The sequence below is a fragment of the Taudactylus pleione genome, unplaced genomic scaffold (assembly GCF_031769625.1).
Source record: "Taudactylus pleione unplaced genomic scaffold, aTauple2 ptg000136l, whole genome shotgun sequence".
Classification (NCBI taxonomy): Eukaryota; Metazoa; Chordata; class Amphibia; order Anura; family Myobatrachidae; genus Taudactylus; species Taudactylus pleione.
Genome location: NW_028284538.1, coordinates 4,407,409 through 4,525,417, shown reverse-complemented (window position 1 = coordinate 4,525,417; position 118,009 = coordinate 4,407,409). Strand labels below are relative to the sequence as shown.

General features: G+C 44.4%; 1 protein-coding gene across 1 annotated transcript; it reads right to left on the bottom strand.

Moving 5' to 3' along the window:
• Positions 1 to 8,946: 8,946 nt before the first annotated feature.
• Positions 8,947 to 116,793, bottom strand: LOC148522929 (uncharacterized). The gene is made up of 7 exons (XM_088473569.1): positions 116,746 to 116,793; positions 75,022 to 75,302; positions 55,006 to 55,116; positions 27,473 to 27,529; positions 17,213 to 17,365; positions 12,457 to 12,579; positions 8,947 to 10,312 (listed from the first exon to the last, which is right to left on the bottom strand). Exons 2-7 carry the CDS (start codon positions 75,292 to 75,294, stop codon positions 10,169 to 10,171), a joined length of 861 nt encoding a protein of 286 aa, XP_088329695.1. The 5' UTR covers positions 75,295 to 75,302; positions 116,746 to 116,793; the 3' UTR covers positions 8,947 to 10,168.
• Positions 116,794 to 118,009: the final 1,216 nt, after the last annotated feature.

Genomic DNA, 118,009 nt, shown 5'->3' with positions numbered 1-118,009 from the left:
CCCGGCTGATGAAAACAGGCGCTGGAATGCCACTACCGGGCCAGAAGTAGTGGAGATGCCGACACCAGAATCCTGACAGCCGTGATGCCAATCGTAAGTACAGCAGGGCTGGTTAGGTCTTAGCGGGGGGAGGGTTAGGTTTAGGCATCACTTTAGGGTTAGGCTAGGGGAGGGGGAGGTTAAGGTTAGGCACCTCCAGGGGTGGGTTACAGTTAGGCACCACTGGGAGGGCTTAGGCACTAAGGGGGGAGGGTTAGGTTTTGGCACCATGGGGGGAGGGTTAGGTTTAGGCACTAACGGGGAGGATTAGGATGCAGGAACAGAGGGTTAGGATTAGGGGGAGAAGGAGGGAGGATTACCATACTTACCAGACCCTTGTCGGAATCCTGAGCATCGGGATGCCGCTGTCGATATATATTCACAAAAGGCATCCCAACTGCCAGGACTTCATACCGATTCCATTTAAATTGTTAAAGCATTCTGTCCATTCTTGAGGCTAGAGATGTGCAGTATGGTTTTCATGAAATACGAACACCATGCCACACCTGGACTTATGCTAGGATGTCTTTACAACTAACTCTTGCCTCTTTAATTTTCCCCTTACTAGCGTGTTGGTCTCTCCCTAATATATATTTTTCCTATTCTGTGTATAAAGCATGTAGTAGATTATTTACCAACAACATGGTTGAATATATAAAAAGTTATAGGTATATACTGAATATTATTGCCGATATGTCATCCCCCTAAAAGAAACATCGATGTCTGAGCAGCCCCAAATAAGCTAATTATAAAACACACATAAAGTTATTATTGTGAATATTTATTGAACCAAGTGGATTCACTAACAAAAACTCTTATGCAAATATAATTTACAATACCATTATAACTGCATCTATGTGCCTTTAAATGTGAAAAAGTTTTTGTTGTTTTGTTTTATTGTGTGCAGACAGCCACCACTTAATGGATAAAAGATATTTTGTCTTTTATCACTATTATTACTATGATGAACCATGCTGTATTTTTATCTGTGATTGCTCATATGAGTAATATTTATATACAGTACTGTACCTTATATTAAACATATGTGAGGAATATATAGAGAGTTGATGAGTGATAATGTATGAACAGACTCTAATTGAGAACATATGGATTCCATTGATTACTTAATTACTATGGACAACCCCTATAAAATGCCACTGGGATCACAGGCAAGGCATTGAGCTTAAAAAAAGTTGAAAGTGTTGGACAAACCTAGTTGCTGCCTTGATTACCTTCACGTTGTTCAGACTGAGCTCAAGAGGCTTTCCTTCCCACCAAGCACCCTGCATTGAGGTTTTCGGCGTATCTGCTGATCCTGGCATGCCTTAGTGCTAACTACTACAGCACTTGGTCCTAATACTATAGCCGGTGGGTCCCAGTGGTGAGAGTGAGCCACAGGACATTTGAGGTCCAGGATGGATACAACATAGAGAGCTGCCGTAGAGCGCTACAACAACACAGGATCACTAACAAAGGCCCTCATTCAGAGCCGTACGCTCTGAGCAGAGCGCACGCTCTGAATGAGGGCCGCCCTCCATAAAAATGGAGCGTCCTCCTGGACGCTCGTATAGCTGTGGGTCACCACCCACAGCCTATACGAGCGTGCAGTTTGATGGCCACGATGGTCGTGACCATCGCGACCATCGAAACTGCGAGCCGGAGCCTGCGGTTGAGGTTTTCAACCGCAAGGCCCGGAGTGATGTCAGTGGGCCGGCTTCTGATGGTAGGCGTTCCCTTGGGAACGCCCCCGTCAGGGAGGCACGCCCCCGGCACGCCCACCAAAGGGGGCGTGCTGTCAATCAACATCGACAGCACGCCCCCTTTGATCAGACACAACGAGCGAAGGACTTTCCTTCGCTCGTCACGTCTGGCGCATGTGCACGACGGAGCTCCCTCCGTCGTGCGCATGCTCAGTGCAGACCATCGACCCACTTGCGAGCGGACAGCCGCTCGCGAGTGGGTCTGAATCAGGCCCAAAGTCTTTTGGTGTTGAAAGGAATTTATTAAGGCAGCTGGTGCTTGTGCTGTGAAACAAAAGGTGGCCATACATCAGCGACGGATCGTCGCGATGCAGGGATGTGATCGGAAATTTCCGATAGCCCATCGTAAACTTCCGATCGCCCACCATCGATGTTCAGAGATCCGTCGCTGGATCGCTGACATTTGACATGTTAAATATCAAAGAGTTCACGATCACGATAATTTTTTGATTGTGATCTTCAAATCGGCAAAATCCAATAGTTTTGATTACTGCAATCCTGCGATGCCGGGTTGCAGCGCCGAGGGATCGCGGCAATCCATCTCTGATGGATGGGGCCCATAAGAGGAAGGTAATGGGCCCCATCCATCAGCGACGGATTCACGCCATCCCACGATGCTGCAACCCGGCATCACAGGATCGCAGAAATCCAACCTGTTGGATTTTTCCGATTTGACGATCGCGATCAAAAAATGATCGCGATCGTCAAGTCTTTGACATTTAACATGTCAAATGTCAGCGATCAGGTGACGGATCGCTGAACATCTATGTTGGGCGATCGGAAGTTTCTGATTCCCTGCATCGCGACGATCCATCGCAAAAGTATGGGCACCTTATCTCTCATACTGTATGTTACACACAGACATTAAGCAGTCCATTGACATTTTACATGATCCTCCGTTTCTGTGTGTGTGTGTGTTTTGGAATCCTAAATGGAATCTGAACCAAAACACTTAGGGGGGGTTTGCCAAAAGCAAAACACGATGATGTATTAGAACCAAAACCGAGGAGTCCACACACATCTCCGCTTGAGCATTAGCACATGAAAGATAGCATCCATCATCTTTCTAACAGTACAGGAAGTATCTTCCTCAGGGCCATCACTAAGGGTGCATGATCAGTGCCGCCACCCAAGACACAAAGCTGACTGCGGCTCTCCGTGGTACCTGTATTTGGCATGCAGGGTGTCCGAAATGGCAGACCTAGCCAGGAGCTCAGCTTATGCCTAGTCCCAGCAGCAAACCACCTGGAGTAATTAAGGGCACACTCAGCTTCTGCCACTTGAAAATATAGGTCGTTTTGTTCCCCGTAATTTTTGGAACCAGGACTGGCTGACAAGTCCGGGGCTGGTTATGATTTTTTTTTGGGGGGGTGGAGCCAACGCCTTTTTTTTAATTTCACAATTTTTTTTCTATTTACAGTCAGAAACATACATGGATCACAGTGATCGTGTATGTTTCTGCCAAACTCGCAGATCACAGGCAGGTGAATTATTTAACGGATTTTTATGGGAGTGTTGTCCATTCTCATGAGAGTTTAGAAACTCTCTGCTTGGTAAATTTCCGAATCCTATCTTCACTAGTGAAAAGGTTTTCGAGTTTAGCCGATGGTGAATTGAATAGAGTTTGCTAACTCTCCAGTATTTTCCCGTAGTAAGGAGATCTCTCTCCCGAGTTTTACATTAGTAAATTTTAGAGTGGAAAAAGTGCCCAAACTCTCCAGAGATTGCTAACATGACCAGACTCAATTCTTATTAAATTTACCCCAAGTGTCTTTTCTTTATTTGAACATAAATGAACAGCCAGACTGGCCATCTGCCTGCTCTGGCAAGTGCCAGAAGGGCTAATGGTCCTGCTCAGCTGAACAGTTCTGCCTTCTGGCACGTTGTTTAGTAGGTGGCATTTCTGTAACACTCAGGTTACAGAAATGAGTACAGGATGTTTATATAGCCTTAAACATTGTGACTTTGTACAAATAGCTTTTACACCGTTTTGATAAATAACACTTTAAAATCAATGGTATGAGATCAGTTTGCTCAGCATTCTGATTATTTTTATTGTGATCTCTGTGAATGTATTCATCAGCTTTAAAACACTAGTATTTATAGTAATTTGTCATTACAATCATTTTCAGCAGAATCGGTGCAAAATAATAGTCTGATTTAGAGTTGGACATAAATCATGTTGTGTCAGATATATATATATATAATTATATATATATATATATATGTATATATACACAGTTTGTGTATATGTATGTATATATATATATATATATATTTATATATTGTGATAGAAGCACTGGTAAAGTGGTCAATAGCAGGTATATTTGTCCTAGGTTTCTGGCCTATGTGTTCTAAAAAATCCCAGGAGAAGTCTGTTTTGCAAGCAGACCAGAGTATCAGCTTTTGGAAAAAACAGTTTGGGTCCTGGGGGTGTGGATGTGAGGAGAGGGAGGGCTCCATCCACAGGCCACTCCAGGTTTTTTGGCCTTTCAGTCTGGTTACAGGTTCATTAGAGCTTGCAGCTGGAAATGGCTAATATAAGCAAGGTTTGTTTGTGGCTGAGTGTTTCTCACCTGGGAGAGTAGGCAGACTAGCCTGTTCAGAGACACTCAGGGATAATCCTTGTAAGTACTGTGCATGTGTTTTGTTGATGGTGAGGGCAATAGGCCCTACCATTATTATAGAGAGGGAATCTGCTGTGTAGCTATTACCCAGCCGGGCTAGGACTTATGTTTATGTTTTGTTTATGGTTATATTCATTGGCACAATAAAGCCTGGCGCCGACCAGTTTTGTACGAGACCCTCCGACTTGTATCCTGATTCTATGGCTGCTGTGTGTGTAAAGAGGGAGTCCATCTACCCCTGGAGAGGAACCCCTATCCCGACTGTGTCACTATATATATATATATATATATATATATAATAGTATGTGGATGGACACTCAAGGAAAACTAAGAAGCAAATGCCAGGGTGCCTTCCTAGATAATCATGTATACCTATCAATCCTCCATGTAAGAAGCAGGCGGCACTCCATCAGACTAGTGTGGCTCAAGTAAGCATAATTTGTTTCAGCCGACATTTCAAGGCCGCTACAGCCTTAGGTGTGAAGAAAATAAAAAGTGCAAGTGCTTACCTTATATACAATATACGTATCAGTGTGAGAGCAGCGTCCATTCTTCCTCCTCCGGGTGCCGGGTGTCGCGGTGGGTGACATCACAAGATAGCGTGATGCTTCCCAAGGCATTGTGGAGCAGTAACCAGGGACTCTGTCGGGTCCCATCTGCAGTGCAGTGTTGACCTAGCAACCGATCCCGATGCCCCGGCTAGGAGGGGAAGAATAGACACAGTGTTAAAGAATTAAAAGGATATATGCACATAAATACATATAATAATCTGCTACATACAATCATGGTGGAATCTACTGAGGCTGTTAATATACATCCTGCTCCAATAAGGATTCCCCATGGGTGCCTGCCACATAAAAAAGATTTGTATATAATCCCAATGACTATGCACTATGCAATACATAACAGAAGCCTACAATAATCATCATGTCTTGTGGACCATTAAAAGGGGACAGTGTCCATATACATCACCATATATGAGCTGGCACTTAATGATTAGGATCTATTGTCCTGTTACCAATCCAATCTGTAAAAGTATTCAAAGGTAATAAAGTGTCCGTTAATCAAATTCTGAATGGGTCAAATCCTGGTGTCTAGAGTTTTCAAAGACATAAGGTTGATCCAATTCACAGGCAGGGTGGTAGGTATTACAAGAATGCAGACCATATTATTTTCTCATTAAGACCTTTAGGATATATAGTATCCAGGTTGGCAATCCATTTGGATTCCAAACGTAGTAATCGATTAGCTCTGTCTCCTCCCTGTGTTAGAGGGGGTACGTGGTCTATAATCTTGTGCCGAAGACTGGGTAGTTGGTGATTAGCTGCTTTAAAATGTCTGGTGACCGGTTGATCTGAATCTCTCCCCTGAAGTGCCAACTTAATTGATGAACGGTGGATGGCCATCCGTTCTTTGAACATCCTTGTGATCTGCCCCACATAACTTAACCCACAAATACATGTTAGAAGGTACACCACGAACCGTGAAGTGCAGGACAACACATGATTAATATGGAATTTCTCTCCAGTATGTGGATGGCAAAATGTAGGACCTGGTTCCAAATAGCCACATGTGACACACGAGCTACAACTGTAGCAACCTGGTTTCTTATAATTGGTGCCAATCTGCTGTTGTAAAATTATGGAGTGATGTCTGTCTTCATAAAGATATTTTTTTAGATTCCTCCCTCTTTTAAAACTTAATAGGGGGGTTTTATCCTTTAATCCTGGAAGGTCTTTGTCCTTCCGAATAATCGGCCAAAGGGCTTTTGTTGCCTTAGCAACAACTGGACTGGCCAGTGTAAATTCTGTGACAAACGGAATTACAGAAACTGTGTTGTTCTTAGGCTTCGAAGTCAGAAGTTCATCCCTGGTCAATAGCAGCACCTCCTGTTTTTGTCTCAATAGCTCATGTTTCTTACTGTATACCCTCTTTGAAGGAATTTAGCAACAACTTGGTCAATTTGTTGTTCCACTTGATCCGGGACACTTGTAATGCGTGCTACTCTCATCATCTGAGATTTGGCTAGACTTTTTTTCAGTGCCGGAGGGTGAAAGCTGTTTGACACCAGGAGGGTGTTGCGATCTGTTTCCTTTGAAAAGACTGTCGTGGAGATATTGGCTCTATCTAGGGTCACACAGACATCTAAAAAGTGTATTTCAGCCGGACTAAATATACAAGTAAATTTTATGGATGACTCTGATTCATTGATGTTGTTAATGATAGATCTCAGTGATGATTCTTCTCCTGTCCATATTAGGAAGAGATCATCTATATACCGCGTGTACATTAAGATGTATTGCCTGATGTTGGGGTCTATGAAGAAAAGGATTTTTTCTTGTTTGAACATGTAAATATTCGCAAAGCTTGGAGCTACATTTGATCCCATGGCACAACCAGATCATTTTCTGTAAAAGCCACCATTATAATAAAAATAATTCCTGGTTAGAGTTAATTCAAGTAATCATATAAATAACTCCTTATTGCATTTGTCAAATGTATTACTGTTCAGAAAGCGCTCCACAGTCCTTAAGCCCTCTATTTGCGGTATTACAGTATAGAGGCTTTTGACATTTAGAGCGCAAAGCCATGCATCGTGCGGGATATTTGTCAAACCATTTAATTGAATTAGAAAATAGGTGGTATCCTTTAAATAAATTGGTTGTCTCATTACATCAGGTTGGATTAAAAAGTCCAAGAGCTGGGATACTGGCTGATACAAAGAGCCCCTAGCAGAAATAATCAGCCTCCCTGGTGGCCGCTGTTGATCCTTATGGACCTTAGGTACAGTGTATATGAGGGGGACTCTGGGATGTTCAGTAGTAAGAGCTCTGATTGTTTTAGGGTCCAGCTGTTCATTGTGTCCTGCCAGGGCCAGTAAGTCATCAAGTTCTTTTTTATAGACTTGACTGGGATCCCCCTGCAGTTTTTCATAAATGAGGGTATCTGCCAACTGGCGATCAAGTTCTGCTTTATAATCCATAGTGTCCTGCACCACAAACCCCCCCCCCACCACCTTTATCAGCGGGGTGGATTATTATGTCAGTGCATTTAGATAGACCTTTGAGGGCTGCTTGTTCTTTTGGTGAAAGATTATGATAAACCTTGGTCTGTGCCTGATTAAATTTCTGTACTGAGTCATCGATAAGACGGGAAAAAGTTTTCATAGAAGGGTTGGATGACGGCGGGTCAAATGTTGATTGATGCCCAATTTTTGGAGGCAGGGCAGAATGTTCCAGGACTTCAGCCACACTCGTATTTTTATGTTGGAAGAATTCTTTAAATCTTAATGATCGAGCAAATCTAAAATTCAAATTCAAGGTCAACACTGCACTGCAGATGGGACTCGACATAGTCCCTGGTTACTGCCCCACTGCATCACGCTATCTTGTGGCATCACCCACCTGTGACACCTAGCACCCGCGGAGGAAGAATGGACGCTGCTCTCACACTGATACGTATATTGTATATAAGGTAAGCGCTTGCACTTTTTCTTTTGTTCACACCTTGATGACAAGGCTGTAGAAGCCTTGAAACGTTGGCTGAAATAAATTATGCTTATTTGATCTATACTAGTCCAATGGAGTGCCGCCTGCTTCTTACATGGAGGATTGATATGTGTGTATGTATGTATGTATATATATAATATATATATATATATATATAATATTATTGCAACTGCCATAAAAATGTATAGCACTGCCCATGTGCCCCCCTTGGGCCAGTATTTTGTGTTAAACTTTATACTTGTGTCTTCTCTTCTTTCCCTTGCAGAGTTGTTACAGAAGCTTCCTCATGTACAAAGTGTTTAATAGGTGGGAGGAGACTCAAGTCAACAATACAAGAATCATTACAATTATCAATCACCAGATTGGAGATGTACAGTATCTTTGCTTAGTGTATAGTCCTGTGGCAAGTTCATGAAATGATAAGGATGACACATGTGTATATCTTAAGTGATATACAACTTAAAATATAGCTACAGAAATGTAAGTGTTTGGCTGCATTTGTGCCAGTGTTCAAAGTTGCAGTTTAATGTGTAAATCTAAATCGGGCTATAAATTAGTAATTTTTGTAAAGATATTTTGTACAATTATAATATATCTTTACAAAGTCACTGGGTATACAGGTTTAACTTAAAAAAAAATGTATTACTGCATCTACACACAGTGGTAGCAGACATTTTGTGGAATGAACCATAATGAGAATACCTCCTGCAAGAGTCCAGCGACATCACTCAGGCCCTTCATGACCAATATACATGAGATGCTGGTAACTAGTGTAACAGGTATCCTCTTTCCTTTACTTGCTACAATAGACCTCTCTATATTTCTTTCCCTTTAACCCTGGACTTGGGAACACCCCTGAATGGTTAGTATTGGTTTTGTGTCATGTTATACCTTAATTTCAGACTGGTAACTTACCAATGACAATTATAAATATGCAGCAGCAATTATTCACTTCACTATGACATCTATGTTTTTACACACAAATTAGTTACATAGTTTATTTTACTGCCACTCTCTGTTCTGCTGAATATGAATTTGGTTAATGAACAATGCAGTAATCATAACATTTTTAGAAAAACATTTACACATTTATCAATTAAGCTCAGCATCAGATCATAATATCTCTCTATACAAATGACATACTAATAATAACCCATTTTTTTTAAAGCTTTAAAGAGATTAGCCCTATCATATTCTGTTCTTAAACTCCCCTTATTAGTCAATGTGAATGGCCATGCTGGTTGGTGCACATGTTAGTAGATTAATATGCATTTAAGTTATGAAATCCAGGTTTATAGGGAATTCCTAAATTAGTCGCTTCTCATCCAATAGGCTTTAGTAGTGATATCTAACAGTCTGTAGAGTTAGTCCTTATAATCTTCGGTGCATTGATAGCAATTGTGTATGAATATAAATACAATAGGCAGGAGTCTATGGTGTCTGAGGGCCAGACTTATAATGCTGAGCTGGAGCTGGATGTTAGTATAACTAATTTCTCTATATATACGTATCTGTGGTGTTATCCAATAGCTCTTACTATAATCTTCTGAGGTATTGGTGGCCTGAAATAATGTAGTAGAACTTTACTTTGCATGTAGTCTTTAAGCTAAGGCACTATTGGACTGATTTTAGACTTATCTCTGTCTACTTCTTTCTCTTCCACAGACACAGTAGTGCTGACTAGACTCCTCCTAGGGGCTGGGCCTCAGACCCTCTGGTTGTCTGACTCTCATGTTTCGCCTTCCCAAATCTCAGTTATAGGCAGCACTCACTCTCTTGATCCTCCCCCTAATATCTAACTGCGATCACCTCAGCGTTCCTCCTTCAATTAATTCCTGGTTTCCAGCTCTTCAACTCCAGGCACAGCCTCCTCTGCTCAGGTAAGCAACCGTCACCAACTCTGGGAGAACTGCTCAACCGCCAGCTCCAACTGTCCCTCTACAAACTATCAACGGCACCCCTTCAGTGCCGGGGATACTGCAATAGTCCACAGTCCTCTGAGTAAATGATCCCACTGTTAAACACCTGCATATACATTACATTACAGTAGCACACTAAACATATTTATAAATTATACACAACTATAAATATACTATTTGCATGCTTATAGGTGCCTATTTTAATATTGCAAAGTGTTACATTAGCGAGTTAATAGGCTGTCTGTGTAATAATATTGTCTCAAGTCACAGAATCCATCTCCTCTGTGTGCAGTTGGTAAGCTCACTTAATACAGTTATGTTGTTGGTCCAGCTGTGACCCATGGGGACCTTGGGGCTGTATACCCCGGTGGTGGTGGTGGTTGTGCAGGTGCTGGTAATACTGAAATTGTTGTAGAAGGGTTCATGGAAACAAAACCATCATTCTGTATCAGAAAGACCTGCGAGCAGAGATAACAAATGACATTAAACCATACATTAACATTCCCATAGTAACCAAGGGGTGCTTACTGTGTAAGTGCAACCTCTGACCCAATTTGCCTGCTTGCATGCACAGCTTAGCACACGTTCTTACTTATTTGTTACTGTTAAGCTGCTATAGCAATTTCTGCTATCAAGTACTGTTTTCATCTACCACCACATTTCCACCATGCCTATGGATCGTGCTTGCACCTGGATCCCCAATGCTGCCTGCAGCCCTCCTGATCCTCTCTTGGTTATTCTTCCCGTACAACAACTGTGCCATACCGAATGCGCAGCAAGGTAACCCCTCAAATGGACCTTGAGTTGTGGTCACCAAAACATGACACTTGGTGCAATTTTGCTCTGTTCATTGTCTTTCCCTCTTAAGGTTTAGATTAACCTTTCCATAGATATTATATTACTGTCTCCCTTGTATTAATACTGCCAATGTTGCCTCTGTATTCATTTTTTTTTTCTGTATGTTATATTTCTACGGGTTGCACATTCTGCCAGATGCAACCTATGCAGTGCGCCCAAGATGGCTGCCTCAAATGGTGCTGACATTGGTGGGATGAGCAATTTGTGGATCTATTCATGCAGAACATATCATACCACACATGTTTCAGTGACCTGTATTTGTTGCTTGTATGATATCTCACACACTGTAACCTTAGTAGTGTGCCTAAGGCTGCCTCACCTGGTACACCCATGCATTGGATGAAAAAATACTTGGATCTCTTGGCTATGTAAGGTCTCTGCTCTTAGATTTAATATGCTGCAACTTTGTGTTATCTTTCCTAAGTGTTACTTATTCCACCCAGGGTAACCTATGTAGCGCACCTAAAATGGCTGCCTCGCCTGGTACCCTTCATGAGTGGGATATATATAACCCATGGAAGCTATTACTCAAAATGGCTCCACCAACCCTGTATTATGTCCTTCATACAAATTATGTTGACTGTTTTCGGTTTGTTTTCTCCTTTCTGTAATACTAAACCCCTGAAATTGTTTTTGATGTTGTAAAGCGACTTTGAGTCCTGATGGAGAAAATACGCTATATTATTATTATTATTATTATTATTATTATTATTATTATTATGTTCTTCTACCTCCAGTCTTCTTAGGAGTAGGACGTGTCAAGAAGTGTCCTGTCTATCACTGAGCTTTACAGACGTGACGTTGCCACCACTTACCTTTGTGTCACTATTGCTCTCCACCGATTGTGGACTTACACATATCAATCTGCTCCTGCAGCTCAGTCAGAAAGATGCCAGTCTGACGTGCACAGCACCTGCAGGCACATCTGCTGATTGGCCAGACCCCAGGGCTGGGCACACGCTGACTGGTCTATCCTTTTTCCTGTATCTTCAAAATATTTCCACTGTATGTTAACTTGTCCTATAGGAATGGGCAGAACGATTCACTGTAGTGAATTGAGCCACATTTCGAGACAGTGTCTCGGGACACAGCTCTTTAGAGCTGTAGGAAGCAGAGGTGTTTGCGACTGAGTGAGTCGCTGACAACTCTGCCCCTCGCAGCCCAGCACTACAGCTCAAGGTTCTGCACTGACTCTCCCCCGAACCCTGGCAGTAGCAGCGCGACCTAGTGAGTCACTGACAGCTCCGCCCCCTACACTGCTGATCTGACTCAGTGCAGAAGTATTATCAGGTCAGATCAGCAGTGTAGGGGGCGGACCTGCTACTCACTCTGGCTCCCACTGAGGGAGAGGCTAGAGAGGTGGGTGTCTCGACACACCAAAAGCTGAGTGACTCAAATCATTAGAACATCTGAATGATTCGAGCCAATGTGTTGAGACACTCACTCACTAGCCATCTCTACTGTCCTATCCTTACACATTCCACTCAAGATGGAATACAGTATTTTATAATGGAAATAAATTGTAGTTATGGCTTACCTTTGCTTGGTATGCCAGGCTCCCGGTGTAGGTCTAATGACAAGTGTTGGGATTTCGACGCCTGTCATTAGTACCTTGCTGGGATTAGACAGTCGGGAAGTCGGTGGTCGGCATTTCGACCTTCGGCTTCCTGACTGCATCCCATCTCTAGGCACATGCTCCACTGACTATACAAAGTGTTACATTTGCAATCATATCCCTTCTTACCTGGGGAATATTTTGTGGTACATCTGGTAGAGAATGACATTCACAAATGAAGATCGAAAAAGACACAAAGAACAGCAGCAGATTTAACACAAGGAGAAGCGATTCAACAACATATCCACCGACCTGTGAAAACAAAGTCAATACAAATAATATTTAAATATAAATATATATAACAGTGCTGCTTATTGGTAAAGTTGTAATTCATGTGAAAATTCTAATTTAGAGTTCCACATATGTAATACCTGTGGTGTCCGGGGCCATCACAGACAGTATAAGTTATTTAATTCTCATCCTCTCCTAGAGTAATTACCAATGAATCCTGGTGTAAGTTGCCAACACAACACAGTGATCGCTCGCCAACACAAAGTGGGAGTGCTTATGCCTTTCCGAGCAAGCGCCTGCCATGCCGTCACTTAGCCAAATATGCATATGCTGGGTGCGAGCGATCAGATCTAGCGAGCAGCTTTGAATGAGCTCCTCTGTGTGCGCAGAAGGCACACGCTCAAAATCGGGCATAATCTCAAGCCTGCCAGGTCAGGTCATCTGTTTATTGAAGTTTTGGGGTGTGACCGGAAGCTTTCCATCACAATGGGAGCGATCCCAGCACTTGGCAGCTGTTGGGCTGCCCTCAGTCTCTTCTGGCACTGACTGGATGCCATGCATACTGTATGTGTTCGGCATCCATTCACCATTGCTTTGCTATGCAGAGTAACAGAGCAAAAGTATCCTCAAACTCCTGCCTGAAGAACTGTCTCGCTGAACGGTTGGGATGTATTTAACACTTTTTTATTTTGGACACATCCTACCCTGAGTAAGAATGTGAGGGAAATGTCTGGGCTCATGCTGTGGCTCTTGCAGTAAGTGTATGTAATAAAGAAATAAATGTGATTAAAAATACAAAGGACTGCTGTTCCAATAAGTTGCGTCCTTTTCGTTGTGAGGACCTTCAGATATATAAATCTGGAGTCTTACTGCACATGTGCATCCATCAGCCGGAGCAAGTGCAAGCCATGGAGGGGATAGAGAGGGATTTTTCAGATCCCTCTCAGTGAATTCTGCATTTAGAAGCCTATGGGCTTCTATAGGCAATGCCATCTATAGATGGCGCTGCCTATAGAGAACAAGCTTTCCAGAGCTGGCTGCATATCGGCTCATTACAGCCCCTTTGCGTTCCATGGAGACCCTAGTGCAGGAACTTCAGAAGGCCACATTCAATATCTCCGATATCCACTGTGGACCACTTTTATACATATGGGGCTTGCGACAAACTTCCAAAATCAGAATTTTTAGTATTGATACATCTGTCCTGAGTCTGAGATGGATAAACTTGGGATTGGCTAGAAAAAGCTATATGTAATGTACTGATTCCCTGTATAATATTTTACAATGTTACAGTGTGATAAATAGCCATTCCTTTTGAAGTGCTATACTATAGTGGGTGAAGGTTTGTGCTAAATAAAGATCAAGCATTATTTATTCAGATATTTTCCTGGGTAAGAAAATACTCTCCCATGTCAATGGTACTGGGGGAGGGGGTGTAAGGCTGAAAAGTAGCCTGGTGATTGTTGAGTTGAAGACTGATACTGAGCTAGATACATCTGGGGCCACTATTCTGTAAGCCACAGAAGCCTACTTACTACCTTATGCTAAGCCAAGTATCAGCTCATCTATGTGAGTTTCTGTGCATCTGCTTACTGTTTTTATACCCGCAGTGGTATCAGCCATCGTTAGCATTGACACTGGCACCCACCCCATGCTGGGCGCAAAATATTCTGTCTGCAACAGGCATCCCATCTCCATGCAGACAAATCTACTCTGTGACCCGCATGGTTGCCAGCCAATTGCCACCCCAGAAACTCCCATTTTCCACTTGGCCCTGTGAGAGTGGGGTACAGTTCACCCAGAGCTACAGTACCTGCTAGTGCAGATGTATCATGGGACACATATGCAGACCTCATATTTGATGCATGTGCAGTCGGGGGAAAAAGGTAAAATACTTCTAATTTTGAGGGGATGTGATCAATATCCTGACCGCTGGGAGGTGTCCTAACCCTCCTGAGGGGGAGGGTTAGGACACCTACTGAACAGGTGTTGGTATTCTAACCCTGGCAGGTTCCTGGTGTCAGGATTCTGACTGCCAGGATCCCAAGCGCCGGCATCCCATACCCAACCCTTTTTGAGGATGGACTCAGTATCAGGCCCTTGGTATGGAAGTCACTGTTGGTTAATTCTGGTTACATACTGTACTTGGCACAAGCAATTAGTTTGTACATGTCCTAGTATCATGACACCAACTCCCTTCCTGTGAAGATCATGGGTATGTTGTGTGGCATACATCAGAAGAAAAGCATACTGAGAGCTAACAAGTCCTCCTTTGTTTTTGCTCTCATAACTATGTCAGACATTTCATAAAGCACTGTTATGTGGCATAACTTATACTCTGGGGGAGATGTAATACCTTGGAGAGAGAGAAAGTGAAAACAGATAAAGTACCAACCAATCAAAATCTGTCATTTTATAGGCTGTCCTAGAAAAAATACAGTTATTATTGTTATTCTATTATTATTATTGTTATTATCCTTATTTATATGGCACCACAAGGGGTCCACAGCGCCTTACAGAGTACATAAAAAGTAACAATATGAATAAAACAAACAAAGAGCCGCTGATGATTGGAACTCTCCACAGTGGGATCACGATATCAATCGGCTGATGGGTGACTATTGAGCATTTTTATCACCTTTAGGGGACATATGTCATATCATTAGCGGTATTGGATGGTAATTATATGTGCACTTGGACTCTAGTGACATATATCAGTGTGAACTTGTTGCTCTATTTTTTATTAGCACACTTCATACACCTGATGGAACCTGACTAGTTGTTATTGCTACAAGATATCTATTTAGCTACACTATATTCATTGTTGCAGGATCCTGATGATACAGGGGTCTATTTACTAAGCAGTGTTAGACGACAGAGTGAAAAGTGATAAGGTGCCAGCCAATCAGCTCCTGTCATCTCACAGGCTGTGTTTGAAAAATGACAGTTGGGAGCTGATTGGCTGGCATCTTATCACTTTTCACTCTGTCTCCTAACACTGCTTAGTAAATAGACCCCACAGTGTCCTAGCAGATTGATCTTTGTTGCACATTTTTCAAGGATCTAAGGCCCTGATTCAGAGCCGGACGCTCTGACCAGAGCGCTCGCTCTGAATCAGGGCCCACCTCCATTAATATGGAGCGTCCTCCTGGACGCTCGTATAGCTGTGGGTCACCACCCACAGCATATACGAGCGTGCAAAATGATGGTCGCGATGGTCTTGACCATCGCGACCATCGGAACTGCGAGTAAAAGCCTGCGGTTGAGTTTCTCAACCGCAAGGCCAGGAGTGATTTTGGCTCTATCAGAGCCAAAATCACTCCCACTGACATCACTAGTGATGTCAGTGGGGCCGGCTTCAGACGGTAGGCGTTCCCTTCGGAACGCCTCCGTCTGGCAGGCACGCCCACCAAAGGGGACGTGATGTCAGTCACCATTGACAGCACTCCCCCTTTGATGAGACACTTTCCTTCGCTCGTCGGGTCTCGCGCATGCGCAGTGGGGAACATCGACCCACTTGCGAGCGTACTGCCGCTCGCGAGTGGGTCTGAATGACCCCCTAAATCCATATCACTATCCATTTATTTGAGATCGTTGCTGCTTATGTGTATTGTGTGACATGTTTATTAGGTTGCAGGTCCATTGACCAGTTCTAGTCATTTTTGACATTGTTTTTATATATGTTTTTCTATAGGATTTCTATGTAATATTTTTTCTCTGTTTTAAAAGTGTTTATTTTTTATGTGTATGCAATAAACCTATATTGGGTATATTAAACAAGTCTCCTTGTCTATAATACTCTGCTCTGTATTATTGGTGGTGGATTTGTCTGGAACTAGCTGTGTGTTTGTCCACATGATTAAACAAATGGTATTACACTAGAGTATCTTTCAAATCATTTCTCTCCGTTGTATGTATTGCGTGATGAGAATATCAATTTGGAAATAAAAGAAAAGTGACAGTTACAGGCACAAGTTGAAGGAACTATCGTTTGGAATAAAATTAGATAAAGAGAAGTACCCTTATAATTCTTGTATTAAGACTTTGATATTTTAGTGTATGACTGTGCATAATTTTGGGATTGTATATTGGTCCTAGTTAGTAAGTTGCACCAATACCCAATTTTTGTTAATCTATGTCAATAATATAAAACTTGTCTGGTCACCAAGGAGCAAACACCCTCCAGATATTAAGGTGTTAGTTTAAACATATATATACATTCTAAACACTGTAATATAATCTATGATTAGCACTGTATGCAAGGATATTGTATGTAATCAGTGTCGGACTGGAGCATGAAGGGCCCACTGGGGGAATGCAGTGATAGGGGCCCATGCTTAAGGGGTGTGTCCAACCACCACAGACACTTGGCTAACCAATAGGCAAATCCTGGTGTAATTTTTATAGAAAGGAACCAAGCACCCATGTTGATAAGTGGTATTATGCCACAAGGTAACTGACAATCTAATAGAGTAACAATGTATCATTTTAGGTCTGGAACCTGACACCTAGATGAGGAGGGTTGGCCCTCAGGCAGTGGGGCCCACCGGGGATTTCCCCTGTACCCCTGTGGGCCAGTCCAACCCTGTATGTAATTAAATTGCACATTATTACTTCATTCCTTAGATTGTGGTGAACAAACATTTATACATACAAGTTTTTGCTGGCATCTTCTATAGTAGTTATAATAATAATTGTTGTTTCCATAATAATAACAGTAAAATGATGCTAGATCAATGCAATTTAGGATGAAGGCAACAAGGCTGAAAATTGTGCTAAAGATGTTCAATGAGAGGGATCCTTTAAGCTGTACAAAGAAAAAGGGAAAATCAATGTGTTACGTAAATATACATTACATTATTATTTGTCATAGCTTCAAGGGGCCTATTTATTATTAATTACATACATTTTGCCCCTATATTTTAGGGGTGAGCGGGTTCGGTTTTACTCGGATCTTTAAATGGCATTTTATTGGCTATCGCCTATCATGTGTTTTGGATAGCCAATATAATAAATCCGAATTTGCGGTAGAGTGGCGATAAGAACCGAGTAAATCCGAGTAAAACCGAGCCTGCACATCCCTACTATATTTATCATGTCTTTTTGAAACATATTACAGCAATAAGAAAATATATATATATATATATATATATATATATATATGTGTGTAAATAATAAAACTGATATATAGCGCATATTACCTTCCCTTGAAGAAGTCCAACAATTGGACGAAACGCGTTGGTGACTCCTGAATCCGCCTTCCATGAACTTACCTTTATTATCCAGATAAGCCATTCCCTATTTATTTCCTCTCTCCCCCGTTTTTATTCCTTTATGCTAACTGTTTTTTAACATCTGTCAGTGGCATTTTTTATTTCTATTGTATGTTGATGCCTTGTATATTCAGGGTTTTTTTTGTAATTAAATTTATATATATTTTTTAAGAATTGATTTTTACCATATTTATTACTATTGCACGTTATACACTTTACATTGCGATAATTGCACATTTTGTTTATATATTGATATTGTTTAGTATCATTTACACTTTGGTTGTGATTACTTAGCACAGTGCGCTATATATCAGTTTTATTATTTACACACTTTTTTCTTAACAAATCACCATTGTTAATATTTCTACTGATAAGCTGACACCCACACCTATGGGGAGTGCTTTGTTTTTTTCTTTTAAAAAAACTGATCATCTGAATGACGGGTTTTAACTCTAATTGAAGGAATCTCATTTCTCCTTGGCGCTATAATTTCTCATACATACATATATATATATATATATATATATATATATATTGTGATAGGATCACTGGTAAAGTGGTCTGTGGCAGGTACATTTGTCCCAGATTCCTGTCTTTTGTGTTTTAAACCCACAGGAGAAAGTCTGCAGTGAAGCAGGCTTTTTGAAAAGCTGGTTTGGGACCTGGGGGTTGTGGGTGAGAGGAGAGGGAGGGCTCCACCCACGGCCACTCCAGGTTTTGGTTCTCTTAGCCTGGTAACAGGCTTGATTGGGTTCCCACCTGAGAGTGGCCAATATAAGCCTAGTGTGTTGAGGGCTGATTGTCTCACCTGGGAGAGCAGACAGGGAGTTTGCTCAGAGACACTTGGAAAACCTATCTGTGAGTACTGTGCTGTGCTTTGTTGCTGGCGAGGGCATTAGGCCCTGCCAGGTTCTGGTAGTGAGGGAACTACCTGTGAAGTTAGTGCCCCGACAGGGCTAGGATTTTTGTTTATGTTTTCTTTATGTTTTCTGACATTGTACAATAAAGACTGGTGCCGACCAGCTTGTACTTGCATCCAGACTGGTGTGCTGCTTCCCTGCTGCTGTGTGTGTGTGTGTAAGGAAGGAGTCCTCTACCCAGGAGAGGGACCCCCTAACCTAACTGTGTCACAATATGGTGGAGAATGCGGGCACCCACACACACTGAAGTTGCAGCAAGAGGAAAACTTTCCGTTTAAAAATTAAAGGGACAGACACCCAATTTGTGAGTGTGGAAATAACGCTGTGTCCTTGGAGTCCCATAGAGGAGGCGTAAGCCCATGCTCAGAGAGGCAAGGTTCAGCTTCCAACCTACACCCCAGGACAAAATGGAGGACATTATTAAAGCCCTGCTCCAAGCTACAGCAGCTCAGCAGGAATCTACCAGAGCTCAGCAGGAATCTACCAGGGCTCAGCAGGAATCCACCAGGGTGCAACTGTTGGCCTTGGAGACAGCCCAGGGGCAACAACAGGTTGCCATCGAGGAAACCCGCCGGGCCTTAGCGGAAAACAGCCAGGCCATAAAAGAGGTGGTACAGCACCTGATCGCCCCGCCCAGAGATGTTGGTACTGGTCCTCCCACCACCACTCACTCCGTACGAGCCAGTCACTTCCTCCAGAAGATGACTTCGGGCGATGATGTGGAGGCCTATCTCACCGCGTTTGAAAGAACGGCCGAAAGGGAGAGTTGGCCCAAGGAGCAGTGGGCAAGTCTGGTGGCACCTTTTTTGTCTGGGGAGCCACAAAAGGCCTATTTTGACTTATGCCTGGCTAATGCCAAGGACTATAAAAAACTAAAACAGGAGATCCTAACTCGCTTGGGAGTCACCACCTTTGTTCATGCCCAACGGGTCCACCGCTGGGAGTTCCATATGGACAAGCCTCCACGTTCACAGATGCATGACCTCGTCCATCTGTCCTCAAAATGGCTACAGCCCGAGACGCTGACGGGACCACAGATCGTGGAAAGGGTCGTGATGGACCGGTACCTGCGATCATTACCGGCGACTCTGCGCAAGTGGGTGAGCCATGCAGACCCTAAGTCCGTGGACCAGTTGGTCGAGCTGGTGGAGAGGTATGTGGCGGCTGAGGAGCTGATGAGTATGGCCCACCGAGCCCCGATGGCGCACCGGCAAACTCCCACAGACACTGGTAAGACTGTTCCAGGGGAGAAGGGTGCTGGGCGGTGGAATGTACCTAAGACTGAGGGTGTAGAACCTGGAGACAGGCCTGCCAGGCCAGGAAGGTTCTTGCCCCGTAAACGACTAGACATTAATATGACTCAGTGTTTCCGATGTGGTGGCTTCGGCCATATTGCCGCTAATTGTGCACTTACAAGTGAACCTATGCAATGTGATACTGCTCATGTCTACCGCAGGGGGTCTTTCTTTGCACAGATAGCCTGTACGGCTGACCGGCAGGCTGTGACTGATAAGCACATGTGTGTACTCACTGTAGATGGCAACCGAGTAGAGGCACTGTTAGACTCTGGTAGCTTGGTGACACTTATAAAAGCTGAGCTGGTGAACCCCTTGCGGCGTGAGGGGAAAACTGTTGGTGTGACCTGCATACGTGGGGATACTCGATATTATGTTACTGCCGAGGTGAACATTGAGACACCATGTGGTTGTGCTATAGTTTCTGTAGGTTTGGTACATGGTCTGATGTATGATGCAATATTGGGGAGAGACTTTGCTCACTTCTGGAAGTTGTGGGAAAGCCGTTTTGTTCCAGAGGTGAACAACCCCGATCCATTTGAGAAGGTTGTCGATGTAGTGGAGGAGGGAGTTTCTTCTGAGTCAGAGTTATTCCCTTTTTCTACTATGATTGGCGAACTAGAGAATGCGGAGCGTGACGGTGGCCCGCCAACTGATGTGCCTCCCATTGAGGTGGGAAGTGTTGTTGGGCCAGGTGATCATCTGCCTGATTTAGAGGTCAGAAGAGAGGTCTTTGCCGTGGAGCAGTTGAATGACCCTACTTTGGTAAAAGCCAGGGAGAATGTAAAAGTAGTTGATGGTAAACCCAAAGACCCTGATAGTTCTTTGACCTATCCCCACATGGCAATGTTGCAGGATCTGTTATATCAGGTGACTAAGAAGGGGGAAGATGTTGTGGAACAACTAATAGTTCCCAAAGCCTACAGAAGAACAGTGTTGGATCTGGCCCATGGTCATATAACGGCAGGCCATCTAGGGGTAGAGAAAACCACTGAGCGAATAATGCAGAGGTTTTTCTGGCCCGGGCTTCATAAAGAGGTATCTGACTTTTGCGCATCCTGCCCTGAGTGTCAGTATCATGCTCCCAGGCCACATTTTAAGGGTCCACTAGTTGCATTGCCTATCATAGAGGTGCCGTTTGGAAGAATAGCGATGGATTTGGTTGGACCCTTAATGAAGTCTGCCAGGGGACACCAGTATATTCTGGTCATAATGGATTAAGCTACCAGGTACCCGGAAGCGATCCCGTTGCGCAATACATCAACAAAGACCATTGCCAGAGAGCTAGTTCATGTCTTTAGCAGGCTGGGTATACCTAAGGAGATACTAACTGACCAGGGTACACCGTTTATGTCCAAAGTCATGAAAGAGTTATGCCGCCTGTTCAAAATCGAACAGTTAAGAACTTCAGTTTATCACCCCCAAACCGATGGGCTGGTCGAGAGGTTTAACAAGACGTTAAAACACATGCTTAGGAAAGTGGTCGACAAGGAGGGTAGGGATTGGGACTACTTATTGCCGTATTTATTGTTGGCCATAAGAGAAGTTCCCCAGTCCTCCACCGGGTTTTCACCCTTCAACTTGTTGTATGGGAGACACCCAAGGGGGTTACTAGACACTGCCAAAGAGACATGGGAGGGGCAGTCTAGTCCTTACAAAACGGTGATTTAGTATGTTTCTCAAATGCAGGAGAGAATTGCTGCGGTAGTGCCGATAGTGAGAGAGCACCTGGAACAGGCTCAACAGGCACAGCAGAGGGTATACAACCGCAATGCTCGATTACGCAGCTTTGCTCCTGGGGACAGAGTGTTAGTATTGGTTCCCACTGTGGAAAATAAACTTTTGGCTAAATGGCAAGGGCCCTTTGAAATCTTAGAAAGAGTGGGGCAGGTCAATTACAAAGTTTACCAGCCAGGGAAAAGAAAGACGGAACAGATATACCATATAAATCTGTTAAAGCCCTGGAAAGATAGAACGGTACTGTCGGCCGTCCGAGACCCTCCAGTAAGTCCAGGGCCCTTAGTTCCCGAAGTGACAGTGGCAAAAACCCTTTCGGCAATTCAACAACAAGAGGTCAAGGAGTTTCTGATTAGAAATAGGGTGCTGTTCTCTGACGTACCTGGGAAAACCTCGGTCATTAAACATGACATCATCACTGACCCAGGGGTTAAAGTTAATCTAAAGCCCTATAGGTTACCAGAAGCACAAAGAGAATCGGTGTCGAAAGAAATTAAAAATATGCTAGAGTTAGAGGTTATTGAAGAATCACATAGTGAATGGTCAAGTCCCATTGTGTTGATTCCAAAGCCCGATGGGAGTGTGCGTTTCTGCAATGACTTCCGAAAGTTGAACAGTGTTTCAAAATTCGATGCCTACCCGATGCCAAGAGTGGATGAACTGATTGAGAGACTAGGGACGGCAAGGTATTTAACCACTCTTGACCTAACCAAAGGGTATTGGCAAGTACCGTTAACCGAGAGCGCCAAACAAAAGACAGCTTTTTCTGCGCCAGAGGGCTTGTTTCAGTACAAGATGTTGCCCTTCGGGCTACATGGGGCACCTGCTACCTTCCAAAGAATGATGGACAGGATTCTAAGGCCCCATAGACGGTATGAGGCTGCTTATCTGGATGACGTGGTCGTTCATAGTCCTGATTGGCAGTCTCACTTACCCAGGGTACAAGCAGTGTTGGACTCCATCTATAAGGCAGGTTTGACAGCAAACCCAAAAAAGTGTTGTCTAGGCATGGAGGAAGTAAAATATCTGGGATACACCATTGGCAGAGGCCTGATAAAGCCTCAGCTCAATAAGGTTGATGCCATACAAAACTGGCCACGGCCTCTGAATAAGAAGCAGGTGAGAGCCTTCTTGGGAATTACGGGGTACTACAGGAGGTTTATACCCAACTTTGCCACCATGGCAGTCCCACTGACTGACCTGACCAAAGGCAAACAAAAAGTCATGGTAGAATGGAGTCCTGAGGCAGAGAAAGCTTTTCAGGAGTTGAAAGTAGCGTTGTGTTCCCAACCAGTCCTGATGACTCCTAATTTTGAATGGGAATTCATAGTACAAACCGATGCATCAGAAGTAGGTATAGGAGCGGTCCTGTCCCAGAACAAAGAGGGTGAGGAACACCCTATTTTCTATCTTAGCAGAAAGTTGAATGTACATGAGAGAAACTATGCCACAGTGGAGAAGGAGGCGTTGGCCATAAAGTGGGCGTTAGAGGCTCTCAGGTACTACTTGGTCGGAAGAAAGTTCAAATTGATCACTGACCATGCCCCTCTGAAGTGGATGTCTGAAAATAAGGACAGTAATGCGAGAATTACAAGATGGTTCTTGGCGTTACAAACTTTAAAATTTTCAGTGGAACACAAGGCCAGGAAGCCAGCTGGCCAATGCTGATGCGTTGTCACGCGTTCATTGTTTGGGGGCTTCAGTTGTTCTGCCCCACAGGTCGAAACAAAGGGGGGGATATGTGATAGGATCACTGGTAAAGTGGTCTGTGGCAGGTACATTTGTCCCAGATTCCTGTCTTTTGTGTTTTAAACCCACAGGAGAAAGTCTGCAGTGAAGCAGGCTTGAGTCTTGGCTTTTTGAAAAGCCGGTTTGGGACCTGGGGGTTGTGGGTGAGAGGAGAGGGAGGGCTCCACCCACGGCCACTCCAGGTTTTGGTTCTCTTAGCCTGGTAACAGGCTTGATTGGGTTCCCACCTGAGAGTGGCCAATATAAGCCTAGTGTGTTGAGGGCTGATTGTCTCACCTGGGAGAGCAGACAGGGAGTTTGCTCAGAGACACTTGGAAAACCTATCTGTGAGTACTGTGCTGTGCTTTGTTGCTGGCGAGGGCATTAGGCCCTGCCAGGTTCTGGTAGTGAGGGAACTACCTGTGAAGTTAGTGCCCCGACAGGGCTAGGATTTTTGTTTATGTTTTCTTTATGTTTTCTGACATTGTACAATAAAGACTGGCGCCGACCAGCTTGTACTTGCATCCAGACTGGTGTGCTGCTTCCCTGCTGCTGTGTGTGTGTGTAAGGAAGGAGTCCTCTACCCAGGAGAGGGACCCCCTAACCTAACTGTGTCACAATATATATATATATATATATATATTTATCAGGGCAATTTAGCAATATTTTATTGCAGGGACTCTTACAGGGGTTCAGACCTGGCAGAGTCTCCGCACATGCACAACCATAATCTGTCTGATCCCTCTCTGAAAATAATGTGGAAAATGTAGTCTAGACTACAATGGGATGACACCATCTAAAGCAGGGGTCTTCAATTTGTGACCCGCGGAGCCATCGCCCGTGTCCCGCCGATGGTTACTGTAGTGCAGACCGCAGTAAGTGCAGTCTGCACTACAGACAGAAACAAACACACTGCCGCCGGCGCCACGTGTGTGTTTGCCTGCACTGCTGGGGGGACGTGCTACTACTGGGGGCACTGCATGGGGGGGCCAATACTGGGGATACTGCATTGGGGGGGAATACTACTGGGGGCACTGCATTGGGGGACCACTCCTGGGGGCAGTGCATTGGGGACCACTACTGAGGGCACTGCATCAGGGGGGATCACTACTTGGGGCACTACTGGGGGTTCCATTACTGGAGGCACTGCATTGGGGGACCACTACTGAGGGCACTGTATAGGAGGACTACTATTGAGGGCACTATATAAAGGGCAATACTGGGGCACTGCATAGGGGGGCCACTACTGAGGGCACTGCATAGGGGGGACCACTACTGGGGGCACTATATAAGGGGCAATGCATATGGGGGACCACTACTGGGGGTACTGCATTGGGGGGTACTGCATTGGGGGACCACTACTGGGGGTACTGCATCGGGGGACCACTACTGGGGGCACTACTGGGGGGTTCCACTACTGGGGCCACTACATTGGGGGACCACTACTTGGGGCACTACCGGGGGGTTCCACTACTGGTGGCACTGCATCGGGGTACCACTACTAAGGGCACTGTATAGGGGGGAATACTATTGAGGGCACTATATAAAGGGCACTACTGGGGGCACTGCATAGGGGAGACCACTACTGAGGGCACTGAATAGGGAGGACCACTACAGGGGGCACTATATAAGGGGCACTGCATAGGGAGGACCACTACTGGGGGCACTGAATTGGGAGGACCACTACAGGGGGCACTGTATCAGGGGCACTGCATAGGGGGCATCACAACTGGGGGCCTGCATAAGGGGGACCATTACTGGGGGCACTGTATAAGGGGGACTACTACTGGGGGCATTATATAAGGGGCACTGCATAGGGGGGACTACTACGTGGGGCACTACTGGAGGCACTGCATAGGGGTGGACTACTATTGGGGGCAGAGCAGGGGGGGACTACTACTTGGGGCACTGCATAATGGGGACCACTACTGAGGCCACTGCATAGGGGGGACCACTACTGGGGGCACTGCATAAGGGTCACTACTGAGGGCACTGCAGAGGGGAGCAGTTATGGGACATAATTAAAATTGTAGGAGGGGCAGTTATGGTTTATAATTGTGTGAGGAGGGGGCAGAGTTTAAATACCGCAGTATAGCTTAGTGGCCCTCGGCTTCGTTGAATATTTTAATGTGACCCAGACTGCCTTAGAGGTTGAAGACCCCTGATCTAAAGTGTTTCATCATGCAGGACTTCATCAGTGGATGCCCTGGCAACAAGTACTCAGTTCTTTTATATTTCTGATGAAATTGTATGTATAAGTGAGTGAGATATATTTTAATTATTTTAAATAGTACTATGAGATGGCCCCCATTGCTACCTCTTCATCATGCATTTTCTTGAGAGTTATAAAATCTTGGAGAGATATAGGGGGAGATGTACTGTATGATGGGGCGGCTAATGGGCGGATAATGCTTGGATCTGATTTGTGAAGCAGGTCCAAGTAATTGGTTTGTGAAAATTATGTTTTAAACTTGCTGTTAGTTTAAAAAACTGTTTGGAGGCCTTCATCACGCCTCACTGCCTAAAGTACAACTTCCCAAAAGCTGCTCTTTTTGCTGAGTCAGCTTTTTGGAAAAGTGATACTTTTTCCCATTATAACTGCCATGCCCTATGGATTTACTCGCTGCTATCTGTGTCTGTACGCCCCCATACCACAGCCAACAATGTCTGTGACCCCCACTGCTGTGTGTAAATGCCCCCTCCCCTGTGCCAACTCTCCTGCCGCTGCTGTGTGGCCCTCCCAGGTGTCCACTCTGTCAGCCACTTGCCCCGTGTCCTCTCTCCTCCCCTGATGCTGTATCCCATAAGCTTTCCCCAATGTTGGCTCTGTACTCACTCCCCCCCCCCCTCCACCACTGCTGTGTCCCTTAGCTTCCCCTAGTGTCAGGTCTATCCTCACCCCCCCACCCCCATTGTCCCCTTCCCAGATTATCCTCCTCTCTGCTTCAACTCATCTGTCTTCATCTGTCTTCTCTCTTCCCAGAGCGGCGCAGTGGGTGGGAGGAGACTCGCAGGCAGCCAGGTGAGTCTCTCACAGGTCTGCAGTGTCCCAGAGCTCTCAGCTACTGGGGCTCTGCAGTGCCGACACAGCAGGGAGGGATTTGAATAGATTCCTCTGCTGGCTGCAGTGGCTACCTTGTAAATCTTCACAGGCTGCTGTGTAAACAGCAGCCTATGAAGATTATCAGGGGCTGAATGGCATCTCAGGATGGAGTTCAGTAACATCATCAAGTTCAGCGGAAAAAAAATAAAAACTTTTTCTGAACTTGATAAATGGCCCTCATAATTATTTTATACAAAGTGTTAATTTTCACATGCTTTTGTATAAATTAAGTGATGACGAATAGACTCCTCAGTCTGTTCCAATATCTAAACAATTTTGAGTAAGACTTTCGGCATGGCCAAGTAGCCCAGACCTGGCCAACCAAAAGAAGATATTTGAAGCCACAGTCTAAAAGGGGATGTAGATATGAGATGCCGGTCTCAATACCGACATCCGAATCCCAACAAGGGACTTAATATAGGCGTCAAAATACAGATGCCTATATTAATCATAACGCAACGCCGAAGGATGCCAGACCAAACGAGGTAAGTCCGGGGCGCCCTTAGCGTTAGCCGCGGGGGGAGGGTTAGTGTTAGGGAGCATAGCAGGGTTAGGTTTTGGGGGGAAGGTTAGGTTTAGGCACCCCCCCGGGAGGGTTAGATTTAGGGTGCGGTAAAGGGGTGTTAGGCATCCCCGGTGTAGGTTAGGGTTAGGCACCACTAAGGGAGAGTTAGGGTTAGGGGAGGAGAGGGGAAGGGATAGGGTCATTACCTGCCCTGACGGGATCATCTCGCTTTGGGATGTCGGCATCAGGATATGAGCCGCCGGGACTTCATAGTTCATACAATGTAAAAGGACGCATTGTCACAGGCATTTTTAAAGCTATTGGTAAACAGTTGACAGATTCATTTAACTCACCAAGCAGATGTTGGGCTTACACTGAGCTGCAATTGTCAGAGCTCCTGCAATTATGTACTGCAAAAAAATAATAATTATATATAATATAAATCATAGATTATGTACAACCTTCTAAACAGATGGAGACATTTCCCATAGCAACTAATCAGTTTCTACTTATCATTTTATAGACTATACTAGATAAATGATAGCTAGAAGCTAATTGGTTGCTATCGACAACTTCTCTTGTCCTCTTAAAAGGTTTGATACATCTTCCTATATCACATATTGTCTATTTCAAACACACTTAGGTGTTTGCACATAGAGATGTGTGTGGATCCCCATGTTTTGGTATTGGTTTTGCCAAAACCACTATCAAAGATTTTGTTCTTGTTTTTGGTAAAATCACCCTCAAGTGTATTGTTTTTTTAAGTTTTAGTTTTGAATTTCTTTAAAAATATATAAAAAAACCGCTAAAATCATGTAACTTGGACCTGTTTTTTGTTGGTTTTGGATCTGTATTTCCTTCGTGTTTTGGATCTGGATCTGTATTCTTTTCTAAAAGATCATAAAAAACGTCTCAAATCACATAATTTGGTCCTGTTTTTAATTTCTACAGTAATATTAACCTCAATAATAACAATTTCCAGTCATTTCCAGTTAATTTTGACCACCTCACAGCTCACAATATTGACTTAATTCAGTTTAGGCTAAAAAATTGCATCGAGATAGCTGGCTAACTAAGCTATGCGACAGCAGTGGGCATCACAAACAAATTCAATATGAAATACCAGCGGCTGTTCAAATCCCAACAGGAGAAGCCCGACAGGAAGAGATCCCGATTCTGGCTGGTAAGTACCCTTAACCCCCTTACCCTAACCCTCCCATAGGGGTGCCTAACCCTAAAACTCCCAGGGCTGTACCTAACCCTAAGTCCCTCCCAGGGGTGCCTAAACCTAAACCCCCCTTCCTGCACCCTAATCCTAACCCTCCTGGGGGAGAGCCTAACCTACCCCCAGGGGTGCATGACCCTAACCACCCCCTCAAAACCTAACCCTACTACAGTCCCAAAACCTACCCCCCCGCCATGGCTAACGCTAAGGACGTCCTTAATTTACATTGTTCGGGCTGCTGTCCTTCGTTATTCTGGCACCGGGATTAAGATAGGCATCAGTATTTTGACACCTATCTTAAGTCCGCCGTCGGGCTTCTCCTGTCGGGATATAGACCAGTGGCATTTAGTCCGCTATTCTATAAACTGCATCCCATCACAAACATGTGGCAGTTCAGCTTCCAAAATGGGACATCTAGAAAACAGAGTTGCACTGCAGTAGCAGACACAATAGCATTTTAATAAACTATATGACCTCATAGGAAGTTAAAACCAAGAATGTGTTCATTAATCAAGATTGTTTATGGAGTAGTTGAAGACAGGAAAAGGACGGAAGGATTGATTAGTTTGTAAATGTATTTATTTACATTTTTTATTCTGAAGAAAATTTATGAGGGAGAATCAATGTAGGATCAAGTTTTTCAATTCTGAAAGACATCCTTGATCTGGAGGAGTTTTGGTATTCGCGCGTGCATACAGTAATTTGTCAGAAGATATTATGCAGTGTCTGTACCATCAAACAGAGGGCCTGATTCAGAAGCGTACGCTATTTGCGGACGGTCGTTCCAAAAAAAGGGCCGGCTATTTAAATTGAGCGCTCGCTTTTTGCGGTTTGTTGACGCCTCTATGTGAGTGAGCGAACGAAAAATGCGCTCACTATTTTGTAAAGACGCCCCTTTGCCGTTCGCATCACACGTCATCTCCGGTATTTATTAGATTAATCGGGTACATTGAAAGGCATCAGAACTGCTCGCAGTGCTTGTGGTAGGTTTTTCCTACCGCAATCACTGCGAGCAGATCAGGCTAAAAGACAACCAAGTGACGTGGTCGATGACGCTCCTTTACTAATTATGCACTCCCATTAAATGCCCTTTTTACCGTTAGGCATGCCTGCATTCGGATCTCCACTCCCCCATTTTCAAGCACCTTTCCCTGTTACCACCCACAAACGGTACATTCTGTCAATCAAATTAGCAGCCCCTCGCTGTTTTACAAGCGCACGATTCCAACCGCAATGACTGGTTTGCACATGTGCATTACGACCCATATGCATGCGCAGTTGTGCAAACATCGCTCATAGCGAACGAGCAGCCGCTTACGAGCGGCTCTGAATCAGGCCCAGAGACTCTTCAGGGGGATATGGGAGCAGGCTTGCTGAAGTCCACTTGTGCCCAAACCTATGTGAACCAACCACCTAAAACCTGATCACCTGAGTGTCAACTGCAGAGAAGCTTTCGCTAACACATTGAGGGCAGCCATTTTGTGCCACATCCTGATTAAATATTGATGCAACCCATATAAACTGTATATTTTTTTCATCTAATCGAAATGTGGTGGCCTTGCTTGTGGAGTTGCTGCTAAATTGTACACACTGTCAATAGCTTTGTGCTCAGGGAGGTTATTGGGGATAATGGGACCAAGACTTCCTGTTTACATCAGAGGAAAGCAGCCTGTAGCTCTCTGGCTGAACTACAACTCCCAGTATCCATGATGTTTGCTGGGCCTACTGGAAAGTTATTTGTCAACAATGGGTGGCATGCCTCAAGTTACCTCAGCCTGCTTTACGCACAGTATGTACAATGTATATAAGTATGAATGTGACCAATACACACAACTAATTTTTGTATTTACTGTATTCGCACTTTATTGCACCCATCCTGGCAGGAAGATGCACTTTGCTGCTGCTCATATTTATGGTCTCTCGCATGACACCCATCATTTACATTATCCAGTTATTTTGCTTAGAATCATATATATATACATACAAAAGGGGCAGGCATTTATTGAGCTGAATCGTTATTTATAAAAAAAAAAAAACATCAATTTACCAGGGTCCTGGGGCAACTGGTTGGGGAAGCAATTAAAAAAATGTGTAAATTTGAAAATCTGCCATGTTTTGCCCACCCAATCAACTTAAAAAATGAAAGGGGCATACTGGGGATGCTGTCTATAGCCATAACAATTTCTGGACATTTTTGGGATTCATCAACCACATGTAGAAACTTTCATCGGCTTTGGCAGTGTGACTTCCAATGTGACACATCTAGGAAAATAGAGTGGCACTGCAGTGGCAGACAGGATGGCAGTTTAATAAACAATAAAAAATTTTGTCATCTATGCAAAAAGACAGTCAGCAATGCCCTGAACAGTGCATAATGCAAAGAAAAGAGTTGCAAGATGGAATTGTCCTTGGGCTCTTCCACCCACCCTTATGTTATATATAAATAGGACATGTACAGTTTAACAAATCAATCACTTCAGCAACAGAGACTGCCAATTGTGGCTGAAGTGATTGGTTTGTTTGGGCCCCCACAAAACAAACTACCAATGGGCAGCTGACATTGCTGGCAATGATCTCTACATACACAGACTGGCTCTACAGAGGCAAGATGTTGTCGCCATCATCATCCAATTCCTAACCTTCATCAGTGTGTACATCATCTTCACACAATATTAATTCATCCCCACTGGAATTATTATTATTATTATTATTTATTTATATGGCGCCACAAGTGTTCCGCAGCGCCTTACACAGTACATAAACAAGTTGTAGACAAGCGACTTACAGAACAATACAATACAGGACCAGGACATGGATAATATATATTGCAACATTAGCAACCATAACACCTAGATAAGCAACAGAGCATAAGCAACCAAGTGTTAGGTCCCCTAGTGGTGAGTAAAAAGTAGATGAAACTAAAGTAGGGAGAAGTACAAGAGGGTAGAGGGCCCTGCTCGTAAGAGCTTACATTCTAAAAATCCAACATTACAGGTGCCTCTTCATTTTTTATACTTAATTGGCGGTAAAGGTCTTCCTCATTGATTTTGTAGTTCATTTTGAGGAACATGATCTTTTCCATATTTTGAGGAAGTAGCTTTCTATGCTGATCACTGACAAGGTTCCCAGCTGTTCTAAAAACTATTTCTCTTTACACACTGGGGGATGGGCAGCTCAAGTACAGATGTGTCCTGCTACGTCTTTGCCAATCGCACCACAAACATGCGCACGCATCGCACCATGAAATTACCTAAAGGAGCATATGCTACGGTACGCTATGGCACGCACTGCAATCACACCATGTAAACCTATGGAGTCATGGGTGTGAATGCAGTGTGCATATCCTCTGTTGGGTGTATGCATCGCACCAGCGTGGTGCAATTTGCGGCGTACGCAACAAAGATACAAGAGGACATATCTGTAGAGCAAAGCCAGTTTGTGAAAGGGCCTCCAAACTGTCTAACTATCTGGGTTAACTATCTAAAACCCACTGCATTAATTGCAGATATTGGATGCACATATAATACCAGCATAGATGCTATGGCGGCAGTAATCTGTTATGCAATTGGGTGACTGCTGTCATATTTGCTCGCCCTTGCATAGGATTTTTAATGATCATTTGTTTTTTTTTCTTAGTTCCCTTCTGAGATGAAGATCTTCTCCCAGCAGCAGCAGTAGCAGGCATAGCGCTTAAGGAATCTTCTGAGGAATCCTCGAAAGAGGGGGACTCCATTAGCCTTACCAAATTGGATGTAGGGCTACTTCCGATCACGATTGAGGATATTGTTGACAAAGGAGTTGGTGGTGGAGATATCAGGTACTTGGATCTAGCAGAGAGAAGGGAGCTAGCTGATGCTGGACTGCTTGTTGTTACTTTATTAGCCAAAGTTTCTGAATTTGGCAAAAACTTTGATGAAAGCACTGCAGATGACATAACAGGGAGGATGCTCCTAGATGGTTAAGGTCCCTACCTCTGCTTACTCTGGCTTTACAAATGCTATGGATGGATTGACAATTGTTGTCTGGATTTGGGTAGAAAGAATTCCACACATAAGAGGTGGATTTTATTGTCTTATGCCCAGGCATGCCAATGGGCTTTTTCTTATCATGGGCAACAACTGTTTCCACTGGTTTCTAATTTACACAAACAACATCCTCATCATCAACATCCTCATCATCAACTTCCTTATTAGCGTCAACAACACAAATATCCTCCTCATCCTGTTGCGCTTCCACTGCAGCATCCTCAATTTCTGTCAGCATGTTGACTTGTGCTGCTCATCCCCACATTTGCAGAGAATAGTGGAAGAAGGCTCTTCTTCGAGTACAGTACTGGAGAGGTCAAGCTCACACATTGCACCTGCAAACACACTTAGACTTTCCTCAGGGCTTTGTGCTGTTTCTGAGCAAACAGTTGGTTCCTGTGCCTTTAGAGGTTTTCATTTATTGACACCTCTTCTAGATTGAGAAGATCTTACATCTTCATAAGAAGCAGAAGAGCACACCTCACTGACAGTTGCAGAGCCACCACTCATAAATAAAGGCCAAGGCCTTAGCCTTTCCTTGCCACTTTGCGTGGTGAATGGCATATTGGCAATTTTATGTTTTTCTGCCGCAAACTTTGATGTTTTTTTCTTTACCACTGTAAAATATTGGTTATTTCATTTTAGGTGCCCTGAATTAAACCCACACTGCCCCTGGACATCGGCATTTCATAACGTTGAAGAACTAGTATCATCATGACAGGTGGCAGCAGCTGCATCAAAAGTCTTTGATTGTTGCTCCTGCTCTTCTCTTCTAAACTGATCGTTATCCATTTTTAAATTCACAGCTCAGCTCACAGTGTGGTGATTCAAAGGGTTTTGTGGTACATGAACAAGCTCACTGTGGTACAGCACACAGAATAGTACAAGTAACAGTAAAACAAAATATATTTTTTAAACTTTATTTTATACCTTTTTTTAACTGACACTGCTTGGAGTCGCAGTGCTTATGCAAAGTTACTGAACATAGTGGGCTATGGCCTGAGTAGTCACAGCAGCACCAGTTTGTGACATGACAGGGAGTGGTTGGACACAGCCACTGGATGATATATCCCTATATGGATATGTAGATGTTAACACCAACGTGATAACTCACCTAATCTAGGTGAGTGATGTTCACTAAAAGGTATCTTTACTCTTCCTCAGAACTGCCAACCATGGCTTTTTGAACCCCTAGTACAGGTCTTGACTTTACACTGAAGATATCTTAAATATTCACTTGGATGGAGCCGGTATGTTTACCAACCTTGGGTCAAGACCTCCGAATATACAAACATACAAGGAATGCTCCTCATAGTGGTTAAAAGTATACAAATAATTATTTTACAGTATTACAAAATTTAAAACAACAACAGCAGGATTACTTCATACCATTAAGAGCCTTCTGAGAATGACACACATATGAATGAGTTGTGATGGCAAAAAAACACCCGGGTACACCACTTCCGCTTCACTATGTGGACCTTCACAGGATCTCTGATGGTCATCAACAGGGCATGCACCTCCTCCACAGATGCATATCAAACGCTAGTCCTTTGTCAAGGTGTATGGGAGGCATGCCCCAGGAGACATATTTATACTCCTAGTAGATCATGTGATGTTACATCTCATTTGCATCTTACTTAACTTTCAGTTTGTTAAGTTTGTCTAACTCCATACAAAATGCGTATCTTCATATACATATGATGTTATAACATATGAAAATTGTATACAAAAGAGAGTATTTAAGTCAAAATATTAATAATAATGCACAAATCCTCTTAATTCAGAACACCTGTAGGCACCCCAAAACCCAAAATGGATGTCTCTGTTCCATTCTAAGTCCTTTTATGGAAACTGATTATAGTCTGTTTTGTCCTTCCCAGAGTTTACACCATATTAACCTCCATGTTAGGTATCGCTGATTTATTTGCCTCTTTGGAACCTGGTGATAACGTCAATGCCACTGTAGGAACGAGGGTTAAGATGATCACCGGAGGCCGCGAGATTGGACAAAATGCCGCCTCCTTCGGTTGTGGCTCTAAACCTACTTCAGGAGCGGAAATTTGATACGCATATTAGGGGTATTGGTGGAACGCAGAAAACCAGAAGTTCCTTGTTCTTCTAACTGTAATTGGAACTTCCATATCTATTGATGTTAATAGTGTTTGTTGGTATATTCCACCTTGAAATGTTCATATTTCATGTGATCCATATTAAACATGAAAGGCAAAATAGAAAGGTATAACTAGTTGGCATAATAAAACCTTTAAAATATAATAAAAATACATCAAATAACCTATTAAACTTATATTATATATCTAATACTTAATCTCAGGTAAGTATATCATATAAACAAGAGAACATTAAGGCTTTAAAACATATATCAATAATAAAAAATGTATTATACATGACCTATAAGAATCTTTCAACAAATATTACATAAAAACTTCATAAGATCATTGCAGGGTAAGTATTTCTCAATAATAAAATAAATAGAGTTTGGGGAAGGGATTTTCTCCTAACCCCACAACAAGAATAGAAAAGGATTTGGATAACTTCTACCCTTATATACTAATAAAGGGGCCTTTAATGATAAAGAAAAACTATACATGAAGATAGAAAAGCCTACCATCCCCTTACTGTATATCTTGCCGAAAATTCATAAAAACATAGATGCACCGCCAGGACGTTACATAGTAGCAGGCATGAATTCAATCACATCAAATCTCTCACACTTTTTAGATCATTTACTACAACCTGTAGTTATCAAAACTAGATCATATCTAAAGGACAAAATCTCAATACTAAAACAACTGCCCTCTATCAACTGGGAACCAGACTTCTGGTTAATTACAGTGGATGTACAATTATTCAACATCATAAAAGTATAGTGGGAGCTAAATATTATTAGATAAAGAAGATATGTCTGAAAAATTTAAGAAATTCATTTTGGACAGCATTTTATTCATATTGAATAACAATTTTTTGTGGTTCTTAGACTCCTTCTATTTACTGATAGGAACTGCCATGGGCACCAGACTGGCCCCAAGCTATGCCAACCTCTTCATGGCCCATTGGGAGAATACGGCAGTCTGGAACAGGCATGGTTTTGGGGACAGTCTGGTGTCCTGGGTACAATACATCTACAAAGTATTTTTTATTTGGAGGGGCAGTAGAGCTTCCCTTGCAAATTTCTGTAACCGTCTAAATGACAATTCCAACAACAATAATTTAACATTCAATATAAGTGAACATGCAGTCCATTTTTTAGACCTCACTATTTTTATTGAAGATGATGATATCAGAATGAGAAATTATATGAAACCCACAGATTGTAATTCCTTCATAAGTTATGAAAGTAATTATCACAAAAACTGGTTAGGTGGCATCCCTAAAGGACAGTTCCACCGTATCAGAAAGAACTGCATGAACATAGATGATTCCTATGTTCAATCCAAATTTTAAAAAATAAGTTTGTCTCAAAGGGGTATGAAGCCAATCAAATTTAAAAAACAAGATTGTTGGTGGGAACAAAAGACAGAGGGGAGATTCTAGAGGGGAAAAAGAACACTACATTAACTAAGAACCTAATATTGAGTTTAGCATTTAGCACACGGTATCATGGATAACATAAGGCTGTAGAGGGTATAATTTAGTAACATTGTAACATTTTAAATCATAACCCATGTTACAGAACCTCATAGGTGAAAAACCACAATTCCTTTACTGTAAAGCTAGGAATCTAAAAGATCAATTAGTGAAGAGTGTGGTGACTGGCCCTAACTCTATAAAAACTATAAACTTGAAAGTTTTTTTCTGATGTGGGTCCTGCACGATGTGCAAATATTGTAAAAGACCCATGAGCAATATGACAGAGTATAAATCTACTTCACCTGGTACGATATACTATATCTTCGATTTTATTACATGCCATTCAAAAACTTGCATATATTTACTGGAATGCTCTTGTAGCAAACAGCATATTGGCAAGACAACTAGAATGTTGAAGATTAGACTAGGAGAACATTATAGGAACATAAAAAAGGGTTAGAGACGCATAATGTTTCATTTCATTTCAAAAGAGAACATAATTGTATGTTAGAAGATCTTGTCTCTTTCTGTGGTATTAAAGTTAAAGGGGGAACTTGCTAGAACTGAAATGAGGATCATTTTTGAACTTCGCACTTTGGCCCCTTTGGGCTTATATGTTGATATTGAGACCAAATGGTTTCTCTTATTTTTTTTATTATTAAAGAATACCTACCCTGCAATGATCTTATGAAGTTTCATGTAATATTTATGTTGAAGGATTCTTATAGGTCATGTATAATAGATTTTTATTATTGATATATATATATTTTAAATAACTAATGGTCTCTTGTTGATATGATATACTTACCTGAGATTATTTAAGTATTAGATATATATACAGTTTAATAGGTTATTTTATGTATTTTTATTATATATTAAAGGTTTTATTATACCGACTATTTATACCTTTCTATTTTGCCTTTCATGTTTAATATGAATCACATGCCAAATATGAATAGTTCAAGGTAGAATAGACCAACAAACGCTATTAACATCCATAGATATGGAAGTCCCCGTTACAGTTAGAAGAACAAGGAACTTCCGGTTCTCTGAGTTTCACCAATACCAACAATATGCATCTCAAAGTTCCGCTCTGGAAGTAGGTTTAGAGACACAACTGGAGGAGGTGGCATTTTGTCCAATCTCACAGCCTCTAGTGAGCATCTCAAGCCTCATTCCTACAGTGGCATTGATGTCATCATCTGGCGCCAAAGAGGCGAACAAGTCATCGTTCCACCCAATCTCATGGACTTCAGTGAGCATCTCAAGCCTCATTCCTACAGTGGCATTGATGTCATCACCAGGTTCCAAAGAGGCGAATAGGTCAGCGATACCGAACACGGAAGTTAATATGATGTAAACTCCGGGAAGGACAAAACGGACTATAATCTATTTCCTTAAAAGGACTTAGAATGGAACAGAGACATCTGTTCCGGGTTTTGGGGTGCTTACAGGTGTTTTGCATTAAGAGGATATGTGCATTTTTTTTTTATATTTTGACTTAAATACTCTCTTGAGTATACAATTTTCATATGTTATAGCATCATATGTATATGAAGATACGCATTTTGTATGGAGTTAGACAAACTGAACAAACTGAAGGTTAAGTAAGATGCAAATGAGATATAAGATCACATGATCTACTAGGGGTATACATATGTCTCCTGGGGCATGCCTCCCATACACCTTGACAAAGGACTAGCGTCTGAAACGCTTCTGTGGAGGAGGTGCATGAGAGATCCTGTGAAGGTCCACATAGTGAAGGGGAAGTGGTGTACCCGGGTGCTTTTTTGCCATCACAACTCATTCATATGTGCGCCTTTCTCAGAAGGCTCCTAACGGTACGAAGTAATTCTGCTGTTGTGGTTTTAAATTTTGTTATTAAAATAATTATTTGTAAACTTTTAACCACTATGAGGAGCATTCCTTGTGTGTTTATATATTCTGAGGTCTTGACTCAAGGTTGGTAAACATACCGGCTCCATCCCAGTGAAAATTTAAGATATCTTCTGTGTAATACCAGACCTGTACTGGGAGATCACAAATCCCTGGTTGGGAGTTCTGAGGAAGAGTGAGGATAGCTTTCAGTGAACGTCACCCACCTAGATTAGGTGAGTTATCACATTGTTAACATCTACATATTCTTATGGTGATATATTATCCATGTGCGAGCCTACTTTTCATATTTTTGAGCATAGAAACAGATACCAGTGCTTTATGGCCATCCTATATTTTATATATGGTGTAGTAGTGTATGGTGGGGTGTGCTGAACCTGGTTGGACTCTTGTGACAGAAGTGGGCACGCAGGTTATTTTGCCTATTCTTGTACAGTCACTGGATGGACAACACAGCACAGCCACTGGATGGAACAGTACAACAACAAATATATATATTTTTTAATTTTTATTAACTTTAGTTTGCAAATGACACTGCCGTATCACACCACTTATGTGAACATAGTAGGATACAGCATGCAGCATCACAGTGCTTATTTTTATACACTGGGGTATGGCCAGCAGCGTCACAATAATTATATGGAATCTGGATACACTGGGGTATATCCAGCAGTGTCACAGTACTTATATGGATACACTGGGGTACAGACTGCAGCATCACAGTATTTGTATGGATACACTGGTGTATGGCCTTCAGCATCAGAGTACTTGTATTGATACACTTGGGTACAGCCTGCAGCATCACAGTATTTGTATTGATACACTGGGGTACAGCCTGCAGCATCACAGTACCTGTATGAATACACTGGGGTACAGCACAAAAAAAAATCTAGTTTTTAACTTTTTGTACCCCTGAATGGACAGCACACCCCTGGATTGACAGCACACTGGATGGACAGCACAGCACACCCCTGGATAGACAGCACAGCACACCCGTGTATCGACATCACTTTGGAGTAGGGGTGTGCACCGGCCACTTTTCGTGTTTTGTGTTTTGGTTTTGGATCTGGATCTTTCTTCGTGTTTTGGATCTGGATTGGTTTTGCCAAAACCACCCTTCCGTGTTTTGGGTTCTGGGTTTTGTGTTTTGGATCTGTATTTTTTTGAAAAAAAGCATAAAAACAGCTAAAATCACCGAATTTGTAGGTTTTTCTGCTCCTATGCTATTATTAACCTCAATAACCTTAATTTCCACTCATTTCCAGTCTATTCTGAACACCTCATAATAGTGTTTTTATGTCCAAAAGGTTGCACCGAGGTAGCTGGATGACTTTGCTAAGCGACACAAGTGGGCGGCACAAACACGTGACCCATCTAGGAGTGACACTGCAGTGGCAGACAGGATGGCAGTTAGAAAAACTAGGCCCCAAACTGTACATAATGCAAAGAAAAAAAAGAGGTGCAAGATGGAATTGTCCTTGGGCCCTCCCACCCACTCTTATGTTGTATAAACAGGACATGCACACTTTAACAAATCAATCATTTCAGCGCCAGGGTCTGCCACACAACTGTGGCTGAAATGATTGGTTCGTTTGGGCCCCCACAAAACAAGCTGGCAATTAATGTGTCCCTGCACAAACTGGCTCTACGGAGGCAAGATGTCATCCTCATCCTCCTCATCCACCGATTCCTCACCCTCTTCAGTGTGTACATCCTCATCCTCACAAAGTATTAACTCATCCCCACTTGAATCCACCACCACAGGTCCCTCTGTACCTTCTGGAGGCTGGTCTCCCTGGAAGAGCTGATAATTCATTTTGATGAACATCATCTTCTCCACATTCTGTGGAAGCAACCTCCTACGCCTTTCGCTGACAAGGTTCCCGGCTGCACTAAACACTCTTTCGGAGTACACACTGGAGGGGGGGCAACTCAGGTAAAATAGAGCCAGTTTGTACAGGGGCCTCCAAATTGCCTCTTTTTCCTGCCAGTACAGGTATGGACTGTCTGACATGCCTACTTGGATGCTGTCACCGATGTAATCCTCCACCATTCTGTCAATGGTGACAGTATCATATGCAGTGACAGTAGACATGTCAGAAATTGTTGCCAGGTCCTTCAGTCCGGACCAGATGTCCAAACTTGGTCCTGCCTGCCCTGCATCACCGCCAGCGGGTTGCTTAGGATACCTAAGTTTTTTCCTGGCAGCCCCAGTTGCGGGAGAAAATGAAGAAGGAGCCGTTGACGTGTCACGTTCCGCTTCAGCTGACAGTGTGTTCACCAGCAGGTCTTTGCACCTCTGCAGGCTTGTGTCGGCCGGAAAGAGAGACACCACATAGGCTTTAAACCTAGGATCGAGCACGGTGGCCAAAATGTAGTGGTCTGATTTCAACAGATTGACCACCCTGGAATCCTGGCAAAGCGAATGAAGGGCTTCATTCACAAGTCCCACATGCCGAGCGGAATCGCTCCGTCTTAGCTCCTCCTTCACTTTCTCCAGCTGCTCCTGCAAAAGCCTGATGAGGGGAATGACCTGACTCAAGCTGGCAGTGTCTGAACTGACTTCACGTGTGGCAAGTTCGAAGGGCTGGAGAACCTTGCACAACACGGAAATCATTCTCCACTGCGCTTGAGTCAGGTGCATACCCCCTCCTTTGCCTATGTCATAGGTGGATGTATAGGCTTGTATGGCCTTTTGCTGCTCCTCCATCCTCTGAAGCATATAGAGGGTTGAGTTCCACTGCGTCACAACCTCTTGCTTCAGGTGATGGCGGGGCAGGTTCAAGAGTGTTTGCTGGCGCTCCAGTCTTCGGCACGCAGTCGCTGAATGGCGAAAGTGGCCAGAAATTTTTCGGGCCACCCAAAGCGTCTCCTGCACGCCCCTGTCGCTTTTCAGAAAATTCTGCACCACCAAGTTTATTGTGTGAGCAAAACATGGGACGTGCTGGAATTTGCCCAGATGTAATGCCCGCACAATATTGGTGGCGTTGTCAGATATCACAAATCCCCAGGAGAGTCTAAGTGGGGTAAGCCACTGGGCGATGATTTCCCTCAGTTTCTCTAAGAGGTTGTCGGCGGTGTGCCTCTTACTGAAACCGGTGATACACAGCGTAGCCTGCCTTGTAACGAGCTGGCGTTTCTGAGATGCTGCTACTGGTGACGCTGCTGCTGTTGCTGCGTAAGGTGATACATCTACCCAGTGGGCTGTCACAGTCATATAGTCCTTAGTCTGCCCTGTTCCACTTGTCCACATGTCCGTGGTTAAGTGGACATTGTGTACAACGGCATTTTTCAGGACACTGAGGACACTTTTTCTGATGTTTCTGTACAGTCTCGGTATCGCCTGCCTAGTGAAGTGGAATCTAGACGGGATTTGGAACCGGGGACACACTACCTCCATCAATTGTCTAAATCCCACTGCACTAACGGCGGATACCGGACGCACGTCTAACACCAACATAGCAGTCAAGGCCTCAGTTATACGTTTTGCTTCAGGATGACTGCTGTTGTACTTCATCCTCCTCGCTAAGGACTGTTGGAGGGTCAATTGTTTAGTAAAAGTAGTGGTGTTCCTACTTCCTCTCTGGGATGATGAACGACTCCCAGCAGCAGCAACAGCAGCAGCGGCAGCAGTAGGTGTAGCAATGCAGGATCCTCCGGAGGAATCCCGGATAGGAGAGTCAGTCATGCCAGTGACATGGCCTGCAGGACTACTTCCGATCCTGACTAAGGAGGAAATTGACGAGGAGGGAGTTGACGGTGTGGTTTGCAGGCGCTTGGATACAACAGGACAACGGGCTTTAGGTGTCCCTGGACTGCTTACGGTCTTAGCCAAAGTTTCTGAACTTGACAGTAACTTTTTATGAACACGCTGCAGGTGCCGTATAAGGGAGGATGTTCCTAGGTGGTTGACGTCCCTACCACTACTTAATTCACCTTTACATATGGTACATATGGCAAGACAGTTGTTGTCCGGATTTGGATAGAAATATTGCAAGACCAAAGAGGTGGAATGTTTGGTCTTCTGCCCAGGCATGACCGTGATGGGCTTTTTCATCCCACGGACAACAACTGTCTCCCCCGGAGCCTGATTTAAACAAACCACATCACCATCAGAATCCTCCTCGCCAACTTCCTCCTCAGCGCCAGCTACACCAGTATCCTCATCCTGTTGTACTTCAACAGTGACATCTTCAATTTGCATATCAGCAAGTGGACTGTGGGTGCTCCTTTCAGCACTTGCAGGGGGCGTGCAAATGGTGGAAAGAGCCACCTCTTCCCGTCCAGTGCTGGGAAGGTCAGGCATCGTAACCACCACCACACTTGGACTCTCCTTGGGGATTTGTGATATCTTCTTAGAAAGCACAGTTCTTCGCTGTGCTTTTGCCAGCTTAACTCTTTTGATTTTTTTAGTGGGAGGAGGGCTTCCATCGTCATGTGAAGCTGAACCACTAGTCATGAACATACTAGGGATCGACCATAGCCGTTCCTTGCCACTCCGTGTCGTAAATGGCATATTGGCAAGTTTACGTTTCTCTTCAGCTGATTTAAATGTCTTTTTCAAGGTCATTTTCCTGAACTTTGCCATTTGGGATTGTATGTGCCCTCTACTATGACATTGGGCATCGGCCTTGGCAGACGACGTTGATGGCATGTTATCGTCTATGTCATGACTAGTGGCAGCAGCTTCAGCACTAGGAGGAAGTGGTTCTTGATCTTTCTCTATTTTATTTTTATCGGAGAAAGTTTGGTCCTCCATTTATGTTATATCGATTTGATATATACGTGCGGCTAAACACAGAAAATAATTTTTTTCTTGGTTTGGACTGGAGTGTACTTTCGGGGGTTACAGCACCCTTAACGGTCAAGCCAGCCGGCCCTTTACTTATGACACAGGCGCACGCTTGGCACTACTTTGTTGATGCACGTGCGGCTACTGCGCACACAATTCACAAACACAGAAAATATATGATTTTTTTTTTGGTTTGGACTGGAGTGTACTTTCGGGGGTTACAGCACCCTTAACGGTCAAGCCAGCCGGCCCTTTACTTATGACACAGGCGCACGCTTGGCACTACTTTGTTGATGCACGTGCGGCTACTGCGCACACAATTCACAAACACAGAAAATATATAATTTTTTTTTGGGTTTGGACTGGAGTGTACTTTCGGGGGTTACAGCACCCTTTAACGGTCAAGCCAGCCGGCCCTTTACTTATGACACAGGCGCACGCTTGGCACTACTTTGTTGATGCACGTGCGGCTACTGCGCACACAATTCACAAACACAGAAAATAATTTTTTTTTTGGTTTGGACTGCAGTGTACTTTTGGGGGTTACAGCACCCTTAACGGTCAATCCAGCCGGCCCTTTACTTATGACACAGGCGCACGCTTGGCACTACTTTGTTGATGCACGTGTGGCTACTGCGCACACAATTCACAAACACAGAAAATAATTTTTTGGGGGGTTTGGACTGGAGTGTACTTTCGGGGGTTACAGCACCCTTAACAGTAAAGCCAGCCGGCCCTTTACTTATGACACAGGCGCACGCTTGGCACTACTTTGTTGATGCACGTGCGGCTACTGCGCACACAATTCACAAACACAGAAAATAATTTTTTTTTGGTTTGGACTGGAGTGTACTTTCGGGGGTTACAGCACCCTTAACGGTTAAGCCAGCCGGCCGGCCCTTTACTTATGACACAGGCGCACGCTTGGCACTACTTTGTTGATGCACGTGCGGCTACTGCGCACACAATTCACAAACACAGAAAATAATTTTTTTTTTGGTTTGGACTGGAGTGTACTTTCGGGGGTTACAGCACCCTTAACGGTCAAGCCAGCCGGCCCTTTACTTATGACACAGGCGCACGCTTGGCACTACTTTGTTGATGCACGTGCGGCTACTGCGCACACAATTCACAAACACAGAAAATATATAATTTTTTTAGCACTTGGGGGGAGCACCCCTGATGGACAGAGCACCCCCTGGACAACACTACAGCACCCCTTTAGGACTGGGACACTGCACAGGACTTTGGAGTGGACACAGCCCCTATGGAGAACTGACTGCACAACACAGTCTAGCCAGCCCCTATGGACTTTGAAGTAGTGGACACAGCCCCTATTAACAACAGCAGCACAGCACAACACAGCCAGCCCCTATGGACTTTGAAGTAGTGGACAACAGCAGCACTACACTACACAGCCCTAACTCCCACCCTCCCTCTTCACTGTCCACAGCCGAGTGAGAAAATGGCGCCGACGCGGGTACCTTATATAGGATCTAAAACCCGCGAGACTCGGAAGGTGGGATGATGACGTTTTGCCTCGATTTCAGATCCGAGTCAGGCGGGAAAAGTCGAGCCTGACTCGGATCGGACTCGGATCGGGGGGGTTCAGATTTCAGAAAACCGAACCCGCTCACCCCTACTTTGGAGTATCAGCACAGGGGGGCTAGAGGTGCACGTGCACCGGGTGCCGGAATGCAGGGGGTGAAAAAGGGCTGACTCAGCCCTGGACACCCCACGCAGTCTTGTAGTGCGCGGTGACTTGGGGGCTGCAGATTCCATGCGGACGGCTCCATCCGCATGGGCTCTGCAGAAAATGGCCATCCAAAAATGGCCGCCGCCGAGGAGAAGACAGATGCTAGAGGTCCTACTAGCAATGCACATAGCGTTCCCGGAAGTGCCAGAAAGCTGCATCTTTTCTCGTGAAACACCCTGGCAATGAACATAAACCCCATAGCAATGAGCATGAAACCCCTGGCAATAAGTATAAACCCTTTGGCAACGAGCATAAACCCCATGGCAACGAGCATGAAAGCCCCTGGCAACGAGCATGAAAGCCCCTGGCAACGAGCATGAAACCTCCTGGCAATGAGCATGAATCCCCCTGGCAATGAGCATTAATCACCCTGGCAACGAGCATGACACCCCCCTGGCAACGAGCATGACACCCCCCTGGCAACGAGTATGAAACCCCCCTGGCAACAAGCATGAAACCCCTTGACAACGAGCATGAAAACCCCATGACAATGAGCATGAAACCCCATGGCAACGAGCATGGAACCCCTGGTAATGAGCATAAAACCCCTGACAATGAGCATGAAACCCCTGACAATGAGCAGGTAATTTTAAAGTAATTAGAAGCCTTACTGTGGGGCATAAAATGGTGTTGGGCAAATATGTAAGTGGCACTTTGGTAATAGGTATTACAGTGTGTGGCATAATGTGTAATGGGCATTATGGTGTGTGGAAAAATGTAAGTCACTATACCAGGGACCGCATTATAACACATTTTTCTTTTATAACACATTTTAACCCTTCACTGTTTGTTTAATATACATGTACTTCACTTTTTTATTTTCATTCTTTATATGCAGCAGCAGCTGCTCCTAACTATCTCTTTACACTGCACTTTTCTTACTATGGCGGTACCCTGGGGCAGCTTGGCTGGGCCAGTTTAGGGGGGTCCTGCACTCTGGATTTGAACCCTAGTATGTTAGGGACCTACCCTAAAGAGGTTACCTGGATATGGTAGGTAGGCCACATAACCTTGGCTATGATTATGCTAAAACCTCTATTGATTGCAAAATGTTATTGCATTTATATATTATCAATAATCTGGAGTTGTGCACCTGAGATTTGTCTGTTTCTGTGCCTGCAATTAGTCTCATCAGGTAGCACCTCCCATTATATATATTCAGGGTGTGCAGTCCAGGAATCTTTTCCACTATACCAGGGACGTCTGACTAGTGCATTGCCTTATGGAGGAGCAAGGACAAAATCCAGGTACGGGAAGGGAGGGGGCGCTAAATTACTGCCTTGCACCGGGTGACAGATATCCTAGTTTTGGCCCTGATGCAGGGACATTTTAAGAGATGAGGGGGCCTGTGTGCAGCCTCCATTTGGGCCCCCTCCTCTAGGTCGGCGGCTCAGCACAGCACTGAGCGCTGTAGATTCTGGCTTCATGCCAGAGGGTCTCTGGGATATTGGCGCCCGCGCCTACTTTTCCGGGGACATCTTTTCTGCACATGTGCAGATCATTGGGAAAATGTCCACCGCTATTATCCCAGTGAGTGTTTGCTGCTCTGCAGCGCCAGTATAGCGCTGCGGAGCAGCACTTCGGGAATCGGTGGAGAGGTAAGTATGATTACCTGTGGGTGCAGGGAGTGTGGTGTGGGCCCCCCTGCACCACACACCATCCACCCATTATAAAGATGCCTATGCCTGGATGGACAGCACAGCAATCCCTGGATGGAACTCAGCAAGGATATGGCACCAATCATCGCAGGGAGGGACTTATATACAATCCAAAACCAGCGAGAATCCGACGATGATGTTTTGCCTCATTTTCGGATCCTAGTCAGGTGAGAAAACCTCATCCGGACTTGGATCCAACTCAGAATTGCCATGTTTGGGCGGGTCTTGTTCTCTGAGAACCGGGCACACTCATCTCTAGTTTTTGTTCCTATTGTACGTAATATTAACATCAACACCTTTCATTTCCAGTTATTACCAGTCAATTTTGACTACCTCACTGCACCTGAAATCAAAAGAGATGGACTTACAAAGTGATTCCAAACTATCATTCAGTTCGACTCAGAACCCCAAAGTTTGGGGTGTTAGGCTTTCTCAAAAACCTAACCACTCATCTCTAGTACATCCTGAGCCCACTCTGTACTATGGGCCTCATAGTATGGGGAGGGTTGGGTATGTAATACCGCCGGACGGAAGCCCGGCAGTTGAAATCCTGATGCCCGAAGGCTGGGAGATGAAGATCCCGACATGGGAGGTTAGTAGGCTATACATATCATGTAGTGAAGTGTCATATATTGAAAGCACAGATGGTAACATGGTTAGCATTCCTACTTACATGGGTTTCCTCCGGGTACTGTACCCTGGTTTCCTCCCACACTCCAAAAATATTTTGCTAGATTAATTGACTCCCAATAAAAAAGTAAGTAAGTACATGTGGCAGGGAATATCGATTGTAAGCTCCACTGGGGCAGGGACTGATGTGAGAAATGATGCAGAATATGTGAGTGCTAGATATAAATAACTAAAACTGAATTCACAGTTAATTATTATAATATATGTCATTTAAATAGAATGTTAAAGTGCAAATATATGCTAAGCACTTAACCATATATTAGCTAGACCTGTCTTTACATTACACCGGACATCACATTAATTAGTAGCACTTCCTAATAGACCATTGCTGCTTGTAATCCCCTAAAGTATCTTTTAGGTAGGCCACGCTCCACATTTTTTACTAATACTGTAAGTCCAAGGTAGGGGTGGGCAAAAAGCTGTTATCCAACTGCTGTTGAACTACACATCCCAGGATGTCCTGACACAGTTTTAGCATGTCTTGATAGCAAAACTATGGCAGGGCTTGCTGGGATGTGTAGTCCCACAGTAGATAGAAGAATGCTTATTGCCCACCCCTGGTCTAGAGCCTGCTGAGTCCATAACAAATATTTTACCTACAGTATTATCTACTTTACCTATTTATCCTTAGTAAATAAACAATCAATTTTTGATTTGTGTCATTTTATAATTAATACAAGGAAAATGAGCATACTCGTATTAATTATGTATGGTCGAACATAAAAGCATTTAAAACTTATAGGGCCGGATTCAATTAGCCGTGGTTAATTACCGCAGGCTAATTAATATGCCGGGGCTATTCCATTAAAGACCACAGCAGCCCGTGATCAACCCTGCAGATTGCAGTTAACATGGATTTCTGTTCGAGCCTGAAGAGGCCAATAAAGATAATGATTGGGTGTAAAATACATACCAAAAAATGTGGAACCATCATATATTGCATCCTTTGATGTAAGCAATTTGATATGCTAATTTTGGCACTCCAGACAGGCACCCTGCAATCTGTAACACTATTGCAAAGCCACCAAGTGCATACCATGAACCCCAGTCATGCCCCAAGTCATCCCCCAGTGATAGTCATGCCCCCAGTGCTGGTGCTTCTGGAAAAAAAAATACAATTAAAATACAAACACAATACTTACCTTAAGCCCTACTCCTGCTCCGGTCCGACCGCAGCTCCACGGATCTATGGGAGAGACGTCATGACGCCCCTCCCATAGTGCTCTCTGCGGGAGCCGGAGCTCAGGAGTGAGCTTTGGCTACTCGGATCTATGGGAGAGATGTCATGACATCATGACGTCCCTCCCATAGTGCTCTCCCTGGGAGCAGGAAGCCGGAGCTCAGCAGTGAGCTCTGGCTTTCGGCTGCTGCTGCAAGGAGGGAACCGGGTGCCTGCTGGTAACAAATCTCAGCGGGCGCCTGCCAAACTGAGTCTCCCTGTGGTCGCTAGCGGGGGGTTGGGACCGGCGCTGTTTTTTTTTTTTTTGTGGGTTTTTTTTTCCTTCTGGGGACTCAGTGGCACCCTCTAGGGGCCGGTGCTCAGGGCGACAGCCCTGTTAGCCTCCCCTTAGAACCGCCACTGACCCTGAGCACGAAACACTATAATAATTACTTACTTAGGCAAGGGGGAGAAGGAGAAGCCTCTGCTGCCGCTGAAGCAGGAGAAATTGAGAACAAGGGGTATATTTACTAACATTCGATTTTGCATTTTGATTGATTAGGCATTCGATTTGTATTCGATTTTGCATTTGGGTATTTACTAAAAGCCAAATCAAATGTAAAATTGAATTTAAAACCGAATTTTACTCAAATCGAACTCGAATCGAACATTTGAAAAACATCGGTACTTTTACATAGACCAACACACAAATCCCTTATTTACTATCATTCGATTGGAAATCAAACTTCAAATCAAACTTCAAATCCCCAAATGAATAGACCTGCTTCATGCTTTCGATTTGACACAGATACATTCATACAGTACATCAGTGTGATGCATGCATGTATCTTGCTGTAAATAGCTTAGAAAGAGGTAAATGTAAAAAAAAATGATGTGAGGTCCCCCCTAAAACAGAACCAGCCCCTGACTTTTCATAGCCAGTCCTGGTTGTCTAAGTACAGGGAAAAAATATTTAGGGTTCCACTGTACTTAGTACAACCAGCACTGGGCTCTGGGAACCAGTCCTGGTTCTGGACTTACAGGGAAAAAATTGCATATGGTTCCCCTGTAAGCTCCAGAACCAGCTCTGGACCCTTTCTAGTGGGGGATTGAGGCGCAGCCAAGGGTGCCCTATCACCGGGCCTCCCAGCCACAGCATCAGTCCTGACCACTGGTCAGCCCAGGCCAGGGATCCCTGGGGAGTTGGGGACCCCACCAATATAGGGGTCCCACTCTCCAGGGCACCCCTAGCCTAAGCTGATAGCCCGGGACTATCCCCGCCAGCCCTGGTCGGTGGGTGGTGGGTTGATATTGTTGGTGTAGTGTAAAAAAAGAAGATTAAAAACATTGTTTTTACAGTAGAACTGCAGGTCCCAGCAAGCCACTCCCACATACTGGTACTTGGGGAACCACAAGGGCCTGCTGGTACCTGTAGTTCACCTGTAAATAAATGTTTAAATAAACACAAGACACACACCGTGAATTACAGTGTTAATACATACATACATACACACACACATACATTACCTGGACTGGTCTCCTTGTCTCTGTAGGGTTCCATGGTCTTCTTAAAATAAAAAAATTAATAAAACCGACCCACGCACTAGGTAACAACCAAGATTATTGTTATCTCTCGAATGAAGAGTTCAGATGTGGCTCTAGCCTTTGTAGAGCCGTATCTGAGCATTCATTGGCCGAGAGAGGTCAGCCCCCATCTCTCAGCCAATTAACGGCTCCTCCATTGAAGTCAATGGTGGGAACCGCAGAATACACTTTAGTTACCCTGTGGCTCTCCATTGACTTCAATGGAGGGAGCTGTTCATTGGCTGAGAGGCGGGGGCTGACCTCTCTCAGCCAATGACTGCTCAGACACGGACCTTCAAAGGGGGAACTAATAACCATCCTGGTTGTTACTTAAGTGCATGGTTCGTGTTTTTCATTTTTTTGTATTAAGAAGACCATGGATGCCTACTTTAACCGAAGAGGACCGAACCATGCATAGGAGAAGGTGAGTATGTTTTTTTTTCACAGGATTATCTATGGATTATCTACTGGACAAGTGGACCAATGCTACAGGGATACATAGGTGAGTATGAGTACATGTGTGTGTGCATGCATGTTTAATAAAATTATACTGTGTATGGTGTGTGTCCTGTGTTTTTTTAATATTGCTTTTGCAGTGGAACTACAGGTACCAGTGGGCCCGTAATGCCCCAAATGCTGGTAATTTTGGTTCTCCATGTACCAGTATGCGGGGGAGGCTTGCTGGGACCTGCAATTCCACAGCAAAAGACAATATTTTAAACTTATTCAAATGCTCTACACTTACACTATCAACCCACCACCCACCGCCTGGGGGTGGCGAGGATAGCCCCGGGCTATCAGACTAGGGGTTTTTTTGGGGGGATCCCCAGGAATCTCTGGCCTGGGCTGACTAGGGATCAGGGCTGATGCTGCGGCTGGGGGGCCCGGTGAAAGGGCACCCCTGGCTGTGGCATTAATCCCCTGCTAGAAAGGGTCCAGTGTAGAGATGAGCGGTTCGGATTCTGTGGAATCCAACCCGCTCTGAACATTGGGGATCCGAGTCCACCCGAACCCTGTTCGGGTGTTCACCGCCTGACTTGGATCCCCGTTCGGGGCCGAACGGCGGCCGCCTGATGTCGGATTCTCACTAGAGAATCCGACATCAGGGCTCTTATTGTGTAGGGCAGAGCGCTGTGATAGCGGTCTGCCCTACACAGACACAAACACACAGCCGCCAGCGGCAGCTGTGTGTTTGTTACAGCAGCCAATGAGAGTCACACAGACTCTCATTGGCTGCTGCTCACACATGAGCTCCGTCTTCCGGCTCCCTCCTCAGCGTGTGACAGCAGAGCGGACGGTGTGGGAGCGGGGATACAGGTACGTTTTTTTTTGTTTTACTTGTGTAAGGGCCGGGGGTGCTACTGGGGGGGGGGGTCTGCTACTGGGGGGTCTGCTACCGGGGGGTGCGGGGGGGCCATACTACTGGGGGGGGCCTGCTACTGGGGGGGGCCACACTACTGGGGGGGGGCATACTACTGGGGGGGGGCATACTACTGGGGTGGGCCTGCTACTGGGGGTAGCCTACTACTGGGGGGGCGCCTGCTACTTGGGGGGGCCTACTACTGGGGGGGCTACTACTGGGGAGGCCTGCTACTGGGGGGGGGCCATATTACTGGGGGGCCTTACTACTGGGGGGCCATACTACAGGGGGGCTACTACTGGGGCAGCCTACTACTGGGGGGCACAGAAACAGACAAATCTCAGGTGCACAACTCCAGATTATTGATGATATATATATAAATGCAATAAAATTTTGCAATCAATAGAGGTTTTTAGCATAATCATGGCCAAGCTTATGGGCCTACCCACCAATATCCAGGTAACCTCTTTCGGGTAGGTCCCTAACATACTAGGGTTCAAATCCAGAGTGCAGGACCCCCCCTAAACTGGCCCAGCCAAGCTGCCCCAGGGTACCGCCATAGTAAGAAAAGTGCAGTGTAAAGAGATAGTTAAGAGCAGCCACAGCTGCATATAAAGAATGAAAATAAAAAAGTGAAGTACATGTATATTAAACAAACAGTGAAGGGTTAAAATGTGTTATAAAAGAAAAATGTGTTATAATGCGGTCCCTGGTATAGTGACTTACATTATTCCACACACCATAATGCCCATTACACATTATGCCACACACTGTAATACCTATTACCAAAGTGCCACTTACATATTTGCCCAACACCATTTTATGCCCCACAGTAAGGCTTCTAATTACTTTAAAATTACCTGCTCATTGTCAGGGGGTTTCATGCTCATTGTCAAAATTTTATTTTCATTCCTTATATGCAGCTGTAGCTGCTCTTAACTATCTCTTTACACTGCACTTTTCTTACTATGCTGGTGCCCTGGGGCAGCTTGGCTGGGGCATTTTTTGGGGGGTCCTGCGCTCTGGATTTGAACCTTGGTATGTTAGGGACCTACCCGAAAGAGGTTACCTGGATATTGGTGGGTAGGCCCATAAGCTTGGCCATGATTATGCTAAAAACCTCTATTGATTGCAAAATTTTATTGCATTTATATATATATCATTAATAATCTGGAGTTGTGCACCTGAGATTTGTCTGTTTCTGTGCCTGCAATTAGTCTCATCAGGTAGCACCTCCCTTAATATATAGAGTCAGGTTGTGCAGCCCAGATATCTTTCCCATATACTACTGGGGGGGCCTGCTACTGGGGCAGCCTACTACTGGGGGGCCATACTACTGGGGGGGCTGCTAATGGGGGGCCTGCTAATGGTGGGCATACTACTGGGGGGTGCCTGCTAATGGGGGGCATACTACTGGGGCCACTGCATAGGGGACCCTACTACTAAGGGGACTACATAGGGGGCACCACTGCTGGGGGCATTGTGTAAGGGACACCACTACTGTGGGCATTGTGTAAAAGGGGCACTACTGTGGGCATTGTGTAAAAGGGTCACTACTGTGGAAATTGTGTAAAAGGGGCACTACTGTGTGTCGTAACATAAATAAAAGACACTACTTTATGGTGTAATGTGAATCAGGGGCACTATGTGTGGTGTAATGTGAATAAGATTGTGCACTGTGACTCCTTGGGCCGTAGCCCACTTTGTAACAAGTACTGTGATTCTGCTGGCCGTACCCCACTGGGTGGGTGCACTACTTTTCATTTCTGCCACTGCTGTGTGGCAATGTGTCATAGATGTGCTTTATACTGTGGTGTCTGTGTCGTTGTGCCGCTGCTTTGTCGCTTAGTAACCAGTCAGCTCACTGCAACCTTTGGCCAATAATGTTGAAAACAATATTATTAGCTGTGATATGGTCTAAATTGACTGGAAATTAATGTTATTGAGGTTAATAATACTCTAGGAAGAAAAAAAAGACCAATTTATGTGATTTTAGCTTCTTTTGTCAATTTTTGTAAAAAAATCCCAATCCAAAGCCAGTCACTGCAGTTTGGCAAATCCAAATCCAAATCCAGACGACGAATTAGAACCAACTCCAAATCCAAATCCGGCAAAAATGGTCCGGCGCACATCCCTAGTCCAGTGCTGGTTCTGCGAATTACAGGGAGACCCTACGCAATATTTTCCTTGTAAGTCCAGAACCAGGACTGGTTCCCAGAGCCTCTTGCTGCTTGTAAGTGGAACCCTATACATTTTTTTCCCTGTACTTAGACAACCAGGACTGGTTCTGTTTAATTTTTTTCTTAATTTAACAAGTTCTAAGCTAGTTACAGTAAGATACATCTCACTGATGTCTGTATGTTTCTGTGTGAAAACGGTGCTGAAAGTGAAAGCATGTAGCAGTTCTATTCAATCAGGGATATGCAGTTCGATTTGAAGTGGGATTTCCTGCTCAATTTGTACATGAACATGCCAAATCGAACGGCAAATCACGATTTTGGAAAAGCTTCTCAAATCGAATGTCAGTAAATGAGGGATTTGAACTTTCGATTTGAGTCGGTTTGAGGTAAGCAAAATCGAACTACAAATCGAAAGTCATATTGAACCTTAGTAAATTTACCCCCAAAATCTCGTCTCTGCCTGCACTGATGACAACTCAGGCTCCGCCTCCGGGTTACAACTAGATCCCCTTCAGTCCTGTTCTTTGCTCCTGCTTGCTGGCCAACGCTACCCACACAACCCTGCGGTGCGTGGCCAGCTTATTACATATGGCTATCTGGCCCAGCTTCTGTCACATCCAGACTCGCGCATGCACAGTCTGGATTTCAGACAGGGCTGTGGGGAATGCAGGGTATTTATTAAGTTTTGCGGGGGAGCGGGAGGCTTGTAGACAAAACGGGAGCCTCCCACAAGAAGCAGGAGAGTTGGCATGTATGGTCCAAGCTGACATCTAAATTGCAGTATAAAAATATAGCTGTGCAGTATTTGTGGGCTACATGCAAAAGCAGCCAGTATTTACCCTACATGCAGAATAAAATGTATGTACTTGCACCCCTTGCATTGCAACATGGTTTGTCCTGGTTCACAATTACGTGCTCTTTATCACTATATTCCCAAAGCTGAATCAGGCCCATAGAGTGTAAGACCCACTGGGACAGGGACTGATGTGAATGGCCAGATAGTCTCTGTAAATTGCTATGAAATATGTGTGTGCTATATAAATAACTGTTAATAAATGCAATGTCTACTGTGTCATACATTACTTTAAAGTGGCAATGATTAGTAAGGAAATACTAGTTTAGGGTTGCCTTAACTAAACATTGCCACTTTAAATTTGACTGCTAACTTGCTAAAATCTCAGCAGTTTTAAAATCCTACATTTGGCCATATGACTGGGAGGTGTGATGTAATTTCACAGAAATATGGCAGCATGTACTGAGTGATTACTGGGCCTGATTCAGGCCCGGTCGCAAGCGCTGAGCGCTCGCAACCGGGTCAATGGTGGCCCAGAGTGCATGCACACGAAGGAGCCGGCTCCATCGTGCGCATGCGCGAGACCCGGATAGCGATGGGCAATCCGTCGCTCCGGGTCTCGTACCAAAGGGGGCGTGCTGTCGATGTTGAGTGACAGCACACCCCCCCTTTGGTGGGCGGGCCGGGGGAGTGGCTGCCCAAACGGAGGCATTCCCATGTGAACGCCTCAGTTTGGGGGCGGCCCCACTGACATCACGAGTGATGTCAGTGGGGGAGATTTCGGCTCTGTTAGAGCCGAAATCTATCTGGGGCTTGCGACGACAAGACCCTACCACAAGGTCTTGACCATCGCGACCATCTTCCTGGCCGCTCGCTATAGCTGTGGGTGGTCACCCACAGCTATGCAAGCTGCCAGGAGGCAGTTCAAAAAAAAAAAGAATGGTCCTGATTCAAAGCGAGCGCTCTGTCAGAGCGTCCGGCTCTGAATCAGGGCAACTATTCCAACTTAGAAGCAAGGGACAAGCTATAGTTCAATATTTTATTTAAAGTAAAGGATTTACATTTACCATATCATCTCTGAGCTGGCGTGCTTAACATGTGCTCAGCTGTGATAAACAGAATACAAAGGAAATAAGTACATACTGTATGCCAACATATCAGAAGTTTATGTACTTACACATACTGAGCCCCAGAAAGGGATACCACTTGGAAATGAATTGTTGTGTGCAGTAAAAGCCAGACCAATTCCTAGACCAATCTGCAAGATGGCTGCAACAATCTGCACAATCTAAGGGAACAAAGGAAAATATCAGTTAGAATATAAAAAATCCAATTGCCTTAGCCCAGACATCTTAAGGTCAGAAAATGTGTGTCACTGGTTTAACTTATTGTCGGCCATCCCTGCTAAGTGTCACCTGCAACAGGTGCTGGTGGTTGTTATAGTAGAGTATAAGATATTTGCACTTTTTAAAAAATACCACACAGCTAAAGCTCAGTTTACTGAAAACAGGCACAGGCTTAACGTCTAATAACATAGAATTCATCTATAAATAGTGTTTTTGCTTTTTTACCATGAGAGTAATGTGTCATTTTTGTAAGGGTCCCTCCCCTGATACAAAGTTCCTCAGCATTAGAGGTCCATCAGATGAAGTCAGGCCCCCACAAAGGAAGATCGGGAGGGCTAAGTTCGAGTCAGATGGATCTCAGGGCCTGATTCAGAGACGGACGCTAATGCAATTTTTACGCAGATGGGGTGATTGTTTGCCATTGTGCATGCGTGCATGCCAGAGAGGCAAAATGTCATCTTTTATGGACATCTCTACTCATCTCTAAACAATTTTTACACATTTTTGCTTATTTCCATCCTATTTTAAATTAGGGATGAGCGGTCCGGATTCCACAGAAATCAGACCGCTCCGAACATCAGGGACCCGAGTCCACCCAAGCTGAGGCTCGGGTGTTCCCACCGACTCGGATCCCCACTGCGAGGCCGAACGTCAGCGTCTTGATGTCGGATTCTCACGAGAGTGCCGAACTCTCGCGACAGGCGAGAGTTCACCTCTACATAAGGCGCCGAGTCCCATGACTCGGCACCATTCACTACACGCTCCGCAAGCTGCACACTGATCTGCTTATATTACTGCTGGCTGTGTAAAGGGACTGGCTGTGCTGGCAAAGTGACAGTACAGAGCAGGGGTCAGGGAACTTTTTTACCTTTTACCCCAAAATGTATTTAGATACGCCGAAGTTACCCCCTTGATTTGAAAGAAAGGAAATCATATAGTAGTAGTGTCCCCATAGTTATGCCCCTGTAGTAGTACCCCCACATAATGCCCCTGTAGTAGTGCCACCATAGTTATGCCCTTGTAGTAGTGCCCCCATAGTTATGCCCCTGTAGTAGTGCCCCCATATAATGTCCCTGTAGTAGTGCCCCATATAATGTCCCTGTAGTGCCGTTTATACAAAAAAAAAACTTACCTTAATCCCCGCTCCTGCATACGCTGCCGTCCTGTCCGCCCGGCTGCTCCTTGGAACTATGGGAGAGACGTCATGACATCTCTCCCATAGTGCGAATGGAGAGAGCTGGAAGCTGGAGTTCAGAAGAGAACTCCTGCCTCCGGCTAACGCGGCACTGCAGGGAAGGAGCCGGGCGCCTGCAGGTAATAACATCTCAGCAGGCGTCCGGCTTAGAGACTCCCTGCGGCACAGCCAGGCATGCATATGAATCATTCTATATATTAAAGAATGACTCATATGCATGCAGGGCTGTTCGTCCATTACCCCCAGGAATTTCACTTTTACCCCATGTGGGGTAATTTACCCCTGTTCCCTGACCACTGGTATAGAGGGCACTGACTGCACGCTGATGTATGCTACGCTATACTCTACTGATTAAGTCCTGTGTCCAGAGACTCACAAGTGGCTGTGCTGCAAAGTGACTGTGTAAGGGGGCACACTGCATGCTGATATATGCTGCACTATACTGATTAAAATGTCAAGACTCACAAGTGGCTGTGTGTAAAAAAAAAAAGTAAAAAGTTTAAAAAGAAAAAAAAAAATTTATCTTTTGGTGCTGTACCCCACTGTGTATACAGGCACCATGACTCAGTGGGCCTTAGCCCTCTGTATATACAAACACCGTGACTTTGTGGGCCTTAGCCCTCTGTGTATAAAATACAAGCACTGTGACTTTGTGGGCCATAGCCCTCTGTGTATAAAATAAAACCACCGTGACTCCATGGGCCTTAGCCCTCTGTGTATAAAATACAAGCACTGTGACTTTGTGGGACTTAGCCCTCTGTGTATAAAATAAAACCACCGTGACTCCATGGGCCTTAGCCCTCTGTGTATAAAATACAAGTACCATGACTCCGTGGGCCTAAGCCCTCTGTGTATAAAATACAAGTACCATGACTCTGTGGGCCTTAGCCCTCTGTGTATAAAATGCAAGCACCATGACTCTGTGGGCCTTAGCCCTCTGTGTATAAAATACAAGCACTGTGGCTTCGTGGGCCTTAGCCCTTTGTGTATAAAATACAAGCACCGTGACTTCGTGGGCCTTAGCCCTCTGTGTATAAAATACAGCACCGTGACTTTGTGGGCCTTAGCCCTCTGTGTATAAAATACAAGCACTGTGACTTTATGGGACTTAGCCCTCTGTGTATAAAATAAAACCACCGTGACTCCGTGGGCCTTAGCCCTCTGTGTATAAAATACAAGTACCATGACTCCATGGGCCTTAGCCCTCTGTGTATAAAATACAAGCACCGTGACTTCGTGGGCCTTAGCCCTCTGTATATAAAATACAAGCACTGTGACTTCGTGGGCCTTAGCCCTCTCTGTATAAAAAACAAGCACCATGACTTTGTGGGCCTTAGCCCTCTGTGTATAAAATACCAGCACCGTGACTTCATGGGCCTTAGCCCTCTGTATATAAAATACAAGCACCGTCTCTGTCGCATATTAACCAGTCAGCTCACTGCAACGTTGGCCAATAATGGTGTAAACAATATTGTAAGCTGTGAGGTGGTCTTAATTAACTGTAAATGACTGGAAATTAATGTTATTGAGGTTAATAATACTCTAGGAACAAAAAAAAACCCTAATTATGTGATTTTAGCTTTTTTTGCTAATTTTTGTAAAAAATCCAAATCCAAAGCCAGTCACGGCAGGTTTGGCAAATCCAAATCCAAATCCAAAGCCAGACGACAAATCCAAATCCAGCAAAAATGGTCCGGCACTCATCCCTATTTTAAATCAGATGGAACTTGGCCAGACCTGTATTTGAATGAAATAGGTACAGTATACCGAGGCCGGAACTGGGTGGCAAGAATCCAATTGTAAGAAACAATTTTTACTTGTAGGAGTGTCATGGGAATTTAATGGGAGTGTCATGAGTGCAGAGACTGGAAGCCTATTTCTGTTGAATCTCTTGCACTTGCGGATTTTTGTTTGCAAATGCACAGAGTCGCTGATTGGGATCCGATCAAAATCCCAACAGACGAAATGCCGGTGCTTAGAATGCTGGAGCTGGGATCCCAACACCTGTCAGAATCCTGGTGCCAGCATCCTGATGGTAAGTTTAGGGGGTATACAATCAGGAAACCAGCTGCCTTAATACCGGCAGCCGGCTTCCCGACTGTCATATCCCGGCGAGGGATGAAATGCCGGGCATCTAGATGTAGATGCCTGACATTTCCCCGACGCCGGGAGACAGGCGCCCGGCATCCCGATTGAAGGGATGCCCGGCGCCGCGAGTGGACAGCCGCGGGGGGAAGGGTTAGGTTTAGGGCACCCAGGGGGGACTTAGGGTTAGGCACTCCCCCGGGAGGGTTAGAGTTAGGCTAGGGGGAGGGAGGGTTAGGGTTAGGTACCCCTGGGGGGGACTTAGGGTTAGGCACCCCCACGGGAGACTTAGGTTTAGGCAGCGGGGAAGGGGGGGGTTAGGCACTTACAGGGGGGATTAGGGTTAGGCACTTGGGGGGGAGGTTAGGGTTAGGCACCCCTAAGGAGGGTTATGGTTAGGGGGTTAGGTTAGGTTAGTAAGTACTTACCTATCCATGGCTGACGATGTTGATTGGCAGCTCACCCCATTTTGTAGGTGTGGTGGGGGGGTGGCTTCACAAACGGAGGCATTCTCATGTGAATGCCTGCCATTTGTGGGCGGCCCCACTGACATCACTGGTGATGTAGCTCTCTGGGGCTTGCAGCCATCATCATGGCCGCTCGCTATAGCTGTGGGTCGTCACCCACAGCTATGCAAGCGGCCAGGAGGCCGCTCCAAAAAAAACAGCGCCCGCCTCTGAATCAGGCCCTCACTTCACTGACAACTTCAAAGGGATTCAGCACCTTGCACAACACGGAAAGTAATCTCCACTGTGGTACATTCTCCCTATGTCATGGCTAGTTGTGTAGCTTTGGATGGCTTTTTGCTGTTCCTCCATCCACTAAAGCATATAAAGGGTGGAATTCCACCTTATTACTTACTCTTGCTTCAGGTGTTGCCATGGATAATAAAACTGTTCTTGCAGGTTCTGCAATCTTCTCCATGCAGCTGCTGAATGCTGAAAATGTTCAAAAAATGTTGGGCCACATACAGCATCTCCTGCATGGCCCTGTCATTTTTCAAAAATTCTGCACCACCAAATTGATTGTGTGAGCAAAACATTGGACGTGTTTGAAATCACTCAGCTATAATGCTCTCACAATATTTGTGGCATTGTCAGAAATCAGAAATGCCGAGGAGAGTCCAAGCAGGTTAAGCCATTTTGCAATGACTTGCCTGAGATTTTCTAAGAGGTTGACACCAGTATGCCTCTTAGTGAAGCTGGTGATACAGATAGTAGCCTGCCTCTGAGCCGTGTGAATGGGAGTAGGCCGGAGCCTAAGTTAGCAAAAGTTAGCCAGGCCTGCTTCCTTGCAGTTCTGAGACTGTGGAAGCCAGCCAGCTAAAGACCAGTCCAGAGCCTGGGTCAGGACAGCTGACAATTGAGAAGCCAAAGGCCAATCCAGGACAGGCTAATTATCCCAGTGTTACTCTGCAGGAAGCAGAGAGACTTTGTACTATGTGCCTGATTCAGACTAGGTCGCAAGGCTGCGTTCACACGCAGCCATCCGCAGTCAAAGTATGCAAATCCCACGATCACAAGCAAGATATTAGCCCACTATGTTTTGACGTGCGATCACGATATGAAAGTAGACGCCCACCAGCCTGACACAAGATGTCCACTTTCCCTTCATAACATACATCATCTCCAGGAAGTGTATTAAATAATCTGTAACATCGGCTGACATCGGACCCATACGCACCACTTGTGGTTGACCATACCCTACCTCAAGCACTGAGAGTGATGCTGTGTTTATTTTATGTGACATGTATGCTGATGATGCATCTTAATTATGTACGTCCCTGAACTGGCATTGAAATGCATAGACATGCTTGCGTTTGCACCACCACACCCCCCATTACCATCAACCTCCCCGTCACCACCCACAAATGGCACATCCTGTCACTCATGCTTGCGGAACGTCTATGTACTGGCTGTGATCGCTTCCCAATCACAGTGATTGGTTTGCCCACGGCCACTGCATCTTATACACGTGCACAGATTGCAAACATCAGACGGCTGCGTGCAAACGCAGCCTTGTGACCAGGTCTGAATCAGGCCCATTGTGAGTGCCCTGATGGGGGCTAGGCGTATTTTGTCTTGTTTCCTGATCATGCTGACATTAAAGCATTATTTCATTTATTTTACCAGGAAAACCTGTCTGGACCCTCACTCGAGCACTAAACACTGCACCACTGACACCCATCTACTGAGCTAAATACCCCATGTGTCATCACAATATATATATATATATATATATATATATACACATATACATACTGTATACATACTGTATACATACACACACACAATACCACGATCCGGCACTCCACTGGTAATGAGGTTATCTGAGCTGGGTGCCCTCCACAGTTAGCCCCACTAGGAGACACGCTGTAATATAATGTTCCGCAGGCGGCACTCTGGACAGAGTAAAGAATACACAATCACGAAGCCTTTAGATGCAACGTTTCAGCGCCTTTATTGATGCTTTCTAGCTTGACAAAAGCGTCAATAAAGGCACTGAAATGTTGCATCTATATACTTCGTGATTGTGTATTCTTTACTCCTTCTGGAGTGCCGCCTGTGGATCATTATATATATATATATATATATATATAAATCACAGGAGCTCTGCACTCACCATAATATCTAATAATAATAATAAACATAATAAACAGTGGGGTTTTGGTTCATGAATTGATCAATGCATTTAAGCTTGCAGCCCCCGTCACGGGACCCCACTTTACTGCAAGTCCCTACTCTATTGCTCAGAATTATAACATGGACATAGCCATCACATTAGTGTTAAACTCAGGGTATGCTATCAAGGTTTAAAGCTCACAGCAACTTTGATTTAAAATAAATGTGAGACAGTTACCAAGCACACCTGTTGCAAAGCACCTAGGAAAACAGCTGACACAAGTTAGATAACTAGTTAACAGGGGTGCATGAGAAAATGTGATCACAAAAATGATTAATTATAAAAATTAATCATAAAAACAAAAAGCACTAATCCACGGCACTCACCATTCCTAGTTTTGGGGTGCAACATGGTATGTGACCACATTGTTTAAATAGAAATCACAGGGGCTCTGCACTCACCATAATAACTAATAATAATAATAATAATAATAAACAGTGGGGTTTTGGTTCATGAATTGATCAATGCATTTAAGCTTGCAGCCCATCGTCACGGGACCCCACTTCACTGCAAAACCCACCCCAAGCTTTAAACCTTGATAGCATACCCTGAGTTTAACACTAATGTGATGGCTATATCCATGTTATAATTCTGAGCAATAGAGTAGGGACTTGCAGTGAAGTGGGGTCCCGTGACGATGGTCTGCAAGCTTAAATGCATTGATCAATTCATGAACCAAAACCCCACTGTGTATTATGTTTATTATTATTATTATTATTATTATTAGATATAATGGTGAGTGCAGAGCCCCTGTGATTTCTATTTAAACAATGTGGTCACATACCATGTTGCACCCCAAAACTAGGAATGGTGAGTGCCGTGGATTAGTGCTTTATATATATATATACACATATATATATATATATATATATATTAGGGGTGAGCGGGTTCGGATTTCTGAAATCCGAACCCCCCCGAGCCCCCCCGATCCGAGTCCGATCCGAGTCAGGCTCGACTTTTCCCGCCTGACTCGGATCTGACATCGAGGCAAAACGTCATCATCCCGCCTTCCGAGTCTCGCGGGTTTTGGATCCTATATAAGGTACCCGCGTCGGCGCCATTTTCTCACTCGGCTGTGGACAGTGAAGAGGGAGGGTGGGAGTTAGTGCTGTGTAGTGTAGTGTAGTGTAGTGCTGCTGTTGTCCACTACTTCAAAGTCCATAGGGGCTGGCTGTGTTGTGCTGTGCTGCTGTTGTTAATAGGGGCTGTGTCCACTACTTCAAAGTCCATAGGGGCTGGCTGGACTGTGTTGTGCAGTCAGTTCTCCATAGGGGCTGTGTCCACTCCAAAGTCCTGTGCAGTGTCCCAGTCCTAAAGGGGTGCTGTAGTGTTGTCCAGGGGGTGCTCTGTCCATCAGGGGTGCTCCCCCCAAGTGCTAAAAAAATAATATATTTTCTGTGTTTGTGAATTGTGTGCGCAGTAGCCGCACGTGCATCAACAAAGTAGTGCCAAGCGTGTGCCTGTGTCATAAGTAAAGGGCCGGCTGGCTTGACCGTTAAAGGGTGCTGTAACCCCTGAAAGTACACTCCAGTCCAAACCAAAAAAAAATTATTTTCTGTGTTTGTGAATTGTGTGCGCAGTAGCCGCACGTGCATCAACAAAGTAGTGCCAAGCGTGCGCCTGTGTCATAAGTAAAGGGCCGGCTGGCTTGACCGTTAAGGGTGCTGTAACCCCCGAAAGTACACTCCAGTCCAAACCAAAAAAAAAATTATTTTCTGTGTTTGTGAATTGTGTGCGCAGTAGCCGCACGTGCATCAACAAAGTAGTGCCAAGCGTGCGCCTGTGTCATAAGTAAAGGGCCGGCTGGCTTGACCGTTAAGGGTGCTGTAACCCCCGAAAGTACACTCCAGTCCAAACCAAAAAAAAAATTATTTTCTGTGTTTGTGAATTGTGTGCGCAGTAGCCGCACGTGCATCAACAAAGTAGTGCCAAACGTGCGCCTGTGTCATAAGTAAAGGGCCGGCTGGCTTGACCGTTAAGGGTGCTGTAACCCCCGAAAGTACACTCCAGTCCAAACCAGAAAAAAAATTATTTTCTGTGTTTGTGAATTGTGTGCGCAGTAGCCGCACGTGCATCAACAAAGTAGTGCCAAACGTGCGCCTGTGTCATAAGTAAAGGGCCGGCTGGCTTGACCGTTAAGGGTGCTGTAACCCCCGAAAGTACACTCCAGTCCAAACCAAAAAAAAAATTATTTTCTGTGTTTGTGAATTGTGTGCGCAGTAGCCGCACGTGCATCAACAAAGTAGTGCCAAGCGTGCGCCTGTGTCATAAGTAAAGGGCCGGCTGGCTTGACCGTTAAGGGTGCTGTAACCCCCGAAAGTACACTCCAGTCCAAACCAAAAAAAAAATTATTTTCTGTGTTTGTGAATTGTGTGCGCAGTAGCCGCACGTGCATCAACAAAGTAGTGCCAAGCGTGCGCCTGTGTCATAAGTAAAGGGCCGGCTGGCTTGACCGTTAAGGGTGCTGTAACCCCCGAAAGTACACTCCAGTCCAAACCTAAAAAAAAATTATTTTCTGTGTTTGTGAATTGTGTGCGCAGTAGCCGCACGTGCATCAACAAAGTAGTGCCAAGCGTGCGCCTGTGTCATAAGTAAAGGGCCGGCTGGCTTGACCGTTAAAGGGTGCTGTAACCTCCGAAAGTACACTCCAGTCCAAACCAAAAAAAAATTATTTTCTGTGTTTGTGAATTGTGTGCGCAGTAGCCGCACGTGCATCAACAAAGTAGTGCCAAGCGTGCGCCTGTGTCGTAAGTAAAGGGCCGGCTGGCTTGACCGTTAAGGGTGCTGTAACCCCCGAAAGTACACTCCAGTCCAAACCTAAAAAAAAATTATTTTCTGTGTTTGTGAATTGTGTGCGCAGTAGCCGCACGTGCATCAACAAAGTAGTGCCAAGAGTGCGCCTGTGTCATAAGTAAAGGGCCGGCTGGCTTGACCGTTAAAGGGTGCTGTAACCCCCGAAAGTACACTCCAGTCCAAACCAAAAAAAAATTATTTTCTGTGTTTGTGAATTGTGTGCGCAGTAGCCGCACGTGCATCAACAAAGTAGTGCCAAGCGTGCGCCTGTGTCATAAGTAAAGGGCCGGCTGGCTTGACCGTTAAAGGGTGCTGTAACCCCTGAAAGTACACTCCAGTCCAAACCAAAAAAAAATTATTTTCTGTGTTTGTGAATTGTGTGCGCAGTAGCCGCACGTGCATCAACAAAGTAGTGCCAAGCGTGCGCCTGTGTCATAAGTAAAGGGCCGGCTGGCTTGACCGTTAAGGGTGCTGTAACCCCCGAAAGTACACTCCAGTCCAAACCAAAAAAAAAATTATTTTCTGTGTTTGTGAATTGTGTGCGCAGTAGCCGCACGTGCATCAACAAAGTAGTGCCAAGCGTGCGCCTGTGTCATAAGTAAAGGGCCGGCTGGCTTGACCGTTAAGGGTGCTGTAACCCCCGAAAGTACACTCCAGTCCAAACCTAAAAAAAAATTATTTTCTGTGTTTGTGAATTGTGTGCGCAGTAGCCGCACGTGCATCAACAAAGTAGTGCCAAGCGTGCGCCTGTGTCATAAGTAAAGGGCCGGCTGGCTTGACCGTTAAAGGGTGCTGTAACCCCCGAAAGTACACTCCAGTCCAAACCAAAAAAAAATTATTTTCTGTGTTTGTGAATTGTGTGCGCAGTAGCCGCACGTGCATCAACAAAGTAGTGCCAAGCGTGCGCCTGTGTCATAAGTAAAGGGCCGGCTGGCTTGACCGTTAAAGGGTGCTGTAACCCCCGAAAGTACACTCCAGTCCAAACCAAAAAAAAATTATTTTCTGTGTTTGTGAATTGTGTGCGCAGTAGCCGCACGTGCATCAACAAAGTAGTGCCAAGCGTGCGCCTGTGTCATAAGTAAAGGGCCGGCTGGCTTGACCGTTAAAGGGTGCTGTAACCCACAAAGTACACTCCAGTCCAAACCAAAAAAAAAATTATTTTCTGTGTTTAGCCGCACGTATATATCAAATCGATATAACATAAATGGAGGACCAAACTTTCTCCGATAAAAATAAAATAGAGAAAGATCAAGAACCACTTCCTCCTAGTGCTGAAGCTGCTGCCACTAGTCATGACATAGACGATAACATGCCATCAACGTCGTCTGCCAAGGCCGATGCCCAATGTCATAGTAGAGGGCACATACAATCCCAAATGGCAAAGTTCAGGAAAATGACCTTGAAAAAGACATTTAAATCAGCTGAAGAGAAACGTAAACTTGCCAATATGCCATTTACGACACGGAGTGGCAAGGAACGGCTAAGGTCGATCCCTAGTATGTTCATGACTAGTGGTTCAGCTTCACATGACGATGGAAGCACTCCTCCCACTAAAAAAATCAAAAGAGTTAAGCTGGCAAAAGCACAGCGAAGAACTGTGCTTTCTAAGAAGATATCACAAATCCCCAAGGAGAGTCCAAGTGTGGTGGTGGTTGCGATGCCTGACCTTCCCAGCACTGGACGGGAAGAGGTGGCTCTTTCCACCATTTGCACGCCCCCTGCAAGTGCTGAAAGGAGCACCCACAGTCCACTTGCTGATATGCAAATTGAAGATGTCACTGTTGAAGTACAACAGGATGAGGATACTGGTGTAGCTGGCGCTGAGGAGGAAGTTGGCGAGGAGGATTCTGATGGTGATGTGGTTTGTTTAAATCAGGCTCCGGGGGAGACAGTTGTTGTCCGTGGGATGAAAAAGCCCATCACGGTCATGCCTGGGCAGAAGACCAAACATTCCACCTCTTTGGTCTGGCAATATTTCTATCCAAATCCGGACAACAACTGTCTTGCCATATGTACCATATGTAAAGGTGAAATAAGTAGGGGTAGGGACGTCAACCACCTAGGAACATCCTCCCTTATACGGCACCTGCAGCGCGTTCATAAAAAGTTACTGTCAAGTTCAGAAACTTTGGCTCAGACCGTAAGCAGTCCAGGGACACCTAAATCCCGTTGTCCTGTTGTATCCAAGCGCCTGCAAACCACACCGTCAACTCCCTCCTCGTCAATTTCCTCCTTAGTCAGGATCGGAAGTAGTCCTGCAGGCCATATCACTGGCATGACTGACTCTCCTATCCGGGATTCCTCCGGAGGATCCTGCATTGCTACGCCTACTGCTGCCGCTGCTGCTGTTGCTGCTGCTGCTGGGAGTCGTTCATCATCCCAGAGAGGAAGTAGGAACACCACTACTTTTACTAAACAATTGACCCTCCAACAGTCCTTAGCGAGGAGGATGAAGTACGACAGCAGTCATCCTGAAGCAAAACGTATAACTGAGGCCTTGACTGCTATGTTGGTGTTAGACGTGCGTCCGGTATCCGCCATTAGTGCAGTGGGATTTAGACAATTGATGGAGGTAGTGTGTCCCCGGTTCCAAATCCCGTCTAGATTCCACTTCACTAGGCAGGCGATACCGAGACTGTACAGAAACGTCAGAAAAAGTGTCCTCAGTGTCCTGAAAAATGCCGTTGTACACAATGTCCACTTAACCACGGACATGTGGACAAGTGGAACAGGGCAGACTAAGGACTATATGACTGTGACAGCCCACTGGGTAGATGTATCACCTTACGCAGCAACAGCAGCAGCGTCACCAGTAGCAGCATCTCAGAAACGCCAGCTCGTTACAAGGCAGGCTACGCTGTGTATCACCGGTTTCAGTAAGAGGCACACCGCCGACAACCTCTTAGAGAAACTGAGGGAAATCATCGCCCAGTGGCTTACCCCACTTAGACTCTCCTGGGGATTTGTGATATCTGACAACGCCACCAATATTGTGCGGGCATTACATCTGGGCAAATTCCAGCACGTCCCATGTTTTGCTCACACAATAAACTTGGTGGTGCAGAATTTTCTGAAAAGCGACAGGGGCGTGCAGGAGACGCTTTGGGTGGCCCGAAAAATTTCTGGCCACTTTCGCCATTCAGCGACTGCGTGCCGAAGACTGGAGCGCCAGCAAACACTCTTGAACCTGCCCCGCCATCACCTGAAGCAAGAGGTTGTGACGCGGTGGAACTCAACCCTCTATATGCTTCAGAGGATGGAGGAGCAGCAAAAGGCCATACAAGCCTATACATCCACCTATGACATAGGCAAAGGAGGGGGTATGCACCTGACTCAAGCGCAGTGGAGAATGATTTCCGTGTTGTGCAAGGTTCTTCAGCCCTTCGAACTTGCCACACGTGAAGTCAGTTCAGACACTGCCAGCTTGAGTCAGGTCATTCCCCTCATCAGGCTTTTGCAGAAGCAGCTGGAGAAAGTGAAGGAGGAGCTAAGACGGAGCGATTCCGCTCGGCATGTGGGACTTGTGGATGAAGCCCTTCATTCGCTTTGCCAGGATTCCAGGGTGGTCAATCTGTTGAAATCAGACCACTACATTTTGGCCACCGTGCTCGATCCTAGGTTTAAAGCCTATGTGGTGTCTCTCTTTCCGGCCGACACAAGCCTGCAGAGGTGCAAAGACCTGCTGGTGAACACACTGTCAGCTGAAGCGGAACGTGACACGTCAACGGCTCCTTCTTCATTTTCTCCCGCAACTGGGGCTGCCAGGAAAAAACTTAGGTATCCTAAGCAACCCGCTGGCGGTGATGCAGGGCAGGCAGGACCAAGTTTGGACATCTGGTCCGGACTGAAGGACCTGGCAACAATTTCTGACATGTCTACTGTCACTGCATATGATACTGTCACCATTGACAGAATGGTGGAGGATTACATCGGTGACAGCATCCAAGTAGGCATGTCAGACAGTCCATACCTGTACTGGCAGGAAAAAGAGGCAATTTGGAGGCCCCTGTACAAACTGGCTCTATTTTACCTGAGTTGCCCCCCCTCCAGTGTGTACTCCGAAAGAGTGTTTAGTGCAGCCGGGAACCTTGTCAGCGAAAGGCGTAGGAGGTTGCTTCCACAGAATGTGGAGAAGATGATGTTCATCAAAATGAATTATCAGCTCTTCCAGGGAGACCAGCCTCCAGAAGGTACAGAGGGACCTGTGGTGGTGGATTCAAGTGGGGACGAGTTAATACTTTGTGAGGATGAGGATGTACACACTGAAGAGGGTGAGGAATCGGTGGATGAGGAGGATGAGGATGACATCTTGCCTCCGTAGAGCCAGTTTGTGCAGGGACACATTAATTGCCAGCTTGTTTTGTGGGGGCCCAAACGAACCAATCATTTCAGCCACAGTTGTGTGGCAGACCCTGGCGCTGAAATGATTGATTTGTTAAAGTGTGCATGTCCTGTTTATACAACATAAGGGTGGGTGGGAGGGCCCAAGGACAATTCCATCTTGCACCTCTTTTTTTCTTTGCATTATGTACAGTTTGGGGCCTAGTTTTTCTAACTGCCATCCTGCCTGCCACTGCAGTGTCACTCCTAGATGGGTCACGTGTTTGTGCCGCCCACTCGTGTCGCTTAGCATAGTCATCCAGCTACCTCGGTGCAACCTTTTGGACATAAAAACACTATTGTGAGGTGTGAGGTGTTCAGAATAGACTGGAAATGAGTGGAAATTAAGGTTATTGAGGTTAATAATAGCATAGGAGCAGAAAAACCTACAAATTCTGTGATTTTAGCTGTTTTTATGCTTTTTTTCAAAAAAATACAGATCCAAAACACAAAACCCAGAACCCAAAACACGGAAGGGTGGTTTTGGCAAAACCAATCCAGATCCAAAACACGAAGAAAGATCCAGATCCAAAACCAAAACACAAAACACGAAAAGTGGCCGGTGCACACCCCTAATATATATATATATATATCTTTGCACATTATGTTTCATTTAGTTATTTTTTGTAAACTGTTCCTTACTTCTGGCATTCAAACATGCTGCTATTTACAAATGAAATTTTGAAGTTAGTTTCACATTTCTGAGCAACTATTTGGAAACCAATGATCACACAGTCAGCCTCACATCATAAGTGTTAACATTGTATTTCCATTTTCCTCGCAAATTTGTGCAATATTTTCCAATGTTTAAGTATCAAGCTAGACTTTGGGGCAGATAGCATAGGGAGCATACATGCCCACATGTCACTGGCCACACCCACACACCAGTAGGCTCAGCTCCTTCACTTCTCACGGTACTGTAGGCCCCTAATCATTTTCAGCCTTTAAGGCCCTTGTAGCTTTTAATCCAGCCTTAACATTATTATTAGGTGTCAGGAAGCATGACATACTTGAACGCCCTGTATGCTTGGCAGAAATGCATCTTTTTTTTAGATAGATTTTTGGAAGCCTTTTTTCACAATTCTTATTACAGTAGTTTGCACGACATCTATTATTCCTCTCACTATATATATATATATATATATATATATATTATGTGGCATTATCACCAGAGATGGTGCTGGTGAGCAGCAGATTCTGTGTGTTGAAGGAGAGATCCGCCCACACAGAGTACAAAAGCATTGTGGTAAGATGTGTAATGGCTGCCATATGACCAGAGCTCAGGTGAGGCTGCTGGTGGACACAGTCAGACAGTCCAGGTGGGGCTGCAGTGTGAGTGAAGTAGACCAGGTGGTCAGGATCATACCTGCAAGGAGGCAAGCAGATCCATATACCTCTGACACTGTCCTTGTGAGAGGCGGCAGCCAACAAGCTGAGAAAGCTATACCAGGCCAGGAGGCCAGTGTCCAGTCCTGCATGTGGCAGGAAGGACCACAAATCTCAGAGACTGTGAAAGACTTTCATGCAGATTAGCTGCTTCTATAGAGAGGGTTCAAGAAGTTTGCTAGTGCCCTAAAAAAGGGCTAGGTTGTTTATTATTTTATTTCTGTTTACTGGTTTCCATGCTGGAGGTAAAGCACCATTTTTGTTTATTTCACTGGAATGCCTGGCTAATTACCCCAAGTTGTCACATGATAGATATATATAATAATTTCATACCACGATCGCTCGGCAAAACATAGTGGGCGTGCTAATGTCTTGCTCACGGGTCTGATTCAGATCAGACCCAGAATTTCCTGGTGCCGACCCAGGATATTCTTGAGTCGGCACCGTTCACACCGGAGCCGGGTCTGCAGTGAGACGGCTCTTCCAGTGTTGAAGTGGATGCTTGAAGATGACATCATCTCCAAACACCCGTGAAGCCGGCCAATCGGCAGGCATGCAGCGCGCTCCAGGTAATAGTGACCTGGATTCCATGTTTACACTGCATTGTTTCAGGGGTCATTCCCATGTTAAAGCCTGCAAGTTACCTGTGTTGGATTGCCGGGTCACTCGACCCGGGAATCCAACCCTGTCCCCTTTTACATCAAGAATCTACCCGGGTTAACCCAGCAACAACACGGGTTTTACAGTAGCTCTGGTGTAAAAGGGGTATTAGAGTACTGTGTAGACCATGATGGAAAACATGGGCAACACTGCAATATACAATAGATAAGATATGTGATCAGACCACTCATGCCGCACACATCATATGAGTAATTTCAGTTAGCTGATATGTAATAAATATCCATGTAAAACTGAATGTGGGGATCTGCAATGACTCTTAATGAATGAGGTCAATTACATTATATATATATATATATATATAATATATATATATATATATATATATATACAGTCTGAGACAAGCAGCTGACTGATGGTATAGTATTTGCTGCAATTCATACAGCAATGAAGGATTTAGTTTGTGCATATGAGATACTAATTTTATCTACATAGTCACAATTGTTGCAAATTAGGTATGTAACAAAATAATGTAACGCCACAACATGACTCTTTGATACTTGCATGTTTGAATTAGAAGTAGGATTTATATATAATAGGGATGTGCACCGACCCCCGTGTTTTAATTGTGGATCTGTATCTCCGCGTGTTTTGTATCTGGATTTGGTTTTGCCAAAACCGCCCATGCGTGTTTTGGTTTTGGATCTGTATTTTTTTTTCAAAAATGTATAAAAACTGCTAAAATCACATAATTTGTGCTTTTTTTGTTTGATGCGACAGTATTATTAACCTCAATAACATTAATTTCCACTCATTTCCAGTCAATTATGACCATCTCACAAAGGGGCATATTCAATTAGCCGCGGGGTTTACCCCACGGCTAATTGTCGCCGGGGTGATTCAATAAGCGGGGATTCCACGTGCGGGTGTCCACGAGACCCCGCACGCAAATCCCCGCTGACGGGCTTTACCTCGCACCTCATGTAGGTGCGAGGTAACAGCTGCACGTAGCCGCCCTTGTCGGCCTCGCGCGCGTCAGAAAAACACACTGTTTCCACACTTCTCACGGAAACAGTGTGTTCTCGCGAGCGAGGGCTCATTTACCGGCGTGGGGAAAAAGCAATTTTATTGAATAGCTTAACCCCGCGCCGCGGGACATTCGAGCCTCAATTACTCGCGGAAGAAGTCCCGCGGGTATTTGAATATGTCCCATAATATTGTTCACCAACATAGGCCAAACCAACTCACAAGTACGTTCAATAGAAAACAATTCAACACAGAAATGTACTAAAAATCATGCGTGGAATATCCTTGCTCAAAACAATTAGTCGTAGTTAACAAACAGCAAACAAAAAAACCCTAAACTATGTGTAAATAGCATCAGCAGACATGAATGCCCCCTACACAAGTGAACATGCCCCCAGCACATACCTATTCTCAGTGCCCAATCTGTATTTCCTCCTGGGGGAGCAAGGCCACCAATGACTGGTCATGTAAAGCCCTGATCAGTCAGCCTTTTTGTGGAGCAGTTCCCCAAAATCTCCCCAACCATTAAAAACTGTGCTCTGTACCTGCGGGTCGGATTCTGTGCAAGTCAGATACAGTGCAGGTCGGATAAAGTGCAGGTACAGTACATGTCAGATACAGTGTGGGTCAGATACAGTGCGGGTCGGACAAAGCGTGAGTCGGTTACAGCGCGATACAGTGTGGGTTGTATACAGTGCAGGCAGGATATAGTGCAGAATACAGTGTGAGCCAGTTACAGTGCAGGTCGGATACAGTGCAGTTTATAGTGCAGGTCGGATACAGGGCCTGATCCATCAGTGCACACTAGTGCACTGCTGAAGGCAGATTCCTGATGTTTGGAAATCTGCACATACGCCAGACCCATTCTGCGCATGTGCAGAACGGGTCTGCGAGTCCACTTGCACACTGGCAGCAGACTGTCAGTGACTGACCTGAAACGGAGGTGTGTCGCCGCCATTGCGGGGAGGGCAGAGGCCAGGATAGCCGTCGCCTGATGAAGCTTTCCTGGCCTCTTCCTCTAAACTGTGGTGGCCGGCTGCAGGACCCCATGGGTCACCGCAGCCAGCTGATGGTATGCAGATTATACGATGCTGCGTTGGACAGCGCAGCTCGGATAAGTAATGCACAGGAGGCATGATGCCTCCTGCTGCATTACCATATCTGCAAGGTTTGCTATTGCCAAGCTGCCTGCGTGCAGCTTTACAATTACGATCCTTGCAGAATCAGGCCCACATTGTGGGCTGAATGCAGTGCAGGTCAGATACAATGTGTTATAAAGTGTGGGTTTGGATACACCAATAGTGCACTTACTGTGACAGCAGTGTGGGCAGTGCGGGGTGCTGGAGATGTCCTCAATGCGAGATTGCCAGTGGTTTCCTCAATGTCGGGGTACCGGCTGTGTTGGCAGTGTAGTAATGTTGGCAGAGTGGGGGTACAGTGTAGCGGCAGTGTCCTCAGTGCAGGGTGCTGACAGTGTCAGCAGTGCTGCGGTGCCAGGGGTGTCCTCAGTGCTGAGATGCTGACAGTGTCAGCAGTGTGGGGGTGCCCTCGGTGTGGGAGTGCTGGCTGTGGTGGCAGTGAGGGGCTGCTGACCAGTGGCAAATGCAGGGTTTCTAAATGCTTGATTTTAGAGTGAGTGTGGCCAGTACATGAAGAGGGCATAAGTAGAACTTATCCAGCTTTCATATGCGTCATACAAAGTTTATTGTGTGTCATAATTCCATCATATACAGGACCAGTGATCACAGTAAGCCATCAGATGCGGCAGTACGGCCATCCTGCCTGAGCTGGATTCTTGGGGAACAGCAGAAGAACCTAGCACTGCCGTAGACATATATGTACATATTGGTCTCTTCATGCATGGGATAGTGTATTATTATACAGTATTAATAATTAACCCAATTGATGGTCTGTAGCAGTGCACCTCTAACAGTGCATGTTTTCCACATCTCCTATTTGGTGCACAGGTGTATTTATTACTGACTGACACATGTTAAAAGATCAACATGTGGTGCTAATTATTTATGGTAATTTGTGATACTGAGAACATGCAGCACTATTAAAATTCTATTATTTATTATTTATATTGTGGGCATGGTGTTGGCTGGGGAGGGGGGTTTCCAGGCAACCAGAAACCCCCCCTGCATGTGGCTATGCTAACGGCACCCTCAATGTGAGGCAGTAGTACAGGGGTGCCAGCAGTGTCCACAGTGCACGTGTGCTGACAGTGTCGGCAGTGCAGGGGTGCTGGTGGTGTCCTCAGTGTGGGAGTGCCGGCAATGAGGAGTTGCTGACAGTGTCCTCAGTATGTGGGGAGTGTGGGAGTTCTGACAGTGTCCACAGTGCAGGTTGCCAGCAGTGTTGGCAAAGCAGGAGTCCCAGTGGTGTCCTCAGTGCACATGTGCTGACAGTGTCGGCATTGTGGTGGTCCCTTCGGTGTCGGAGTGGTGGCAGTGGCAGAAGGCGGGGTTGCTGACGGTGTATTAAATACATGGGGCACAAGTGCAGGGGTGCTGGCAGTGTCTTCAGTGCAGGGTATCGGCAGTGTTGGCAAAGCAGGGGTGCCAGCGGTGTCCTCAGTGCACGTGTGCTGACAGTGTCCTCAGTATATGGGACAGCAGTGCAGTGGTTCTGGCAGTGTCCTCAGTGCAGTTAGCCTCTGGTGTCGGTAGAGCGGGGGTGCCAGCAGTGTCCTCAGTGTGGGGGTCCTGGCGGTGTCTGCAGTGCATCGGTGATGGTGGTGTACAATGCAGGATGCCAGCAGTGTCGGCAGCGGGGATGTCGGTAGTGTGGAGTGCAGCCAGCAGGGGGTTCCTGTGGTGTCAGGTATCTTCCTACCTTCCTGTGCCCATTGAATTCAATGGGCTCAATGCTGATTGGCTGAGATCCGTGACAGTCAGCTCTCTCAGTCAATAAGCGTTAAGCCCATTGAATTTAATGGTACTTTCTAAAAATGGCCGCTGGAGGCAAAACCTCGAGAACTGACAGCATGATCGCGAGGTTTTGCCTCGATTAGGGGCAGGCAGGGAGATCTGAGCTGTGTCTCCGATCCTCCCGGATCCCTGAAATTCGGGTGTGTCCGGTTCCCAGAGAACCGGACCCGCTCATCTCTAATATATAATAAATGTTGATATATGGCCTACAGCAAATAAGATACACTCAACTATAAGTGGTAGTTGAAGTAAACAATTTGACGGCAGTGAATTACCTCATGCTAACCTATATGTCAGACTCGAATAAGAAGTATTTGTGACAACACTAGATCCATATATTTGACCATTAACATAAGTGATATCAAATATGGTAAGTAGCAACTAGTATCATAGATATAGCCAGTGGTCATATTTTAAATCATTTAAATCCTATTGGATTACTTTTTTCTTTGTACCATATATGTTGCTTTTTATTCCTGGGTGCACCTCCCCTTTCATAATTGTCAAGATACAGAGATTACATAACAGGGTCTGTGCTGCATTTTTGGATATGAAAGGATAAACATACCTGCATTAATGCACATTTTTCATGTGTATTTTTTCTGTATATGTTTTGAGCGCAACTGTGTTCACCTGTAAATGACGCACATTAAGCTGTTTCGGACAAAGTGTGTGGTCCATTTTTACAATAACTGGGATGATTAGGTTATAAATAGATAAATATTTAATTTGCCTTTGCAGGTACTTACCCCCAGAGCTTTTGGCTTGGCTTTCAGAAATGTTCTGTAAAAAGGGGATGAAGCATCTATACTTTGTGGTATGACAGTAACCAATTTCCACTGTGGTGCCGCAGGTGGACTGCTCCACACCATGTTTTCAGGAGAGACACTGTATGGAGGTGGTGTTGGGATGACATTCTGGTGAGCGGATGGTACTGGTGTGTTCATATAGCGAACAGCTGAGGAGACGGTACCTGGTATGGTCTCATAGATATTAGAAGTAGTTTCGCTTTCATCATTCATGATAGACACTAAGACAGAAAGCAAACAGTAAATACAATTTTACTAAATAAATAGCCAAATAATCACAATAAAGCCAAACCTGTGTTTATGGGGTATACATTCGGGAAGCCGGCTGCCGACTGTCATATCCCGGTGAGGGTGAAATGCCGGGCGTCTAGATGTAGACGCCTGACATTTCCCCGACGCCGGGAGACCGGCTCCCGGCATCCCGATCGAAGGGATGCTGGGCGCCGCGAGCGGAGAGCCGCGGGGGGGGGGTTAGGTTTAGGGCACCCGGGGGGGACTTAGGGTCAGGCACCCCCCAGGAGGGTTAGGGTTTTAAGCAGGGATCTGGCATTTTGACTGCACTTTAAGAAGATGCACAATCTAGGTAAGTCATAAAAAATTTTATACTGCAGTGCAGCTAAGGGTTAATTTTTGGGGTGTGGGTCCCCTGGATTGCTTTGGTTGGGCTGCTTCAGGGCATCACATTATATACACATTTTTCCTTTCTTGCAGTTTTAGCACTTCCATTGTTTGTTTAATATATATGTATTATTTTCACATCTTTATTTTTCACCTCCTTAATGCAGCAGTAGCTGCTCTTATCTATCCTACACCTTTTTACACTGCACCTCTCCTTATTGGAGTGATGCCCTGGGGTGGCTCAGCTGGGCTGGTTTGGGGTGTCCTGCACTCTTGATTTCAACCCCAGTATGTTAGGGACCTACCCTCAGAGGTTACCTGGGCGCACTGGGTAGGCCCATAACCATGGCCATGATTATGCCAAAACCTCTATTATTATTTGCAAAATTCTATTGCAAAATGTATTATTATATATAATGAGTAATGTTGGAGTTGTGCATCTTTAATTCTTTTTATATATATATATATATATCTTTAACTAATTAAGCAAAATGAAACTGTCCATATAAGGCTCTGAGTTTGAATTGAATTGAGCAGCACGTTTGGCATAATGGTTATCATTGCTACATCCCAGGTCGGCAGTAATTACTTCAATTCCTGAAAAAGGCACTATCTGCATGGAGTTTGTATGTCCTCTCTGTGTTTGTATGGGTTTCCTCCAGGTAAACCTTTTTCCTCCCACAATCCAAAAACATACTGCTTGGTAAATTGGCTTCTTTTCTTTAAACGTTTTGTCTAAAGTTTATCTATATAATGACGTCTGCAGATCACCTCAATTAGCCCCTCCTCCTATGGCACAATAGTTTCTAAATGATAAAAAAGAAAGGGCACCGAGTAGAGGTTTGTTTTACCAAGAATCTCTGTAGATTAAAAACAATACATTAAAATTTCAAGTATCATGCATCCCAGCAGCCTCATCACTGAGGCTCAAACACCGTACCCATGTCAGATGCCCTTCTCTGATACAAGCCTCATTTTGCAGACCTTAGCTACAGTACATTACATGCTATTACTTAGCAATGGCCCCTATGCGTTTCAGAATTTTTTACTTCATCAGGGGTAGTGCTTATGCTTTGATCACAATATATAGGAGTCTCAATGCATTAACTAATACTCAGCTATGCAATTATTCAAAATAAACAATAAAATACTTATTAAACAATCAATTACAAAAGCAGTTACAAAAAACTTATGTTTGGTATTGTTTATTTGATTTTACATGCCATCATTTTAACAATTTCTGCCCCTTAGATTTCAAATAGTAAAATCAAACATATATTCTATGTTGAAATATATACCTTCTATAATAAAAGATAAAATATTAACAAAATAATAAAAACTGAACAATTGCAAATGATTCAAAGCCCAATGTTATACCCTTATTCAGGCCCTCAAATTGTAGCATCCTAATGGCTCAGATCATGACATGATTCCCTTGTGCACACGGCCACCATCAGGGGGGGACAGCCAGGACAGGAGTCCCGGGCCCATATACTCGGGGGGCCTGCCCGGCACTCGCTACTACTACCGGCCACCCACTGTTACTCCCCTGACAGGCAGATAGTGACAGCCCCACCTCTCCGCCGCACAATAGAGTAAAGTGACCATAGTTGCCAAGTCCACTTATAACAAGCGGAATTGGGCTTCTTTTTTTTGCAAGTTGCTTCTTTTTTTTGCAAGTTGCTTGTTGCTTGTTTTTGGGCTTGTTTTTTTAAGGTCGCTTGTTTTTTTGTGTGCATTGCCGAGGCACCCCTAGAGGTAAGTAAATATGTGTGTGTGTTTTTTGCACTGGTAGTGACTGAGGGAGGGGGGAAGGTTGTGTCTGGGGAATAGAGGGTAGTGGACAGGGTGAAGTTGGAGGGGGCAGACAAGAAGGAGAGGTAAACTAGATGATAGAAATGAGGCAGGTACATGGGGGCGAGTTAAAATTACTGAGGCTGTTAAAAAGAGGGGATAATGGAATTAGACAGGTGACAGAAATGAAGGCGGTAAAGAAGAGTGGTGATAGGAATGGGGAGTCAGGTAAAGGAAAGGTGGGTACACACTAGACGATATGTTGCCTGATACTGCAGATTGGGCTGACATATCGTCCAAATCGGCCAGTGTGTACCCACTATTCATGACCCTGCGCACTCCTGAGGGTCGTCCATCAGGGTTGTTCCGTTGGCCTGCATGTAGGGTCTATGGATCGACCCAGATGCCAACGCTGGCATAGTGGATGGAGCCGATGCCCGACATATCGGATATTTGGTCACCACATCATGCAGTATGTATCGACCGCCCGATATATGTTGCATGGTTGGGCGTCGCATCGCTGGGTACACACATCGGCAAGTGTGTACCCAACTGAAGACTGGCAAGGGAATGAGGTATGAAAAGAGGGAGGAGGTAAAAATATGGCGGCTGATGTAGAGGGAGAAAAGCAATATAGGCAGATAAGGTTGTGCATACACTATAATATTTAGGTTAGAGAAGAGGGGGAGTAAAGGATTTAGGCAGGTAGAGAGTGAGGACAAATAGACACCCCCATTAATTGGGCTTTTTTATTGGGCTTTTTAGGATTGGTTTGGGCTTGTTTTGGGCTTGTTTTTTACTTATAGGTTGCTTGCTTTTCATTTCAGAGTTGGCAACACTGAAAGTGACTAACTGCTCAGCTAGCCGCTGGGCGCCCTCCCACTCCACCTCCTTCCTTACCTATGCCGCATTGGCCCGCATGCCATCAATAAAGATTTCCTTTGATCACTGAAGCCGGCGCGGTGTGATCATGATGTTGTGGCGTGCCGCTGAATTAGAGAGATGAGCCGCGGTGGGTGGGTGGTATGGAGGAGCTGCCCGAAGCAGACAGAAGAAGGAAGGGGTGAGTTAGGTTAGCGTGTCACTCACTCACTGTGTGTGCTTTCTCCCAGAGTCCCAGGCCATTGATTTCATATTCAGACACTGGACAGAGCATGATGGGAGCCTGGGAGAACAGATTGTCCCTGCTCCATGGACACACGTGTAGTAAAGGGTTTGTGGCAGCCATCTTGGTAAAGGTGGCTGACTGGCATCAATACAGGTGCAAGAGATAGCGCTTGCAGTGAAGCACTGAGGTTTTATTAGTGATACATCCGATGTACTGGAGACCACAGGCACCAAAAGCAGCATATACTATAGATTACAAACTTTGCATTAAAAATCCTAAATAATTTAATTATGTACATTAGTTCAGTTATATAGGATTTAGGGGTCTATTTACTAAGCAGTGTTAGGAGACAGAGTGAAAAGTGATAAGGTGCCAGCCAATCAGCTCCCAACTGTCATTTTTCAAACACAGCCTGTGAGATGGCAGTTAGGAGCTGATTGGCTGGCACCTTATCACTTTTCACTCTGTCTCCTAACACTGCTTAGTAAATAGACCCCTTATTCTCATTTGGGCAGGAGCATAGGATATTTATCTTCTGTTTAATGTCATAAGTAATTCTGTCATTATCCCTGCTATGTACAACACTAATGTGTGAGTCTTTGGGGCATATTTACTAAAGTGAGAGTTTTTAGAAGTTGAGATGTTGCCCATAGCAACCAATTAGATTCTAGCTATTATATTCTAGAAAGTGCTCTTTAAATGTTAAGTAGAATCTGATTGGTTGCTATGGGCAACATCTCCAATTCAAAAAACTCTCACTTTAGTAAATATACCCCTTCAAATCAATTGACACAACTAATATATAGATTCAAAAGATGTCTGTTTGTGATGCATGCACCTCTAACATGAACATACAATCTTAAAAACACCTGTCCCAATCATATAGCACCCCTATATAGAGGTGGGACAGTTATATTGGAGTGCTATATGATTGGGAGGGATGTAGTCGGCATCCTGGCGTGCAGGGTGCTGGCGGTTTAAATACTTGCACCAGTATTCCTACCGTCGGCATCCTGAAGGGTAAGTACGGGGTGCAGGTGGAGGGTAGCGTTAGGTAGCGGGGTTAGGTTTAGGCATTAGGGGGAGGGTTATGGTTAGGCAGCAGGAGGCAGGGATAGGATTAGGGTGCTGGAAGGGGAAGGTTAGGTTTAGGCACTAGGGGGGGACAGTTAGGTTTACGTACTGGGGAGGGGGTCTTAGGTTTAGGGTGCGGGGAGGGGAGGGGGAGGTTAGGTTTAGGCACTAGGAAGGGGGAGTGAGGTTTAGGCACCGGGGAGGGAGGATTATGGTTGGGATAGGGATTAGGGTAGGGGGTAGAGAAAATACTCACCATCACTTGCTATGTCGGGATTCTGACTGTGGGGATGCCTCTGTCGGTATTGTGATCAGCTTCATCCCGACAGCCGAGATATCATACCCATTCCGAATGGGACAGGTATTTCTAAGATTGCAGGTGCATGTTAGAGGTGTATTTTTAATGTTTTTTAAAAGTGAATTTAAATGACACAATTTTATACTTATAGGCATTTTTATGTACCCCCAATTTATATAAAACATTAAATTTGCAAAACAAAACCCAAACACTTGCTTTTTATCTTTATTTGGCTGTTTTCGAAATATGCATAAAACAGCCATTTGTCTTAATTTAAGAACCCCAAACACTTTTATTCGAGCCACTAATACACTTTTTTAGGTGGTACAGGCAGATTCATTCATTTTCACCTCTACTTGTCGCATGTAAAAGCAGGAAGAATTTTTGTGCAAATGCCACTTCACGACTTTGAAATTGAATTGCGTGAAAACCGGGTGCGTGCATAGTGCATGGATTGTAATGGTGAATATGAGGATTTGCAATAAACCATCATAAGAAAGTGATCATCTTTTTTAATTAACGGTAGTTGGTATTATTGAGGCTTGCATAAGTCATTAAATGCATTTCCTCAATAGTATTATATTGAAAATACAGTTTTTGAAAATGAACTGAATCTCCATTATTGGATATACTGTATTGAAATAAGGGGTTTAAAAAATCCTGAACCCTTCAAAGTAACATTGACTAAATTTAGGTGTTTTAAAATAATGTTGCCGTTATATGCCTTTATTTCTGTTGTGTAAGAGTATAATGAGTAGTGATATTTGTGAAAATGTTATTACTGAATGATGCATCATTATAGCAGACTGGTTTATGTAAAGCCACATCCCTGAAGAATCATTTATACAATGAAACACATCGGGTGGCTACAAGTAGATGAACAGTAAAGTTAACACACGCATCTACCAGGAGCTCGCACTCTTTTCATGGGTGAGGAACACTTGCCGATAACATCGGTTGTTGATGAAGTTCAGTTATGTGCACACAAAGTAAAAGTGTTTAAGCAGGTGTTTTCTTATTTTCAAGAGAGAGCCTGACAGTCACTTGTAGCCACAAAGCCTGAAACCCAGGAAGTGACTGGTTGGGTGGCAGCCCAACATATCCCTGCAAGAAATAAATTATAAAAAGTCTTATATATTGTTACTGTATATTATAAAAAGACATGTATACTGTTAATATGTATTTCATGAATTAGAGCTCTCCATAAACAGCATTAACATATGGATAGTAAAGAGTACCAATATTCCAGATTTATGCTAGCAATCTAACCAATATTCAGGGGGAGATGTATCAAACCTTCTAAATAGTGTTGACAGGTATGTCCTATTTTGTGGCATATACAGTTAGTAAATAGCATAAATTATTGTAGACACTTCAGCCACATAGACTTAATTGGGTGCTTGGGTTTAGGTTTATTGCAGTTTTGTACAGCCATACTCACAGTAATGTATGCAAGCAGTGGAGATGGATCAGAGCAAACAGTGAATCGTCCAGTCATGTACAGGGGCCAGACTGCCCATCTGGCACTTCTGACAAATGCCAGGAGGGCCGGTGGCCAGATGGGTCGGTCCAGCTGCAAACCCTGGCTGAGCAGCACCACTTCCCAACATCTGCTCAGCCGGAGATACTGAAAGAAGGGGGCATGTGGTGAGGCCACACCCCTGTGACTCTCGGCATGCCCAGGTGATGCATGGCCATGCCCCATTTCGACTAGGCCATGCCCCTTTTTTGCAGGGGACTGCCAGGGCTGCTTAGCAGCCCCAGTCTGTCCGTGGTCATGTATGTAGACAGTATTATGTGATATATAAACCAGGTTCCACATATCTGTGTAGTACTGTGGTCTCAGATGGCACTGTGTATGCACAGACTGTCTAAAAATGGGCATCTTGGCAAGGGAAGGATACTTCAGGAATGGAGCATCATGGCGGTAGTGCAGTAGTGCACCCCATATACCAACAAAGAGAACAGTTAAAGAAGTTGCCCATAGCAACCAATCAGCTTATAGCTATCATGTATCAAGTGCATACTCTAAAATGATGGCTGATTGGTTGCTATGTTTTAACTTCTTGACTTGTCATCACTAGAAGGCTTGATACATCTCCCCCTCAGTGTCACATGACATCATATCAACTGAAAGTGAAATAGATAATTTCCCATATACACAGTACATCATTTAAAAAATGTTCCAGTGTTTTGTGCTTTTCCTGTGTTAGCTGTAATATTTGCTTAATGGATTATAAACATTACAAAAGTGACAAAGCTGGATTTTCTGGTTTTTGCATATTACAGTAACTGTCATGGCAATGCAGAGCGCCATAGTGATCAATGCAAGTCACTAGGATAGTATAGGTACGGTAAGTGTCCTCATGTATAGCTTCATGAACCATTTCCCTGGTGTGGTCGCATCATTTGCAACCATGCTAGGTTGTGCGTTACCTCACAATGGAATGGAAAAAATGTCCATTGGACAGCTGCAGGAAGATAATCTTCAAGAAACCGCCTATCGCAGAGAGATCTACATAATTGCATGCTCTACATAATTGCATGCTCCCCCAGTGCCAGCCTTGCAGCCGATTACTGCTGTTCAGACGTCCCGACTGCAACCCCCATAATTATTACATATAGATGGCGATTTGATATTAATACAGTAGGTTACGCAAGGTCCAGTAATTAGCCGATATAGTGTTACCACATCAGATAAACAATAGATCTGTGCAGTCCTTAGTAAGAGAAATTTGCAGATGGTGAAGGGCTGATAAAGATTATCACTGGAACTTGAGTAACTTACTGTATCAATAACAAATCACCATCTAAGGTATATGCAAGTCCACAATTGTTATTATCACAAACTAAGAATATAATATGACCCAGGACTATGTATCATTATTAGTATTGTAATTTTATTTACACCATATTTTCATATGAAAAAGTTGAATATGTGTAACAATATTGCTTTTTTAAAAATAAATTACTTCCTTGTTTCACTTATATGCTTGTGGTGCTTCTGACCCCTCCAGGCACACACACACACACTGGAAATTCCCTTAGTAAATATGACAATTGTAAATCAAAGATTTTAGATTCCTTGTTCCATAAGTCCTTCTTCCAGTTCTCAGTTGTCCATTGTTTGTGCCTCATGGTCTCTTTATCATTGCTTCATAGAAGCTGTAAGTTCTAAACTCATTACTTGTTCCCTGAAAAATGCCTTCTTTTATAACACTGAAACTTACATTACTGTATTATTTAAACTTTAACAGTATTCCACTTACCATTATACCATTTCAGGCTATTCACTGGACTTGAAATTAGAGCCAACCCCGTATTTTTGTTATGGTTTTGGATCTGTATTAACTTCATGTATTGGTTTTGATTTTTGGTTTTTGGTTTTAAATCTGTATATTTTTTGTTTTAAAAATGATAAAAACTGCTAAAGTCACATAATTTGGGCCTGTATTGGTTCCTACAGTATTATTAACCTTAATTACATCAATTTCCAGTTAATTTGGACCACCTCACAGCTCACAATATTGTTTTCATCCAGTTTAGGCCAAAAGGTTTCACCAAGCTAGCTTGTTGACTAAGCCAAGCGACAGCAGTGGGCGGCACAAACATGTTGTAGTTCAACTTCCAACATAGCACATCTAGGAAAGAGAATAGCACTGTACTGGTAGACAGGAGTGCAGGAAAGAAAGAAAGAAAGAAAGAAAGAAAGAAAGAAAGAAAGAAAGAAAGAAAGAAAGAAAGAAAGAAAGAAAGAAAGAAAGAAAGAAAGAAAGAAAGAAAGAAAGAAAGAAAGAAAGAAAGAAAGAAAGAAAGAAAGAATGAAAGAAAGAAAGAAAGAAAGAAAGAAAGAAAGAAAGAAAGAAAGAAAGGAAGTTTTATTAAATATTTGGCTTCTGAAGCAAATTTATGAGGGGGGGTAGTATGGGCAGCAGGTTAGCCTACTAAATTATTTGATATTATATATTTGGTCATGTAACACTGGCTGATTTAGAGTTTCCAGCTTTGCAGTGCAAAAATTAAATTTCTTGACTTCTTGTCAACCCTTGTGAGGAATCCATGGCTTTTAACAATGTTTTCTATTCTGGTTAAAAAGTTGGCGGCACAAACACGTGGCAATTCAACTGCCAACATGGCATGTCTAGGAAAGAGAATGGCACTGCAGTGGCAGAGAGGATGGCAATTTAATAAAGTATATGACCCAATTTTTTCATTAATCAAGAATTAGATCAGTGGCCCAAGTGAGATGGAGTATGTATGTAGTTGAAGGCAGGGAAAGGAAGGAAGGATTGATTGGTAGTAAATTTTATTAAAGTTTTGGATTCTGAAGCAAATTTATGATGAAGGAAGGGGGGTAGTATGGGCAGCAGGCCTCCTAAATTATTTAATGTACATTTGTTCATGTAAGATACTGTAGGATGATTTGGAGTTTGCAGCTATGCAGTGCAACAATTAATTTTCTTGACTTATTGTCAACTCTTGTGAGGAATCCTTGGCTATTAATATTGTTTTCTTTTCTGGTTAAAAAGTGGGTGGCACAAATACGTGAAAGTTCAAATCCAACATGGCACGACTAGGAAAGAGAATGGTACTGCAGTGGCAGACAGGATGGCAGTTTAATAAAATATACAACCCCATTGAAAGAAACCAAGAATGTTTTCAATAAACAGATCAGATCAGAGGCCCAAGGGAAATGAGGTATGTATGTAGTTGAAATCAGGGAAAGGAAGGAAGGATCGATTGATTGTAAATATAATTACATTTTTGGATTCTGAAGCACATTTATGAGGAAAAAGGGGAGCAGTTTACAGGGAAATTGTTCCCATTAACATCAGTTCTTGCCCTAGTGGAGCTACCTGGTGGTTGAGAATAAAAAACTAAAAATAAAGTGACATGTAGGAGATGCTGTCTGTGGCAATAAGAAATTCTGGACATTTTGTTTACCATTCAACAACTGCATGTAGAAGATTTTAGCGGCTATGGCAGTTCAACTTCCAACATGGCACATCTAGGAAACAGAGCTGCGCTGCAGTGGCAGACAAAATGGCAGTTTAAGAAACTATAAAAATGTTTGTCGTCTATGCAAAAAGACAGTCAACAATGCCCCAAACAGCACATAATGCAAAGAAGAGAGGTGCAAGAATTGTCCTTGGGCCCTCCCTCCCACCCTTATGTTACACATTAAACAGGACATGCACAGTTTAACAAACCAATCACTTCAGTTTGGTTGAAGTGATTGGATTGTTTGGGGTCCCACAAAACAAGTTACCAATACACAGCTAGCAATGATCTCTACATATGAATTGGTTCTACAAAGGCAGAATGTCATCACCATTATCACCCTCACCCTCATCAGTGTGCTCATATTCATCCAGGTGCCTCTGGACTTTGATGTAATTGCCAGGAAAAGTCTTTCTCATGGAATTTTCCACATTTTGAGGAAGTAGCCTCCTACGGCAATTGCTGATAAGGTTCTCAACTGTGCTGAAAACTCTTTCTGAGTACACACTGGAGGGTGGGCAGCTTAAATAAAGCAAAGCCAGTTTGTGCAAGGGCCTCCAAATTGCCTTTTTTTCCTGCCAGTAGTCAAATGGGCTGTCTGACATGCCTATTTGTTTGCTGTCATTAAAATAAACTTCAACCATTCTTTAAATGGTGACCGTATTGGAGTTGAGGTAGAGGTGACCATGTCACTAATTTTAGGCAAATCTTTTAGACCTAACCAGATGTCAAACTGTTGTTTTCTCAGCTACATCACCAGTGGGTCTCTTAAAAAAGCAGAGTATTTTCCTGGCAGCCGCAGGAGCCGAGGAGACGTCGTCGTGTCACATGCCACTTGAGCTGACAACTTTCTCGCAAACAGCTCTTTGCATCTCTTCATATCTGTGTCCATTGCAAAGAAAGACTTGTTATATCCTCATTAAACCTTGGTACAATCCTGCCTATAAACCTCTAGATAATCCTCTAAACATAGATGGCGCTAAGTAGCACTATGACCAGTCACACACCCCAATAAATGCTCTCAGACTTTGGCACTTGTGGTCCAATGCACAAAAGTTAATATTCAAGAAAAGTACAGATAGTTACATGCTGTGATCTGAAGACAATTAGCGCAAATAAATCATACAGATCCAAGGTACAGTTGTTATATACGCACGCGCTCTGGTCCCAGATACCGGCATCAGCAAGAAGACTCAAGACTGGAGTCAGAGAGCGCACATATATACTCTTTCAGGAATTGGCAATACAATGGACATGAGCTGGTATTGTTTCATTGGTTCATCTTCTTTGGTCTTCTGTAATAACATAGTTCATTAGTCTGTTTGTAATTGAGAAGTTCAGCCTCCCAGTGGCTCTTTGTGTACTTTTTCCTGCCGCATAACTAAGCAATGAACACTTCATACATTGTTCTATCACCTAATTCCCTATAGTTCATAACTTGCAGATGCTTGTAGCAATTTCCCCACCGATAGAACCGGAGATCTACAAATACACAGCGGATCAGAATGGCACCAAACATGATCTACTTATTATGTACTAAACCATAAATATCATATAACATGCACTTCACATCATTGCAAATATAAATAACACTTTAGGTAATAACCTTTATTACTGCTGAACCTTTTTATGTAATTTGTGTATGTGTAAGTGTAAGAGACTATTGCATAAAGTTGCTAATATGCCTGCTGCGTTTATTTGTAGAGTGAAACAGCGCAACTGTGCGTAATGTGCGGTGTTTATGCATGTGAGTCTATGTGTGTGTGTTTTATGCATTTAAGTCTATTTATGATGGATTTAATATATATATATATATATATATATATATATATACAGTATATATTTTATCCCTTACTAACATATTTTTAAAACTATAATGCAAGGTGTTACAAGCAGCTAGGTTCACTTTCAAGCAGGATGGGGACCCCCAGCTGATTGTTGTTGCCACTGCGTCTGGTAAGCAAAACCTCTGACCATTGTTAATTCAGACAAATTCAATTGTGCATATCAATGTCTGGGTTATATTTCAATTGCCACAGCCATACTTGTCTATGCGGGGCTTCCCAATATATATGTAAAACACTCACAGTATCCTGGTGTATTGTTTTTTAATTACTTTTCTCAGACATGTATACAGAATCTGTTTCTTGTTACTAACTAAACCCTGCATGAATATTGTGTTTGTCAGTGTGAGAGTGTTGTATATTATTCACTATTTAGTGTTGTGCGAATGTGTGGATACGTGCGCATTCAATGTTACATCGTGGATTGTACCAACATAAATCGGGCAGCGGATGACCAAATCGTCCGATAACAGTTGAATTGCGATCGCATGCAATTATTCGACTTCGACAGACTAGCCATATGACTTAAACCTAGGATCAAGTTTGGTCGCCAAAATGCAATTTTAAGATACTTTGGATCCTGGCAAAGCGAATAAAGGACTTGATTTACAAGTCGGACATACTTAGCGGAAACCTTCAGTTTATCTAGCTGCTTTTCCCAAAGTTTAATCAGGGGGAATCACCTGAGTGAAGCTAGCAGAGTCTAAACTCACTTCACAGGTGACAACTCTGAAGGATTTTCAGAGACAACATGAAAGGTAGTCTACACTGTGCTGAATTAAGGTACATGTTCTCCCTTTGTCATGGTTCGTAGCTTTTGTTGGCTTTTTGCTGTTCCTTCATCTGCTGAAGCATATAAAGGGGAGAATTCCATCTTGTTACTACCTCTTGCTTCAGCTGGTAGCAGGGCAAATTGAACTGTTCTTTCAGGTGCTGCAATCTTCTACATGCAGCTGCTGAATGTGAAAAATGTACAGAAATTTTTCAGGCCATAGACAGCAATTCCTGTATGGCCCTGTCATTTTTCAAAAAAATCTGCACCACCAATTTGATTGTGTGAGCAAAACATTGGCTGTAATGCTCTCATAATATTGGTGGCATTGTCAGAAATCACATATCCCATGGAGAGTCTAAGGGGTCGATCCAATTAACCGCAATGAACTTGCCGGCATGAGTCATCGCGGCAAAGGGCGGACTTTACTGCAGCTCGAATTCGCGGGATTTTGTTCGCAGCCCCATAGCGGGCCGCGAAGGGTGCGAGATGCCGGTCCATTGCCGGTGTTTTAACGCTGTTGCAATGGCAACTTGCACCCTTTGCGGCTGATTGGATTGACCCCTAAGTGGGGTAAGCCATTTTGCAATGACTTCCCTGAGTTCTTCTAAGAGGTTGACACCGGTATGCCTCTAAGCAATGCCATGATACAGAGAGTAGCCTGCCTCTAAATGAGCTGACATTTGTTAGATGCTGTTGCTGTTGGTGCTGCTGAAGTCAATACACCCACCCAGTGGGCTGTCACCGTCATGTAATCTTTAGTTTGCCCTTTTCTGCTTGTCCACATCTCTTTTAAGTACAACAGCATTTTGGAGACCATTAATTAAGTTTTGTCATGACCCAGGTTTCGCGGCGTGGAGTTTTGCGGTCCTTACCAGTGAGGGCACTGTGGCGCGGTCCTTCTGGCAGGGGAGCTGGCGTGTGGAGATTGGCATTGCATTTACCCAGAGGTCTACCAGTGTTGGGCCATCCTGATAGGGGTAAGACTAGAGGCGTCTCCGCGTCACGGCTGTCTGGGTCCCACCATGTTGTCTTTTGCCATGTGACATAGCAGGCCAATCATCTGTGGGTCATCTGCTCTCTCTGGCCTATCACGTTCTGTTGCTGGGTACTTAACAGTGTTTGGAGCACCCTGTAATTGCCAGTGCAATGTGTTTCACAGCGGCAGCAGTGAGAGAGAGTTCCTACGCTCCTGAACCTGAGACCTGTGCTCTGGTGCTTGCCCTAGCTCCATGTCTGCCTTCGGCTCCCTGCAGCCTGCATCGCTCTGCCTTGCCTTGCACTCTGCTGGAGATCACACTGCACCTTCCACAAGACCCACTCCTGCCTGAACCTGTCTCCTCAGTTAACCCATCCCTGTACAGCCATCATCACAGCATTTCTGGATATCCATCTCATGCCATTACTCTGCATACCCAGATTTCCATTTCACCTTTACAGTCTATCTGGATTCACCTTATTTATCTCTGTCACTGTGCTGGACATTTATTTATTCCCACTAACTACAGTTTCCTCCTGCTACAGTTATTAGTTTGTTATTACTGGACTTTAGTTATCTTTTTTTTCAGTTTAAACCTGTTCAGGTGTTTACTCCTGTTTCCACCCCGGGTCCACAACAAACACAGGACCTCATTCAGAGTCAGTCGTAAGCGTCCGCTCGGTCGTATGCATCCGATGTTTCCAAACCACGCATGCGTACAGTTAGTTGTGCGCATGTGCGTACAAGATCTTGCGATCCAAAATGCTGTCGATCGTACGGCTTACGAGCAGAAAGTGGTTTCTGAGAGTTGATTGACATGAAAGGCCGTTTGTGGGTGGTGACAGGGGTGGTGGTCTAAAAACGCAGGCATTCCTCACCGTTTTCAGGGCGTTTCAGGGGCGTACATAAATTTCCTGCTAAGACCGACATAGAAAGCTGGAAGTAGTAAAACGTCACTCTGCGAGCAGGTTAGAGGCCTGGAGGATCGTACAGCTTGAGGTTGAGTATGTGCTCTCTCAAGCCCCAGAGTACAATCGATACTATTGAATGTGACTGATGTTATGTTTGATGTTTCTATTTTGTGCCACACAATACAAGCAGCTAATAATCGTTTGTTGTTGCTAATAACACTGCTAATTGGCTTGTAATTGATTCAGTTGTGTTAGCATTAGCGAATTATAAGAATAAATAAATTTCATGGGGATGGCTTATTCTATGCGTTTTTTTGTTAATTTTTTGTGTAATTTGCACACAACACAAGCAGCCGCAACCATCAGAAGAAAATTAACATACAGTGACTGACAACGACTGACTCGATCGCTAACTGCTATCACTCGCTAGCTAGAGGAGATGCTGTTCATGTATGGGCGTCACTTTGGTTGTGATCGCCCGGCCGTGCGATTGGTTTCTTTTTTTGATTCTCAATCGTTAGGTGTATGACCAAGCGGCCGCTTACGACCGACTCTGAATGAGGTCCACAGACTCTAACAAGTTTCTTTTAATGTCCATGTATACAGTAGGTGGGTAATTTATTTTCTGGTAAAGTGGAGTCTAGATGGGATTTGGGATTTGGCGAGGACATAGGACCTCACTTATCTGTTAAAAACCCACTGCATTAATGGCATATATTGGATGCAGATCTAATACCAGCATAGCTGTTATGGTGTCATTGATCCGTTGTGTAACTGGGTGACAGCTGTCATACTTGCTTCCTCTAGCAAAGGATTGTTTTACAGCCATTTGTTTTTTTTACTACTACTAGTAGTAGTCTTCTTGGTCCAATTATGGGATAAAAACCCACCACCAGGAGCAGCAGCAGGCCTAGCACTCAAGGATTCTTTTGAGGAATCATGGATAGGGGAGGACTCACTTAGCCTCAACAAATTGGATTCCGGAAATAATTCCAATCATGATTGAGGATATTGATGATGGAGGTGTTGGTGGTGGAGAGAGCAGGTGCTTGGATCTCTAACAGAGAGATGGGAGCTAGCTGACGCTGGACTGCTTGTTGTTTATTTTTTGCATAATTTTATGATTTTTAAAAACTTTTCATGCACGCACTACAAATGATGTAACAGGGAGGAGGTTTCTATATGGTTTAAGTCTCTATCTCAACTTACTGTAGCTTTACAAATGCTACAGATGGCAAGACAATTGTCCAGATTTGGGTTAAAATAATTCCATACATAAGTAGTATACTTTTTCATGTTATGCCCAGGCCTCATGATGGCCTTTTTCTTATCACGGGCAAGATCTGCTTCCACTGGTGCTTCACTTACACACAGAACATCATCATTAACATCCTTATCATCAACATCCTCATTAGCACCTGCATCAGCTACATAAATATCCCTGAGCATCATCCAGTACAAGATTCCCGGAGCACTACTCTGGTGCTCGCCCTGCATCAGGATCCCCAGTGTGTACTCAGTGCATCACCTGAGTACTGAATCCTTATTTCAGTGTTCGTCCTGTGCTTGGATCTTCAGTCTGTTCTCAGAACATCATACAGTATGGATTTCTGGAGGACTACTCCGATGCTTGTCCTGTATTAGAATCATTATAAGTGTACTCAGTACAAAATCCAAGTACAGCACAAGTGCCCTCTCATATGCCAGTGGTGCATCTGAGTTCTCAGCCCATGTACCAAGTACACAATCCGGGTACAACACAAGTATCATTCTCCTGTGCCAGCGGTGCATCTGGGTTCTCAGCCCGTATACTCTGTACACTATCTGAGTACAACACAAGTGTCGCTTTCCTGTGCCAGAGGTGCATTTGGGTTCTCAGCCGCGTACTCAGTACACCATCCGAGTACAACACAAGTGTAACTCTCCTGTGCCAGTGGTGCATCTGGGTTCTCAGCCGCGTACTCAGTACACCATCCGAGTACAACACAAGTGTAACTCTCCTGTGCCAGTGGTGCATCTGGGTTCTCAGCCGCGTACTCAGTACACCATCCGAGTACAACACAAGTGTCACTCTCCTGTGCCAGTGGTGCATCTAGGTCCCAGTGGGCCTTATCCATTTCCCTCCAGTATACAATTTCTAGAAGTTATTCTATTGTGCCAATACAGTAGTAGCAGAGTACAGAGTTCTCTAGTGCTTCACCCTGAAGTACATTCTCCTGGGCCTCCCTGGTGTTACGTTTCTCCATTTCCCACTTATATCGGATACCTGACCAAAGAGCCTTGACCTGCTTGCTGGGTGCAGCTTAAACCCATATCCTGCTTCGAGGGATCACTGCCTTTGGTCAGGTCTTGTCAACATCCAGTACTCATGGACGAGGAGGACTTACATCCAGGCCCATCAGCTCCGATTCCTTCCTCAACCCAGGACCTCAGCTTTCAGCTCCTCAGTAGGAGATCCTCCTGAGCAGATCATGACAGGATCGCAACTGCAATTATGCATGCAATCAGCCGATTGTTTCACACTGTGCATGCATCTGTGTTGCAGTGCGTGAATGCACCACTGCGATCTGGACTGCGATTGCAGTGGCTACGCTGACCCATCGCACACTGATTGACAGTATGGTTTGTGGTTTGTGATGTGGGGTATTTGGCGAAACACAGGTGGGCCAGAGCATTTGAATGCCACTACAGGGGCGTGCATAAATTAGCAACTGCGATGGCATACACAGCTTGAGGACTCATAGCGTACAATGAAGTTAGCAATTCCTGAGTAAGGTCAGATCTAGTGCAAGTGTGCGTGAGGCTGCGATGGTACTTGATTGTATTGATGGTTTCGCAGTCTTGCTAAACATTACAAATGTGTGTAAGGTAAGGTGGGCGTATTTGTGTAGTGCTGCGGTGGCCTAGCATTCTCAATGAACTAAAATACTATCGCAGTTGAATTGTGGGCCTGATTCATTCCCGTTCACTAGCAAGCGATCGCTCGGAGCGAGCGATGTTTAGCAATGTGCGCATGCATATGCATCGTATTGCGTGTGCGCAAACAAGTTCGAGCGATCGGGAAGCACTCGCTCGCCCAGCATAGATAGCCCAGCTGAATGAGTGACAGGTCAAGCCTTTTGTGGGTTGTAACAGGGGCAGGCCACTGGAAATGGGGGAGTGGAGGTGCGAACGAAGGATTGCCTGAGAATCTTAATGCCATTTCAGAGGCGTGCATAATTAACAGCCAGCGTCATAGGACACATCACTTGGTTGAAATATACATTGAAGTGATCACGGTGCTTGTGGCAGGATATGGTCAACCTCAAGCGCTGCGATTGCATCCGATGGTGCTCGAAGTACCAATGGTTTCATGCAGTTTTGGAAGATGACGTGCACAAGTAGGCGTCTTATGAATGGCTGGTGGGCGTCTGCATACACAAAGTGATTGCACGCCAAGACATAGTGGGCGTGCTAGTGCCTTGCCGTGCGATCGTCTGCCTTGCCGTCACTTAGCCGAATTTGCATACGCTGGGAGCAAGCGTCCGCATCTAGCGAACGGGTCTGAATCAGGCCCTGTGTGCGTAATCGCAATTGCATTTGCAGTTACGATCCATAGTGAATCAGGCCTAGAGTACAGACGTAGTACAAACAATAGAATCTTTTTTTTCTACTTTTTCTTAATTCATAGATCAGCTCACACTGGGCTCTATTTATTAACATTACTTTTACTAAAATAAAGTGAAAAAGGGTGTTTTCACACCCTTTTCACATTATTTGAGTTTCACCTGTAGTTATTACAGGGCAATTGGAGTAGAATTAGTAAAATCCACGATCGCGGGGGGCGGGGCTTAGCGTCAGGGGTGGGGCTTAGCGTCGGTGGGGGGGTAGTAGCAGTGGTCGGCCGGCCCATGCGCGGGCTCGTAGTCGCGGTATTTTTTCCAAAAATACCGCGACTAGAGTGCGGATGGGATCCACAGGGACAGAGCTTTATCGCAAGCTCTGTCCCTGCAAGGGATTTATAGTAAATCCCTGTGATATTGCCTGAATTCGCAATGCGAATTCACTCGGTAATATCACACTACAATCCGCATTCAATATGCGGATTGTAGTAAATAGAGCCCACTGTGTGCAGTCACAGTGCTTATTTGTACATGAACAAACTAGGGATGTGCAGGCTCGGTTCTACTCGGTTCCGTTCGGTTCTTTTTACCGAATCTTATTGGCTATCCAAAACTCGTGACAGCTGAAACCCAATAAGATCCGGTAAAAAGAACCGAACGGAACCGAGTAGAACCGAGCCTGCACATCCCTAGAACAAACACACTGGGGGACAGTGCACAGACATAGTAGAAACAATAGGAGAAAATATTTTTTTCTACTTCAATTCACAGTGGAGTCACAGTGCAGCACCACTGTATGACAGTTAGGCTAGTAATAATAATTCCTGCACTATAAAAAAAAACAATGATTTGCTATCTGCCTGTACTGGAATTCTCAGCCAATATTAACACCGGGGACTGGAGTGGACACAGCACAGCAGCAGCCACTGGAGTTGGAGTGGATGGTCACAGCACATCATCCACTGGGCACAGGAAGTGTATAGACACAGCAGCAACCACTGGACACAGGGAGTGGCTGGACACAGCACGGCAGCAGCCACTGGAGGTGGAGAGGATAGGAACAGCACAGCAGCCACTGGGCACGTTAGCACACAGTACAGTTCAGCATACAGACTGGGGTCAGTGTGAAAGGGCACCCGAATCACAACTGGAGGCACTTACATACTGTAGAAGCCACTGGTCACAGTGAGTGGATGGACACAGCACAGCAGCCACTAGAATTGGAGAGGATGGCACAGCACAGTAATCAATGGACACTGGAAATGGATGAACACCTGCTGAGCCACTGGACACAGGGTCTGGAGTGGACACAGCACAGCAGCAGCCACTGGAGGTGGAGAGGATGCAAACAGCACAGCAGCCGCTGGACCCATTAGTGCACAGCTCAGCATACAGACTGGAGTCAGTGTGAAATGGCACCCAAATCACCACTGGAGGGAATTATATAAAATCCAAAACCCCCGAGAATCTGACACCGGGTTGATGATGTTTTGCCTCGATTTGGAATCCGAGCAAGGCGGGAAAACATGAACTGCCACTCGGATTCACTCAGATCAAAGATGTTTGGTTGGGCTCGGTTTTCAGGAAACCAAGCCCACACATCTCTACTTGATATGCTTAAATCTAATAAAAATGTATGAAATGGAGGTGTTCTAAAACTTTTTTACTACTTTTGTACATATGATATTGGAAATACACTATAAAAATTTGCTCAATGTGTTGTCATTTATGTAGTCACTGTATAGAATATAGCTCATATGTATGGTGTTATTTACAAAACATTTATTTATTTACAGACTTACAAAAAATAATATATTAATGGTATTATACAGTTGTTTGTATATTATATATTCACAAAAGACCTAGGTCTAAGCTCTGCAACAAACTTACTTTCAGAATTGCTATTACCACACATGATGTACAGGCATGAACATGAGAAAATTCATTAAAAAAACATTGAATACTTTACATTTTAAATAGTTATTTGACTAAGGACTATTTATTTGATTGCCTTAAAGATCAATTAAAAATATATTATATAAATATAGTACAATTCTATTTCTAAGATGTTGAACCTCAGACCCTTGTGCCAGAGCTCAGTAAAGCCTGTTTCTAGTAGAGATGTGTGCGCGGATCCCTGTATTTTGGTTTTGCCAATACTACCCTCAAATGTTTTGCTTATGGTTTGCCAAAAACACCCTTAAGTGTTTTGGTTTTGAAACTGGATGTCTTTAAAAATTTATAAAAACAGCTAAAATCATTTAATTTTGATCAATTTTTTATCCAGTATTTTTAACCTCAATATCATCAATTTCCAGTCTTGTTTTGACTACCTCACAAATCATAATATTGTTTTCAACCATATTGGCCAAATGCTGTAGTGAGCTGACTGGCTAAACTAAGACAGAGTAGCAGATATTGCGCATCTAGGAAACATAGCATAGCAGTGGCAGACATAATGGCAGTTTAATATAAACTATATGATGCTATAGAATGTTTTAACTAATCAAGAACTAGATCAGGGCCGAGGCAAGCATAGGTAAATGAAGGTTGTAGTATTAGTGGAAGCCAGGTAAAGGAATTATTAATTGATTAATTGACTCATTTATTGATTAATTGATTAGAGAATATAAGGATAAAGAATAAAAATGATAAATGTAACAAAATATTAAATAGCAAGCATTAAAATCCCAATGAGACTGATTGATTAGTACCAATAATTTATGTAAAAAAAAAAAAAATTGGAGAAAAGGAAAACACTATTACAAAACAAGCACCCAAAATCCCAAGGAGATTGATTGATTGATGGATTACAGTACTAATATATGTAAATATACAAAAAAACAAATCTGATACAGTACATAAAACAAACTATTAAAAACAAGTATCCAAAATCCCAACAAGTTTTTTAAAGTGGAAACTGAATCCAATTTACAAACCTAAGGATTCAAGGCAGGAACAGACTAGTCAAATTGAATAATTAATTATATCAATAGCTAATACTACATACTCTGTATATGCTAAGAAGCTGCAGGAAATGTGGTTTATATGCCTGGATGAGAAGTTGGTAATGGATGGCATTGCAAAATGCAAAACAGCATGAACACCCCACTAAAGTACAGTAATATACACTGCCTGCCTAACGCACACAATCTTGGCCTAGCCCATAATGAAAAGTGGTGCACAATGGAATTGTCGTTGGGCCCTGCCACACACCCTTATGTTTTATTTTAAAGAGGACATGCACATTTTAACAAACCAGTCAAATCAGCAATAGGGACTGCCACTTTTGTGGCTGAAGTGCTTGATTTGTTTGTACCCCCACAATGGGCATATGGTGGCTAACAGTGGTGTTAATCAGCTCTGCAGTTAGAAGAAGTCATTATCATCCTCACCCTCATCATTGTTAATATCAATATTACAACAAGACAATGGCGATGCGCTAAAAAACAAATAAATAATATACTATGTAGTTCCCGAAATGGCAGAAAAAATTCACAAGACACCACCTATATAATATTAATAATCTTTATAAAAATGGAATATGTCAGTACATATAATCACATTTACACTTATAAATAATCACATTTATCCAATATAGAAAGAATCAAATGCACTCCTGAGAATCGTAATATATAAAATATACTGCCTCTAATAGAAATGAATCACTGAATCTTTGATACCTGGAGCAGTCACTTGTCAAATTAATGACATGTGGAAAATCCAATAATAAATATATAAAGCTCTTTCTATATGAAATAAAGGCCTGATTCAGAGGTGGATGCTAATGTGTACGCAGCCACGCTTTCCCACGCTCGCAGCTGTAAAAATATGCTAATGTTAGCAAAGATCACCCGAGCATAAAGACGCCTACTGCTGCCTTCATACTTGTATGTGCGATCGCATGCACGCATACATATTTCGGAAACATCAAAGTACATCAGCAGTCATTTTACCCTTGCGGAAGGTCTGACCTGCTGCAGCCTAGGGAGCTCTTCTGCCATGCAGGGCTTGTGTATGCACTTGTAGTGGCTAATTTATGCACACCCATGTAACGACGTTCAAACGCCCAGACACGCCTGCTTTTCCTTAACGACCCCTGTCAACAACCCCAAAAGGTCACTTCCTGTCAATCAATCTGCCATGGGCCTCCATGGTCTGCAAGCTCACACGTTGATCACTGCGGGATCGCACATCTGCCTTCATGCACGTGCACTGCGATGCATTCTCAATGGCAAATAATATCGCAGTCTGCCTGCAAATTGCAATAGTGTCCATCTCTGAATCAGGCCCTAAGTGTGCACACTCATACCAGTCTCTCACTACATCGATACCTAGTTGCAAAGTCCCATGAACAATTCATTGAGTTTGGAAGGACACACCTCCTATGAAGCACGTTCATGGTGGACACTCCTGGTAAGTAGTAGGGGTCTGGTCGGTGTTTTACATGTGCAGCTGATAACCAACGGAGTTTCCAATGCACAATCCCAAGCAAAGGGAGCTGTTCAGAGTCACAGTCACTTGTATACAGTATATGTGTTGATGGAGCATCCAGCTCCCTGCTTGAGACTCAGGGGCATATTCAATTAACTGTGAAATGACAGCAGCTTTTCGCATGCCGGACTTTTCGCCGTCATCTCTGGTATTACCTGCGGAAAGGTTTTGCACGCGGCACCGCTTATCGACCAATTCAATTCTAAAGGACGCGAAAACGGAATACGGCGAAACGCAAACAGGTGAAAAGTACTGTCAGTTTTGGGGAAATCAGCCTGACACCCCCGAAAAGATGCACTGACATTGGGGATCACTATAGATACCCCCGAATAGACCTGCTAAAGGTATTTGTGGTACTTAAATGCTCTCAATACCTGCTAATTAGCGTTTCTATAAGTGGTGAAGAGTAGTATTTTGCAAGTTTTTTGGTGAAAATAAGTAGTACAAGCAAATTTGGGGTACATGAAAATGGGTGCAAGCATGGTTAAAAATCGCCAAAGTGAAGTTTTAAAAAACTTAAAATACGCACCTTCAGCAAGTACCTGCAATCAAAAAAACACCTCCCCCAAAAGCTTATATCGCTAGTTTTTAAGTTTGTACCAGAACTTTGTACTCTTTGCCCCCTCTTCAAAGTAATTTTTTGGGGTGTTCTTCATTTCTTGGGGGATTTTTTTGATGCAGTTAACCTCTGGGGGTCTGTCGAAAGGGTGTAGGGTGGTGTCCCCACCTTTGCACCCCAAAACCGCAATTCTGCATTTTTTTTTTACACCTATTCAGAGGCGAATCTTTTTCACCTATTAAATTGCATTTAGATTTCATGTACATGAAAAACTCTTTGGAATTGAGGGCCTGATTCAGACCCGCTCGCGAGCGTAGGATGCTCGCAAGCGGGTCGATGGTGCCCTAATGCGCATGCACACGACGGAGGGAGCTCCGTCGTGCGCATGCGCGAGACCCAAATAACGACGGCAAAGCCGTCGTTATGGGTCTCGCACCAAAGGGGGCATGCTGTCGATGGTGACTGACAGCACGCCCCCTTTGGTGGGCGTGCCGGGGCGTGGCTGCCAGACGGAGGCGTTCCCATGGGAATGCCTACCGTCTGAGTCTGGCCCCACTGACATCATTACTGATAGAGCCAAAATCACTCCTGGGCTTGTGGCAGCGAGACCCTACCGCACGGTCTCGTCGCAAGCCTGATGGTCGCGATGGTCTTGACCATCGCGACCATCATCATGGACGCTCGCTATAGCTGTGGGTGGTAACCCACAGCTATGCGAGCGTCCAAGAGGCCGCTCCATTTTCAGGTAGGAGGGCCCTGATTCAGAGCGAGCGCTCTGGTCAGAGCGTCCGGCTCTGAATCAGGCCCTGAATAAGGAGGAAACTTTCAGACTGGCGAAAAGTCGCAATAGGCAATACTTTTTCCGCGAAACTCGGCTTTTTGACGCTAATTGAATATGCCCCTCAGTCTATTAGGCTTCCACAGCACAAGATCCCAGTTTCAGTAGCGTGGCAGCAAAGCTACTGTAATATATAATCACTGGCAGGTAAATCTCTGCCCAGTTTCGCTCCAATGTGGGGACTTTTTCTTTGATAAATATGATAATTTTAAGTGTAAATGTGATTATATGTACTGACATATTCCATTTGTATAAAGATTATTAATATTATATAGGTGGTGAATTTTTTCTGCCATTTCAGGAACTACATAGTATATTATTTATTTGTTTATTAGCGCATAACCATTGTCTTCTTGTGTTATGTCTATATTAGACACAAGCCCATTGGGTGAATTTGCAGCTATTATTTATAATATTCTATTCATTGATTAGCGCCCAGTCTTTTTGTTTCTCTGTTTATGCTAATATCAATATTAGCTCATTAGCTCATCCCCACTGGAATCCACCATTACAGAAGTTATTTATACTTTGTTGTAGGGGTGTGCACCGGCCACTTTTCGTGTTTTGTGTTTTGGTTTTGGATCTGGATCTTTCTTCGTGTTTTGGATCTGGATTGGTTTTGCCAAAACCACCCTTCCGTGTTTTGGGTTCTGGGTTTTGTGTTTTGGATCTGTATTTTGTTTTTAAAAAAAAGCATAAAAACTAGGGGTGAGCGGGCTCGGATTTCTGAAATCCGAACCCCCCCGAGCCCCCCCGATCCGAGTCCGATCCGAGTCAGGCTCGACTTTTCCCGCCTGACTCGGATCTGAAATCGAGGCAAAACGTCATCATCCCGCCTTCCGAGTCTCGCGGGTTTTGGATCCTATATAAGGTACCCGCATCGGCGCCATTTTCTCACTCGGCTGTGGACAGTGAAGAGGGAGGGTGGGAGTTAGGGCTGTGTAGTGTAGTGCTGCTGTTGTCCACTACTTCAAAGTCCATAGGGGCTGGCTGTGTTGTGCTGTGCTGCTGTTGTTAATAGGGGCTGTGTCCACTACTTCAAAGTCCATAGGGGCTGGCTGGACTGTGTTGTGCAGTCAGTTCTCCATAGGGGCTGTGTCCACTCCAAAGTCCTGTGCAGTGTCCCAGTCCTAAAGGGGTGCTGTAGTGTTGTCCAGGGGGTGCTCTGTCCATCAGGGGTGCTCCCCCCAAGTGCTAAAAAAAATAATATATTTTCTGTGTTTGTGAATTGTGTGCGCAGTAGCCGCACGTGCATCAACAAAGTAGTGCCAAGCGTGCGCCTGTGTCATAAGTAAAGGGCCGGCTGGCTTGACCGTTAAAGGGTGCTGTAACCCCCAAAGTACACTCCAGTCCAAACCAAAAAAAAAAATATTTTCTGTGTTTGTGAATTGTGTGCGCAGTAGCCGCACGTGCATCAACAAAGTAGTGCCAAGCGTGCGCCTGTGTCATAAGTAAAGGGCCAGGTGGCTTGACCGTTAAAGGGTGCTGTAACCCCCGAAAGTACACTCCACTCCAAACCAAAAAAAAATTATTTTCTGTGTTTGTGAATTGTGTGCGCAGTAGCCACACGTGCATCAACAAAGTAGTGCCAAGCGTGCGCCTGTGTCATAAGTAAAGGGCCGGCTGGCTTGACCGTTAAGGGTGCTGTAACCCCCGAAAGTACACTCCAGTCCAAACCAAAAAAAAAATTATTTTCTGTGTTTGTGAATTGTGTGCGCAGTAGCCGCACGTGCATCAACAAAGTAGTGCCAAGCGTGCGCCTGTGTCATAAGTAAAGGGCTGGCTGGCTTGACCATTAAAGGGTGCTGTAACCCCCAAAGTACACTCCAGTCCAAACCAAAAAAAAAATTATTTTCTGTGTTTAGCCGCACGTATATATATCAAATCGATATAACATAAATGGAGGACCAAACTTTCTCCGATAAAAATAAAATAGAGAAAGATCAAGAACCACTTCCTCCTAGTGCTGAAGCTGCTGCCACTAGTCATGACATAGACGATAACATGCCATCAACGTCGTCTGCCAAGGCCGATGCCCAATGTCATAGTAGAGGGCACATACAATCCCAAATGGCAAAGTTCAGGAAAATGACCTTGAAAAAGACATTTAAATCAGCTGAAGAGAAACGTAAACTTGCCAATATGCCATTTACGACACGGAGTGGCAAGGAACGGCTAAGGTCGATCCCTAGTATGTTCATGACTAGTGGTTCAGCTTCACATGACGATGGAAGCCCTCCTCCCACTAAAAAAATCAAAAGAGTTAAGCTGGCAAAAGCACAGCGAAGAACTGTGCTTTCTAAGAAGATATCACAAATCCCCAAGGAGAGTCCAAGTGTGGTGGTGGTTGCGATGCCTGATCTTCCCAGCACTGGACGGGAAGAGGTGGCTCTTTCCACCATTTGCACGCCCCCTGCAAGTGCTGAAAGGAGCACCCACAGTCCACTTGCTGATATGCAAATTGAAGATGTCACTGTTGAAGTACAACAGGATGAGGATACTGGTGTAGCTGGCGCTGAGGAGGAAGTTGGCGAGGAGGATTCTGATGGTGATGTGGTTTGTTTAAATCAGGCTCCGGGGGAGACAGTTGTTGTCCGTGGGATGAAAAAGCCCATCACGGTCATGCCTGGGCAGAAGACCAAACATTCCACCTCTTTGGTCTGGCAATATTTCTATCCAAATCCGGACAACAACTGTCTTGCCATATGTACCATATGTAAAGGTGAAATAAGTAGGGGTAGGGACGTCAACCACCTAGGAACATCCTCCCTTATACGGCACCTGCAGCGCGTTCATAAAAAGTTACTGTCAAGTTCAGAAACTTTGGCTAAGACCGTAAGCAGTCCAGGGACACCTAAATCCCGTTGTCCTGTTGTATCCAAGCGCCTGCAAACCACACCGTCAACTCCCTCCTCGTCAATTTCCTCCTTAGTCAGGATCGGAAGTAGTCCTGCAGGCCATGTCACTGGCATGACTGACTCTCCTATCCGGGATTCCTCCGGAGGATCCTGCATTGCTACGCCTACTGCTGCCGCTGCTGCTGTTGCTGCTGCTGGGAGTTGTTCATCATCCCAGAGAGGAAGTAGGAACACCACTACTTTTACTAAACAATTGACCCTCCAACAGTCCTTAGCGAGGAGGATGAAGTACGACAGCAGTCATCCTGAAGCAAAACGTATAACTGAGGCCTTGACTGCTATGTTGGTGTTAGACGTGCGTCCGGTATCCGCCATTAGTGCAGTGGGATTTAGACAATTGATGGAGGTAGTGTGTCCCCGGTTCCAAATCCCATCTAGATTCCACTTCACTAGGCAGGCGATACCGAGACTGTACAGAAACGTCAGAAAAAGTGTCCTCAGTGTCCTGAAAAATGCCGTTGTACACAATGTCCACTTAACCACGGACATATGGACAAGAGGAACAGGGCAGACTAAGGACTATATGACTGTGACAGCCCACTGGGTAGATGTATCACCTTACGCAGCAACAGCAGCAGCGTCACCAGTAGCAGCATCTCAGAAACGCCAGCTCGTTACAAGGCAGGCTACGCTGTGTATCACCAGTTTCAGTAAAAGGCACACCGCCGACAACCTCTTAGAGAAACTGAGGGAAATCATCGCCCAGTGGCTTACCCCACTTAGACTCTCCTGGGGATTTGTGATATCTGACAACGCCACCAATATTGTGTGGGCATTACATCTGGGCAAATTCCAGCACATCCCATGTTTTGCTCACACAATAAACTTGGTGGTGCAGAATTTTCTGAAAAGCGACAGGGGCGTGCAGGAGACGCTTTGGGTGGCCCGAAAAATTTCTGCCCACTTTCGCCATTCAGCGACTGTGTGCCGAAGACTGGAGCACCAGCAAACACTCTTGAACCTGCCCCGCCATCACCTGAAGCAAGAGGTTGTGACGCGGTGGAACTCAACCCTCTATATGCTTCAGAGGATGGAGGAGCAGCAAAAGGCCATACAAGCCTATACATCCACCTATGACATAGGCAAAGGAGGGGGTATGCACCTGACTCAAGCGCAGTGGAGAATGATTTCCGTGTTGTGCAAGGTTCTCCAGCCCTTCGAACTTGCCACACGTGAAGTCAGTTCAGACACTGCCAGCTTGAGTCAGGTCATTCCCCTCATCAGGCTTTTGCAGAATCACCTGGAGAAAGTGAAGGAGGAGCTAAGACGGAGCGATTCCGCTCGGGATGTGGGACTTGTGGATGAAGCCCTTCATTCACTTTGCCAGGAATCCAGGGTGGTCAATCTGTTGAAATCAGACCACTACATTTTGGCCACCGTGCTCGATCCTAGGTTTAAAGCCTATGTGGTGTCTCTCTTTCCGGCCGACACAAGCCTGCAGAGGTGCAAAGACCTGCTGGTGAACACACTGTCAGCTGAAGCGGAACGTGACACGTCAACGGCTCCTTCTTCATTTTCTCCCGCAACTGGGGCTGCCAGGAAAAAACTTAGGTATCCTAAGCAACCCGCTGGCGGTGATGCAGGGCAGGCAGGACCAAGTTTGGACATCTGGTCCGGACTGAAGGACCTGGCAACAATTTCTGACATGTCTACTGTCACTGCATATGATACTGTCACCATTGACAGAATGGTGGAGGATTACATCGGTGACAGCATCCAAGTAGGCATGTCAGACAGTCCATACCTGTACTGGCAGGAAAAAGAGGCAATTTGGAGGCCCCTGTACAAACTGGCTCTATTTTACCTGAGTTGCCCCCCCTCCAGTGTGTACTCCGAAAGAGTGTTTAGTGCAGCCGGGAAACTTGTCAGCGAAAGGCGTAGGAGGTTGCTTCCACAGAATGTGGAGAAGATGATGTTCATCAAAATGAATTATCAGCTCTTCCAGGGAGACCAGCCTCCAGAAGGTACAGAGGGACCTGTGGTGGTGGATTCAAGTGGGGATGAGTTAATACTTTGTGAGGATGAGGATGTACACACTGAAGAGGGTGAGGAATCGGTGGATGAGGAGGATGAGGATGACATCTTGCCTCCGTAGAGCCAGTTTGCGCAGGGACACATTAATTGCCAGCTTGTTTTGTGGGGGCCCAAACGAACCAATCATTTCAGCCACAGTTGTGTGGCAGACCCTGGCGCTGAAATGATTGATTTGTTAAAGTGTGCATGTCCTGTTTATACAACATAAGGGTGGGTGGGAGGGCCCAAGGACAATTCCATCTTGCACCTCTTTTTTTTCTTTGCATTATGTACAGTTTGGGGCCTAGTTTTTCTAACTGCCATCCTGTCTGCCACTGCAGTGTCACTCCTAGATGGGTCACGTGTTTGTGCCGCCCACTCGTGTCGCTTAGCATAGTCATCCAGCTACCTCGGTGCAACCTTTTTGACATAAAAACACTATTGTGAGGTATGAGGTGTTCAGAATAGACTGGAAATGAGTGGAAATTAAGGTTATTGAGGTTAATAATAGCAAAGGAGCAGAAAAACCTACAAATTCTGTGATTTTAGCTGTTTTTATGCTTTTTTTCAAAAAAATACAGATCCAAAACACAAAACCCAGAACCCAAAACACGGAAGGGTGGTTTTGGCAAAACCAATCCAGATCCAAAACACGAAAAAAGATCCAGATCCAAAACCAAAACACAAAACACGAAAAGTGGCCGGTGCACACCCTTAATAAAAACAGCTAAAAATCACAGAATTTGTGGGCTTTTCTGCTCCTATGCTATTATTAACCTCAATAACCTTCATTTCCACTCATTTCCAGTCTATTCTGAACACCTCACACCTCTCAATATTGTTTTTATGGCCAAAATGGTTGCACCGAGGTAGCTGGATGACTATGCTAAGCGACACAAGTGGGCGGCACAAACACGTGGCCCATCTAGGAGTGACACTGCAGTGGCAGACAGGATGGCAGTTTGAAAAACTAGGCCCCAAACAGTACATAATGCAAAGAAAAAAAAGATGTGCAAGATGGAATTGTCCTTGGGCCCTCCCACCCACCCATATGGTTGTATACATAGGACATGCACACTTTAACAAACCAATCATTTCAGCGCCAGGGTCTGCCACACGACTGTGGCTGAAATAATTGGTTTGTTTGGGCCCCCACAAAACAAGCTGGCAATTAATGTGTCCCTGCACAAACTGGCTCTACGTAGGCAAGATGTCGTCCTCATCCTCCTCATCCACCGATTCCTTGGAAAAAACAGGAAAAAGGGATTTAGATGTCCCTGGACTGCTTACGGTCTTACCCAAAGTTTCTGAACTTGACAGTAACTTTTTATGAACGCGCTGCAGGTCCCTGCCCCTACTTATTTCACCTTTACATATGGTACATATGGCAAGACAGTTGTTGTCCGGATTTGGATGGAAATATTGCCAGACCAAAGAGGTGGAATGTTTGGTCTTCTGCCCAGGCATGACCGTGATGGGCTTTTTCATCCCACGGACAACAACTGTCTCCCCCGGAGCCTGATTTAAACAAACCACATCACCATCAGAATCCTCCTCGCCAACTTCCTCCTCAGCGCCAGCTACACCAGTATCCTCATCCTGTTGTACTTCAACAGTGACATCTTCAATTTGCATATCAGCAAGTGGACTGTGGGTGCTCCTTTCAGCACTTGCAGGGGGCGTGCAAATGGTGGAAAGAGCCACCTCTTCCCGTCCAGTGTTGGGAAGGTCAGACATCGCAACCGCCACCACACTTGGACTCTCCTTGGGGATTTGTGATATCTTCTTAGAACGCACAGTTCTTCGCTTTGCTTTTGCCAGCTTAACTCGTTTGATTTTTTTAGTGGGAGGAGGGCTTCCATCGTCATGTGAAGCTGAACCACTAGTCATGAACATAGGGAAAGACCTTAGCTGTTCCTTGCCACTCCGTGTCGTAAATGGCATATTGGCAAGTTTATGTTTCTCTTCAGATGATTTAAATGTTTTTTTCTAGGTCATTTTCCTGAACTTTGTCATTTGGGATTGTATGTGCCCTCCACTATGACATTGGGCATCGGCCTTGGCAGACGACGTTGATGGCATGTGATCGTCTATGTCATGACTAGTGGCAGCAGCTTCAGCACTAGGAGGAAGTGGTTCTTGATATTTCCCTATTTTATTTTTATCGGAGAAAGTTTGGTCCTCCATTTATGTTATACTGATATATACGTGCGGCTAAGGCACACACAAACACAGAAAATATTTTTTTATTTTTGTTGGAGACTAGTGCACTTTGTGGGTTACACCACCCTTTAAGAAATGAGCCAGCCAGCCCTTTACTTATGGGACACAGGCGCACGCTTGGCGCTGCTCCTTTGTTGATGCACGTGCAGCTACAGCCCACACAATTCACAAGCACAGAAAATATTTTTTTATTTTGTTTGGAGTGCCCTTTGGGGGTTACAGCACCCTTTAGCGGTCAATCCAGCCGGCCCTTTATTTATGGGACACAGGCGCACGCTTGGCACTACTTTGTTGATGCACGTGCGGCTACTGCGCACACAATTCACAAACACAGAAAATATTTTTTTATTTTGTTTGGAGTGTACTTTGGGGGTTACAGCACCCTTTAACGGTCAAGCCAGCCCGCCCTTTACTTATGACACAGGCGCACGCTTGGCACTACTTTGTTGATGCACATGCGGCTACTGCGCACACAATTCACAAACACAGAAAATATTTTTTTATTTTGTTTGGAGTGTACTTTGGGGGTTACAGCACCCTTTAACGGTCAAGCCAGCCTGCCTTTTACCTATGGGACACAGGCGCACGCTTGGCGCTACTCCTTTGTTGATGCACGTGCAACCACAGTGCACACAATTCACAAACACAGAAAAAAAATATTTTTTTGCACTTGGGGGAGCACCCCTGATGGACAGAGCACCCCCTGGACAACACTACAGCACCCCTTTAGGACTGGGACACTGCACAGGACTTTGGAGTGGACACAGCCCCTATGGACAACTGACTGCACAACACAGTCCAGCCAGCCCCTATGGACTTTGAAGTACTGGACACAGCCCCTATGGACAACAGCAGCACAGCACAGCACAACACTGCACTACACTACACTACACAGCCTAGCCAGCCCTAACTCCCACCCTCCCTCTTCACTGTCCACAGCCGAGTGAGAAAATGGCGCCGATGCGGGTACCTTATATAGGATCCAAAACCCGCGACACCCGGAAGGCGGGATGATGACGTTTTGCCTCGATTTCAGATCCGAGTCAGGCGGGAAAAGTCGAGCCTGACTCGGATCGGCCTCGGATCGGGGGGGCTCGGGGGGGTTCGGATTTCAGAAAATCTGAACCTGCTCACCCCTACTTTGTTGTAATTGGCAGCAAAGGGATTCCTCATAGAAGTTATACAGATATGCCTAGTTACATCTTTGCTGCTTGTGCGGTAAATCACATGCCCGCAAATGGTTGCACACACCCACAACCCCATAGGATTGCATGGTGTGATCGCAGTGCTCACCATAGTGTACTGCAGCATATGCAGCCACATGGCGCTATGCACCTACACATTTGTAATGTGATCAGCAACGATGTAAGTGGACGCATCTGTAGTTCATTTTATGACCTTGATTTCTTTGCACATTTTGAGGAAGTAGCCTCCTATGCCGATTATTCACAAGGTTCCCGGCTGTGCTAAACACTTTTTCAGAGTACACACTTAAGGGTGGGTAGCTTAAATAAAGCAAAGTTAATTTTTTCAAAGGGCTCCAAATTCCCTTTTTTTTCCTCCCAACATTAAAAAGGTCTGTGTGACATGACAATTTGTACATTATCATTAATATAATCTTCCATTAATTTATTGATGCTTACTGTATCAGACTGAGTCATGGTAGAGGTGTCAATAATTGTGGACAATTCATTTAAGCCTGACCAGATGTCATAATGGTGTTCACTCTGGAGTGCTGAGTTGACTCATCTTCATTGCCAGTGGGTCACTTGGAAAGGGTCAGATTTTGCTGGCAGTAGCATTTGCAGGAGAAACTGAGCAAGAGATCTTGTCATGTTATGCACCACTTGAGCTGAAAACTTGCTCACAAGGAGCTCTTTGTATCTCTTTAGATTTGTGTCAGTTGGAAAGACTTAAACCTTGGACCAAGACAGGTTGCCAAAATATATTGATCCAAATACAAGATATTGCAAACCCTATGTTCCAGCTGAAGGGAATATAGAACTTGATCTACAAGTCCAACATACTTGTTGCTTTGTTTCAGCTCCTCCTTTAGTTTCTCTAGTTACTTTTCCAGTAGTTTAATTAAGGAAATCACCTGACTCAGTTTGGCACTGTCTGAACTTACTTCATTAATTACTATTTCAAATGATTTTAATATCTTGCATAAAACGGAGAGTATTCTCCACTGTGCTGAAATGAGGAACATTCCCCCTCCTCTCCCTCTGTCATGTCTTGTTGTGTAGGTTTGGATGGCTATTTCCTGTTGCTCCAGTCGCTAAAGCATATAAAGGGCGGAATTCCATCTGGTTACTATCTCTTGCTTCAGTTGGTGAAATGGCAAATTGAACTGTTGCAGCTGCTGCAATCATTGGTTGCTGGAGCCCTGAAAATGCCCAGAAGTTTATGGGCCACAGACAGCATTTTATTTAATAAAAAAAAACAAGTTTATTGTGTACTAAAACATGGTATGTCTTGACAAATTTTGAGGAAAGTCTAAGCAGTGTAAGCCATTTTGCTATCACATCCCTGAGTTCTTCAACAGGTTGACACCAGTATGCCTCTTAGTAAAGCCAGTGATACAGAGAGTAGCCTGTCTGTGAATGAGATGGTAGTGTGTGATAGATACTGCTGCTGCTGAAGGTGATACATGCACTCAGTGGACTGGTACAGTCATGTACTTTTGAGTTTGACCATTTCTGCTTGTCCACATATCTGTAGTTTAGTGTTTACTCAGAATGATTGCCTTTTCTAGGCCAAGAATAAGGTTTTTACAGTCCCGTTACAGGTAAGGAGTTGCTGTTCTGTTAAAACGTAATTGAGATGGAATTTGGTAGCAGGGATATAGGACCTCAATTAACTGTCTAAAACCAGATGCATTGATGGTGGATAATGGATGCAGATCTAATGCTAGCACAGCTGTCATGGCTTCAGTAATCTATTTTAAAACTGGATGGCTGTTTCCATATTTGTTTCCTACTGCAACAGTATAGTTAAAGCTATTAGTTTTTTTGGTCCCCTTCTGTGATGAATATTCACCCCCAGCATCAGCAACAGTTCTTGTGCACAAGGATTATTCTTAAAAATCCTGGATGGGGAGAAGTCAGTTAGCCTTCGCAAATTGAATGCAGGAGGATTACCTCCATTTTTAAGCCTATTATTTCCACTAATTATTAAGAGAAGATTGATAATGTAGGTGTTGGCATTGGAGTTTGCATGTGCTGGGATCTTTCCATTCTGCTCCTAGCTGATGCTGGACTGCTTATTATTTTACGGGATTTTTGAGATTTTCCCAAATAATTTGCATGAACTCTATGCAAATGACATTACAGGGTGGAGGTTCCTAGATGGTTAATGTCCCTACCTGTATTTACTTTAGACTCACAAATGGTACAGAGGGTTTATCAAATGTTGTCAGGATTTGGGTAAAAATAATTCCACACAAAAAGGTGGCTTTTTTGGTCTTATGCCCAGACTTGACGGGTTGGGTATGGGATGCCGGCACTCAGGATCCCTGTGGTCGAAATCCTGATGCTCGAATCCCAAAAGGTTTAAGATACCGACACCTGTCAGTAGGTATCCTAACCCTCCATATCTCCTACCTTAACCCTAACCCTACCTTCTTCAGTGCATTAACCTAACCTCCCCCCCAGTTCCTAAACTTAACCTCTACCTCCCTGCACCCTAAACCTAACCCTCCTCTTTAGTGCCTAACCCTAACCCCTAACTTTCCCCTTAACCTTCCCCGTAAAAACAATACTTACCTTCAGGATGCCAGCGGTCAGGATACCAGTGCTGAGATTCTGATCGGTATCTGGATTCTGGTGCCGGTATTCTAAGCACTGGCATCCCCTGTGTCAGGATACTGACCATATCCCAGCATGACAATGTCCTTTTTTATCAATAAGAATAACTGCTGCCAATAGTGGGTGATGTAAACATCTTCCGCCTAAATTTTATAAACTTATAGTCCAACACATCAACATCCTTATCATCATCAGATACACAAATATTCCCCTCATCCTGTTGCACTTCCACAGTAGTGACCTCTATTTCTATATCATCATTCTATATAATTACTTTTACTACTAGTAATACATTTGTAGAGGGTGCAGACATGGTGGAAGTAGGATTCTATATGATTACATTGTCAGACTCATGCATAGCACTCGTGGTCACCCTTAGACTCTCCTTAGGAATCTGTGAAATTTGTGATCACACAGTTTATTCTTCAGCCCTAATGTTCTTATTGTGCACTGATTTGCCTGTTTTAAAGGTGACACATCAGAACGAGAAGGTGTTGCATGTATGGTTACAGAAGATGCCTGACTGTGTTTGGCACCAGCATCCGCAATAGGCATTGTAGGGTATGAAACACATGTCGCTGCCAACGCTTTGCCTTGATAAAGCTGGTTAGCGAAATGCTGCATTGGCAGCGGCATGTGTGATCCGACCTAATGTTAATTATGTTGTATAATCAGTGAATTAAGTGTGTTATAACATGCACTTGGTGAAAGATTGGTTTAACAACTGAATAGAATGGGCTATAATACATGAAAATTCTCATGGGCAATTGCATGCATGATTAATGAGGGACGCTGATACTGCCATATTGTATCTGCATATTTCCCAGAAGCATTGGCTGTAATAGGAGAGATCTCCTTCCTGGACAATTTGAGATTAGTAGCAAGCTTATTGAAGGGTGATTCCATTCAAATAGTGTGACCAACAAACGATCTTTTTGCGCATAATATTCTGGCAGATATTGTCTGATTAGAAATTCTATACACCCTGAATTTAATGGTGTATAAGGATAATTACTCCCAGATGTTGATTTCAACTTAATAGTGAAGAACAGAATCATATGAATATAGATGTGCATGTTAATGTGTTGATATACAAACGAACTACGCTATCTGATGCATGGGCATTTATGACCCCACATAGGAATTTCCTATAGGAGTAATTATATAATATGATAACACCTCGTACTGTGGTGACACACAATGAGCCACGCTATTTGGTGGACTGACAATTAACTAGAGAGCCTATATTTATGTGGATACATGATTATATAATATGCCAATATCCCTCAGAAACAACTTTCAACACACAATAAATATTTGACTGAATTTTGAAAATATTTGATACTGAATGGATTATGTGTGACTTATGTGTGCTATTCTCATGAATTTGAATTAGATATTTAAGCAAATGGTTCTATTGAAGTAATTAGACACACAGTCACAAACAATAAGTCAATCTTTATTTCAACATAGTAGGTCAGGACACACGTCGCGTTTTATTTTTAATCACATTTTCTTTCTTTATCATACTTAATAATTTTTAAACAATTTTCGCTGTTCCTCTTTCCCAATAGGGTATTAACTTGTGACATTAATAAAAGTTACGTTTTAATAATAGTGCACCACACATGACATTTCGCTTCTATTTTTCTTTCTCTGTGTATATGATATAGGTGTCAGTGGTAGCATCCCTCAATAAAGAATTGTTTGATTTTCTATATATATATAATATGAGGGTTCTATGTGTTCTATTTAAATAATGATTCTTGTGCGACTAGATTTTTTGTTAGTTTTGTTTTTTTATCAGTAAATTTTCCCTTTTTTGGTAGAGGCAAAGTTTTTATGTTTAACATTGTCAAATATTGTTTAGATTTCAGATGCCCTTTTTTAAACCTTCTTTCCACCTTTAGTACATGTTGTTGTACTATGACTGGCAGTAGCCGCAGCACCTGTACTAGGTTGCTGCTCCTGCTCTTACCTCGACTTTTCCATGATTGGTTAAATTTTTTTACATCAGCCAAGAAATGATTTTTTTACACTTGATAATTGTTTATGGGTGTAGATGATGGGGAATGCCACTGCACACACTGTCACTGACACTTGAAGAAAAACACACTATGCACATTTTTTGCAGTAATTTCTTTTTTTTTTTACAGAATCAACACTGGCAACTGTATTTACTCACTATGAGGAATAGGTTTCCTTTGTGAGAAGTGTTTTGGAGTGCAGATGATGCAGACAATACTATGCCCTGTGTATCTCATCTGAACACACATTTCTTGTACACAATATAGTGTGAATCACAATTGGAACCTCGTTCATAGATCGGCCGATGGTTCATATTGCGCATGTGTATGCACCGCAGTGCAATTGTGCATCATTGACATTGCGATCACACTGCAATCACGCGCGTGCATAGAAAGTCATCGCAGAGTGAGAGACGGGAAGTCAAGGCCTCATTCAGAGGCGGTTGTAGGATGCAAGCGGTCGTTCTGAAACAGGGCAGCCGCTTGCATCCTGAACGCCCGCCTCCATGACAGCTCTAACGACCGACAAGGGTGATGGTCGCAACGGTCAAGACCATCGCGACCATCGGGGCTTACAACGAGACCCTAAGGTAGGGTCTCGTCAGCCTTAAGCCCCAGGAAGCTTCCTGCTCTGATCGAGCAGGAAGCTCCCCTCTGACACCTACTGGAACACCTCCGTTTGGCCAGGCATGCCCCCGGCCCTCCCAGAAAATGGGGCGAGCTGTCACTCAACATTGACAGCTCGCCCCGTCTACGACGAGACCCCTAACAATGGATCACCCGTCGTTAGCCGGGTCTTGCGCATGCTCCGTCGTGCGCATCCGCTGTGGGGTAACATCGAGCGCTCACGACCGACTCTGAATGAGCTCCTCAGTGTTTTGGGGTGGTGATGGGGGAGTGGTCAGAGAAACGCAGCCATGCCTGTCCAGTCGAACGCCGTTGCATGGGCGTGCATAATTTAGCCACTGTGATGGCATACGCAGCTTGAGTACTCACTGCATGCAACAAGACTTGCAAATTCTGAGACAGGTCAGAGCTGCTTTAATTGTTCATGATGGCCCGATGTTGTCCAATGTTAATGCAGGACTGCAAAGTATTACAGATGTGAGAAAGCAACAGTGGGTGTCTGACTGATTGGTCGAAGACATTGGCATATTTTTGCAGCTTCACTGTCTGTGTAATCACAGCTGTGATCGCAACAGCAATCCATGCTGAACAGGGACTGGCTGACAAATTTTAGTCTGAGGGGGGCAAATTAAATCAAGTGGCCCCATGTTTTCTACCAGCATATCATGGTAATGGGAAAATGGATGTGGCAAAGAAACTGCAGACATGGTTTAATGGGGACATGCTATTAATGTGTAATGAAATATATGAAAAAATATTGTATCTAACTCATACATGCCTACTCTCCCGGGAGCCTCCCGAAAATTGGTTGCCGATCCCAGCACCCCTCAAAGGTAGTCAAGTCCCCTGGAATGACCGCCCCGCACCCGCACTTGAAAGTGGACGGTTCAGAGGGCAATGATGCGATTTGTGCTGATTTGCATCATCATAGCTCCGCCTCCTGCTTTACAATCACAGTAATATTGACATTATAAAGCGGGGGCCGCAATGACGTGATCACTCTGGCACGCCCCCGCACTGCCCACTTAAGTCCCCTACTGCTGCTCATAAAGGGAGGTCTGGCCCCTCCCCGATAAGCCATCTACAATCAACTCACAAATGTGAGCGCTGGTATTTTTCAACGACCACGGTAAATCAAAAACAGTATAATTAATAAATGTAGTAAAAAATGTATTTAAATCTTATATTGGTAAAATAGTAAATTATCATTAACAATATTTTTATGTGTTAAAACACTCATACTGGCCCCATTTTTCTCATTAAACATCACACTGCATTAAACATCAAATTTAATTTAAAATAAATCCCAATATCAATATAAAAACAGATCAGACCTTTCCTAAAAGTCAAACAGTAATTGATCTGACCCTCTCTATTATTACATCACTCTCTCCCTCTATCTGTCCCTACTCCCTGATGACATCACTCTCCTATCCTGACCATTTTTCATCTACCCTCTTTATCCCTTCTCTGAGTCCCTTGTGACTTCTCTCTCCATTTGCCCCATCCTGCTCCTTCTTCCTGATGACCTCACCCTGTTTCCTCCACTTTTCCTAACTACGTATTGTACCCTCTTCCTGACTCCACCTGTACTTACCTCTCTTCTAGGTGAGGTCTCCTCTGCCAGATAATGCCCTCTCCCTGACAACTTCTTTATGTCACTCGGCCTCTCTTCCTGATGAACCCTTTGTACCCCTTTAAAGAGGAGGAGACACTGAGATGAGGAGAGAGGGTGGAACATTGGTGGCTGGAGGCAGGGGCACTCCTCGTGGCGGGCCCCCTCCTCTCTCCCTGGTGGCTGGCAGCCGATTGACGCGGCTGGCCAGCCACTGGAGCATTAGTAGACTCCGGGCACTTGAGTGTGCCCGGAGCCTACTGCGCATGCGTAGAACGCCGTAAAAATGGCCACGGTGGCCATTTTCCAGCATTCTGTGCATGCGCAGTAGACTCCGGGCACACTCTAGTGCCCGGAGTCTACTGTGCTTGCGCAGAACACCGGAAAATGGACGCAGCGGCCATTTTGCCGGTATTCTGAGCAGCGGTGACACCCGACGCGGGACCTTGGACAGATAAGTTGAAAAAAAATATGGGTGCAGTGTGTGTGGTGAGGGGCCCCCCTGGACCCGGGAGCCCATGTGCCCCACACACACTGCACACATTATAGATACGCCACTGGCTGGAGGCCTGGAAAGTAGTCAACAGCCAGCAGCACAGAGAATACGAGGTGGAGCTAAAGAGAATAGACAGATCAGTGAAGTCTAGCCCCAACCAACAGCCCGCACGGCAACCCTAAACCACACATGCTGCTTTGCTGCTGGGCAGCATGGACATGGCTGACTGCTGGGAGGAAGTAGAGAATGCTGCCCCCATTGTGTTATAGCATAGACCGGCCGGGGAGCATCCTCTGCCTGTCTCCCGAAGCCATCCATGTGCATGCATATGGCAGCTGCAGCGGCCTCAGTAAAATGGTACTGGCCAGATTATTTTTTATAACTGAAAACAAACTGGAGTGCAGCAGCCTTAGACACAGTAGAGCATTTTTGGACAGTTTAGCAATATACAGTGTTATACAACCTCTCACTCCACACTCCTTGCCTGATCATAAGGGTGGGACTTTTGTATGCAATCCAAAACATGCGAGATCCAACACCGGGAAAATGATGTTTTGCTTCGTTTTGGAATCTGAACTTGGCAGGAAGACCCGAGCTGGGACTCAGACTCACTCAGATCCCCTAGGTTCAGGTGTGTTTGGTTTCCAAGGAAACAGAACTGCACATCTATAGTTTCTAGTGTACACAACAAGCAAAGTCCATTTGTGACTACCAACCAATTGCAACAGTGACACAGATTATATCTGGCACACAGAACATAAGAAGTGGTACTGTGCATTGGTCCACACATACAGTACATACTTGCCTACCCTCCCGATTTGGTCGGGAGCCTCCCAAAAATCGGGTGACGCTCCCGACCTCCCGGGAAGGCAGGCAAGTCTCCCGGCAGCTGCCGACCGCTCCTGACCCCACCGCAATTACAAGAAAATCCCCAGCTGCAGGGGGGCCTGTGACGCGATTGGCACCAAATTGCGTCATTTTGGCCCCGCCCCCTGCTTCACACTACCTATAGTATCGGCAGTGTGTAGCGGGGGCGGGGCCAAAATGACGCGATCGTGTGGCTCCGCCCCCGTCCTGCTCGCAAACTATTGTCGTCTGGCCGGCCCCGCCTTCGGTTGTTGGCCACGCGCCCTAGTCAAGCCGATCTGGCTGCTCCCTCCCGGAAGGGGCAGCCAGATAGTCGGCAAGTATGATACAGTAGCAAGAATAAAAGACCAAACAGTGATAATTACATTCTAGGAAAACAAAATATGACAGGGCACTCGTGCTGTTGTTCATATGTACCAAAAGAGAAAACTACAACAGTAAAGTGGGATTAAAATAATAGGAAGATACAGTATTGTTAGAAATGACCATATATGACTGGTGGTGTGGTGGACCTGAGGAATTCACCAGTATTAAAAATATGTAGGGACTTTGGCCCTGATTCAGAGCCGGACGCTCTGACCAGAGCGCTCGCTCTGAATCAGGGCCCACCTCCATAAATATGGAGCGTCCTCCTGGACGCTCGTATAGCTGTGGGTCACCACCCACAGCATATACGAGCGTGCAGGGTGATGGTCGCGATGGTCTTGACCATCGCGACCATCGCCACTGCGAGCAGGAGCCTGCGGTTGAGAAACTCAACATCAACATCGACAGCACGCCCCCTTTGATCAGACACTACGAGCGAAGGAAAGTCCTCCCTCCGTCGTGCGCATGCGCAGTGCATACCATCGACCCACTTGCGAGCGGACAGCCGCTCGCGAGTGGGTCTGAATGAGGCCCCTTATCATAAACATAAATATTACATTGTTAAACATATAAAATAGATATCCAGCTAGAGATATGCATTGCAATCCTGATTTCTGTGCTTTATACTATATACATTTGTCTACATGAAATGTGTTTCAACACAGAAACAACCAGTAATAAAGTTTTTACAGTACCATAAAAACAGGTTTTTTTTTATAACATAGCTGTTTCATTACAAAGTTTTCATCTTATCTGCTACAAACCACAGTAATACTAAAGAAGTATATAGATAAAGAAACCACAATATACTCACATTTTGCTGTGTCTGTCCTGTACCTTGTGTGCCGATCTCACCTGCTTCTTCTAAAGTAATACAGTATCTGCAGATTTCTATTATCCAAATTGTGCTAACTTCTCAGGTTACTTTGGGTAAGATTTATATATAGCTGTATTGCTGAAATATGTGACCTGGTATGTAGTGTTCTACCAGTTCTCCCACATACTGTACTTACCCATTTTCTAATTGTAATGTCTGTCACCTGCTTCTTCTGATCTCCTCATGAAACAACGTGTGTGGTATGAAAAGAATAAAGGACCAAGGTGGGATAATTACATTCCAGTTGTCAAACTCAAATAATTGGATATGATCGCTTTACAATTATTATCTGACGATATAGTCGTCTATAGTCTGATGACGTGTTACTAGGATGCTACTTTGCGTCGGTGCAATCCAATGCGCACAAATACGAATTCACAACACACATACACTGACGCACATATATATATATATATATATATATACACACAGATGCTCATATGCATATTCACATACTTACACATAGAAACATATTTGCTATTTCAATACACAGACGCACATATGTGAACGCATACATATAAAATGGTTCCCACACATTATAGATAGTAACCAGAGTTATTAAAGGTATTGTTTTGCTATCCCATGATGCTGAGATGGCTTTCGATAGGTTACACTGGCTGTATGAGTGTGATGTCCTCTCTGCCTTTGGTTTTCAGGAATCCTTTTTTCATTAGCCCTTTATAGTGCTCTCTCTTGGTGTTTAGTAGCGATTTTATGTCATATGTGTTCCCCATCACTAATGGTGTAAGATGAGGGTGCCCCTCTCTCCCTTATTTTTTGTTTTAGCAGTTAACTTATTGCTGCTAAAATTCCTGCTACTATGGGTTTTCTTGAAGTGACAGTGGGGAATACAACTCACAAATTAGGTCAGTTTGCAATGTGATATATATATATATTTCCCGTGTTGTGCAATGTGCTGAAACCATTCGAAGTAGTCACCTATGAAGTGAGTTCAGAAACTGCCAGCTTGAGACAGGTGATTCCCCTAATAAGACTTTTGGAAAAACAGTTTGAGAACTGAAGGAGGAGATGGAATGAAGTGATTCAGCTAAGTATGTCGGACTTGTAGATCAAGTCCTTTATTCACTTTGCCAGGATCCAAGGGGTGCCAACATCTTGAAATTGGACCACTACCTTTTGTCAATCGTGTTTGATCCTAGGTTTAAATCATACATCATGTATTTCTTTCCAACTGACATGG

Excerpts from the sequence above, each read along its gene's own strand:
- LOC148522929 (XM_088473569.1), bottom strand. The coding sequence starts at position 75,294 with ATGAATGATGAAAGCGAAACTACTTCTAATATCTATGAGACCATACCA. Across the intron at positions 17,366-27,472 it reads GTAAGCCCAACATCTGCTTG|CTTAAAGGATCCCTCTCATT; the intron begins GTGAGTTAAATG and ends TTCTTTGTACAG. Across the intron at positions 12,580-17,212 it reads GAAGATGCCAGCAAAAACTT|GTCGGTGGATATGTTGTTGA; the intron begins GTATGTATAAAT and ends TTGTTTTCACAG.